The sequence below is a fragment of the Sus scrofa genome, chromosome 18 (assembly GCF_054392235.1).
Source record: "Sus scrofa isolate SSC_HxYL_T2T_F1_AM1 chromosome 18, Sscrofa_HxYL_maternal_Yorkshire_Landrace_v2.0, whole genome shotgun sequence".
NCBI classification, from domain to species: domain Eukaryota; kingdom Metazoa; phylum Chordata; class Mammalia; order Artiodactyla; family Suidae; genus Sus; species Sus scrofa.
The window spans coordinates 41,677,247-41,821,425 of NC_139400.1; the positions used below are offsets into that span (position 1 = coordinate 41,677,247).

The 144,179-nt window shown below is 35.4% G+C and overlaps 1 protein-coding gene across 1 annotated transcript; it reads left to right on the forward strand.

Moving 5' to 3' along the window:
• Positions 1–18,616: 18,616 nt before the first annotated feature.
• On the forward strand, positions 18,617–121,085 carry BMT2 (base methyltransferase of 25S rRNA 2 homolog). The gene is made up of 5 exons (XM_021079235.2): positions 18,617–18,842; positions 35,358–35,499; positions 60,156–60,326; positions 98,622–98,736; positions 117,870–121,085. Exons 1-5 carry the CDS (start codon positions 18,683–18,685, stop codon positions 118,497–118,499), a joined length of 1,218 nt encoding a protein of 405 aa, XP_020934894.1. The 5' UTR covers positions 18,617–18,682; the 3' UTR covers positions 118,500–121,085.
• The last annotated feature ends 23,094 nt before the right edge of the window (positions 121,086–144,179 follow it).

Sequence of the window (144,179 nt, forward strand, 5' to 3'; positions counted from 1 at the left end):
AGTTTCTTCAGTCTCATATCATCCTTCCCTATGGGCCTTAACACAACTCTCACCCCAAACATTAATACATTCTTTAATTCTCAAGCAAGATTCTACCTTCTACATTGTGAATTGACTCCTTGGTTGGGAAAAAAAATACCAACCAAACTGAATCTTTTTATGTGGAAATAATTAATTCCACACCTTGCTGTGCATTCACTATGTTCTCAAATCACCTGATATCTGTGAAAGCAGAGGCAAAACAATTATTAGAAAAAAATTGCAGCAATATCTGGTTTGGTGTCCGTATTTTAGAGATGGACTGTGTTCCTCAAAGAGGTTTAGCAATTTTCTCAGTTATTCAGCAGGTTAGTGTCAAAGTTGAATTCAGAACACAGATTTCCTGACTTCCTTATGCTATTCCCTCCAAGAATACCACTCCAGTTCCTTATTCAATTGTTTAAATCATTAAGTATTTTTCCTAAAAAGCCTGCAAAAGCCAACATTTCAGCAGTGGAAATATTGAAATATAGTGAAATTGAAATAAAAACTATATGGGAATTTCAAGCTTTATTGTTTAGATCTAGACAAACACCCTGAGGAGTAGCAACAGTAATTCTTTGACTTTTTTTAACAATAAAAATACTATCTCTTTTATCCTTTTTTCTTTATATTCCCAGATTATAAGAAGTGGAGAGAGTGGTAGTTTTATTTCTCTTTGATCTCTTCGGAGCCATCAGATAAAATTAAGAACCCTAAATATCTTGCTCTGATTAAGCCATTTCTTTTCTAAATCACATCTGTAATTGTATAATGATCATACAATCCAGTTTCACAGGATTTCCATCCCACAACCCAAGTACATACCCCCACCCCCCCAAACTCTCTCCTTCAGAGACCATAAGTTTTTCAATGTCTGTGAGTCAGCATCTGTTTTGCAAAGAAGTTCAGTATGTCCTTTTTTCAGATTCCACATGTCAGTGAAAGCATTTGATGTTGGTGTCTCATTGTATGGCTGACTTCACTTAGCATGATAACTTCTAGGTCCATCCATGTTGCTAAAAACTTTTCACATTCCATCCTTTGTGTAATTATTTTGCTTCTAACACTGAAAGTGCCAACTTCTTTCCCTGACATTTTTTTTCAGCTTTACACAAATTGACGAAGGATGGACAAATAGGTTCATAAATAAATGAGACTGTAAAATGGGTTAGTCTATCCTGAAGCCAAGATAATTTTTCCATTATATACATTTACTGCTTTATGATAATTGGTAAAGAACCTGAATGCTACTGTTTCCAAATAACTAACTGATTCCATAGCATCAGAAATGATAGTGATATGCTATGAAGAAAAAGCAAGGGTTATACATCTACCAAGTTATGTATGAAATCTAACATCTGTTAGGGCCATTCAAGGAGCAATATAACTTAGTGAGTTAGGATATACAATAATTTAGAAATGTCTAAATATTGTTAGATATTGCTGATTAATTTTTTAAAGATTTAACTTGGCATCTTGTTTTATTTTGACCATATGTTTTATATTGAGCTTTTTAGTACCTCTCTCTAGAAAATTCTAAGTTATTTTTGTTTTCTAATCTGCACTATCAATGCAATCCAATTTCCCATTCCATAGCATAGCTCTTTTTTCAAGTACCAGAAATAAACATTTAACATTTGCAAACAGAAAGCTCTGTTTTTCTATATGCATGAGACATGATACACTTGGAGAAATGATTATCAACTGAATTTAGATGTGGGGGAAGGAAAGATCAATTTTAAAATAAGTTTTTTTTTTTCTTTTTACTTCTTAAGGAATCTCTGTGATTAGCCTCTATGAACTGCTTTTCTTCATCTGTAAAATAGGAATGCTAAACTCTATAACCTAAGACTTAATGATAGGAAATTAAAGCAGCCATTTTTATATCTATCCCATAATTATATCATGGTAATATAACGAGATAACAATGTGATCCAAATTGTTAGCCAGTGAATGCTCCTCCCCTTTCATGCTGCATGACTAAATTCAGGTTTTTAATAAACATTCATTTCCAAAAGATTCATAAAGGTAAAATCATGAGATTGTCCCATTGTGATGGCATGTCTACAGAAGAATGAAGTGATAGTTTCTAATTATAAAATTATGCAATATGATAGATATTGTGGTAAGCCTAATCATCTTACTGTAAAATACTCAGAATTTTAAAGATAAGATAGACTTTCTATGAAGTTGAAACTGTCTAATGCATGTATATAGTCTTATCTCCCCCCTTAATGCACTACGTACTTCACTAACAAGGAACCTCCCCCCCCTTAAATTTTAAACTATTTCTTTTGTGTGGCTACAACTGGAAAAAAACTGACAGTAAATCAGCACTGTACTATATATTAGAACACTTAGTACATTACTATTATAATACATTACTATTATAAAATTATATAAAATCACGTATAGTATTGGATTATAGTGTTATGATAACATATTTATTTTGCTTAACAATAGTAGCAATATAGTTAAATGAACCAAAACTGGAAAACCTAAAAATCTTCCCCTTTCTCAAAAGTACTCACAAGAATGATGGTAAAAGATTCCTTATTCAGTTTGTTTAATGCCTACCTCTGAATATAATCTTGAGTGACACGTTTGACGTAATACAAATCTAAGGTAAGTTTGATGCCACATTTTTAAATACGAGATATTGCATTTCACCGTCAGTTTCCATGTTCTAGAGAATTTCAGAATCATTCAAGAAATCTTAAGAATTGGGTCCTATCTTCTAATTTGTGAATATGAATGATTTCAAAATATAAAGGACATGGAGAGGAAGAGAAAATTTAAGGAAAATAATAAGATTACTTGGTCAAAGAAATCTAAATGGCTATTAGCCTAGTAATTAACAACATGACTTGAATAGTCAAGGTTGTCAGTCTTGATGATTAGACTTCTTGGGCTGCTATAACAAAGTACCACACACTGAATGATTTAAACAATAGAAACTAACTTTCTCACACAAGAAGTCTAGGATCAAGGTGATGGCAATTTTTGGTTTCTGGTGAGAGCTCACTTCCTGACTTGCAGAGAATCACCTTCTCAGTGTGTACTCACATGGCCTTTCCTCTGTGTATGTGCAGAGACAGTGAGTGAGCTTTGTGTCCCTTCCTCTTCTTATGAAGACACCAGTCCTATTAGTTTAGAGCCCCACCTTTATGACCTCATTTAACTTTAATTACCTTCTTAAAGGCCCTATCTCCAAGGACAGTCACATCAAGGGTTAGACATTTAATATAAGAATTTTGTAGGGACACAATTCAGTTCATAATATTTGGTATCCACTGGAAATTCCTCAGAATATTTTACCCCCAGGAGAATACAGAGGCATTATAACACAATCTAGTTGGCAAATTTGTGTTTAAATGAGAATTTGGCTAGCCCTTTAAATAATCTCAGTGTCTTCTACTAGGACTATGTCTTCCATAATTGTTATATCATAAAGTGGGATTTTAAGAAGAGGGTATTTATAGGAAATTTGTTTTTATAGTAATGGTAACAATACTGTAACAGAACAGTAGCTAGTATCAGACTAAATCTCTTGTAAATATGAATCACAAATCCTGGTAAAATACACACAAAGACACTCTCTTTTAAAGCACTGTAGAATAATCAAAACCAAGCAGGAACTAGGAAGGAATTCGACCCTTAGAAAAGAAGGAAACTGAACTCAATGAGATTTATATTTATAATGTTTTCCTCTGAGGATATGGAGCAATTATGAGCAGAAAGCCACAGTCATATTGTCTTAAGTAGCAGAGGACAGAATTTGGGGCTGCCAAAGTAACTGAAAATTTAGTGGGTAAATCCACGGGGGGAAAAGTCCATAGAGGGGCAAGCTCCAACATCTTTATATAAACTACTATCAAACGCTTGGGTAACCCCCAAATTGCACATATTTAAAGCAGATGCCAAGATGACCAGAAAAAGCAACAGTAAGGAAAAAAAAAATTGGGCCAGGAACCTCAGAAAAGATGGAGTTTGGAGTTTGAGTCAGTTAAGTCGAAGGGACTTGATAAGCACCCGAAGCTTTCTACTGAAATCTCAGGACAATTATGATTGTTGATAAAGAAAAAACTACTTTCTGGGATTAAATCACATATCTTAACACTAAGGACAAAACTAATTCCTAAGATTTTTGGCAAAACTTTCCCTAAGAAAGTATAAAAACCAAGCCTCTACAAGAGCATGGTTATCAGTCAGTAACATAATTTCCTGGTTATACAAAAATCAAGACTTCTCAGAGAAATATAATGAAATCCAGAATCTTTACAATCCATCATCTATAATATCCAGTGTTTAATCAAAAGTATTAGACATACCAAGAAACAAAGAGTATAATCCCTAGATAAAAGAGAAAAGATTCAATAGAAAGAGTGATCTAGATGTTAAAATTAGCATACAAGGTCTTTAAAGAAATAATTATGTTCATGACTTAGGAAAAAGACTGTCAAAATGAGTGAACAGAGAGGCAAATCTCAGCAGAGAAATGAAACTATATAAAATAACTAAATGGAATTCCAGAATTAAAAGTATGATAAGTATGTGAAAAACAATCAACTTAATTAGTTATAAGGGAAATGCAAATGAAAACACAATGAAATACCACTTCATACCCTTAAAATAGCTAAAATTTAAAAGCTGACAATACCAACTATAAACAAGGATGTAGGACAAATGGAACTTTCATGCATTGCTAGGGTGACAGAGCCACTCTGGAAAAATTTTATCAGTTCTTTATAAAGTAAAATGTACACTTACCCTATGAACTAGTGTTTCTATTTCATTAGTCCAGAGAATGAAAATATATGTCCACACAAATACTTGTAAATAAATGTTAATAGCAGAAACAGTTTAAAGGGCCAACAACAGTTGAATAAACTAAATATGACCTATTTATACAATGGACTACTACTCAGCAATAGGAAAAAATGTATTATTGTGTAACAACATGAATCAATATGAAAGATATCATGTTGTTTCAAAGAAGTCAGACACAAAGGAGCACTGACTGTATTATTCCTTTTACAAAAAGTTGAAGAATAGGAAATATATTTCTATGGTGACACAATTAGAACATCAGTTATATATGTGGAGTGAACACTGAACAGAAGGTATACAATGTAATCTCTTGGAGTGATGAAAACATTCCATATCTTATTTGAATTAATGCTTACATGACTATATTCATCTATTGTAACTCACCAAATTGCACCCATATTTTACTCAATAAAAATGATATCACAGAGTTCCCACTGTGGACAATGGGGTTGGGGCATCTCTGAAGAGCCATGATGCAAATTCACTCCTCTGCCTGGCACAGTGGGTAAAAGGATCCGGTGCTGCCACAGCTGCAATATAGGTCCCAACTGTGACTTGGATCTGATTCCTGGCCTTGGGAACTCCATATGCTGTGGGGCAGCCCCCCGAAACAGAAAAAAGAAAAATAAAACACTTATCTGCAAATGCCATCAATGTCTTAAAAATATAGTATCAGAAGGTATCTACAGACTATACATTCACTTGCAAAATTTGAATTCTTTAATGTCATTAGAGAATATGGACCTATAGCATATAATTATCCTCCATGAATCGTTAGCACTACATACAATTCTCCATGCAATCAGATATAAATATTAAATATAGGTAATGCTATAAAATTGGGTTGTGATCATCATTGTACTATTATAAATGTAATAAAATTCATTGAGTAATTAAAAAAAAGTAGTGAGAAAAAAAATGGAACAAGAAATTTTCCAACCTTACAAAACAGTGCTTACTTGGGAAAGGGAAACTAGAAAGATATTTTCTATTCCTTGTTAAGATTCTTTTTGCCTTCAGGATTCAAATTTACATTCTAAAGGGGAGAGAATTCAAATTATTCCACTCCTCTTGAATGGATTCTGTGTCCAGCTAAGCAGAGTAAATCATTGTATTATAGCATTGTATCTTACATTTTCATTTTATTCTAAAATCTTTTAAGTTAAAAAAGCAAATAGTGAGTGACACTTTGAAAGTGAATTCTCACTCTGATAGAAAAAGTTGTCTCTAGAGATGCATGGCCCAAAAAAAGGCAATAAGGAGTGTATCATCCTAAAACGATGTTTTCAACCCCAGCTATACATAGAATAACCTAGGCAGATTGTAAAACACTAACTTCCAAGGCTTAAGCCTCCCTAAAGCAGAATCTTTGAGGTATTATTCTCACTAAAATAAAAATTTCATGAGGGAAGAATTGTTTTTTGTTTGTTTGTGTGTTTCCATTTTGTTCATTTTTATATCCCCAAAGCTCAGAACAGTGTTGGTGCTAATATACTCTCAATATTTGAGGAATAGGTCTTGTTTATGATGGCACAATTCTTCTAGATGATATAGAGCACATCAGTCTGAAGCAGTTATTTTACAAGCAGGAGGCATAACTCTCCCAGACTTCAGGCAATATTACAAAGCCACAGTGATCAAGACAGTGTGGTACTGGTATCAAAACAGACAGACAGACCAATGGAACAGAATAGAGAATGCAGAAATAAACCCTGATACCTATGGTCAATTAATCTTTGACAAAGGAGGCAAGAGCATAAAATGGAAAAAAGACAGTTTATTAAGCAAGAATTGCTGGGAAACCTGGACAGCTGTATGCAAATCAATGAAACTAGAACACACCCTCACACCATGCACCAAAATAAACTCAAAATGACTTAAAGACTTAAATATAAGACAAGACACCATCAAACTCCTGGAAGAGAACACAGGCAAAACACTCTCTGACATCAACATCATGAATATTTTCTCAGGTCAGTCTCCCAAAGCAACAGAAATAAAAGCAAAAATAAACAATGGGACCTAATCAAACTGACAAGCTTTGCACAGCAAAGGAAACCAAAAAGAAAACAAAAAGACACCTTACAGAATGGGAGAAAACAGTTGCAAATGATGCAGCTGACAAGGGCTTAATCTCTAGAATATACAAGCAACTTATACAACTCAACAGTAAAAAGCCAACAATCCAAAAATGGGCGAAAGACCTGAATAGACATTTCTCCAAGGAAGATATACAGATAGCCAACAAGCACATGAAAAAATGCTCAACAACCCAGATTATTAGAGAAATGCAAATCAAAACTACCATGAGGCACCACCTCACACCTGTCAGAATGGCCATCATTAATAAGTCCACAAATAACAACTGCTCTATTCACAATAGCCAAGATCTGTAAACAACCCAAATGTCCATTGACAGACGATTGGATTAGGAAGATGTGGTATATATACACAGTGGAATACCACTCAGCCGTAAAACGGAACGAAGTAATGCCATTTGCAGCAACATGGATGGAACTAGAGACTCTCATACTAAGTGAAGTAAGCCAGAAAGAGAAAGACAAATACCATATCACTCATATCTGGTATCTAATATACAGCACTAATGACCCTTTCTACAGAAAAGAAAATCATGGACTTGGAGAATAGTCTTGTGGTTGCCTGGGGGGAGGGGGAGGGATGGGGAGGGATTGGGAGCTTAGGGTCAATAGATGCCAACTATTGCTCATGGAATGGATTTACAATGAGATCCTGCTGTGTGGCACTGAAAACTATGTCTAGATACTTACAATGCAACACGACAATGGGAGAAAAAATTATGTATACATGTATGTGTAACTGGGTCCCCATGCTATACAGTGGGGAGGGAAAATGTGTGTTGGGGAAATAACAATAAAAAATAAATTTAAAAAAAAAGAAGAGAGTATTCCAAGATTTTAAGCTTGAGTAATAGGGTAAATAGGATGGCTGATAAATGAGACTGAAAAACAAGAAAACAAACAAAATTCCACCAAGGTTTGAGGAGGCAATATCTAGCCTAAAGAGTTACAGTAAATCCAATGACAAATCCAGAACTCAAGAAAGAGTTGAAAAATCACTATTTGAGACACACAAAGGTAATAGCTGAAACGTTAGGATTGCATGAGATCATTCAGGAAGATGATGTAAAGTGAGAAAAGATAGGAGCTCCCTTGGAAAACTCCAGCAGAAGAGATAGAACTAGAAGAATGTAAAAAGCAATCAGAGACATAAAGGAAAAATAAGATAACTCTGTCTTAGAAGCCAAAAAAAAGCATTACAGGAAGAAAAAATGATCAATAATGTCAAATTTTGCTGGAAGGCAAAGTAGGCTGAGGGCTCAAAAGAGGTTAACATAGTTGACAATCACATGATTGCTAACCTTTCTCTGAGCAATTTCAGTAGAGTGGTGGGGGTGGAAACCAGATTGCAGTGGGTTGAGGAGTAACTAAGAGGAAGTAGAAACAGTGCTTATGACCTGCTCTTTCCAAAAGTTATATATAAACTAGAATATACATCAGTATAGAATGACTTATTCTATTATAACTTATTTGGTTGAACTAAAACCAAATCTTTGACAAACTCCGATTGAGCCATGGACTCCTTGCTCCCAAATACCTTGAGATCACCTTATATTTAGGTAAATTAATTATATGGCCTTTTAGAGAGGTAGATCCAATGACACTATATCTCATTTATATTTTTACTGGTTTTCATGGCATTGTCTTTAATGAATTCTCCCACCATCATTCCTCTTTAACTCCCTTTCAGGTCTCAGACACATGACCTTTTTGACGATCTCATTAAAGCTTGTGCTCATTTTCTCAAGTTTCCTATCAATTGGGGTAATTGCTTCCTACACAAAACCCAGTCTCCTATTAACTGGCTCATTGCCTTGAGTTAAAAGTTCAGAAACTTCTTCGAACTGAAATCACTTCAGTGTCCTGAAAAGAAACTGCTATTGAAGATGCTGACACATCTGTAAGCCAAGACATTTTTTTTTAATTGAATTCACTGTTTTACAGATCCAACTTTTTCCTTGTCAAGTTCCTGTTTTCACCAGTTCTCTTTCCTCACTGTGATGGTGCATTTATTATTCTCCAAGTCATAATAGTTGTAAACATATGAAGTAGTAGAGGACAAAATAAGTTAATGTGTTGATCACAGATCTGTGTTGATAGAGCTAATGTGGTTCAGAAAAGGTATGCTGTTAAAGTTCCTTTAGTTCACTCTCCAGTTGAAGACAATTAGGTTAATAAACATTTCTTCTCATTATTTGCATGCTAATTAATTTTAACTTTGCATTTTCTAGGCTTACCTCACAGATGCTGAACATTCCAAAGAGGCTTTGCTTCTTTGGATCAGTGAGAAAGACCAAGAGATACAAAGTGAAAAAAAAAAAAAAAAAGACTTGAACAAAACGTAATAAAATAAATGATCCAAATTCATTGTACCTAATGAGTAATTTAAATTCCTCTTTGATAGTATAGATAAACATCTCCTCAAATGGATTTTTTTTTTACAAAGCATCTATAAAAATTTAAGGCATACCTCACTTCAAGTGGAATAATATCTTCTAAAAAGAACTAAAATGCCCCAATTTCCAACTGTCCTTGCCATCAAACATTTATTTAGCACATATTACATGGTGGGCACTGTGATATAGAGATATGGACCTTGGTTTATGTCCTCAAGAATCACACTGTAGTTTGAGTAGAAAGGATATACTATCCATAGGAAAGTAAATAACAATGTAAGATTGTTATTTTCAGTGAAATGAATAGTACAGATGACTAAAGTTATCAGATTTCAAAAGGAAAAGGTTACCATACCAATATAGAATATTTAGGAAAGTTTTCATGAAGGATGTGCTCCTGGTGCGGGATCTCGGAGGAAGTATAAGATGTAGATTAGCCAAAAATCATGGAGGAGGACATTACAGGTAGAAGAGACAAGTTAAAAATGATCCAGAGGAAATGCAGAAAGAATTGTTCAGGATGTATTTGACCAATTTGACCTAAAGAAGGTCTAGAAGTATCTTTTGTGCTCTGGAGGAAGTGAGCCACCTTGAATAAAGTCTAACTACTCTGAACCCATCATACTGTGAGAAGCCCCACCCAGCCATGTGGAAAGGTCACAGTAGAAACCTGACGGCCCTGGCCCTGAGCTCCCAGATGAAATAGCACCAATATGCTGAAAACTTGAGCGAGGTCATCTAGGAAGTGGGTCTTCTAGAAGTGGTTGAGCTACTCACCTGATATCGTGTCTGAACCCTGCCTAAATTTCAGAAAATTTGGGCAAATAAATGATTGATACTATTTTAAATTGCTAAATTTTGAAATGAATCACTGTTTTGTTTCTTGATATGGGCTAAAATTGTAACAAGTAAAATTTATCTGTGAGGATCTCTTACTTCACTGTTATTTACTTTCCCAACTTTGTCTTCTCTGCCATTTAGCATCTTAAAATCCTAAGATTTTATAAGATGACCGGTTAATTTATTTTTTAAAAGAGGTCAAATGTTCCTTCTCATGTTATTTATCTTTTAACAAAGGAAGATAGGAATAACATTAAGATGCAAATACTGAAATAGATGTTGGGTGGGGGAGAGGATGTAATGAAGAAGGAAGAAAAGGAGAAGTATAAAATCATCATATAAAAACCCAAAACATCTAAGTGAAGCTACATTGCTTAAGGTTGGTTACCTAGCTCACAATTTTCTTTGCTTGATTGCTCTACTTAAAAGTGTTATATCACCTACTGCAGGGTTTTGTCAAAGAGAAAAGTTAATCTTTATGATTGTTTTATAACCCTCATATGTCAATTTATTAAAGGCCAAAATAAATTTGACAGATAATTTTATTTTAAGGCTGCACCTGCCGCATATGGAAGTGCTCAGGCTAAGGGTTGAACTGGAATTGCAGCTGGGGCCTATGCCGCAGATTGTGGCAACACCAGATCCTTAACCCACTGAGCAAGGCCAGGGTTGGAATCTGAATCCTCATAGAGACAATGTCAGGTCCTTAACCCACTGAGCCACAATGGGAATGCCATAAATATTTTTAAATACCTAACAAAATATTTTCCCCATTTGATACTTTCCCCAAAACATGTAAAGTGAACCATAGTGTAAAAAAATGTATTATACTTTTCTTCAAATAGTCTGCCACCAGTCTGATATTTCATGGGAAATTTTCTTTAAAAAATATATTTTCCTAAAATTAAGCAGCATGTATTTCAATTCAACACAAAAATCCAAGGAATATATTCAATCCCAAACCTATCGACTTACTGGAATTAAACCAAAATAAGAATTTTCAAGTTTGTCTTTCATTTTCTACTTTAAAGTCATGGGCACTGTTAAGATGTCTATATTCTTGTCTATATTCAAAAATTGCTTGATATATCTCTTTCAATTTTATATATCTTCTCAGTTACAGATATGTTAAGTCTTTGCTATTTTTACATTAAATTTATCTAGGTAGTAAAAGAAATAACTAGAAAGTATCAAATGTCCACTTAATTTTAGAAATAGTAAATAAATAAGAATTCCATTGGTTTGCACCCTCTTATTCATGACTGCAAACTTTATGACAATACAGACAATCTTTCTCTCTCCCTTTCTTTTCTTTTCTCTTTTTTTAAATTTTTTTAATTTTTTTGCTCCTAAATCCACAAGACTTAGCAGAATGACTGGCATAAATAGGTATGGAATATATTACTTTTAACAAGTTTATTGAGGTACAATTAATATGCAGTAAAGGACACGCATTTGAAGTGCAAAATGTAGGAGTTCCCTGGTGGCTCAGTGGGTTAAGGATCCAGTATTGTCACTGATATGGCTCTGGTTACTGCCATGGCACAAGTTTCATTCCTGGCCTGGGAACTTCCATGGGCACAGTCAAAAAAAAAAAAAAAAAAAAAAAAAAAAAAGCACAGTGCAATAAATTTTTATATCTGTGCAGACCCAAAAAACTATCTCCAAAATCAAGAATAAACATATCTATTGCTCTTAAAAGTTTCCTCTTGCTCCTTTGTAACCCTTCCTATTAAATTTTTTTATATGTTGTAATTTGTGACATATCTAAAAAATATTCACCCAACCCAGGGTCACAAAGATTTTCCTCCATAAATTTTACAGTCTTAGGTTTTATATTTAGGTCTGTGTTCTATTTCGAGTTAATTTTTATATATGGCATGAGGTAGGGATTGAAGGACATTGTTTTGCATATGGATGTCCAATTATTCTAGCAACATTTGTTAAAAACTATCCCTTCTCCACTTGCAACTTTATGGCAAAACCAGTTGTCTATCCATGTGTGGGTCTATTTCTGAGTGTTCTCTTCTGTTCCACTGATCAATTTGTTTCTCTTTATGCCAATGCTACACTGTCTTGATTGTCATGGTTCTATGCTAAATTTTGAAATCTCCAACTCTTCTTCATTTTCAAAATTGTTTTGAATCTTCTGGGGGTTTTTTGTTGGTGTTTTTTGTCTGTTTGTTTTTGTTTGTATTTCCACATGAACTTTAGAAATAGTCTGTCAAGTTCTCCAAAAGATTTGCTTGGATTTTTATTGGAATTTCCCTGAATGTTTATGTCAACTTGGGGAGAGATGACAGTCTAACAATATTGAGTCTTCTGACCCATGGCTGAATACATTTTTACTGAATAAAAGAGTAATTTTTAGAATAAAGAATTTTCAGAAGCTCTACATAAATTGGAAATATCATATTTAATAAATATGTCAGGAAATTTTGATTTGGCTTTTCAAAAAATTCTATTTTTTAAATTTGGGGGAGATATGTGGTCAACTTTAGAAAATATATTGTGATTTCTTCATTCTTTGACATATAACAACACCTTGTAATTTCAGACCTAATATAAGCTCTTTGGAGCATGCTCTACTTTTAGAAAAAGAAAAAATGATGATTCAGTGACAAACCATGAAAATCTAAAGGGAGACTGTTGTATATTCAATAAAAGAAATTCTAAATTTAGCTTTCTACATTCAAGAAAATTTCACTTTTTCAGGCCCCTTAGAAATAAATAATACCTATCACATTTATTTGCTTTTGTCTTCGGTTCATATTTCTTTAATTCATATAACAACTTAGTGAAAATAGCAAGTCAACATCATTTGGCAGCTGAGGATATTGAGGTACCCATCAGATAACAGACGATGAATTGTCACAGTGAAAGCTAATGAAAACTGCTTCCAGATCACCCAATTCTCTTCTGAGATCTCTCTTCACTAGACACTTTTGTGCAAAAAAAATAGAACTCATTCAAATAGAAAAATACATTTATTAAAGGATGTTCTGTGCCCCCCCACCCCAAACTCCAGAAAGACCAGCAAGGCGGACCTGCATACGACCCAGCCCAGAACAACACCTAAGTCAGACCCAGCAACTACTGTGTCGGGTCAGAGCCCTACTACCTCTGTTTCTTGGCTTGAAGGGCATGTGTTGGACACTGGAAAATGGAACCTCAGTAGCTATGATCCTAAAAGACCCAAAACCAGCACAGTCTCCTTCAACAAACCAAAATGTTCCCTGTAGCTTCTGCTTCATTGTTCTCTTTTCCGGACAGACAGTTTATTTTAGGTAACATGATTAGCAGAGTCTAGTCAATTATTTGAGCCTATATTCATAATGGAGGAAATTCCCCAAATATAAAAATGATATTCAAAAGGTACTGAGTAGCCTCAACATGGCAAGGTACATATCACAAAGCATTCTTAAAATCAGTGTGAGTCATAGAATTATGATGTTTTGAGAGTTGAAAGGGATCTTTTAAATTGACAGTGTTTTCCAAATTTTAAACTATGACTCATTAGAAGATGATGAAAAGCAACGTAAGATGCTCCATAGTTGTAAAAACTAAATAGAATTGAAACTACCCTCATTGATTGCATTTAAGTATTGTGTGATGAACATTTTGTCCTAATTATATATGTGTGTCTATATACACATATATGGAAGATATATATGTATTTTTATAATACATATTTATATTTATGTATATATGCATACATATTTATATATACATACATATCACAGGCCCCAATGTAAACTGTAATTTTTTAAATGGCTGGACCCGTGGCATATGGAAGTTCTTGTGCCAGGGATTGAATTTGAGCTGTAGCTGTGGCAACAGCAGATACTTTAACTCACTGTACCAGGACAGGAATTGAATCCCGGCCTCCTCAGTGACCTGAACCACTGAGGTCAGATGTTCAACCCACTGCACCACAGTAGGGACTCCTAAAATGTATTCCATACTGTGAGTTTAAAAAAAAAAAAAAAAGTTGAAATATGCTAGTTTAATCCAATCTCGTCATTTTACACTTAAAGGAGAAAAAGTGAGTCTCAGAGAAATCAAGTACCTTGCTCTGAAAGTTAACGTAAAGCTAGAATCAGGATGCAAAAAATCTCTCAGTCCTATTCTGCGTTATAAGGACATCATCTATTACCTCGAGAATACTTCCCGTTTCCTACGTACATCTTTTCCTATACTAGCACTGTTGTGGTATTAACTGCATTTCATTAGTATGTCACAAAATATTATAAATTTTATGGCTGCATTTGGAATGAGGCAGTAATTAATGGTTACTATCATTTTGCATATTAACTGGTAAAACAGCTAATCTGTGTTATTTTAGAAATGTTTAAGTTGGCAGATATGTTAAGAATTGCATTAGAGACTATACTAGTAAGTGTAAGCAAATTTTTAAAGAAAATAACTTTATTTTCAATAAATAGAAGGAATTTTAAAGATGTAATCTGCCATATTGAATGAAAATATATCACTGAAAATATTTCTTTTCTTCCAAGTTCTCTGATGTGTTTGTTTCTATCAAAACATTAAGTACATTTTCCAAAAAAAGTTTCTATGATTTGAAATAAAATACGAAATATAAAAGCTTTTCAGTAGTTTCTGTGTCCAATTAATGATACATCTACATTTAAAAAATTTGAATTACTAGAAAAAAGTACTTAAACTTTATAGATACTTTAATATCATAAGAATTATACAAATAATATATAAATATTTAAAACATAATATAGATTTTATTTTTCCAGTTCTCATTTTAATTGAATTTCTAAAAATTATATTTCTAAATAGCTATGAGCCAAAAATTTGACCAGCTTGGAATAGCTCTACCATCAATAAAAAGAGGTTCATCAAGTTTTTTTGCTCTATTGAACCCATTGTATATTTTATAAACATAAATTTAGTGTTAATACTTTTAACACACAATGTTAAAACCTAATTTTTTTTAAGATTTTGATGATAAAGAGGGTCAAAAAGCAGTCAAAAATACCAATGATTAGTGCTTTAGATAATCCAGTAACTCAATTTCTATTGTGTAGTCTACTCCCTCCTATAGGAAAACTCAGTAAATGCAGCAATAAAAGTACAACACTTTTGCAAAGTGAACACAGAATATTTCCATTTGCTAACTCAGTGCCACCACCCAGATTTTGATATGGATTTTACAAGTTTACTTTTCATCACCAATTAATATTTCTGAATTCATACCAAAAACAGAATACACCTTACTTGTATATGTTGATTCTCTGTCTATGGGAGTTTGTTTTCCTCACAAAGAACACAGCTACAAAGAAGACATGGTATTTTTCTTGCCAAAGACATTTTACTATACTGAGTGGTTCTATGACCTAGGACGCTTGCTTTGACATACCAAATGTGCAAAAGTCCATCAGGTAAGGCAAAGAATGAGGATGAGAAATGTAGTTTTCAGGGATTTAGTGCAGTCATTAGAAATGTCTCTTCCTCCCTGACTGGTTTGTCCTGTTCAGTAAATACTATTTTATTCCAACATCTCTTTTCCCAACAGCCATTTAAAATAATAATGAGAAAATTTTAAAATGATGTTTACAGTAAATGAAATTCTGTCACACATGGAGAGAGCTACAGGAAGCTGCTTATATTTTCCTGAGTGTAGAATATGCTCTTTGATTATGGCATTAAGCTTACTTCCTGCAGTGAATCCTTCTCACTAGCAGTTGGGACAATTATTTTACTTAAATAGAAAATCTTATTACCATTCTTCTGATACCTTAGCAGTGAGAAAGCTTTCCCCAGTATTACTAATTCAAACTGGAAGAAGATAATAAACTCCTTTGGAGGACCAGTTACCATAGCCTTCCAAAGAAAATTCAGTATTAGTATTTCTCAGGGCACGTTGGCCTTTGCCCTATGTGAATTCATTCACACTAAAATACAGCTGTTTCGTTTCTATTCTTGAGTTGCTTCTCAAGAAAGTGTGAAACGAAAAAATAAAAAGATGGAGCTCTTCAATTTTCTCGAAAGATAACGACTAGATAAATTAAGTTTGCTTCACTTGATCTTATATTAGTATTTAGTGTTAAAAATTACGCCAACCAGACTAGCCTAAGAAACAGCAGAAAACTCCTACATATTTCTTAAAAGTAGAGACCTTTAAAAAAAACTCATTAATGACTTCGTAAATTGTACTACCTATATTTGGTAAAGGTGCAGGGAAATAGACGCATGTACAGCTAGAGGAGATATAAATTGCTACCACTTTTTAAAAAAGGCAACTTTGCAATATACATAAAAAGCCTTTAATATGTTTAACCCTTTGACTCAGAAATTCAACTTTTAGAAATTTTGTCTAGTGAAATGTATAATTAAAGAAAAGGACAAGCATTTGTGTACAAGGGTGTTCATCACAGTACTGTTTGGAATACAGAAAAACTGGAAACAACCTAAATATACAATAGTTGGGAACACATTAAAATCATGGGCTATTCATGATAGATAACCACACAGCCATCAAGATATATCCCATTTGAGATAAGTATATATAAAAGAGAATTAAAAAATATTAACAGCTTTTATCTTTCAGTGGTGGGTTTCCAGGTAATGTTTACTTTTCCCCCCTCAGTAAAGTAAATTGCCTTACTGAGATGCAATTGACACATAGCATTGTGTAAGTTTAAGGTGTACAATTGACTTTATACTCTTATAAATTGCAAAATGATTACTACCATGGTATGAGCTACCACCTCCATCCCATTATATAGTCATCACTTCTTTTTGGTGATGAGAAAACTTAAGATCTACTCTCTTAGCACTTTTACTCTCTTTACCCTTCTGTATTTCCCAGATGGCCTTCAGTGTACATCTCTACTTTTTAAAAGGACTTAAAAGTTCATTTGCTGGTAGTAGTATGGAGAAGAAACAATTTTTAACTACAGTTGAGTACAAACAAAATTTTAATGCTCTCTTTACTATAATTATAACTCCCATCTTAAATCTTCCGTATTATAAATTCCATTATATCTGTCTGCCTCATATTAAAATACGGAAAGAACCAAAAGAGGTATCTTTATCAAATTCCCCTTTTTCCAAATGAAATCCCCTCCCAAATAAAATCTCCTATCTTCATCTTGTTAGGCATGTGCGTTTAATTTCTCTTCATAATTACAATTAGTTCTTATGAAGTTTATTTGTGTCTGATCTGCTTCTTCATTGGGCAGGTAGGGACACATCTTCCATCTTAAATTTCACCAATTTCTCCCTTTACTTCCTCCCTGTTATTCCCCCTATGTTCTGGAGAGTTATAAACTCTGGAGAGTTGAAAACTACAACCTAGCACAATTCATTAAGGGCTCTCAGCCGGTTGAATCTCTGACACTCCAGCAGCCCAAGTACCACTTTCCAAGCTAATGCAGTCTTTTCTTTGGAAAAGAGCTTTCCACCTTTCTGGGACAGAAGTTTGTAACCACATTCCCCATAAGCTTCCCATGAAATCAGGAGTTAAGGAGGTAGAACAAGTTGCCAAACCCCCCTAGGCACACTCCGCATAGATTAACCCACCAAATTAAAGGGTGGGAGGTCATCCAGGTCATCTTTAAATAAAACTGTTTCAAGTTCTGTTGCGAATTAGACCAAAGCAGTCTTTCTCTGACACCCGGGAGGACCACCATAAAAGTTCTTGAGTGCATCTGTTGTGGATTCTTAACTACCCATTCTCCCTTTTCCACCATCTTCTATTGTTTTTCTTGACCCTCTCCTTTCTCCAATTTCTATGTCTTTTGCTCAGCACTGGAACTAGAGGCATTAACCACTGCTGGCCCGTGAATTAAACCAGTACTTGTTAGCTAGACCTCTTCTTGCACCTAACAAAGCATCCATGCCTGGGTTCCTTAAAGTACAAAATTCCAGTGCTGCCTTCATTTCTAAAGCCCTTCTCAGCGCTATGCAGCTAAAGGGAACCTACAACTGACCAGGTGCAGCGGGAGCTCAGGTAGAGGACCCTGATCACATCATGCCAGAATATAACTCGCAGGAAGGGTAATGGCTGAAAAATGTGAAAGAGCTGGGCGGGAGAACAAAATCCAACCTAAGCAAACTCAGACGCGCAAGCGCGTGGCTCACAGCGCGTCTCCCGTGGCTTCACCACAGCGCCTGCGCACAGGATCCCAGGAGCGGCGGGGAAAGGAGAGAAGCGTCTGGCCTAGTGCCACCGCCTCGACAACGTAGCCTGCAAGCCCCGCCTCCTCCAGCTGCTCGCCTTCCCAAACAAGCGGGTGCGCCCCTAGCGCTCTCTGTCCATTGGCCCTTGGCCTTTTCCGTTTCCGCCCAGCCCTCCAGAGTTCGCCAATCAGCTTGGGTGTTTGAGCAAGGGTCCACCTCCAAGGCCGTCGCTCCGCCTCCGCTGCCTCCTCCCGCTGCTGCCTCCGCTGCTGCCTCCTCCTTCCCCACCTCCTCCGTCAGGCGGGCGTCCGCGGGGGCCCGAGGGGCGGCGGCGGCAGCGATATGGAGCCGGGGGCCGGCGGCCGAAGCGCTGCTCGCGGGCACGGGGCCGGGCCCCTAAGCACCCCGCCGCCCCGGGAGCAAGAGCGGAAGCTGGAGCAGGAGAAGCTCTCCGGGGTGGTGAAGAGCGTCCACCGGCGGCTCCGCAAGAAGTACCGGGAAGGTAAACAGCGAGCTGAGCGGGGGGGAAGCGGCGGCCTCGTCGCCCCCAGCCCCTTGTCAACCTCTCCCCTCCCCCCCCCCCCCCCGAGGCCACCATTACAACCTGAAGGAGCTGCACGTCAGCCCCTGCCAGGGCCGCTCACCCAGGCCTGGACGCCCCCTTCTTGGTCGAGTCCTCTGTAGGCGTCAGGCGCGCTCCTCCCGCCCCCTTTTCTTCGAGGGCCCTTCAGGAGCGTTCCAGGCCTTTGGAGGAGCCGAGTCCCCACCTCCTCCCATCCCTGTCCCCAGCTGGGGTGCTGAGATTGTTGTCACCACACATACAACACATAGACCCTCACCCAGGAGGTGGAGGTCTCTTGTTGCAAGAGACCTGAAGCTGAAACACGAAGGCAGGTAGAATCCATTCGAGAAAGACGGACTGAAAGAAGCACTCCCTCGCATTTGACCTGCCTGTTTGATTTGCTGCCCCGTCAGACCCCCTACCTAGTACCTCATTCCAGCGGGTTTAGCCCGGGCAAGAGCTTCCTCGCTTTGGCTTCCAGGGCTGCCAAGTCAGCAGGCCTTTTAGCTGACTGGACTTCACCTTGTTAAAAGGGGGAGGGGCTCCATCCTTGCCCCCCTCCCCCATTCTTCAAATTCTGGATCTTATTATTCAGGTGGGAGAGGAAGAGATCTGGGTCAGGTGCTCGAAATACTGTTTATTTTCGAATGGTCTGTGTAACTACTAACTCTCCTAAGGGGACAGATTCCGGTTGCCATTGCTGGGGACCTCTCTTATGGAAGATCTTGAGCAAAAGAAGAAGCTGTAGTAGCTTTTCGTTGGGCCTGAGGAGTGTTTATAGTTGGGATCTACAGGTATCCTTAGTATTTTAAAATGTAGGCTTTTTTTACAGAGCTTTTTTTAATAGGAAATCGACAGTGAAAATTCTCAAATTTTTTATGTGCTCAGTAGATATTTCTTCTAAGGATCAAAATGAGGAATAACTTTCTTTTTTGCACTGGCTTTAGTTTAATTGCAATAATAGAAGACTGAAAAGTGGGAGCCTTCTTGTGTTACTCTTATACTTAGTTAAGTTAGGATTAGAAGCAAAATTATGAGTGAAGGAACAGGCAGGTAAAATCAGGTTACATTTGAATTACAAACACTTTGCATTTAGTCTAGAAGATTAAAGCTAAGTGTCTTTTGTTCTGAGTGTAGTTATGTGATTCATTTTTCAAACTTTAAATTCAAGGTTTTTTTTCCCTTGGCAACTCAAGCCTCGATTTTTTAGCCACCCTCAAAGGTAGCCTATAGTTATTATTTAATAGGTATCAATAGAAGGAGACTTACCGGGCACACTGAGATGTTGAGATTTGTTTTTTAAAAGAATGCTTTAAACCCCACAATTTATTCAATAAAATGAGTAGTTACCATGGAAACCATTGCATCATTCTTCATATTCAGAGAATGCACTTACATAATGGCATTCACTGTAGGTTCCTGTGTTGTTTGGAGAAATGAGGAAATAAATGGACATGCTTTCCTTTAATTTAGCATGCTAGTTTGTACAAATTTAAGCAAGTATGTCTTTTTAAAGAAAGACGGTAGCATATAATTCAATTCCATTTTTTATCTTTTTGTTATAATTCCATTATTATTCATTTTTAATTTATTCATAAATGAATAGGTTCTACCTAATAACACTACTAATGTTTCATCGTACATTTGAGTGCTGTTTATACTTGCTTTGTTGCCACATGTTGAAACATGTCTTTAAGCCTGAATATTAACTGAGGGAACACTTATTTGTAATGGAATTTAGTAGTTGAAAGTTACCAGAGGTAGAATAGGTACATGTATATCATAAGTGAATGATCTCGTGTGCTTCTGGGGGGGTAAAGTCCTGGCGGTTTAAACGTATGAATGAAGCTGCTCTATAGGCATTTTTAATGCCCTGAATTCCACCAGTGATCCAGGCTTCTCTAGGCTTTACTCCAGTGATATAGAGCCCCATTAGTGAAATAGCAAGGTAAAAGATCCTAAAGAGCATGCCCTTTCTATCTTTATTTCTGACATGTAGGTCAGATCTTAGTTGTGGTTTGACAAAAATCCATGAAAAAGCCATCTGTGAAAAAGTCTGATTATGCACATAATACCAAAGAAATGATTTTTAGTGCTTTCCTTTGAAGTCTTAGTATTGTTATAATACTGATGGTTCCCAGTGTGTGATACATATTTTACAAGTTCATTTGCCAGTCAGCTCTGGTCATAAGTTAATATAAATGGTGCTTAGGCAGTAGGTCAGGTTACAAAAGTCAGTAACATACCTGAGCTGTAATACCAATAACCATGGATTCTATAATGCTTTTATAACAATAATCCTATCAGAAAATGCAGTGAAAATTCCAGCTTAGATTCTTGAAATGTTAAACTGGAAGGAAATTTAGCATTTATCAGTGATTCCCAAACATGGATGAACAGTAGACTCATATGGGTACCGTTCAGAAAATTCCTGCATTCCACCTCAGGTATAAAGTTTCAGAATCCCTATCAATAGTGCTTGGAAATTTTGTCAGCCCTGTTTTGGCGTGGTGATCCAAACTAGTTCCTTCCTTTTTACATATGAGTGAGCTGAATCCCAAAACTAGTAAAATAACTTGGTGGTAGTTGAATAGTTCATCATTAGCACCAAACACATTTCATGGGAGTAATATTTTTTTCTTCCCAATTCGAAGCTTCATGGTGACTCCGAATGTTGTTGGAATGGGAGAGAAAATGGAAAGCAGAAAGTAGCCCTAGAATTTGTGTTCGGTAAAAGGATGTAAATTGATGGGAATGGGGCATTCCATGGGATAGGTATGATTAGCTGAGTTAGGGCTATGTGAAGTGTGGGCTTCCTGGGGAGTGATGGCAGAGAAGGAAATAAGTTGAGGGTAGAATGAAGAAGGAGGCAAAAAATTCACTGGGTAGTGAGGACAGGAGTGAGAACTGGATGATGAGTGTAGGGTTGAATAATGTAGTTTCCTCTTATTTCTGGTAGTGGAATTGAAAATGAAGCAGGACAAAGAACGAAAATAAGAATTTTCTGCCATAGTAGAAAATGGTTTCTCTCTACCTTTCCCAATCCATTTGTCCACCCGATGCTTGTGGCAATGAGCAGGCTTGGAGTAGGGGGTAGTGGACAGGATCGTAAAGACTAGCGGATAGGTATAATACACTCTTTTCTTTTGCTGCTTTTCCCCTCTCTGCTCCATTTTACTGCCTGTCCTATGTCACCACTTAGAGATCCTTTGCCTATTTGTATAAGAGTAAAGTGAGAATTGGAGATAAAGGTTAGTGTTCCAGGCAGTGCTGATAACTGAAGTAGTTACCAAAAGGAAATGGTCTGGAAATGTTTAGCAGTGGTGATGAGAAGGGGTGTTTCTGGTGTCAGCCATTAATAGATAAGGGACAGTCTTTTAGGTTGAGTTTATATAGATGGAAATACGCTTTCAGTTGTAGGTGTTTTCTGTCTTTGCTATACAGAATTTTCAAAATATGGCCTCCCATGTAAGCCAACAATATTTAAAATATACCATAGAGCTGTAGACAGTTTTTTAATAAGAAACAGCTAGTTTTGCTTTCCAAACAGGGAGTTCATTGTTTAATCAAATCTGCCTGATAAGTACATATCTAATTGAAAACCAAAGTAGAGCCAAGTGTATTTTCAGTTGTCTTTGTGTGATTTTTTTTCCCATAATCCTAGTCACATAATCCCATTCCTATAATTATTATTATTATGCTTGTCATCTCTTTTCAAACTGAAAGTATTCACGTAAAAACTGCAGGAAAAATTAAAGGCTACAGGTGTTAGGAATAAAAGTATGATCTTTATATATTCCATTTAGTTTTGATTTTTTAACCTGTCTTGTGAATGTCTTTACTTTAGCAATTTTCATCAGTTTAATTCAGTCTCTGAATTTACTTATTTTATATGTTAAAACAGTTTGTCATATAAACCCATGCAGGTTATCTATCAGCCAGAAAAAAAAAAATTCCTCTTAACCTGTTAACAGTGATATCCTAAAGATTATGGGTTAATAGCTGATCTTTATTATACATTTCTATATTAAAAATCATTGTTAATAGTAGTGATGGTAATATTATAAGAGTTTTAGAATAAATAACTAGAGATTACTAATATTGAAACAGAAAAGAAGAACACAAGATATGTGGGTTCTGTAGACTAAATCTTGAAAAATTGTGTCACAAAGGTTAACGGCTGTGAGCAGCATATTAAGAGTCAGCTACTAAAATAGCCTCGTTTAGATGTTTAATTCTTATTGATTATTCAAAATATTCTCCTTGTTTGAGGTGGAGGGTGAGCTAGAATAGTTTAGGATAAGCTGAAAAATACATTTGGGATTGATTGTTCTTTAGTATATCTAAAATAGAATTGTAGAGGGGAAGGGAAAAAAACCTTTTGAATTAGAATAATTTTTTTTTTTTTTTTTTTTTTTTTGTCTTTTTGTCTTTTTGTCTTTGTTGTTGTTGTTGTTGCTATTTCTTGGGCCGCTCCTGCGGCATACGGAGGTTCCCAGGCTAGGGGTCGAATCGGAGCGGTAGCCACCGGCCTACGCCAGAGCCACAGCAACGCAGGATCCGAGCCGCGTCTGCAACCTACACCACAGCTCACGGCAACGCCGGATCGTTAACCCACTGAGCAAGGGCAGGGACCAAACCCGCAACCTCATGGTTCCTAGTCGGATTCGTTAACCACTGCGCCACGACGGGAACTCCTGAATTAGAATAATTTTAAACTAAAATCAAAAGGTCTAAAAATGAAAGAATAAATGTAATGTGAGAGTTATTTCTGACACAAAGTTTGGAAATTGTTTTTAAAATTAGGACAGCAGACTGTTTTTAATTGAAATTTCCTAATTTTTTTTTCCCTTTGATGGCTTTCAATATTATTTTAAAATTCCAACTCCATGACCCTAAGATATTTTTAATGGATTCTTTGTTTTACTTTTTTTTCAAGGGAAGTTTTACTCTGTTGTCTTTACATGTTCTTTTCTGGTTCTGATATCAGAAAGTGCTGCTTTTTGTGATAGAATCTTTGCTCAATCAACAAAGTAAGTTAGGTAAAAACTATCCACAGAAGGGCTTGTTAACTTTGCCCCAGGGGAGTTTGAATTGCTACTTTAGCAGGGGGAAAAATAAAAAGAGTTTGATAATCAGTAATATTTATTAAAAGGTAAGAGGAACATTGACTGGTAAATAGTCAACTCACTGAGGAGCACATAGTGTGTTAACTATTTAATTTTATTACTTTTAGTCATCTTTGTAGTAAGGTATCTTTTTAGGAGTGTTTTACACTTCAAAAGATACAATAAAAATCAAAAGTATTGATATAGATCCTTTGATTGATTTTTGAGAAAAAAAAATAATGACAAATGCAGTGGGTATTAGCCTTGATTCCACATCAGTATCATCTATTGAACTTTGTGGAACACAGACATCTATGTTATTTGAATTGCCATAGATTATGCAGTGGACAAAGGGGTTGAGGAACGCATAGCTAAAGTACTATAGATTAGAGTAAGAAGGAATCCAGAAGAAAGTAGATCAGCTAGGAGAGTCACACTAATCTACTTTTAAAGGTTAATAATAAAGAGTACCCATCGTGGCTCAGCCAGCTAAGCACCCGATGTTGTCTCTGTGAGGATGTGGGTTTGAACCCTGGCCTTGCTCAGTGGGTTAAGGATCCATTGTTGCTGCAAGTTATGGCATAGGCCCCAGCTGTGGCTCCAATTGGACCCCCAACCCAGGAACTTAACATATGCCACAGGTGTAGCCATAAAAAGAAAAAAAAAAAAAAAAAAAGGATAATAATAGCATAAATAACAGTAGTGATCATGAAAATAGAGAAACATAGGTTAAATATTTTTTAAAGATTGGAGCGAGCAGTTTTAATGAAAGTAAAGGGGAAGAGTCAAAGATAATGCCAAGATTTCTTGCCTAGGAAAATATAAGTAGCCATTTGCATCCATCCAGTTTGGAAATGTGTGTTTTTGGGATGGGGGCAGGGAGGAAAGAGTAGATAGGCAGGTTGCCTTGTAATAGAGATAGCCATAATGATTTAGTTTGAAATGTATCCCTTGGAAGTGAAGGATTGGAAGCTCTCTCTTGAAGTTGAAAATGAGGTCAGATGAACTGCCCAATAGAGTGATGTTAATATGTAACTGAGGACAGATCCTTGGAAGATCCAGTAGTGTCCAGTTTTACATAAGTAAGTGCTCCCCACTCTACCTTATGCTCCCATAGCACACTTTTCTTGCTCTTATTGTAGTTATCACTTAGCAGTTCACTTGTCTGTCTTTCACACTAAACTAAGTCCTTTGAGTAGGACTCTGCCTTTTATATTTGTATCCATATTACCTAGCACCTTGCCTTGTAGATTTAAGGCACACACACACACAGCAGAAAGAAACTTATACAGATATTTCCAGATAGTTTGAGTCTAGCCTTTTTGTATCATAACTTTTAAATTCGAACTTTCGGATACAGATTTAAAGAAAACATTTTAGGAATATAGTTGATTTACAATGTTGTGTTAGTTTCAGGTGTACAACAACGATTCAGTTATACACATAGCCATTCTTTTTCAGATTCTTTCCCCATATAGGTTATTACAGAATATTGAGTAGAGTTTGGATACACTTTTTTTGTAATGAATTTATGGTCATAGCTTCTAAATGAGTATACTAGATTAATTTAACCTTTTGGTAATGGTCCAAATTATCATTATTACATAATTCTAGTTTTCTATTTAAAAAAACCTGTAAATATTGGGGAATATAAACACAGTAAAGTACCTTGTTCTAACATTTGATAAATGTTTTTTGAATCAACTTGCCTTATTTTACTGTTTACTATGAATTCTGTTTCTCCTCTTATCTGCTACTCCCCCTTCTGTAGCCATTGGTTCCCAGATAGCAGTGTCAGTCTAAGATTAAAAAAACATTTTTGTTCTCAAAAAAATGAAAACTAATAAGGATATTATAATGATGTAATGTGTGTCTGTGTGTGTTGGTATTAGAAGATAATTTTGTGTATGTATTTATGTATATTTACTTATGTACTCTAACTTCTCACACAAAAACTTAGCAGCCCTAATATCAATTTCTTAAATTTTGGTGGTGAAATTTATACTGGTTATAAATCCAGACATCTGAGAACTGTTCATCTAAACCGTACTAGTTTATTGTGCTTTAAGTGTAGATATATTGATGCTTATTGCAAGTGTTATATTAGAATCCCCATACCTTTAGAGGGATATCTGAGTATCCCTTACTCTCATTTATGCAGAAATTCCTCTACTTATATAGAAATTCCTCTTCCCACTTATATAGAAATTACATCCCAGTTGGTTCTCCAGAAGTCCTTTGTTTACACTAAACAAGTGATCCCTGTGGTTGTACACATACCAATAAACTTGTTTCACAGGATTCTGACTTTTCTTGATTCTTTCCATCTCTTGAACAGGGTGTATTCAAAGAGTTTTACATTTTAGATTAACTTTTTATCATAAGTATGTTTATAATAAGAGAGTGTTCCAAGTGCAGAAGTTGCAACATGGGCCAAATTATGTTTATAAATGGGAAATTTTATCCCTGTATTGTTTTGTTTTTTAATTAAATTTGACTTTTCAGCTTGCCTTAAGTCTTAATTGCTCTGTGTATTATTTCACCAGGAATTTGAGTTTACAACCTTGTCATAGGCCTGCACAGTGGATTCATTTAGAAAACAGTGAAATAAATGACCAGTTCCCACTTCAGACCAATTGAATGAAACTTCTAGGTGATTCCAGTGTGCAGTCGGAGTTGAAATCACTGCCACAAATCTAACAGATAATGCAGTTGCAGAGACTAAATAACTGCATTTGACTGACAAAAGACCATTTGTTTGAGGCTAGTAGAGTCAGTGTACTTTGCTTTAGTGCAAAGCTTTGTCCATATCCATGAAAGTTCATAAATTAAAAACTCATAACTAAAGGCAAGGTGGTGCAGTGGTTATGGACATGGATTTTGGCACTTGACCGCCAGGTTTGATGTGTACCCTTGAGAAGGTGCTTAATCTCTCTATACCTCAGTTTCCTTATTTGTAAAGTAAAATATCTGCCTCAGCAGGTCGATACTAGAATTAAATGAGTTAATATTGTAAAGTACTTAAAACAGTATCTGACACATAAGACACATTACATGTGTTAAATACATAATTTTAAAAATAATAGGTGTATCTGTAGCTAATGCCTAAATGCATTTAAGGATATTGAAGGTTGAATGGTTCCTGGATTTTCTACCTAGACTGTGCTATAGTGTCTCTCTTCTTCAGTATTAGGTTGGCCATAGCTTTGTTTCCCCCCCTTTGCTTCTTATATTTCTGACTTTTTATGTGAAAGGTCCAACTTTTCTAGTAGATTAGAATATTGAGTTTTTCCCTTATCAGAGAAATGGCTAGTCGCAGAAAAAGAGAGGTATAAGATGCAGGTTTTCAGGTGGTTCCTTTGTTTGATTATCAGAGCTACTTCAACACCAAATGCCTTGAATGTTTTTGTCCCACCTTTAGGTGTGTCGCTGTATCTAATGCTCAAGAATGCTAAGAAGGCTGGTCTGTGTGTGGTTTAACTATGTTGTGCAACAGTCTGGTCCTGATCACTTTGTTTTAATGTCCTGGAAAGGCTACTAAACTTGTTTCTACTTGGTCATGAGTTTCTCTGCTTACCTCATAGTAGAGGAAATGACCTTTAAATGCTCTTTGAACTTGAATTTGGTCATTTGGTCATCTACAGACAATGCCTCTTATAGCCCATATTTGGTAATATACCCAAGAAAAAATCAAATTTTTCTGAATTTCTAAATGTTTAAGACTTGTTTGTGATACTTAAAGTTATTGGTTTTTTTTAGAGTATTTGATGATCTTCAAAGTTAATGAAGTACAATTTTTATTTTGTAACTTTTGCTTTGTTCATAGTGCATCATATTTTAAAATGAGATTTATTGAGGTACAATTTATGTATAATAAGCTACACCCAGTTAAAGTGTATAACTCAGTAGGTTTTGACAGATGTATATATATTGTATGAAAACTTTACCACAATTAAGTCATAGAATATATCTCTTGTTCCCCCAAATTTTCGTGTGCTCTTTGCAGTCATTCCCTTTTTCTACTCTCCCTTTTTTTTTTGGCCACACCCATAGCGTGAGTAAGTTCCCAGGCCATGGATCAAACCTGTGCCACAGCAGTGATCCTGACCCAAGCCACTGCAGTGACAACACCAGTTCCTTAACCTGCTCTCTTTCTACTCTTGACCCCACTGATCTCTTGTGCTATAAATTTGTGCAATTTTATATACACAGAATCATGTGATACCTTCTTTGCATTGTATGTCATTTCAGGACCACTGTACTACAGTGTTAATTTTTGGTATCCTGACTCACAAGGCTAAACTAGTGAGAATAATGATATACTATTCTTTTTTTTTTGTCTTTTTTGTCTTTTTTTTGTCTTTTGTTGTTGTTGTTGTTGCTATTTCTTGGGCCGCTCCCGCGGCATATGGAGGTTCCCAGGCTAGGGGTTGAATCGGAGCTGTAGCCACCGGCCTACGCCAGAGCCACAGCAACGCGGGATCGGAGCCGCGTCTGCAACCTACACCACAGCTCACGGCAACGCCGGATCCTTAACCCACTGAGCAAGGGCAGGGACCGAACCCGCAACCTCATGGTTCCTAGTCGGATTCGTTAACCACTGCGCCACGACGGGAACTCCGATATACTATTCTTATCATAAATTGGTCTCAGATTTAGGCTTCATAAATTTATCTCCTGTGCTTTTTATTCTACTTTTTTTTTTTTTTTAGGACTGCACCCGTGGCATATGGAAGTTTCTAGACAAAAGGTCAAATTGAGCTACATTTGCTGGCCTATGCCACAGCCACAGCAACGCAAGATCCGACCCGCATCTTCGACCTACACCATAGCTTCCGGCAGCGCTAGATCTTTACTAACCCACTGAGTGAGGCCAGAGATCGAACCTGCATCCTCATGGATACTAGTCAGATTCGTTACCACTGAGCCACAACAGGAACTCCAAAAGATTATTTCTAATGTAGTTCTCAACATCCAACGGCCCTGGCATGTAAAAATGCATGAACTTTGGCATCTTTTATTAATTTTTTTCATATAGAAGTAATTCTTTATTGAGTGTGTAACCAATAGTTTCTACATAGTCTTACAGATTTTTCCAAAAAGACCCATGTACTGTTATCAAAGAACTTAATGGATGTGGCTATATTTCACATGCAAGTTTTTTTTTTAATAATAATGAGAAGTGAAAAGAAATTATAAATTAGTTTAAAACAGTGGAGAGAGTCTCTAGAAAGTTGACTTTGAACCTATAGCTTTTCTAAACCTCTTATAACTCATATTTTGAGAACATTATTTTGAAGTATTCAAATTCTGCTTATTCCTCATTGTAATCTGTTGACGGTTATCAACTGTCTGAATTTTATTCTAACAACTAATTTAATTTGTAATTTTTGACCATGGTGAAAATTTAAGTATTTACTTCTCCATTAATGGGGCACCATGGTTAGCATCTGTAGTTTTTATAAGTCAAAAGTAGTCTTTGGTTTTCAATTTATACTTTCTAAAGGGAAAATCACACCTAGTTTTAGTAAACAATTCTGTATATAAACAAGTGACAAAGTACCATGAGGATGGCAGATGCATGTATGGGGCAGTTCTAAGATGATCAAATAGGAGCCAGATGAACCCCCTCAAAGATTATGGGAATTCAGTTATATTTTGAAGGAAAGAAATCTGCTATACCAGATGGCATGAGAGAGGTTAATTCAAAAGAAGAGGAGTATCAATTCTAAAGAACAGGTTAGGGGTTCCACTGGTTTACTTGAGTTTGGACCTATAATACAGCTGTTTTGAGGTTACTGAGTAAGAGCAAAATTAAGTAACTCTTTAACTTATTGTACTTGGTTCTTACAAAGACAGTTACAATAAAAGTAATATTTTAAACTAGTCACAAAAATTATTAAAAATGGAACTCTGTCTTTTTAACATTCATATGACATATTTATTTTATAACTTTAAGTTTATGCCTTTTGACCCTTCTCACCTATTTTGCCCACTCCCCTACTCCCTGCCTTTGGCAACTACCAGTCTGTTCTCTGTGTCTGAGCTTGGTGGTTATTATTATTATTACTATTATTTTCTTTTTTGGCCGCCCCATGGTATATGGAGTTCTCCAGCCAGGGATCAGATCCAAGCCACTGTTGCAACCTGTGCCAGAGCTGTGGCAATGTTGGATCCTTTAACCCCGTGCCAGGGATCAAACCTGGGACCTGGCATTGCAGACGCCGCCTGATCCTGTTGCATCACAGCAGGAACTCTTTTTTTTCTTCTTGGATTCCATGAAACTCTATCTTTTTAATCAATTAATGAATGCTTTTTTTTTTCTTAGTTATTGTCTTTTCATAGGAAATAGATTATATTTATCCTTTATTTGTGGCATATGTTTGTGAAAGTGAATTCAGTCAGTAATTATGGTATTCTCCTGATAGTAGGCCTAAGATTCAGAATAATTTGGTTCATTGATTTCAATACTGAACCTGGTTGTGACTTCTAAATATAATTTCTGAATTGTACAAATTTTTCTGTATTTGGGCAAAGCGAAATATATGTATTGGAGATTTTCTTCTCTCCCTTCTTTCCCTCTTCTTTCCTTCTCTCCTCCTCCCTCCTTGCTCTCTTTCTCTTTTAACTTTGACACATTCATATTTTTATAGGATGCCTGTAAGAAATTAAGAAGAAAGCAGATTATTAATCACAATGATTTTGAGTCATCACAAATGTCAATATATAAAAATTATAAGACTGATCATTAATTCATTGAGAGCTCTGATTGATTAAACATGAATACTTATTTCTTATTCTCTTAAGTAGATCTTTGATACATACCTCATGAAGTTCTTAGTTCTTTATTTTTTAAAATTTTTTAATTTTTTTAAATTTTTTTGCTTTTCAGGGCTACACCTACGGCTTATGGAGGTTCCCAGGCTAGGGGTCTAACTGGAGCTGTAGCTGCCAGCCTACACCAGAGCCACAGCAACAGATCTGTGCCAGGTCTGCAACCTGATCTGTGCTTGCGGCAACACCTGATCTTTAACTCAATGAGTGGGGCCAGGGATCAACCTCATGGTAACGCCAGATTCTTAACCTACTGAGCGAGGCCAGGGATCAACCTCATGGTTTCTAGTCAGATTCATTTCCATTGCGCCATGACGGGAACTCCTCTTAGTTCTTGATTTGCCTTTTGATAATGAAAAAGTATTATCCTTTTTAAATATGACAATCTTTTAAATATTGGTTGACCTAATATCTAAATGATAACAAAAATCCCCAGATGAGTTTTAGCATAATTTAAACCTTTTTAAAATGTTTAAAATATTTTAAAACATATCTTAAATCTTTAATAATTTTTTTCAGTTTAATACATTATAGAATGATATAAATGTCAGTAAATTCATTCAGAGTTCTACATCTTAATGGAGTGATTACATGGTTTCGAAATAGCCTTAGGCAACTACATTCTTACTCATGAAAAATCTCACAAAGTACATAGACTCAAGCTGTAATTGAAAACTGTGGTTTTTAACTTCAAACTAATCATTCATAGTAACAAACTTTTTTTGCAGCAGTACAGCTGAAATCTCATTCTGGAAAAAAAAAAAAAATGAAAGCATTCATTTGTCCTGCCAATATTAGCCAAATTTCTATATGTTTTTCCTTTGGTAAAAACATTATATTGGCTTACTAGATATACTGCTCATGACTATGAATGCAGGCATACAAAACACTATGCACACATCCCAATCTTGTATTTTTTGTATTTTCCATTTGACCAATTTAGCAAGAGGGTTTTGAATATATACACTGTGCAGTGGTCAACCATAACTTTTTTTGGCTTTTAGAATCCACATCATCAATTATTTTGAAAATACGCTGTTTCAAGGGTAGATAATATTATTTTGCGTACAGTAAAAACAAAATAATGGGCTATTGTGAAAAAAGCTGAATTTTCTCACTCTGTCTAATAAATTTATTTATTTTAAAAGTACGCTTTCAAGAAAGAGATTGAAGTTGTATTCTGGAAAAAACTTATATTCTAGAGAGTGGAATTTTCTTATACCTGAAGGTGAACTGTTTTTTCTTCAGCTTTGTAACCACCAGACATGTATTGTAGCATACACCTAAGTAGTTGGGGGTTGATACTTTTTTGTTGAGTAAATAGTGATTTAAAAGTTTGGGGTCCAGGAGTTCCCATTTCGGCTCAGCGGAAAGGAACCCATCTAGTATCCATGAGGATGCGGGTTCCATTCCTGGCCCCACTCATTGAGTTAAAGATCAGGTGTTGCCGCAAGCTGTGGTGTGTAGGTCGAAGACTTGGCTTGGATCTGGTATTGCTGTGGCTGTGGCATTGGCCAGCAGCTGTAGCTCCAATTCAGCCCCTAGCCTGGGAACTTCCATATGCCGCAGGTGTGGCCCTAAAAAAAAATAAGTAAATAAATAATAATAAAAGTTTGGGGTCTAGAATGTCTTACATGGTCCATAGGGAATATATCAGGTTCATATCTCTATGAGATCAGCTATTACATTTTATTATATGTCTTTCCTTTGATGCCATTAAATTTATTATTCTCTTGTAGTGTTTGACATACAGTATTTTTTCAGCAAATCTGTTGAAAGAATGAAAAATATATACAATTGCATTAGTCTCAATAATATATTAAGTGTACTGACTTCATTAATCATATTAATTTAAGTATCAGCAAATTTGGAGGGAGTCTGGAGACTCTTAAATATTAATGAAAACATTAAATTGAAGCTTACATTCAGTTTGAGTTGAACAGCTTCCAAAATTTGAATCTATCTTTAAAACTCCAGTAGAGCAGATAGTAAGCCTTCAAACTTTCTAAGATTAAAAAAAAGCAAAAAGAAGAAAACTTCTTAAATTCAAAGTATTTAGAGAGAATTTTGAGTGTGACAAGCTAGACGTCCTCTCAAGCAGAAAGACAATGGGTTTCCATAGATATGTATGTATTTGTCTTTGCAAATCAAGCTAGTAGAATAATTCTAGAATAAACCAAGTTTTTCAGTATACAATGGCTAGTAAGGACTCTGAGGATTTATAGTAGATGCCTTTGGTGTTTCATATAACACACTGTTGGTCCTCAGGTGTGGGGGACAGACTGTGAACTCAGAAGCACCTAACCCTGACAGATTTCCATTTTAAATGTATGCCACTTTCTCTTCTACTTTCCACCTTTCTCCACTGCTGGAGGCCACTGAAGGCATCCCCCTTTTCAGTGCCTAAAAGTACAGGCTATAAAAAACAACCCTCAAGTTAATGAGGGATAGTAACTGTTAGATAAGTGTTCCAGGCCCCCATTCTTTTGGTGCACAACTTCAGAGGCATTCTCTATGCTTCTCTGTTGCCCACAGCAGCACCCTTCCTTAACTTGTTCTTCCCGTTTCCTTACTCCTGTTTCCTCCAGTTCTCTCCTAAATAAACTACTTGAACCTACATCCTTGTCTTATATTGTACCTTCTATAGGCTCTAAACTAAGAAATCTTAAAGAAAGGAAATGTGTTTAGATATATTAAACATAGCTTTTCCCAAATGTATTTGATCATAGAACTTTTGTTTGAATGAGTTCTATTACCAGAAAATCTTATAAATTTATGTATTTATAATAATGTATATTACATAGGGCAGTGAAACTTAATGTTCACACAAAGGATCTTTTAGAGTTGGTGTTCTCCATCTCAAAAAATGGTAAATCACACATAAAAAAATGGTAAATTACCTTTAAAAGGATACTGTACCTTAATGAACCATATGGTATCAAGTCTGATGAGTAAAGTCAGAAATAGTTTGGGGGCCATTATAGGTTTATTAAAGTATTGTTAATCAAAATACTTTTTTAAAAAGACTTTACTTCCTCTAGTTCTATTTAGAGACTTGATAAATAACTACTAAAAGATGTTACTAAGTTTTTCTTTGAGAATTTAGAAAAATCTGTTTGCTTGTTTTTAGTGGACAGTTGCTTCCATTATGCTCTATAACAAATTGAGAGCCCTGTCACTACACAAGTAGTAGTGATAAATGAAAATACTGTTGTATAGGAATATAACTACAAAAAAAGAGAAAACTTTTCATCCTTTCTGGGTTTAAAATCGGTATTCAGACCAAGACTGAGACTGATACATATTTGTACCCTTACTGCTCTTTCTTGTATTGGTTAACTAGAAGGCTAATAGTTTTGTTTCCAACTCAGTACCTACTGGACTGAGTGTTAAAAATAACCAGTAAAACTTTTCAGATTTTGAGTAGATAAGTGTTGTTAAATTTGAACTATTATAATTCATTTTCTATTTTAAAAACTCCAATTCTTAAATACTAGAATCTAATTGTCTCACCTGGGAAAAGTATTTGATTATAATTACTATCTGGAAATTTGGTTGTTCTATTTATATTTTTAAGTTTGTTCTGTGACTAAACAATTGCCTACATTTGAGCATGTGGCAAGGGAACCTAAATCTTCTAAGATTATTGAATGAGGCTGCTTTGATAATTTCTGTTTACTTTTTTACCCATGAAATTATGTTAGTGTTATTTATTTGGCCATGGCATTCTCATGCCTTTTTTTTTTAAAATCAGAATTCACATTGTTTTTTTAGATTTCGTATTAAATGTGATAACTGATTTAAATAAAAAAGAAAAAAGGTAGTAGCTGGAAATAATGCTGTGACCAGATTATGTAGTTAGCTTATAATTTTTATTCATTTTGAAAAGACTCAAAAATTTGGAGAGGTTTCCAAAGTAATTTCTCTAACAACATTTTTGCCCTAGGATTTATAATTGTTTTTAAGTGTATTGTGGCTATAACAGGTTCAAGTGTAACAATACAAATATTTAACTTGCTTGATAATTTATGTTGCCATCTCACTTATCAACTCCTTGTAATATAGGAGACTGATAAATATGTAGAGGTCCAAGAAAATAACAAGCAAAAGCAGGTTTAAGTGGTTTTTCTGTTACTGCAGAGTCATATTGCCCATTGGTAGCAGAACAGTCAGTGTTTGTATGCCCAGCCATGTTTGCCCCCCTACCAGAATGTTTTTGGTTTATAAACTGATAACTCATGTGTGTCTACTTATATTTACTAGTTTTATTCAGTTTCACAGATCTATTTGTTTAATATCATAGTTTATTTAGTTGTTGAATCATTGTGGTTAAAAAATGATGAAATCTATTTGCATAAAGGATCTTCAAAAATTATAGAGTATAAACTTCATGAAATTTTACTTCATAATTTTTCTTATTCATCTTTAAATAATTTTAGATTATGATGACACTTTTAAGAGCCTGACTCTATTTTTAAGTAAAGTTAACTTAATTTTTTTTCCTTATTTTTAGTGGGAGATTTTGATAAGATCTGGAGAGAACATTGTGAGGATGAGGAAACACTTTGTGAATATGCTGTTGCAATGAAAAATTTGGCAGATAATCATTGGGCAAAAACTTGTGAGGGTGAAGGTCGTATTGAATGGTGTTGTAGGTGAGTATTTTTATGAACTAATATTTTGGTTTCTAATGTATTAAACTCTTAAGTCTAAGTAATGCTGTATATGATTCCTTGTAGCAAAATAGAAATGTTTTAAAACAAGGGATGTCTTTTAAACAACTCTCCCCACTGCCTCACTTTCTCTAGGTTTGTTTCATTTATCTTTGTTTAATCAAAACATTTTTCTTTGATATAATTTAAATTCTTTTTCAACTCTTTAAAAGTATAACTTTAAATACATTTAATGTGTTTATGCAATGGTATATTTAAAATATGAGATTTAGCACTTGGCTAATCATTAAGTTATGGAAATTTTTTCAGATATTTGAGTTCAAGTAAAAATAAATACTTTTCCATTCTTTAAAACCGAAAATATCTTAAAAGTTTTCAAATCCTAAATTTTCATATGTGATTGAGGGTATTCCAGCACTTATGTCGACTTTGGATATTGTTTTTTTTCCTGTAGCAAAGCTTCTAATGTTAAAAAAAAAATCAGAAAATGGAGTATGCTGATCATTTCTCTCAAGTGGTAGAATTATAAGAATGGATGTGTATATTGACTGAATTTAAAAAATGAATTCTCAGAAAACAAAACATTTTTCTGCTTGGACAATAAGTTTATGGCAACTTTAGGTTTATATTTCATTAAGATTATTTTTTATTCTAAGTTTCTGTTTTAATCTCATTTAAAAATTATGTAATAATGCATATTTCATTCGTTTAACAAATAATCCAGCGAAAAATATGTTTTTAACTTATTCATTTAATAATTTTAAATAATTGTCCACTGTGTACCAGCCATATCATAGTCACTGTGAGTACAACAATCAACCAAACAGATAAAACCCTTGCTCTCATGGAACTTACATGCCAGTGGGAGTTAGAAGCAAGAAAAACACATAAATTAAATATATATTAGGTCAGCTAATGATAAGTGCAATGAGAAAAATAAAGCAAGGAAAAATAAAACCATTTAAAATAGGGTAGACAAAGAAGCTCTCACTGAAGTGATGTGTAAAAGACACGAAGGAAGTGAGAGAGCGTGCCTTAACAAGTCCAGAGGTCTTGAGGCGGGAGGTTGCTGACATGTTTCAGAAGGAGCAAGGAGACCAATTTGGCTAGAGCGGAGTGGTAGGAGGAGAGTGGTAGAAAATAAGATAACAGAGTTTGTAGACTCTTGTGGATCACTGTGAAGACATTGGCCTTTATTCTGCATTAGATGAGAAGTCATTAAGTTTATTAACTTTTTAAAATGTGTCAATAATTTTAAAGAATTAATTGCTGTAAAGTGAAGATAGACTATAGAAAGGGCAAGGGTCTAAATAAGGAAACCAGTTAGGAAGCTACTACAGTAATCAAGCATGAGGTTATAGTGAAACAGTTTTCTTGGAGAAGGAGAAAGCAAATAGACAGGATAGTGTGGTAGGATTAACGGTCAAAGGCTGTGGTGACTGAAGAGAGGAGCAGAGGGATGCCGATGTGTACATTGTGGTGATTTTGATGACATGGGAGAAGTGAGCTGAAAATGTGAGGTAGGTAAGGAGCAGTGAAAAGATTGGTATCATCATTGTGGAGTCAAAGAATTGAGGAGTTGGGGAACTGAAGAAAAGAGCTGGAGTAATAAAAAATGAGATGCTTGGAATTAAAGCGGTTTTTTTTGCTTGTTCTGGAGAGAAAATGGTTATAAATTTTATTATTCTACAGAGTGTACTTTTTCTCATTCAAGCTAAAAAACACAAAATGAGGCATGCTACTGAGCCAAATATTTCCCTTGTGACACAAAGTAATAATGTAATCCAATCAGGAAATCAGTACCATCACTATTTAAGACCATCATTCTTTGCTTTTAGCAGCACTGCTTTTAAATTAGTACTCCATACATTAGACAGACTTCAGACTTGATTTCAAATATCACTTTGTTATGTGGTGTTCTCTTAGGAGCATTTCCTTATACCTTCCACTTGAATAATGAATCTGCCTCACACTTCACTCCTCTTTGTTTTTCCTCAGATATGTGTTTTTATCAATAGTTATTATATCTAAATGTGTTCTGAAAGAGGTCATTTTTAGGTCAAACTGCTGAAAAAGAACATTAATAAGAATTTAGGTCAAAATGTTGAGAAAGAACAGTGGCAAAGTATGGTAAAAAGATTTTCCTGTGGGAAGTAATCCCAAGAGAAGTTTTATAATGTCTTTACTTTAAATTTAAAACTAGATTGGGGAAAAAAGGCTTCAAAACAATATTAAATTTTGAAACGAGTCATCTGTAATTCAAACTTGGGTTATATGTAATTCCTTTCTCTGTTGGCAGTTCTAAGAGAGTAGTGTCACTCTGAAAGCTAAAATGGTCTTAAAAAAAGGGTTTGACAAAAGTTTGCTTCCAGTAGTTACACTTAAAATTTTATAGGAATTTGGTATATAAAATAAGTCTTACTGACATTACCCTGCTAAGATTTTGTTGACTCTTTAGCTTGAAGAATTATACAGAATAATTATTTTTTTATTTCCTCAAAAAATTAATAAAAATTTATGTGTAATATGAAATATTTAAATTAGAAACAAAATGCAATATGAAGTTTTAGTTGTATGTTTAGTAAAAGAATATGCCTTTTCTAACTCTACGCACAGAATACTCTTTCCTGAACCATTTGAAAGTAAATTGCAGATAACATGACAGTTCATCTCCTTGCATCTCCTAAGAATATGGATAGTCTTCTATATAACCACAGTACTATCATCAAGACCATTAACAGTAATTTCCTAATTTCTTAAAATATCTAGTTCATAAATTCTGATTTTTGATACTGTCCGCAAAACATAAGATTTTTTTTTTTTTTCTAAAACAAGGCACATGCATTGGTGATTACGTTTCTTTAGGTTCTTATTTTTGTTTTCCCTAACATTGAGGTTTTAGAGAAACGTCAGTTGATTTGTAAAATATTCAACATTTTGTAGTTTGGATTGTTGGCTCAAGGTTAATAGTATTGTTCAAGTATTCTATATTTCCCTACTGATTTTTCTTGTTGACTTTTTACTCTAATTACCAAGAGAGATATTTTCAGAATATCATTTTTCTTGATTTTTCTATAATAATATGGCTCTTTAAAAATTTCATTTTTCTATTGAAGTTCATCTGTTTGGTTAATATTTTTCTCCATTAAAAATTTGTAATAGTTATTTTAAGTTATCTGCTTATTTCAACATAAAGTTAATATGTAGAATCTGTTTCTTTGGGCTGTTTTTTCTCTTAGTTATAGATCATTTTTTCCTGCTTCCTTGTGTATCTGGTAATTTTAAAAAATATATATACTGGCATTATGTTTAGAAGAGACTGGGGTAAATATTATTTTTTCCCTAGAGAGGGCATACTTTTTTTTATGATAGGTAGCTGAGATGAGACACTGAACACTTTGACCTCATGAGACGTTAAACTAGTTCCAAGTGGATAACCTCTTTAGATAGTTTCAGTTCACCTCTGGCTTAAGGTGCTTTTAGGGTGACTCTTGTTCTGTGTTTATTGTAGGTACCACCCTTTGGCAGGACTTTGGGGCCTAAGCCCATGGAAGAGTGCGGAGAATTTTCTTTGTTTTTTTAATCCCACTTCAAGCATCCAGTGCTCCCTTTATCCCCTACCTTTTTCTTACTTAAAAAAGATGTATAGGACAAAGAAGGGGAATGGGGAGAACAATTGTGAATTCTTAAACTTTCCAGTCTGTTACATCCTTCTAAGCAGCCATTGAAAGCTCTGCTAGTTTCCCTTTAATGTAATAAAATTCCTCCTACTATAGAAGGCTTATTCCTCTACCGCTATTCAGGCACTTTCAGCATATACACAAAGTGCCTGTGATCCATTTTCACCTCAGAAGGGCTTGTCTCTGTCTAGAATTTAGTTCCATTAGACCTCTTTGCATCCTCAGTTCTCTCGAGTTCTTTTTAACAAATTACTTTTTAGATTGTATAGATTAATTTTTTTCTAGTCATAGCACAACTAGGGGTGTGTTGTGATTATCTGTATCCTAATCCAAAGCTAGCTTTGGGTTTTTATTTTGGATTTATTTGATTGTTTTTGTCTGGTGCCATTTACTTCCTCAATCTCCTTTGCTTCTTATAAACTGGAAGGTGAGTCAAAAGCATTGATTTAGGACCCATATTTTTGCCAAAATATTTATTAGGTGAAATTGCATATGTCATATTGCATCATGTTAGCAAGTCCTTACTGTCAAGTTATTCCACTATTACAGATAATAAATTTTGCCATTTGGTTAAGGTGGTAGCTACTGGATCCTTCCATTGTAAACTTGTTTTCCCTTTGCAATTAGCAAGTAGTGTGTGGATTGATTTTTTTTTTTTTTTTTTTTTTTTTTTTTGTCTTTTTAGGGCCACACCTGTGGCATATGGAGGTTCCCAGGCTAGGGGTCTAATCAGGGTCTAATCAGAGCTACAGCTGCTGGCCTACACCACAGCCACAGCAATGCCAGATCTGAGCCACATCTGGAACCTTCACCACAGCTCACGGCAACGCTCAATCCTTAACCCACTGAGCGAGGCCAGAGATTGAACCCTCAACCTCATGGTTCCTAGTCAGATTCGTTTCCACTGCGCCACGAGGGGACCTCCTGGGGTGACATTTTTGACTGGTGGATCGATTCTGTCTCCCAGTAATCCTTCAACTAACAGGTTTCCCTATTTATTAAGTTAATTACTTCATTTGTGGCTGCAAAATGATTTTTTAAATTGTATCATTCCTTGCATTTATTAGCAGTAATTCTGTAAATAAAAATTTTCTTTATGAACAGGGAATGATTACATGTTTTCCAGAAAGGCTAGGAAAAACTATACATATGTACATAATTCTGTTTAATTACCTGTTTTCTGAGTAAGAAACTGGTGTAATAGTCAATTTAAGTTGTGACAAGTGATTTTTTTTTGATGGGATTTATTTACTTTTTCCATTAGTCTTCGATTTGTGTGTTTATATTCAAATTATTCCATGTTTAGCTAATGGGAATCTCTTCAAAACAGGCTTCTGTGTTCTGACATCTCATTCAAACACTTTCTTGCTATTTGTTATGAGATAAGCCTTTACTTTCCCTGTCAAGACCTAGAATAAAGGCACCTTGATTTCTTGTAGTGAGAAATAGCAATTAGAAATTAAGATCTGGGTACTACATATGCTTCCGGGGTATCCTTTCTTCTAGAATTTTTCAGTGAACAGAGTGAGAAAAATTATGTATATGTAGTCTTAAATTCATAATTGATATTTTCTATTCAAATGTAACATTAGGGTCTTTTTTGCCTAAATTCTTTGTTTTTTTGTTTTGTTTTGTTTTTGTTTTTTTGTCTTTTTTTGCCATTTCTTGGGCCGCTCCCGCGGCATATGGAGGTTCCCAGGCTAGGGGTCTAATCAGAGCTGGAGCTGCCAGCCTACGCCAGAGCCACAGCAACGCAGGATCCGAGCCGCGTCTGCGACCTACACCACAGCTCACGGCAACGCCGGAACCTTGACCCACTGAGCAGGGGCAGGGACCGAACCCGCAACCTCATGGTTCCTAGTCGGATTCGTTAACCACTGCGCCACGACGGGAACTCCAAAATTGTATATTTAGGAAAGAATCCCTTCCATTTTCTTAATTTCTTTCTCACTTTTCTTTTTAGCAGAAATAAACAAATTCACATACATACCTACCCTTTCTTAATCTCTTCAAGTGGTGCATACATACACTCTCTTTTGTACTTTTCTTTTTTTACTTAATAATATGTCATAGAGATCATTCTATTTGGTATTGTATTTGTGAGGGTTCTCCAGAGAATGAGCTCATTTGTTTGTGAAGGCTGACAAATCCCAAGATGTACAGGATGAATTGACAGGTTGGAGAACCACAAATGGTATCCTTCTAGTATTAAGGCCAGCAGGCTCAGGACTCTGGAACAGCTGCTATTTCAGTTTGAGTCTGAAGGCAGGAAAAATTCAGTGTTGCACTTCAAAGGCAGTCAGACAGGAAGAATCTCTCATACTCTGGGGAGGGTCAACTTTTTCATTTCATGCAGACTTTCAAGTAATTGGATATGGCCTTACTTCATTAAGAACAGTCTGGACAGAATACCTAAATAGACATTTCTCCAAAGAAGATATACCAATGGCCAGTGGGCACATGAAAAGATGCTCAACATTGCTAATTATTAGAGAAATGCAAATCAAAACTACAATTGGGTAGGCACTGCTTCACACTGGTCAGAATGGCCATCATTAATAAGTCTACAAATAACAAATGCCAGAGAGGGCATGGAGAAAAGGGAACCCTTCTACACTGTCAGTGGGAATGTAAATTGGTACAGCCACTACGGAAAACAGTAGGGAAGTTCCTCAGAAAATTAAAAACAGAATTATCATATGATCCAACAATCCTACTCCTGGGCATCTATCCAGACAAAAAATGTAATTCAAAATGAAAATGCATGCACCCCTATGTTCATAGCAGTATTATTCAAAATAGCCAAGACACGAAAACAATCTAAATGCCCATTGACAGATGAATGGATAAAAAAGATTTGGTACATGTGTATGATGGAGTACTACTCAGCCATAAAAAAGAATGGAATAATGCCATTAGCAGCAACTAGAGGTTTTCATAACTAAGTAAAGTAAGTTAGGAAGAGTAAGACAAATACCGTATGATATCACTTATATGTGCAATCTAAAATATGACACAAATGGCCCTATCTACAAAACTGAAACAAATTCATGGACATAGAAAACAAACTTGTGATTTCCAAAGGGGAGAGGGTTGGAGGATGCAGGAAAATGTAGGTTGGGGTTAGCAGATATAAGCTATTATATGTAGAATAAATAAACAACAGGGTCATACTGTATAGCACAGGGAACAATATTCAGTATCCTATGATAAACCATAATGGAAAAGAATATAAAAAATTTTGTATAAAAAAAAGAAAACTGATTAAACTGCTCAGTCAAGGGAATAATTTTTTTTTCCCAAGGACAATCTGCTTTACTCAATCTACCCATTTAAATGTTATCCTCATTCAGAAACATCTTCACAGAAACACCCAAAATGTTTGACCAGATGTATGGGCGCCCCATAGCCTAGTCGAGTGGACATATAAATTAACTATCATGAGTTTTTAGATCACTTCCTCATTTTGTTAAATTATAAGCTTTTTCTGTTACAAATAGTGCTGTGATGAATAACTACATATTCATTTTATATTTTTGGCATTGTATCTTTGTAGACATGGAATTGCAGGGTAAAAGAGTAAATGCATATGTCATTTTGTTGGGTATTGCCAAATCATGCTCCGTAGAAGTTATAATAATTTCCAATTCTATCAGCAAAAGTGAGAATACCTGTTTCTCCACAATCTCGCCAACAGAGTATGTTGCCCACCTGTTGAATTTTTGCCAGTCTGGTAGGTGGGAATTGATATCTGTGATTTTAATTTATATTTCTCTTATGAATGAGGTTAAGTTTCATATATTGAGGAATTATTTGCCTTTTTTCTTTGAATTATGTGTTTATGTTTTTGACACTGTTTTCAATAAGGGTTTTTGGTTCCATCTTGACTTTTTTTTTTTCAAGAGTTCTGTGTATGATTTAGAGATACGTGCCCTTTTTCTTTGAGTTTGTATCTTTTGCCATTCACAAGATTTTTGTTTTTGCATAATCAGATATATCTGTCTCTTCTTTTATTGCTTCCAGATTTCAGTTGTCTTTGAAAAGCTTTTCTGATTCCCAGACTGTAAGAATTCCTATTAGAAATTCACTCATGATCTTTGACCTTTTTGAAATTCAGTGTAGTGTTTGTTGTGAAGTATAGCTTGAACTCTTCCCCCCCAAAAAGATTTTTCTGTTTTTCCAACATAATTTATGAAAATGTTTGCCTTTTCTGCAGTGATTTCGCTTGATACTTATACACCAGTTTTCCCCACATAGTTGATTCTTTTTAGCACTTTCTGTTATCAATATTGTCTGTAACTTATAATCCATGCTATTCTATAACATCTTCTCCCTCTCCCCTCCCACTATTACTTTCTTAGGATTTTTTTGGTTGTTCTTGCTTTTGGGTTTTTCTCCCATATGTACTTTAGAATCACCTAATGTAACTAAATTTTTTAAAGTTTTGACTTTTATTAGGATTAAATTTTTTACTAATTGGAAAAAGTGGCATCTTTATAATATTGAATAATTGTATGAAAAAGTCATATATCCTTCCATTTGTTCAAGTTTCTTTTTGAGTCTTTCACTGGTGTTTTAAAAAGGTTTTCTCTAAGTGATTATGCATAGTTCTTATGTTTATTCTTAGGTATTTGAGTTTGTTGCTGTTTTAAATGTAATCTTCCCTTCTGTTGTATATTCTAACAGGTTACTGTTTGGATATATGTGGAGGCTTTTGATTTTTGTATGTTTTACATCTTACTGAGTTCTCTTGTTTGTATTTATGATTTTTTTTTTTTTTTGGATTGTCTAGGTATATTATCATATGTGTATACATGGAGTTTTATTTCTTCCTAATTCATTTGCCTAACTAGTTTTATCTTTTGCATTAGCTGTGTCTTTTTTACTGATGTGTGTGGCATGTCCCCATTAATAAGTTGTGGGCTTTTTGGCTCATATATAAATACAATTTTACTGTTAGGGATTATTTACCAAGCTCTGATTGATCGATTGATTTTATTAGAACTATGTGTTGGATTTTGTTGAATGTCCTTTCAGCATCTATGGAAATGAATATGTTTTCTCCTTAGATTTATGAATACAGTGAATGATATGAATGGACTTTTTTGTATTGAATCATCCTTGTAGTCCTAAAATAACATACTCCTTGGTTGTATTTGATTCTTTTTGCTAAAATTATATTTCATATTTTTACATTGATATTTATAAGTTATTGATAATGGTCTGTATTTTTTGTAGATATTTTCAGACCTAATTTCCATTATTATTTGCTCTCAAAATAACTTTAGAAATTTTTCCTCTGTTTATATGGTCTGGAACTGTTTAAATAGTTTTGGTGTTGTCTAATTTGTATTTGGGGGTTTTATTTATAGAGGTGACTGAGTGATGGCTGGAGAGATCATTGCCATTGGAAGAATTTACTGATTACACTTCCTAAGAGAAGGGGATATACATGTCACTTGGAGCCACAGGGGAAGCACCATATTTGGTCAGGAGGCCAAACAGGAGTGAGGAAAGAGACTAGGTCTCATCCTTTGTGGTGTTTCCATGGGAAAGGCAAAGCAGCGTAGAGTAAACAGTATAGGATTGGCTAGTTTGAATAATTTTGGTAGGCTTTAGGGTATAGTCACTGTCCCTAACTGTCTGGTACCTAGACCTGGGTTAATTTAGAGCAGGGGAAATATTGACTTGTGTGAGAGTTAAATAGAGGACATGGTTAGCTTGCATATGAGCAGTGTGCTCCCAAGTAAGTTGTTTATTACCTTTAGGAATCAGCTAGCCTTGGGAGAGGCAGTTTCTCTCTGGGTCTGTAAGGCTCTCTCCAAGATAGCAAAACATGATAAGAAACAAAATTAAAAACATGATTTGTACACAGGTTATCTGGTCTGGTGGCTCTTGGTAGAATTCTTCATTGGAGACTAGTGCTTTTTGGTGATGTAACTCAAACTTTCTCGTATTTATTATGAATTTTGGTTTTGTTTAAACTTTGCAGTTTAAATGCAAAATTAATTACAGTGAATTAACTCTACCAGTAATTGAATCAAGTTTGATAAATTTTCCTATATTCCTGTATCCTATATTTAGTATACTTACCTAAGAAAGTTATGTTTCATCTAAATTTTCAGCTTTATTTGCATAAAGTAATGCAAATTAAAGAACCAGCTTGCATATTTATTTTCCTAACATTAATATCTTAACTCCTTTCTTTTGATTTACTTTTCCCCCAATCCTTTGATTTTGATGTTAATTTTATTTATTTTTATTCTTTTATTTGTATTGATATAAATATTACAGGGTCTGAATTACCTCAGGTCACTATTTTAGTGCATTTCTAAGATTCTGACGTGGTAATTTTACTGTTGTTTTAGAAGTCCTGTGACTTTTATTAGTACTTTGCTTTTAACTCCGCAGTTATTTAATTTAAAAAATTTGCAGGTGAAATGGATTTTTTGTTTTATTTTGTTGTTATAGCTTTATTGCATTGAGATTGGATGATTTTGTCTATTATTTTTCCTATGGCTCTTACAGTGCTTTTCTTCACCACTTAGTACCATATCTATTATGGAATTTTATAAATATTCTGTGTGCATTTGAAAAAGATCCTACACTCTCTCTACTAAGGCCAAGTTTGTTATGTAGTGATAAACTTTATTATGCTCTTGAGGGCTTCTGTAACCCTACTTATTCATTGACTTGATGGAGAGTGGTATTTAAAGTTCTCTATTTTTCCGTGCATCTCATGGAGTTCCTGCTTTGTGAGGACAGTAGATGGCACATACTATACCCATAACTATTATGTCTTCCTTGGGAATTGTGGCCTTCAGCATTATAAAGTATCCTTTTTAAATTCATTTAATGTTTTTTATTCACTACCAGCCTCTTCACCAACATTTCCTAGTCATCTCATAGATGAAGTTCATACTTTGAAAAAGCTTGCAACTATAATATTCTGAGTTCTTACATATCAAAAGCTGTTTTTCTGTAGTTTTGTTACAAGATGTACAACTTGGCTAGTTATGAAATCCTTAATTCACACTTTATGTCCTTTGGTTTTGAAAAAAATGTTGGTCTATTTTAGTCTTATATTGTATCTTGTTTTCCCTTTGTCTCCACACCCTCACCACTACCATCCACCTTGCCTTTTCCCTTCACTCTCTACTGAACCATTTGTAAGGACGTTGCAGAAATTACAAGGTTTTGCTCTTGGGTACTTCAGAGTGTATCATGGCACTTAGTTATTATCCCTCTCTGATCTTCTTTAATCCAAGGAGTTTTTCTAGCTTATTTATTTATATTTTGGTCTTTTTTGACATGGACATTTTATTTTGTCAAAAGTCAAAGTTTGGATTTGTGTGGTTTTTCTTTGTGATTAGATTCAAGTTAAGCATATTATTAGCAGCAGTATTACATAGGATATTGTATCCTTCTTAGTGTACTACATCAGGAGGCACATGATGTCTATTCTGGGTTCTTTTTGTTTCCCTCTTCAAAAAGTCTTCATATTTTTTTAGTGCAGTTTTAGGTTCATAGCAAAATTAAGCATAAAATGCAGTAGTTCACATATACACCCTATCCCCACACATGGACAGTCATGCCACAATCAGCATCCATCTATAGTGCTTCATTTGTCACAGTTGATGAACTCACACTGATACATCATTATCATCCAAAGTCCATAGTTTACATTAGGGTTCACTTTTGGTGTTATGTATTTTACAGGTGTTGACAAATGTATAATGACAACTATCCACCATTATTGTATCATACAGAATAGTTTCACTGCCTAAAAATCTTTTGTGCTCCAGCTGTTGACCCCTTCCTCCCAAACCCCCTCCCCCAGCAACCACTGACTTTTTTTTAATGCCTCCATAGTTCTGCCTTTTCTAAAATGTATATAGATGGAATTGCAATAGTTAGCCTCTTCATTTTGACATCTTTCACTGAATACTGTGCATTTAAGTTTCCACCGTGTCTTTTTTGGCTTGATAGCTTATTTTATTTTAGTGGTAATAATACTCCATTACCTAGCTTATCTATCCATTCACCTACTGAAGGATATCTTGGTTACCTCCAGATTTGGTAGTTGTGAATAAAACTTCTATAAACATACATATCCAGATTTTTATGTGGAAGTAAGTTTTCAACTCTTTTAGTAAAGACCAATGTGCTGGATTGCTAAATTATATGGTAAGAGTATATTTAATTTTGTAAGAAACTGCCAGACTCTCTTCCAAAGTGACTACCATTTTGCATTTCCACCAGCAGTGAATGAAAGTCCTTCTTGCTTCACATCTTCACCAATATTTGGCGTTGTTAGTGTTAATGAATTTTGATCATTCTAATAGTGTGTAATAGTATCTCATTGCTGTTTTAGTTTGTATTTCTCCAGCGACATGATTTAGATCATTGTTTTTTATGCTTATTTGACACCTATAACTTCTTTGGTAAGGTATCTGTTCAGGACTTTTGCTCATTTAAATTTTTTTCTTTTTTCTTTTGTTTCATTATTTATTTATTTATTTATTGTTTTTTGTCTTTTCTAGGGCCGCACCCATGGCATATGGAGGTTCCCAGGCTAGGGGTCTAATCAGAGCCATAGCTGCTGGCCTACACCAGAGCCACAGTAACCTGGGATCCAAGCCGCATCTGCGACCTACACCACACCTTGCGGCAACGCCAGATCCTTAATCCACTGAGCAAGGCCAGGGATCAAACCCGCAACCTCATGGCTCCTAGCCGGGTTCATTAACCACTGCACCACGATGGGAACTCCTGTTTCATTTTTTAAGGTTTTATTGAAATGTAGTTGCTTTACAATGTTGTGATTGTACAGCAAAGTGATTCAGTTATATATGTATACACATCCATAGTCTTTCAGATTCTTTTCCCATATAGATTATCACAGGATATTGGGTAGTTCTCTGTGTTATACAGAAGGTCCCTGTTGGCCAGTCATTCTGTATACCTCCATGTGCATGTGCCAGTCCCAAATCCCCAGTCCATCCCTTCCCCCTCACCTGTCCCGTTGGTAATCATTAAGTTTTCAAAGTTTGTGAGTCTGTTTTTGTTTTGAAATAAATTCATTTGCTTCCTTTTTTTTTTAGATTCCACATGTAAGCTACATCATATGGTGCTTGGCTTTCACTGTCTAACTTCATTTAGTATGATAATCTCTAGTTGCAACCATGTTTCTGCAAAGGGCATTATTTCATTGTTTTTTATGACTGAGTACTATTCCATCATATATATGCACCACTTTTTTAACCATTCCTCTGTTCATGGATATTTAGGTTGCTTCCATGTCTTGGCTATTATAAATAGCTTAGCAGTGAACACTGGAGTTTGTGTATCTTTTTGAATTACAGTTTTGTCTGGATAGATGCCCAGGAGTGGAATAGCTGCATCATATGGTAGTTCTGTTTTCAGTTTTCTGAGAAAACCTGTACTGTTTTCATAGTGGTTGCACCAGTGTACATTCCCAGCATCAGTTTAAGAGGGTTCCCTTTCCCCTGCACCCTCTTCAGCATTTATTGGCTGGTGTGAGGTGGCACCTCACTGTAGCTTTGACTTGCATTTCTCTAATAATTAGTGATATTGATCATCTTCTCATGTGTTTTTTGGCCATCTCTTATGTCTATTTTTGAGAAATGCCTGCTTAGATCTTCTGCCTATTTTTGATTGGCTTGTTTGTTTGTTTGGTAATGAACTACAAGGAGCTGTTTGTATATTTCAGAGATTAATGCCTTGTCAGTTGTATCATTTGCAAATATTTTCTTCCATTATGTGGGAGTATTTTCTTTTCTTTTCCAGTGGTTTCCTTTGCTGTGCAAAAACCTTTTAAGTTTAATTAGGTCTCATTTGTTTATTTTTGTTTTTATTTTCATTACTCTAGGAGGTGGCTACAAAAAGATACTGCTGCAGTTTATGTCAGGGTGTGTTCAGCCTATGTTTTCCTCTAAGAGTTTTATAGTATCTAGTCCTATATTTAGATCTTTAATCTGTTTTGAATTTATTTTTGTGTATGGTGTTGGAGAATGTTCTAATTTCGTTCTTTTACATATGACTGTCCAGTTTTCCAGCACCACTTATTTTTCTTAAGGTATTGGTTTTTTTATTACTATTATTACTACTCAGGGAATTTTATTACATTTATAGTTGTACAGTGATCATCGCAACCAAATTTTATAGCATTTCCAACCCAAACCCCCAGTGCATCCCCCCACCCTGCAACCTGTCTCATTTGGAAACCGTAAGTTTTTCAAAGTCTGTGGGTCAGTACCTGTTCTGCAAAGAAATTTATTCTGTCCTTTTTTAGATTACACATGTAAGTGGTAGCATATGATGTTGGTGTCTGTCTGACTGACATTGCTTACTATCATGATAATTTCTAGGTCCATCCATGTTGCTGCAAATGCCATTCTTTCCTTTTAATGGATGAGTAATATTCCATTGTGTATATGTACCATGTCCTCTTTATCCACTCCTCTGTCAGTGGGCATTTAGGTTGTTTCCATGTCTTGGCTATTGAAAATAGTGCTGCAGTGAACATTGGAGTACATGTGTCTTTTCGAGTCGTGGTTTTCTCTGGATAGATGCCCAGGAGTGGGATTGCTGGATCAAATGGTAATTCTATGTTTAGTTTTCTGAGGCATCTCCATACTGTTTTCCACAGTGGTTGCACCAATTTACATTCCCACCAACAGTGTAATAGTGTTCCTTTTTCTCCACACCCTCCAGTACTTACTGTTCATAGACTTTTTGATGAATGCCATTCTGGCTGGTGTAAGGTGGTACCTCATAGTGGTTTTAATTTTCATTTCTCTAATAATTAGTGATGATGAACATCTTTTCATGTGTTTTTTGGCCATCAGTATGTCTTCTTTGGAGAATTGTCCATTTTTTGATGGGGCTTGGTTTTTTTTTTTTTTTTTTGGTATTGAGCTGCAGGAGGTGTTTATAAATTTTGAAGATTAATCCCTTTTCAGTCACTTCATTTGCAACTATTTTTTCCCATTCTGTGTGTTATCTTTTCGGTTTTTGTAGGGTTTCCTTTGCTGTGCAGAAACTTTTAAGTTTAATTAAGTCCCATTTGTTTATTTTTGTTTTTATTGTCATTACTCTAGGAGGTGGATCTGAGAGGATGTTGCTGTGGTTTATGTCAGAGAGTGTTTGGCCTATGTTTTCTAAGAATTTTATAGTATTGGTCTTATATTTAGGTCTTTAACCTATTTCGAGTTTATTTTTGTGTATGGTGTTACATACACAAAAGAAGTGTTCTAATTTCATTCTTTTCCATGTAGCTGTCCAGTTTTCCCAGCACCACTTATTGAAGGGGCTGTCTTTTCTCCATTGTATATTCCTGCCTCCTTTGTCATAGATTACTTGACTGTAGGTGCGTGGGTTTAATTCTGAGCTTTCTATCGTGTTCCACTGATCTATATTTCTGTCTTTGTGCCAGTATCCTACGGATTTGATTACCGTAGCTTTGTACTAAAGTCTGATGTCAGGGAGCCTGATTCCTCCAGCTCCATTTTTCCTTTTCAGGATGTCTTTGGCTATTCTTGGTCTTTTGTGCTTCCAAACAAACTTTAAAATATTTTGTTCAAGTTCTGTGAAGAATGTCCTTGGTAATTTGATAGGGATTGCATTGAATCTGTAGATTGCCTTGGGTAGTACAGACATCTTGATAATGTAGATTCGTCCAATCCAAGAGCATAGTATGTCTTTCCATCTATTTGTATCATCTTTGATTTCTTTCATTAGCGTCTTATAGTTTTCAGAGTACAGGTCTTTTGTCTCTTTAGGTAGGTTTATTCCTAAGTATTTTTATTCTTTTTGATGCAATGGTAAATGGTATTGTTTCCCTGATTTCTCTTTCTGATCTTTCATTGTTAGTATATAGAAATTAAGTCAATTTCTGTGTATTAATTTTGTATCTTGTGACTTTGCTAATAAATTCACTGATGAGCTCTAACAGTTTTCTGGTAGCATCTTTAGGATTTTCTAGGTATAATATCATGTCATCCTCAAATAGTGATAGTTTTACTTCTTTGTTTCCAATTTGGATTTCTTTTATTTGTTTTTCTTCTCTGATTGCCATGGCTAGGACTTCCAAAACTATGTTGAATGGTAGTGGTGAGAGCGGACATCCTTGTCTTGTTTCTGATCTCATTGGGAATTCTTTCAGCTTTTCACCATTGAGAATGATGTTAGCTGTGGGTTGGTCATATATGGCCTTTATTATGTTGTGGTAGGTTCCCTCCATGCACACCTTCTGAAGGGTTTTTATCAGAAATGGATGTTGGATTTTGTCAAAGGCTTTTTATGCAGCTATTGAGAGGATCGTATGGCTTTTATTCTTCAGCTTTTTCAGGTTTATCACACTGATTGATTTGCAGATATTGAAGAATCCTTGCGTCCCTGGGATAAAGCCCACTTGATCATGATGTACAATCCTTTTAATGTACTGTTGGATTTGGCTTGCTAGTATTTTGTTGAGGATTTTTGCATCAGAGAAATTGGCCTGCAGTTTTCTTTTTTTGTGGTATCTTTGTCTGGTTTTGGTATCAGGGTGGCCTCATAAAAGAGTTTGGGAGTGTTCTTTCCTCTGCAGTTTCTTGGACGAGTTTCAGAAGGATAGGTATCAGCTCTTCTTTAAATGTTTGAGAGAATTCACCTGTGAAACCATCTGGTCCTGAATTTTTTGTTTGTTGGAAGTTTTTTAATCACAGTTTCAATTTCAATACTTGTGATTGGTCCATTCATCTTTTCTGTCTTGGTTTAGTCTTAGAAGATTGTACTTTTCTAAAGAATTTGTCCATTTCTTCTGTGTTTTCTGTTTTACTGGCATATAGTTGCATGTAGTAGTCTCTTAGGACACTTTGTATTTCTGTGATGTCCATTGTAACTTCTCTTTTTTCATTTCTAATTTTATTGATTTGAGCCCTCTCTTTTTCTTGATAAGTCTGGCTAAAGGTTTATCAATTTCTTTGATCTTTTCAAAGAATCAGCTTTTAGTTTCATTGATCTTTTCTGTGATTTTCTTCATTTCTATTTCATTAATTTCTGCTCTGATATTTATGATTTCTTTTCTTCTCCTAATGTTGGGTTTTGTTTGTTCTTGTTTCTCTAGTTGCTTTAGCTGTAAAGTTAGGTTGTTTATTTGAGCTTTTTCTTGTTTCCCAAGGTAGGCTTTTATTGCTATAAACTTTCCTCTTAGAACTGCTTTTGTTGCATCCCATAGGTTTTGGAGTGTTGTATCTTTGTTGTCATTTGCTTCTAGGTATTTTTTCATTTCCACTTTGATTTCTTCAGTGTTCCATTGGCCGTTTAGTAGTATGTTGTTTAGTCTCCACGTTTGTGTTTTTTGCAGTTTTTTTCTTGTTGTTGATTTCTAGTCGTATAGCGTTGTGGTGGGAAAAGATGCTTGCTTGATATGATTTCAATTTTCTAAAAGTTACTGAGGTTGGATTTGTAGCCCAGGATGTGATCAGTCTTAGAGAATGTCCCATGTGCACTTGAGAAGAATGTATATTCTGCTGCTTTGGGATGGAATGTCCTATAACTATCTATTAAGTCCATCTGGTCTAATGCTTCATTTAGGGCCTGTGTTTTCTTGCTAATTTTCTGTCTGAATGATCTGTCCATTGCTGTATATGGGGTGTTAAAGTGCCCTGCTGTTATTGTGTTATTGTCAACTTCTCCTTTTAAGGTTGTTAGCAGTTGCATATATATTTACAATTGTTATTTCTTTTTCTTGGATTGATCCTTTGATCATTACATCATGTCCTTCTTTGTCTCTTGTAATATTTAGTTTATGGTCTATTTTATCTGATAGGAGTATTGCTACTCCAACTTTCTTTTGATTCCCATTTGCATGGAATATTTTCTTCCATCCTCTTACTTTCAATTTGTATGTGTCCCTAGAAGTGAAGTGGGTCTCTTGAAGACAGCATATATGTGGATCTTGTTTTTGTATCCACTCAGCCAGTCTAGGTCTTTTGGTTGGACCATTTAGTCCATGTACATTTATGGTAATTATTGATATGTATGTTCTTATTGCCATTTTATGAACTGTTTTGGATTTGTTTTTGTTGCTCTTTTTTCTTCCCTTCTTCTCTTGTGGTTTGATGACTATCTTTAGTGTTGTATTTGAATTGATTTTTCTTATTTGTGTATCAGTTGTGGATTTTTGGTTTGCAGCTACCCTGAAGTTTTTATATAGGAATATATCTATATGTATCTATATATATATATGTGTGTATGACATTGTTTTCAGTTGTTGGTCTCTCAATTGCAACTGCATCTCCAGTGTCCTGCATTTGTAACTTCCTCTTCTCATGATTTCTGATTTTGTAGCATATTCATGTGTGGATGATTTCCTACCTTTACTGTATATATGCCTTTCCTGGTGAGCCTTGTCATTTGTGGACTTTTTGTTTCTAGTTGTGGCCTTTTCTTTTCTGCCTAGAGAAATTCCTTTAGTATTTATTGTAAAGCTGGTTTAGTGTTGCTGAATTCTCTTAGCTTTTGCTTATCTGTAAAGCTTTTGATTTCTCCTTCAAATCTGAATGAGAGCCTTGCTGGATAAAGTAATCTTGGTTAGAGGGGTTTTTTTCCCTTTCATCACATTGAGTATATCATGCCTTCACTTCTGGCCTGCAGAGTTCCTACTGAAAAATCTGCTGATAACCTTATCGGAGTTCTCTTGTATGTTACTTGTTTCTTTTCCCTGGCTGCTTTCAATATTTTCTCTTTGTCTTTAATTTTGTTCAGTTTGATTAATATGTGTCTCAGGGTATTCCTCCTTGGGTTTATTTTATATGGTACTCGTTGTGCTTCCTGGTTTTGAGTGAGTGTTTCCTTTCCCACCTTAGGGAAATTTTCAGCTATTATCTCTTCAGATATTTTTTCTGTCCCTTTCTCTCTCTCGTCTCCTTCTCGCACCCCAATATTATAGGCGTTGGTGCGTTTAATGTTGTCCCAGAGTTCTCTTATAATCTCTTCATTTTTCAGTCTTTTTTCTCTTTTATGTTCTGCATCAGGGCTTTCCACTACTCTGTCCTCCACCTCGCTTATTTGTTCATCTGCTGTTGTTGCTTCTATTGAATTTTTTATTTCATTTTGCATCTCTGCTTGCTTAAGTTTTAATCTTGTATTTCTTTGCTCAGTGTTTACTTTAAATTATCAGTCTTTGCCTCCAGTTTATTTCCAGTGTCTTGCATCATGTTCAGCATCATCAGTCTAAAGTCTTTTTCCTGGAGGCTGAGAATCTCCATATCATTAGCTGTCTTTCTGGGTTTTTTTCTTTCTCACTTATCTGAGTTATAGTTCGCTGCCTTTTCATTTTTATAGGTTTTTGGTGTGGTCTCCTTTTTGCAGATAATAGAGTTGTAGCCTCTCTTACTTCTGGTTTCTGCCCCCTTTGTGGCTAAAGTTGGTATGGGGGCTTGTTCTAGGCTTCTTTATGGAAGGGACTTGTGCCTGCCCACTGGTGGGTAGGGCTTTGTCTCTAGGTGAGATTAGATGTGGCTGTGTGTCTGGGGGGGGGAGTCTTTAGACACCCTGTTTACTGGTGGGTAGGTCTATGATCCCACATGGATTATTGTTTGGCCTGGGGCTTGTCAGCACTGATGGGTGGGGCCAGATTTTCCCAAAATGGCCACCTCTAGAGGAACACATGCTAATGAATATTCCTGAGATCTTGCCTCCAATGTCCTTCCCCCACAATGAGTCATAGTCACCCCCTGTTTTCCCAGGAAATCCTCCAAGAACTGCATTCAGTTCTGACCCATTCCTGTGGAGCCTCTGCTTTGCCCTGGGACCCAGTGCATGTGCAAGCCTGTGTGTGCTTTTCAAGAATGGGGTCTCCATTTACCCCAGTCCCCTGGAGTTCCTGTCCACAAGCCCCACTGGCCTTCAATGCCGAGATGCTTCTGGGGCTCTTTCTCCCAATGCCAGATCCCCAGGCATGGGGACCTGATGTGGGGCTCGGAACCCTCACTCCTGTAGGTGAGTCTCTGTGGTAGTTACTTTCCAGTCTGTAGGCTTCCCACCCAGCAGGTATGGGGATGCTTATATCACATAATCGCCCCTCCTACCTCTTGATGTGGCCTCCTCTTTGTCTTCTGGAGTAGGTTATCTTTTTGAAAGTTTCCAGTCCATTTGCTTGAAGGTTGTCAGCATTTGGTTGTAATTGTTTTGTTTTTATGAGAGAAGGTGAGCTCCAGTCCTTCTATTTCTCCATCTTACTTCCTCCAGCACCAGTTATTAAAGAGACTCTTTTCTCAGTTGTATATTCTTGCCTCCTGTATCATAGATTAGTTAACCATAAGTGTGTGGGTTTATTTTTGGGCTTTCTACCCTGTTCCGTTGATGTATATCTCTGTTTTTCTGCCAGTACCATACTATTTTGATGACTGTAGCTTTGTAGTTAATCTGCAGTTTGGGAGCCTTAATTCCTCCAGCTCCATTTTCCTGTTTTAGGATTGCTTTTGCTTTTTAGTGTCTTGAGTTTCTGTACAAATTTTAAAGTATTTTATTCTAGTTCTTTGAAAAATGCAATTGGTAAATTAATAGCAATTACATTGAATCTGTACAGGTGGTGATTTTTTTTTTTTTTTTTTTTTTAAACAGCCACATCTGTGGCATATGGAAGTTCCAGGGCTAAGAGTCAGATCCAAGCGGTAGCTACTGGCCTATACCACAGCAGCAGCAACACTGGATCCAAGTCACATCTTTGATCAATATGGCAGCCTGTGGCAACACCAGATCCTTAATCCACTGAGCGAGGCCAGGGATCAAACCCACATCCTCATGGATACAAGTTGAGTTCTTAACCTGCTGAGCCACAACAGGAATTCTCAGGCAGTGGCTTTTCAGATACAAGATCATCTAGATTTTCTCCTAGGAAATTTATAAAACTGTCCAAGACTTTTAAAGTGTTATGTTTTACATTTAGGTCCATGACTCATTTGGTGTTAATTTTTGTGAAGGATGTAATGCCTGTATTCAGCTTCATTTTTTGGCATGTTGGTATCTATTTGTTCTAGTGCTACTTGTTAAAAGGACTGTCTTTACTCCACTGTATTGCTTTTTCTCCTTTGTCAAAGATCAATTGAGTATATTTATGTGGATCTATATCTGGGCTCTCTTTTCTGTTCCATTGGTCTTTGTCTGTATAACACACTGTCTTGATTACTAATAGTAATAGTATAGTAATAGCTTTATTTTAAGTCTTAAAATCAGATAGTGTCTGTTCCCCAACTTTGTTCTTCTCCCTCAATATTGTGCCGGCTATTCTGGGTCTTTTGCTTATCCATATAAACTTTAGAATCTGTTTTGTTCCATCTATAAAATTGTTTGCCCTGATTTTGATTGGGATTGTGTTGAATGTATAAATCCATTTAGGAAGAACTACCAGTGACAGTACTGAGTCTTCCTATCCATGTTCATGGAATATCTGTCCATTTATTTAGTTCTGTTTTTTAATTTAAAATTTAAAAATTTTTCATATCTGTAATTGCTTAATTCTAATTAATATTCAAATGTTATGTTACATTCCTTTTTATAGCTGTCTTTGTTTTCTGTGTTCTTGAGAATTTTCATCCATTGAAATGTTTTGATAATCTTTCTCTTCTCTTCTAATAGAAACATGTTGGGCTGCTGGTTTCATTGGATATTTCTTTTATGTGTTTTATCTGTATAGGTATGAGTTTGGATAGCTTACTTTGTTTCTTAATTCCAAAGAACCTTGCTTGATTGCTGCAAATACAGAAGTGGAGTTCCTTTAATAAATATTATCTTTTGGCTGATTTATTATTTCTTAATTGGTATAGCTTATAATATCTCAGTATGCTCTTTACTCTTAACATCTTCATTCTTCCCTTTTGTCAACACATCTCTAGAAATATCCCCTTTTCTCAAGATGCCTCCTTTCTCCCTCAGAAAAAATATTTTTTCGAGGCTCTTACCTTTGGCAAATATAGACACACACACCCATATATTTGACAAACTTTCTTTTGGTCCTTTTGTGTCTAATGCTTTGATATATTTTGACATATATTTGACAAACTTTATTTTTGCCCTTTTGTGTCTAATGCTTTGATACACTAGATCCCAAATCTCTTCCTAAGAGTTTTCTACTCAGTGTTGAACTCCCTGTTGGTGGTGAACTTTAGCTGGTATTACATGTTTGTTTGCTTGTGTTTTTTATGGGTGATTTTTTTGTGTGTGCCAACTCAGGACCTCATCATACATTTCTTTCTACACAGTGTACTTTGGGTAACTCCAGAGACAACTCAGTTGGTCTCAGATTTTTACTTCCCCAATTATGTGTAAAAGGAGATTCTTTTTCTTTTTCTATTTCCTACTTAAGCCTTAGGTGTGAACTGTGTGTGTTTTTATTTGCTCTTCCTAATCATTTGTATATTTTTTGCAAGTTGTGTAGAGAGATTGGGATTTAGATGGTTGTTACTACCCTATGAGTATCTAGAATTCCAGCTCTTTAAATATTTTGCTGCCAGGTTTCTAGGTAACTATGTGATCAAGCCATATAAAATTGCGATTTCTGTGGCTCAAGAACTGTTGAATATCAGCAGTTCTGTATGATTCCACCTAATAGAAAGGTAGGCAATCTCTTTATCCTAGTGATTCAAGCCTTAGTGAAATGTTATATGATAGGGGTATTATTTTTAGTATTAATTCCAAGGTGATTAGGGCTGCATTTTTTATATGCAATAAAATACACTCATCCTAGTGTACAGTTCAGTGAGTATTGACAGTTGTTTATACTTAGGTAACCACCACCACTATCAGTATATAGAACATCTGCTGTATAACACAGGGAACTATTTCCAATCACTTGTGATAGAACATGATAGAAGATACTATGAGAAAAAATGTGTGTGTGTGTGTGTGTGTGTGTGTATAACTGGATCACTTTGCTATACAGCAGAAGTTGACAAAACATTGTAAATCAACATTATAATAAAGTTTTTTAAATGTATATAGAACATTTCCATCATTCTAAAACCTCTAGTGTACACCTTTGTAGCCAGCCCCACCTCCCACTCCAGGAAACCACTGAACTGTTTCTATCATTCGATTAGATTTCTAAAGGCCACATTACTAAATTGTCCTGTCAGTCTTGCATGATCTGAAATTTGCTTATCTCTCCAGTGTCATCTATCTATTATTCCTTTCTATATATGTGCTGGCCTCGGGGCCTTTTCACTTATGAGGCCATCCATCCATTTTCTGCCTGACATTTTAAATTCCCATACCCTGAACTGATGTTCATCTCTCTAGGACCCATGATACTTTTTCTCTTCCATGCCTTTGATCATGGTTATTCTCTCTGCCAAGAGAGCACTTTCCTCCTTAATGAACATTCTTCCTAGACTGATTTATTCCTATTCATCTTTATAAAATCAGCTTATGTTACTGATTTTAGATTGGATTAGTTATTTATTGGTCGTATTTTTTTTTTACATAATTATTTGCTCCTTACCTAGTCTGAGCTCCTTGAGGGTAATGATGCCTTCTTCAGTTTGTCTTCCCATCATTGTGCCTGGTACATGATAGGTACTTAATAAATGTTTAATTAATCTTAAACGAGTTTCAACAACTGTATATAATTTGAGTTTAAAATTAAATTTCCAGAGGATAAGTTAAAGAAGTCTTAAATTATAGATACTTAACAAAACTGAAATTGAACTAATGGTGTCTTTTAAGTGTGAGGAGAAATGGGCATTGTTTCATGGACACCATAGTTCTACTTGCAGAAATAAGTTTTAATTTTTTAGCTCTTCTCTAGCCATGTGTTTTTGGAATTGCACCAAGCAGTGTCTATGGAGAAAATTAGTCTAGCTTTGATCAGAGCATGAGCTATATGGAATAATAATGTGGCTTGTTTTAAGAATCTAAAAAGAAAGGAAATTTGTTTTGCTTCCATTTACATACACTTTAAGCCTTGATAAAGTATATCACTTAATTCTTTAAGTGTGTATCTCCTGTCATACTGTAAGCTCATGGGCCAGAGGCAGATCTTACCATCTTTGTTTTTTTTTCCTTTGAGTTTCTTGGTTTTAGTAGCTAATAAGTGTTTTGAGTTGATTCTGTGGTTCATGTTTGCTACACATGTGGACTTGGCACCCTTCTATATTCACCCTAAAATTATACTAGGTATGAATAAAAATTTTTAACATTATGCCAGTCATTAATTTCTGATTCTGAATAGCAACCTGATACAGGTTAAACTATATGAACTTAAAATAATACTTCTTGAAAAGTTTGCATTTTAATATTCATTTATATTATAAGAATTGGGACAAGCAGGGAATGGTTTGTTGTTGGATGGGAATAATTTCCAAGCATTATAAAAACCACCGTTATATTCAAACCTTTGTTCTCCCTGAATGGATACCTTTATAATATGATATCAGTTTTACCTGAACTAGATTTTTATGTCCTTCTTTCAGAGCAAATAGCAGGATTCTTATTATTTGGCAACCTGACTTTATGACTCTGTTTTTATAAACCAAGAGGGATCTGAAGAACAACTGTATACTACCAGCAAAGCTGGCACAGAATTAACTGTGTCTGCTATTCTTTTGGGATGCTGTCAATGAATAGCAGAGTTATTTAAACTTTTCTGGAGTAACTAAGTAAACTTTTCTGTTTTAGCTAAGAATAAAGTTCAGCAGAACATACAGGCACATTGTAGTTCTGAAAAAACACTTTTAATTTATTAAACATAATATATGATCATGCTATATCATGTGGTAACTTAAAAAAATTGAAAGTGCTACAGATGCTAAAACTTACCTCTGTATGACACTTTTAAAATAGGAAACTAATTTAGAAGTTTCCCATTTTGTTTAATAAAGCTAATGTTTTGCTGTTTTATTTTACATTCATACCTATTATTTTAAAATATAACTTCATTTTGCCTTGTAGTGTGTGCAGAGAATATTTCCAAAATGGTGGGAAGAGAAAAGCGCTTGAAAAAGATGAAAAAAGAGCAGTACTCGCCACTAAGACCACTCCAGCCTTAAATATGCATGATTCTTCTAAACTTGAAGGTCATTTAACTAACCTCAGCTTTACAAACCCTGAATTTATAACTGAGTAAGTACATTTTTCCTACTTAGATGATTAACATTATCTAGGATAATGTTTATTCTATTGCAGTCTGAGAGAATACTTTCTATAATTTAAATATTTCTAAATTTGTTAAGGTGTGTTTTATGTCTGGAACATGGCTATTTGGTAAATGTTTTTGGAAAAAATATAAATACTGTAAGATCATATGGTATTTGCCTTTTCATGTCTGACTTAGTGTAACGACCTCAAAGTCCACCCATGTTGTAAATGTCAGGATTTTGCATTTTTTTGTGGATAAATAGTATTTCAACGTGTGTGTTATTATAACCCAAGTAATTATTAATAGTATTAAAATTATTTGTATACCCTAGTATCAGAATAAATTTGTGGAATCAAGTAATATTTCGTTAACCTCTTGAAAATGTTAAACTTGAATAATTCTAGAAATATTCCTGATAGACACTGAAGTATAACCATGAAAATAAAATGAAATTAACCTCTCAAAACAGATACAAACCTGTAGATATCAACATAACATTATCTTTAGTTACTTTGATTTTATACCATGTTGAAATATTACCTAGTTAGGTATAAGCAGTTTAATTTAAAACTTAAACACCTTTGATTAGTTCTGAAGGAAAGGATCTTTACCTTTATTTAAAGGTTACTACAAAGCTTACAAAGCATAATGGGTTACTAAGCATCTTATAACTCAGGTGTTATGAACCTTATAAATATTTTAAAAATATTGACCAGTTTAAGAAATTATATAGTTACAGCGCTATCAAAAACACTGGAAAATATCAACCCTTGAATTTCCGTATCGTTCTTATTTTATTATGCTTTATAGTCTCTGTTTCATTGTTGAGAATACCTTGTTTGTTGACTCATTGTTATATTTTCCTTTAATTCTTTAAACATGGTTTCTTTGAACCCTATGAACCTTTTTTATAATAGCTGATTTGAAGTCTTTGCTAAAAACTTTGCTAAAAAATATAAAAATTTTATATTTTTTCAACATGAAGTCTTTCAACATTTGGGCTCACTCAGAGTCTGTTTATTTACTGCTCTTGTTCTTTCTTTCTTTCTTTGGTCTTTATAGCGCCATATCCGCAGCATATGGAAGTTCCCGGGCTAGGGGTCCAATCAGAGCCATAGCTGCCTGCACCACAGCCTCAGCAACTCAGGATCTGAGCCACATTTCCAACCTACATACAGCACAGCTCATGGCAATGCCAGATCCTTAATCCCTGAGCAATGCCAGGGATTGAACCTTCATCCTCATGGATTCTAGTCGGGTTCGTTACCACTGAGCCACAGTGGGAACTCCTACTGTTCTTTTTCTTGAATGTGAGCTACACTTGCCTGTTTTTTTAATTCATGTCTCATAATTTTTTGTTGAAAATTCTCCAGTATATTTTTGATAATATATTTTAAAAACTCCCATTTTGGGTTTTTTCCCCAGAGACGGTAGTGGTAGTAGTTTTTAGTAATCTGCTAGCAATCAATCTGTGGGATCTGTTTCCGTAATAGTTTGTACATTACTGTTATTTTTATTTTTTTAGGCTGGTTTCCTAGGGTTTGCACCTGTGTCTGCGTAGACTGGTAGTCAATGATAGGCCCAAGATTGTGTTCAAACCTCTCCAGCCTATCTGGCTTCCACCCTCTGCCAGTGAATGTGTGTTGATTTGGGAGTACATTTAAAATTCAGGCAGCTTTCAAGTTGGCCTCATCTTTTGCTTTTCACCGGGCCCTCATGTATCTCCCATGTGTATTCATTTAGCTTCCCAATCAGCTAAGGCTGTGTGGAAAGCTTATCTAGCCCCTTTATGCTCCTCTCATTTCCAGGATCATTGTGAAATTCCTAAATTTCTGACCAGTCTTCCAGTCTGCAGTTCAGCCCAACTGTAGCCTGACGCTCTCATAGCTGCTGACTTTTCCTGTTTGTTTCTTACCAAGTTTGATTCTTTTATTGACAGTGCTCTCTGGGTTTTTCATCTTTTGTTAAATCCACTTGGCCCATTTCAGCAGTGAAGCTACTGTTTTTTCATAGCCAGCCGTATCCTCAAACAAACTCCATACCAACTCAGCAAGGGATGGGTAATGAGAGTGGCTTCAGGCAAAGACACCACAGATCCCCACTGTTGTTAACCTAGGTTCAGCTGGTTTTCCTGAATAAACACGTCTTAATAGTGTTTGCCTTTGTTTGAGCCCTAATGGTTGGTTGTTTTGATGATTGTGTTTCGTTGTAGCTGTTTCTTGAAGAATGGATTTGCCGTCTTCTCTCCTGCCACTGGTTTAATTTTAAAAGAGAAAAAATTAGTTTTAAGCGTTTAAAGCAAATATAATTGTTATAGGTCAGGATTTCCTTAGTATTGAAATTAAACATTGAAACATCATAGCCTAGGATGGCTAGGTTTAGAAGGTCTTCATTTCAGAAACTGTAGCGTTTGGCCCCAACATGTGTATATAGACTCATTCTTCCCACTCCTCCTACCATATTGTAGCCTGTATTCTAATCTCTTAAAACAATTTAAATTCCCCTAGTAGTACATGTTTGTTCTCATTTTCTGGCAGTTGCAAATGCATTATATCCTCTTTCTGATCAACTATTGCTATATAATATTAGGCTATATTTGATACATCTTCCTTCCCTTCTTGAACTTAACTTGAGCTTCTCAAAAGAATTTATACTCTGGTACCAATATCAAACCTTTTTATACCTCTAATTATAGTACTTATATTGTATTAAAATCAGTATTGTATATTTTTCTGATCACAAGTGAAATAATACCACAGTATAAAATATTTCACATGTAGAGAAGATTATAGATGTGGAAAAATTATTGCTCAATACTGGTTACATTTAAGTGCATTTCTTTCCAGTCTTTTTAATTGTTTTCTTACACAATAGGGATCATGTAGTTTAAAAATTTTTGTGTAAACTGATCTTCCAATGTGTTAAAACACTCATTACTCATTCTTCATGTTATTTAATTAATTTATTTATTTTTCAATTTTGGCCACCCCATGGCATATGGAGCTCCCCGGGCCAGGGATCAGATCTGAGCTGCAGTTGTGACCTAAGCCACAATCATGGCAATGCCAGATCCTTAACCCACTGTGCTGGGCTGGGGATCAAACCTGCGTCCCAGCATTCCCAAAATGCTGCCGATCCCATTATGCCACAGCAGGAGCTCCTGCATTATATTATATCTACCACCATGTGTGTCTATATTAAGTATTCCTCAATACAAAATAATACGCAGTTTTCCCAAAGAGAACCTCTTGTTCTCTTATGCAGACACCCTTTTAGAGAAGTAGATGAAATAGTCAAAGGTCAGATGTTTACTCTCTTTATTTATAGATATTATTATATAGAAGATTGTATCCATTACTATTGAAATCTGCTTGACTTCTGACTTTGGATAACAAGTTTAGATAGCAAAGGTTATCTTTTTCCCAGTTTTATCTCAAAATCATTTTGATTTCTGGGCTCAGATGGTGAGGGCTCATATAGCAAAAATATCTTGGGTTTTTTTTTAATTTACATTTTATGAAAACCAAAAATATTTTACTACTAGAAACACTTTTTAAAGTCATCTATCTCTCAAAATTGAGATGTAATTTTTTTGAGTCTTTACTATGTATAAGTACTTACTTTGCTGCCTTTTAAAAAGTATAGTTTTTTTTCAAAACATTTATCAAATATACCATATTCTGGACATATATTAGAAAAGAAGGAAAATGTAAAATCAATAATAGAAGCTTCTAACTTAGGAAACCAGAAAAACAAGAGCAAATTAGATCCAAAGTAAGCAGGGAAAAAGAAATAATAAAAATTAGGGCAGAAATTAATGAAATTGAAAACAGGAAAACCATAGAAAAAATCAGTGAAACTGAAAGCTGGTTCTTTGAAGGTCAGTAAAATTGGTAAACCTCTGGTCAAGCTAACCGAGAAAAAAGAAACAAATTACTCATGTTAGAAATGAAGGAAGGGCTATCACTACTGATCCCATGGACAGTAAAAGGATAATATAAGAATATTATGAATAACTCTATATGCACAAATTTGGTAACTTAGATGAAATGGACCAGTTCCTTGAAAGATGCAATCTACCAAAACTCACACGAAGAGAAATAGATCATCTGGATAGGTCTGTATTTATTAAGTTAAATTAATAATGAATAGTCTTCCAAAACAGAAAGCACCAGGCCCAATTGGTTGCACTGATGAAATCTACTGTTAAAAAAAGAATGACACCAATTCACTATAGTATATTTCTGAATATAGAATCAGAAGGAGTATTTCTTAATTCATTCTGTGAGGCCAGCAAAATATAGTTTAAGATGCTGAACCAGTCTTCCCCTTTCCCAAACTAACATAAAAAAGAAAATTTTAAAATAAAGGAAAATCATATAAAATCAGAAAAATGAGATTCATTCTGTGATATTCTTTTATTTGCCAAGGTAGAAATATGGCATATATCTTTCATAATACCTTCCAAAATCCATGATAATCATAGTTAGTTGGATCTTTCTTACAGAGCATGGACTTAGCTTCAGAAACGTTTTTACATGGCACTCTGAGAAACTGTTACCAATTAATCAGTCAGTATAAGAGAAAAAACTCATCTTCCATTTATGTCCATTGCATTGTTGCTGTTGTAGGACCCACAATTTTGACTCTTAAGTCTCTTAGCAGCTAAGCCAAAGCTTTGAATAAGATCATTTTAGTATTTCCTTTTTTGTGAGAATTGTTTATGTCATTTGTTCAGTTAAGTATGGCAGTCTTTAGTATATCAATCTGTTTGAACTCTTTAGTAATCAGAATATTACTTGATATTTATAGTTATCAGAGTGGGAGCTTAACACATGCTTCATGGGTAAAACAGACAGATGGACAGGAAAATGTAAGAAGAAAGGACAATGGTAGGACAGTACAATCAGGTGTTTTTAATTATCTACTTGATATTAGGTAATTGGTGGAGAAAAGGGGGAAGGATGAGGGGGCATTGAGCAAAGAGAAAGACTATGTATTAGATGGTCATTGCCAATCCAGGAGTCTTACTATAGGTCTTATCTCTATTCTGCCTAAAGTAGTAAGATAATTGGACATATTCTTAAAAGTTTTGGGCCACAGAGAGAATATAATACATGATGATAGGTAATATCTTATAAAGAGGACCTGATTAGACATATTAACGCTGGTTTTGAGAGTTTGGTTTATAATAATGAAACACTAGTTTTTAATACTATATGTTCTTTTTTTCAAGTTTTAGCACTTGATTTCTATTCAGTTTTAGCATTTTTTATATTCTTTGGCTTTTAATGTTGAAGTGTATCCTAATAACTAAAAGATAATCAGCATAGTAAATGAGGAAGCTACATATCTTTTGAACATAATTCAGTATATAGATGAAAAATTTGTTTCAGTAGTGCTTTTCAGATATTTTGCTTTTAGTTTAAAATGCATTATGTATTAATCAAATACAGATTTGAACCTGGAAGTAAAATTCATCTATTTTACTGTCACACCAGATGGTTAAAATGATTACAAACATCAAATTTGAAATTTTAGTTATATTAAGTCCCATTTAAAGCCATATATGCTATAATATTTTAAAGCTATATATATCTCTATATATCGGAGGTTATGAATAAGCTAAATGCTAATAATTCATGGTTATTAGTTCTTCCTTTTTAAGAAGTTAGTTACTTTCCCAAAGCGCTGGCTCAGAGAATATCTAACATACCTGAGTCTTCTTTTCTTTATAAAAGTAAAATAATGCTGTAGGGTCTTATATTAAAAAATAGGAAGAACTATGTATAGAAACCCCAAAGCTTTCAGGTAATGACCCAAACTATTGAATGTTGAAAATGAAAGTAATGATAATTATATTGGTTCAAAACATAATTTCAGTAACAGCAGCACTATTGGCAAATTGTCTTGAGAAGAATACCATGATCCAGACCTCTATGATCTGTTTATAAAGGAAAATGCCAGTAAAGATTGCTACCTAAAAGAAATTATTATTTTTAGTAACTGGAATTGAACCTAAATTGATCTAATAAAAATATAAAGCTAATTAGACTTATGTGAAATTAGAGAAAGATAACTTAGGAAATAGACTTTGGTATTTGAACTAACAAATTACCATTTTCTAATGAATTATTTAAAGCCTAATAAAATTCTTCCTTAAGCAAATATCAGTGAATGTTACTCATTTAATGGGGGTGGCAGAGTCATGTGCTATTACCTATTTTATAAGTCTTATGGGTAATTTATTGGTTATTGACCATCAACTTCTGTGTTCTCCTTATCACTGCAGTGTTATCTTTAAAAAATAAATCAGGAGTTCCCATCGTGGCTCAGTGGTTAACGAATCCGATTAGGAACCATGAGATTTTGGGTTTGATCCCTGGCCTTGCTCAGTGGGTTAAGGATCTGGTGTTGCCGTGAGCTGTGCTGTAGGTGGCAGACGTGGCTCAGATCCCGCGTGGCTGTGGCATAGGCCAGCAGCTACAGCTCCTATTGGACACTGGCCTGGGAACCTCCATATGCCACAGGAGTGGCCCTAGGAAAGATAAAAAGACAAAAATCAGTCACTCAATCTTCATCTTAGTACATGTGCTATAAGGCCACATCCTTTTATCAGTCCATTTACTTGTCCTTTCTTAATAGCAGTATATCCCCCATCTTGCCTCTTAAATGCTAGTCCTGGGCTCACTACTCTTCATTTTCATATCCTCTCATGGCGGCTTAATTTACATAGATAGTTTAGCTCACCAGGTGAAGGCTGAAGATACCAAATCTGTATCTCCAGTTAAGAGCTCTGAAATGACCTTTATATTATCTAGGTGCCTACTAAACTTCTCTGTGTTAATAGCATGAGATATCCTTGTGTCATGACCAAGCTAATTTTCTCCTTTCTTTCTCTCTGAACCACCCCAATCTGTTCCTCTTCCATTGTTTCCTGTTTCATTAAATGCACCTGTGTGCCTACCTAGAAGCTTTTTTTTTTTTTTTTTTTCACTTTTTAGGGCTGTACCTGTGGCATGTGGAAGTTCCCAGACTATGTGTTCAATCAGAGCTACAGCTGCCAGCCTACACCACAGCCATAGCAATGCAGGATCCGAGCCGCATCCGCAACCTACACCACAGCCCACGGCAATGCCAGATCCTCAACCCACTGAGTGAGGCCAGGGATGGAACCCACATCTTCATGGTTCCTAGTCGGCTTTGTTAACCACTGAGCCACAAAGGGAACTCCTAGAAACTTTTAAGTTTCTTGACTCCTTCCCCATCTCACTTCCCACATCTAGTTAAATCACCATCAGTTCCAAGTTCTTGGTACCACTTCCTTATTGCTCACCAGGGCAATTACAATAGGCTTCTATTTCCAGTCTAATTCCAGTTCATTCTCCACAGTTCAACTTGAGAGTTTTTTCTGAAACATAAACTTGATAATGCCAACTCTCTTACAGTGTTACTGTTACGGTATTTTCTTTTGCTTTTGAGATAAAATGTAGGCTCCTTAATACAACATTTAAAAATCCTTCATTATTAACTTTTGTGTCCCTCATTTTCTTAGTACCTTTTCTTTTTAACTGTATGACTCAATAATACTGATCTTCCTTTCATTCATATAGAATTCCAGCACATGCCTGTTGTTTTTCCTTGTGCCTAGAACATTCTTTCCGAGCCCATTATTCAGTCCTTCACCTGGATAATTTCCCATTAATCCTTACATGTAGTCGTAAACATTTAACACTGCAAGGAAGAACTTCTTTACTCCCAGGCTTGGTGTCATCAATAAGGTTATATACTCCTCTAACACTCCTTCTCTCTCAAAGTATGATTCATGGATCTCTAAGAGTTTCTGAGGCCCTTTTGGGGAGGTCTATGGATTCAAAGTATTCCATGTCAGTATTAAAATATGACTTCCTTTTTTTTAATCATGTTGCTGTTTGTATTGCTAGTTCAGAAGCAATGATGGATAAAGTTGCTATCAACTTAGCACAAATTATGGCAGTGAAACCAAGTTATATTAATAGTCATTGTATTCTTCACCATGAACCACATATTTTTTTTAAAAAGGGCACTTTCAACTTTTGTCGGTGATAAAGCTTAAAATTTACAGATTTTATTAAATTTAACTTTTAAGTAGTTATCTTTTTAATGTCATGTGATGAAATGAGAAGTATACAAAAACATACTAAAGCATGATGTCATGATTTTTCACCTATTATCTACCTTAGCCAGACATTAGAGATTTGCCAAAAATGACACACATCTCATTAATCTCTTTATTTTGGAAAATGTAATTCTTTTTCAAAAAATGTAATTTTGGTAGCTTATGATGATATTATTGTTGCTGTTTTTATGAATTTAAAAAATTTTTCTCAGCCGTAATATTTATACAGTGAATTTCAATTGATATAACCCACATAAGCAAAAGTTCTTTGAGGTCTTCAGTAGTTTTTGAGAGTAAAAAAGGATTCATAGAACAAAAAGTTTGAAAATCCATGCTCTAACACAGTGTATTTTCCTTATTCTGTTTATGGTTTGTCTTTCCTCTTCACATTGTGAACTCTGAAGAAAAGGTCCACATCTACTTTGTGGGTAACTCGGCTCCTAGCACAGTGTCAGCATGTACAAGGCACCTAATAGATATTTGGCAAATTAATGAATTCAGTAGCATATGTTTATTATTATTGTTGCATATGGTTGCAAATGTAAGTCTAGAGCTAAGAAAAAAATTAATCAAAAATATATTTAGAATTATCTGCATTTGCTGTTTATTTTGATTGTTGGAACTACATGATATCATATGAATATACAGATTATTACCTAATCAGTCTGGAGAAGGACTATAGAGTGGAAAGAGAGAAACCTCAATTATGAGACTTTAGGGAATGCTTTTGGGTAATTAGAATGAAAAGGAAACTTTAATAGACATAAGAGTTCAGAAGGATAATCATTCATTGGATACACATTGAGAGAAGTCCTTCAGGGGCTTATAGTAATGGTACTGTTAGGAGAAGCATAGTAACAAGTGAAAAGGAAAAATAGGATAATGTCTTTAGGGAAATTGAAGAGTTATCCCCAAGTGACTACAACACACATGTTATTTTGTATGTCTATAGAGTAAACTTTTTATTATCTTGAATGACTTAAATAAGAATATAACTGAATTTATTTTTACTGCTATACAACAGCATTTACTAAATTAGGGGATGGAAAGATACTAGCAGTTGGCTAAAGTCAGGGAACAGAAGATGTATGTGTATGTATAGAATTGGGTGGGTTGAAAGCAAATTGTGTTGTTCTTGCTGCAACTTGAAATTGTCACCTCCTTATCCTGAGGAGAATCACTTTCTTAGTAAAAAATCTCTTGTTTTGTACTTCTCCAAAGAAATACTTTATTCAAAAGTTTTATTCTTATCTCCCCATCTATAGATAATAAGTCTTTCTGCTCCATAGTTTTATTAATTTTTAAAATCACTCATTACACTCAGAATACATTTTCCATTAGTTAATTCCATAGTTCCTAGTTCACTGGGATAATTTGGTTTTTGGTATTGAACCTTAGAAAACATTTACTGATTTTATATGGAGTGTTGAAGAGTGATGATACTTATGTTTTCTTTGCCATTTTCCTTAAATTACTTGCATTTTGCTAAGTATAATTAATTATTTGTCACTTTGTCATTTTGATATGAAAGTGTCAAAATATTCCTGTGATAGCTGTTATGGTTAAGGATAGTACTATGCAGATTTTAACTATTTATGCTGTACATGTAGTAATGGTTTTCAGAGAATTCAGAGAAAGTATATTTCATGCTAGAGTATTATTGAACATACATGGGTTCTTCATTGTCTTATTTTGAAGTGTCCTAACACTTATTAAGAGGGAAAATCAATTGAGACAAATTTTAACTGGTGGAATGCTAATTTCTATAATTTTAATTTGTTACACTAAATACAGTGATCATATGCCATGGATTGTCTTAAACGGTATTGGTTTATGCTTGTTAATAGCGCTTCCTTTTATTTTAAGAAGCATTGCAGTTTGCACTATAAACTATATGATGACCCTTTCTGTAAAAACACAGTATAACCGTAGCTCAGTTAGAATGTACAATAAGAAAAGACAGATTTAGAGAGTAGACAAAGGAGATATAAATAAGTAAACATACAACCTTTCAGATTGCTCCACTTCCCCCAACAATAAAAACTGGGTAATTTTTTTAATGGCCTAAAAGAGCAAGCAAACAAAAAAGATTGAGACTATTGGAATTGAAAACATTGAGTCTGAAAGTCTGTAATTGAATGACAGAAGCAGTGACTAGCAGGGTGAAGTGTTAAGTAGCCCCAGCAACCAAAACACTTAGGCAGGTGTATTTTCAGTCATTCAAAAAATAATATTTACTGAATTCTGTTCTATTTCTAGGCTAGTTAACATGGAAAATAGAAGAAGGTAAGATTTTTGAAAACACAGCATAATACCAAGGGAGATAAATGTATGTAAAAGTATTAGGTGGCTTAGTTTACATTTACTTCAACTTCATATTTCTATATTTGTTACTCTTGGTTGCTTACTTAGTAGTTTGCAAGAATAGAGTGTTCCTAGAGCAAAGCCATTATTTTCCATGTTTTGCTTTTGAATATTAACAATATTATATAGTCAAACAAATTGACTCATTTGCATTTTAATTTAAATGTAGTTCTTTTATGGTAAGTATAGGAAAAATAGATCTTGTGCTTTTCAGAATTATTAGGCCATGTTTTATGATTTATCCAACCAGGAATATTATTCTAAAAATATTTTTATACGTCCAGATAATATACGGTAGCAAGGAAAAAAATGCGAAACAGACTGATTTCATTTGCCGTCTCGGTGTACTAAATGGCATTGGACCTGTAGACACTTTAACCTCTTTGTGGACAGGTACTCTTCATACATTGAAAGTTCCTTAGAAAATATTTAAAAGAGTCAGATGGATTCATATAAGATAGTTGGACAGTTGTAAAAGGTCTATTATTCCCATTCCCTTAAAAGATAAAAGAAAATTCTTAATTATATCTCATGCTTTAATCAGCATTATACATCAATATATTACAATATATTTCCAGTATGTTATACATGTTCTTTAATAATGATAAAATTGAGGACACAGTTTAATTTTAGCCTCTCACATACCTGGTAAGCATGAAACTGGGAGGTTGAAAATTCACTGCTTTAAGCAGGCTTAATGAATTTTATCTCTGTCTCAGTTGTACTAAAACTGATAACTAAGCTTCTTATTATGGTGTCATTTTAATTTTCCAATTATTTGTGTGAAATAATGGACAGTGCAGTAAGTAGTATAAATATTGATGGCATATGCAGGGGAAAACATGAAGCCCAGTTGTTAAATACCTTCATCTGGTGTTATTAACAGTTTCCCACTTTGCTTACAGTCTCATTCTTTTAAGAAAGTGTAGTTGTAACATTGTTTAAAGGCATGTTTAAGAAGGAAAAAATAAAAGTATGGATAAATTTGAAGACTGTTGTTAAATAAAACAAAGAAAGGAAATATAATACTCTTCTGAGATCTAGTACTTATGCCTGGACAGGATCTGTAGTTCGAGACCTGTAGGGTTAGAGTCTTTGGCTTTTTAAACCTTCTGCCATGAAACTAAAGGGGAAACTGCTATTTAAAGAGATAATATAGGAACTGAAACTCTGTAATCAATAAACACCTACCTTCCTGGGTTTCAGCCCACTCCCTCCTGACCTCTTATGTTTCACCAGGCAGCAGCTATTAGCCACAGGCTGCTGATCACTGGAACTTACTGCCTCACTTGGCTTATGGAGACTGAGTACCTGAAGATCTGCCAAAATCAGAGCTGGAATATTTAGATTAGTCACAGTGTTGCACAAAACTCCAAAGTGTTTCCCTGTACCAAATTTAATAACGCATTATTACTAAGTTTATTCTTAAAATATTGATAATGCCCAAATTAGTTGTATTGGGTGGTAACTGTATATGGAAGAGGGAATAGATGCTTCAGTTGCTAAATCATGTATTATTTATGTTTTTTTTTTAAAAGTGGTAGTCCTCATGTAGTACTTTGTATTTATTTATTGTGTATATTTCCCATTCTCCCTCAGTTCAGCCCTACTTAAATAATATATGACATTCATGATACTTTATTTATGCAGCAGTTACCTAAATTATTTTCCCACTGTGTAAATTTAAGAACAATACTACTGTATCATCAACACCTATGGAATACCTAGCACATAACAAGTACAGTATATATCTGAATAAGTGAAAGAAAAATATGGAAACATTTGAGTAATCTAATACAGAAAGTACAAGGGAATTGCTTTACTTTAGGAGAGTATTTTAAAATTAAGAGTGTGGCCTTAAGAACATGACCAGAGAAGAAATGTGAACCTCAGGTGGAAGCCTTTTTTGAAATATGTCAGTTGATAAAGAACCTTAAATAGCTGCATTCTTTTCTACCTCAGTTTTCCAAAGCAGTGGTGGTTGGGTTTCAAAAAAATGTTGTTACCTGTGTTAATTTCTACCTAATCCAATAAAGATAGTCAAAGCATAGAACTTTTAAACTATAAATATGAGTGTAGAGTAGCAAGATATTTCAGAATTACATTGTCTAAGGCTTTAGGCAATATTTATTTGCTTTAAAAACCATTTAAGAGGAAAAGTGTATTCCTCCCAAGATCTCTGTACTGCCATGGATTAACTGTAGATTGAATACCTGTTCACAAGAGGTAGAAACAATTTTGAAAACCTGGGAAGGTATGTTTGTGTGACAGAATTCATAGTATTCTAAGTAAATTACTGTGTCATACAATCAGAAGAGAACCTGTGTCTGTCTAAAGGACAAGCTTTCTTTAGGCTTTAGTAGTAGTTGAGAACTTTAAAAAAGGATTAGAGAATTATAGAAGAGTGAAGTTATTCACTTAGTAACTGCCCCAGGGTCATTATAATATTCCTAATCATTATAATTTTCCAAATCATTGTACTAGTGTGTAAAACTTCATAAGGACAAATGTTTGAACGCTGTTATTTTCTGCTATGATTTGGGGGCTTAATACAGTAACCTTGCACATAAACAAACACAATAAATCAGTGAATGAATGGATTCTGTTAGAAGGGACTGTAGAATTCATTTTAACCAAAATCTCAAGTAGTGCCAATTTCATGATTAACTGTGGCTTTAGAACAAAGATAATTTAATGAGGTTAGAAATGGAACATTAGTAGTACTCTGCTTATTTTCTTTTTATCCCTATGAGATCTTTTCAGTTCTGTGTACCATTGAGTAAGGCAATTTTGGCCCCAAACATTTTGAGTAGAATGGAGCGATAAATACAGCAGATTATGACTGATCTCGAGGAGTAAAACAAAGGACTAAAATGTTAGCAGTAGACTAAGAAAATGTTTTTAAAAGATGGGGGTGGCAGGTGTATATGACACTTTATATCTTTAGAAAACAATGGTGGTAGTCTAATATCTGTACTATTTGGCTTCTTACCTAGTTAATAAAAAACTGTTATATCTAGTTTTAGCAGACTTGTATTTAACCACTCTGAGTAAAGATGAGATCAGTTCAAGTAATTGCCATGGAATGCGCCTTCATACACAAAAATGAAGAAGGAGAAAGGGAGAATTTTTCAGTGTCACAGATTAGAAACCTAAAAAAAAAAAAAAATAGAAGAGTCAGATATATAACAAAATGTGACAGTGAGAGAAAAGACCAACTGTCTTAGAGAAAAGCAGCAGGATTATTCTAGAGACGTAAGTATTTTTTTTGGTAGGGGCAGAGCCCTTGTATATCTTTTAAAATGATTGGTAGTTATGATAAATACCCCTAATGTCAAGAAAAGATTATGTTCATTTAAGTCACTTTTAAGGAGACAGATAAGACTCTGTTAACTCTTAGAAGATTTCCATTCCATATAAAATATATTCTCACTCATACACTAGACCCTTGCCTTTAAAGAATCATGCCCTATCATAAAATTTTGTGTTGTTAAAAAATACTGAAGTGTAGATTACCAAAAAAAATGTTTATTTCATAAATAATAGATGAGATAATTGAAATAAAAAGTATTTTAAAATATCACTTAGAAAAAAAATATCACTTTAGGACAAGGTCATGAGTGAATATAAATATGCATTTCAGTTAACTTTATTTATAATTTTGAATTTATCCAATTTCTTGCCAGATCTGATTTAGTCTTTTTTTTTTTTTTTTTTGCTTCAGTAGCTAAAAAGTGTTTTATTAGGGGAGCTCCGGTCGTGGCGCAGTGGTTAAAGAATCCAACTAGGAACCATGAGGTTGCAGGTTTGGTCCCTGCCCTTGCTCAGTGGGTTAATGATCTGGCATTGCCGTGAGCTGCGGTGTAGGTTACAGACGCGGCTTGGATCCCGCGTTGCTGTGGCTCTGGCATAGGCCGGTGGCTACAGCTCCGATTCGACTCCTAGCCTGGGAACCTCCATATGCCACGGGAGCGGCCCAAGAAATAGCAAAAAGACAAAAAAAAAAAAAAAAAAAAAAGTGTTTTATTAGGAATAAAAGTGTCAGATCTGTTTTTTTGTAACTCCCTCGTATTTGCATTTTTAGGTTATCTTCAATTTTAAGTTTCTTTACCAGGAATCTTGATAAGCTACTGTTTCATGAGGCTTCGTTTAATTAAAACTAATAATTCAGTCTATCTATTGACTTACCTGGGGGCAAGGAAACTCAATATGTTGTGGTATGCTGCTAGGGAATAGTAGGGATATGCCACTGATACTCCTCCATGTTTTGGAACTCACTCTCATCTAGAATTCAGGTAACCCTATGCAAAAACAGGAAGCTTGACCACCAGATACAGGGACTCTGGGGGTATGTGTATTAGTCAGTGTTCTGCAGAGGAATAGAACCAATATAGTCAGTGGTTTTGTGTAGAGAGATTTATTTTAAGGAATTGGCTCACATGATTGTGGGGGCTGGCAGGTCCAAAATCTGTAGGGCAAGAGAGCAGGCTAGACACCCAGGGAAGAGGTGATGTTGCACTTGGAATCTAAAGGTAATCTGGAGGCAGAATTCCCACGTCCTCAGGTGACCTCAGTCTTTTTCTGGTAAGGCCTTCAACTGGATGAGGATCATGCACTTTTATAGAGGGTGCCTTCTCTACTCAGAGTCTTCCAATTTAAGTGTTAGTCTCATCTAAAAAATACCTTAACAGTAATACCTAGACTGATGTTTTATCAAATATCTCTGGGTACTGTAGTCTAGTCAAGTTAACATAAAATTAACCATTATAGGGCGTCAGTGTCAATTCCTATATCAGTGAAGCTTAATTTATTACAGAAATGAAAATCACAGATTAGTGTAAGTTCTAATATTGGCTTCCCATACTAAGAGATGAGTTTATATATTCCCCATTTTTAGGAACATGTAATGGATGCCCTTTACAAATAGCCTTACTTGTTAGAACTCAAAGAAAATATTTACAAATATTTAATTAAAAAATGAGCTTTCAGAAGTAAATGACTGACATATAGTAAAACTTCACTAATTTGAATGTCATGATTATTAATGACTCATCAAAAATTTATCTTTTTGCAAAGATAAATAAATTTTCAGACTAAAAAAGATAGATAAATTTTCAGACTAAAAAATCATTATAGACATTTAAAAAACATTCTTTAGTAATTTTACCATCTCAAAATTATTGTTACCTTCCACGTATATGTTATTTTTACATTGTTGCTTTCAAAATTCTGTTCCGTTTTCACCAGCACAGTAAACATACATGTCTTCTGTGGTCTTTATATTTATTTATTTTTAATAGTTGTAATAATAATTCATAAAACTCATGTTTGATATCTTCTGCCCTCTTGCCCTTAAGATAAAATTTATAATGACGTTGCAAATTAAAGGTATGAATATTTCAGTGCTCTTGCTAAACATTTCTATTTTGTTTTACTAAATGAGTTACAAAAGTTGCCACAAATAGTATTCAGGTTGTATAACATAAAAGCTCACCACATCCAAGGAGAAGCTATTCACGTGGTAGGCATATATACTGACTTAATTGAGAGTGGGGTGGTCTTGCCTCCTGCCCTACCTTGGAGCAGTGGGAGAGAACACCATTATTCATAAAACAGTACCCACACATTCAAAACATGGCTTGTTCTGTCCCAGCTATGCTGGCATCTCAATAGTCACCTCCCCTGCCCATTTGCTGCTATTAGAGGCCCAACATTTGCTCACATCCCACCCTGACACTGACATGCTTATCTTATTGGAGGTGCCATCGTGGTTGTAATAGGTTGCTAACAGTGTGTGTACTTCAGGATTTACAACATGTGTGACCCATGCATTTGCACAGCCAGGTTGCTTCTCTTGGCTTTGGAAAACCTCTCTGGGCAGTTATATACAAAATTAGTTTATATTGAATGCAACTTTTTCAAATAACTTTAAAACTGTCCTTTAACAAAAAATATGTTGTGCAGAGATGCCAGTATTACTTGGCTCATATTTGCTCCTTTTAATCCTTATAATAAACTCCAATTTCTTTTTTTTTTTTTTAACTTGTAGTTCAGGTATTAATTTCTACTGCCATTGTGATTTTTCTTCATTTTTAACATGAAATGAAGTTCTTCATTTTAACTGAATTTCCAAGTTAATTGTATACTTGTCTATATTTATGGCTTCAAAATAAGCAATATAGGATTCAAAGTGATCTATAAGGAGCTAGTGTGTACATATATATATGCACAGAAAGCTCTCAGTTCTTTTCCTGCCTCTATCTAACTGCACAAGCAAATATTCTGAATAAACTTCTAAAATTATTAGTGGCTAATATAAAGGCTTTTTTCCCCAAGTATGATGGGGTAGGCATAATTCTGAAGATGCCCACCCACCTCTTGCTGCCAAAATTTTCATTTCTTGTTTGTTCAGTCAAATAATAATCTAGGTACTGCTGTCAGGAGACTTTACAGATGTAATTAAGGTTACTAATCAGTTGGCGAAGATAGGAAGATTATTTTGGTGGCCCTAATCTAATTATGTGAGCCCTTAAAATCAGAGAACTTTTCCCAAATGTAACAGAAGAGGAGGGGAAGATTTAAAGTATAAAAAGGATTCAGCATTCTGTTATTAGCTTTAAATATGGGGTGGGCTGTGAGCCTTGATATACAGGTAGCTTCTAGAAGCTGAGCAGATAACAAGAAAACAGGGCTCTCAGTCCTACATCCCCATGGAACTGGATTCTGCCAACAACCTAAATGAGCCTAGAAGTGGATTCTCCTCTCACAGAACCCTCAAATAAGAGCCTAGACCTGCTAAAATCTAGGTTTCAACTTTATTACACCCTAGGCATGCCTGAACTTCTAACTCATAGAATTAGGTTGTGTTTTAAAGTTAAGCTTGTGGTAGTTAATCACAGTGATAAAAAGCTAATACATGAGATATAAGAACTTTACATTACTCATGTGTAACAGCCATTATTCTGTAATTACAATGATCATGCCCTTCTCTGATCTCTGTATATGGATTTTCTGGGTTATCTTTTTGGTTGTTTTTGTTTTTCAGATTTTTTGCTTAAAAAGTAGGTATTTATACTTTTTTCATGAATCCCCTATCTCTGATCTCAAAAGTTTCCCAGAGCAGTTTTGTAAAATAAGTAATACATAATTAAAAGAGGAGTCTATTAACAAAATTAATTTGGACATTAAGCTAAAATTATTTCTTAGTTATAGAGCTATTATATAGTCATATGCCTATAGCTCTTTAAAAAAGAGCTGCATATTTTCCACATTCATTGACCTATTGACAGAGGAGCATCTTGCATGACTATTTGATGAAATGCACTTCAGGAAAAATTGTCCCTTCAGCTATGAAATATTAATGCCATAAGCCAACGCTTGTCTTCTCTTTTCCTTGTTAAGCCTGACTTCATCTACTTAGTGTGGATTATTTAGCCCATAAACAACCTTTACTCACACACTTAATCTCCCTCCAATACGTTTTTTGCTCTTTGCTACCAAAATATGGAGGGGAAGCTGAAGTCTGGCCTTACACATTGCCATCAAAAGCAATAATCTCTAGCAGTCATAATTCCAAGGATTTGTGATATATATAGAAATGAAATGGATTGTACAAAATTCTAAGAATGACTTGCTAAATAAATAATAATAAGCCAAGTCTTTAATCAGAGTCAGTAGTTTTCTTTTTTAACCAATTTTTCTGTTCCTTTAAGAAGTGATTGAGACAAGAGGGCAGGTGGAACTAATGATTTTTATGTGATCCAAGGTATCTAGTAATAAATTCTACCCATTTATTTGTCATCTATTAGCCCCAAAAGTTGGCTTTAGCAAAGTTTCTCATGCATATGACTGTCATGAATTCAAGGAGTGACAGTGCTGTTTACATACTGACTCTCAAAAAAACATTTACTTATTTTTTCTGCTCAAGAAAATAGGTCAATGATTTCAACCACTTAAACCATAGAATCTTCTCTTCAGAGGAAACAGTTTACAACCTGGTCAAAGAGTATAGAAGTTGAAGACTTCTGATATCTCACATATCTACTTTTGCTGTCTCCTGAATGGACTCTGGAAAATACCTACAGACTTGGAGAGAGCACTTGGAAAAAAAAAAAAAAAATGTTGTAAACTGCATACTTAGGTAAATATTGCCAGGTTTTCTTAAGTAATGAGAAAAAAAAAAACTATGGTTTACAGCTCCCTCTTAATATGTCTTAAGAAGTTCAAGATGCTGTTGTTGACACTGGCAGCATGCCAGACAAAACTTTGTAGGAAATTCTTTTAAACTGCTTAACCAACAGAGTGGGAATTGAGAGAGTAAAGAAATATGATCTTGTATTTTAACTGTTTTAGAAAAAAGAACAAAGACAGTATTGAGTAAAAAACAGCATAGGAAATTTTTTTCTTTTTTGGGTCGCACATGTGGCATATGGAGGTTCCCAAGCTAGGGATTGAATTGGAGCTATATCTGCTGACCTACACCACAGCCACAGAAACGTGGGATCCGAGCCCTGTCTGTGACTTACACCACAACTCACAGCAACACCAGATCCTTATTAACCCCCTGAGCAAGGCCAGGGATAGAACCCGCGTCCTCATGGATGCTAGTCAGATTCGTTTCCGGTGAGCCATGACAGGAACTCCAGCATAGGAAATTTAAATAGAAAGTTATCATTTGAACAAGCCTATACATTTTTACATATAATAAGATTTTTCTTAACACTTTTGAAAAACTGGCAAATGAAGTTAGAAGACTATAAAATCTCAAGTTTTAAAAATGTTTTCAAATAATACAGTTTTAAGATTCTGTATTATTTAAGTTTTTCTGTCCAAAGAAGCAAAATGAAAATTTACTAAGGAATGTAAATAAACATTTCAAAGAGGCATTAAAATGTAGAGGAAACATAACAAACTTTCTAGCCAAACTTTGTTTTCTAATCAGTACATTTACTTCACAGAATGTAAATGAAGAGACTGCATATTTGCTGAAATTAGGAACCAGTCTAACTGTATTTCAATTAGCTGTCCTTTAGAAAATCAGTTGTTTCCTAACTAATCAGACTTTTGACCTGTTATATAGATTTTCCTTATCAGAAACTAATTTTTCCAAATATTTGCTTCAACAACATTAGTAAATTCAGCCATTCCTTTTTTGTTTTGATTCTCATAAAGTATAATATATTTTTTTCTCAGTCTCTTTGGGATCATATTTTGTATGTCCAAAAAGAAAATGGCTTTCAAGTATAGGGTTTACATACAGCCTAGTGCACATTTAGAAAAATGTGTACCGGTGCCCCAAGGTAGACTCCAGAGAGCATTAACGTATGCCAACAATGCTGCCATAGACCACAACATTTATCACAACTGTTTAATGAAATTACAATGTATGCATCACATTCCTTTTAAACATTCTTAATGATAGCAGATTGTCTACATTGGTTGAGTTTGGTGTTAATTTTTGAAGGTATGTTTCAGGAGACAATGATACAGCTATAAGAACCCCTGAGAAGGGCTATCTGAGGGTTATAGGTGTTTTAGAAGGGAATTTAAAGAGCATATATCCTAATAAAGAAAGCTCAGAATTAACTTAGAGAGGAGTTCACAGATTTACTCAATAGTTCTATCTCATATCCTGTGTTTGTGAATACTAAGTACTCTAAGCTGAAGTGAGAAATAATTATACTTTAATAGTATAGTCTAGGGATAAAGGACCATGTCTTTTTTTAGTCATTAAGTTCAGGGATTTTTTGTGATTAACTGAGGCAGCTTTCAGGAAAGAAAGAGACAGAAGAATATCTACTTGGTAACTTTTCTGTTCCCATGAAGACCAACTCTGCTTCTTAAAGTTGCATTCAAGATGTCTTTTCATATTTAAAGTTAATCGGAGAATACATGTAGGGATAACTTGATCCCCTTGCTGTACAGTGGGAAAATAATAAATAAATAAATAAATAAAGTTAATTGGCCTTGGAGTTCTCATCGTGGGCCAGCTGTAACGAATCCAACTAGTATCCAGGAGATGCAGGTTCGATCCCTTGCATCACTCCGTGGGTTAAGGATCTGGCCTTGCCATGATCTGTGTTGTAGGTCACAGACACGGCTCGGATCCCAAGTTGCTGTGGCTGTAGCTCCGATTTGACCCCTAGCCTGGGAATTTCCATATGCCACAGGTGTGGCCCTGAAAAGACAAAAAAAGAAAAAAAAAAAAAAAAAAAAAAAAAAAAAACCCTGCCTTTTACTTAAATCTAGTTTAAGTGGTTCCTTGCAACTAAACTATACCAGGCCAAGATAATGATTCTGTAAGGCCTGGTCTTCATCATCACTGCCTATGCATAGAAATTCAGATGATCTGTGTATCATATGTACATTGCTTTCTAGGGGAAAAGATCATAGATATCATCAGCTACTCTAAGAAGTTTGGTACCTGAAAAGATTAAGAACCATTGGTAGAGAACCTAATGCTGAGTCTCTTACTGCCTAAGTGTAGTGCCCCTTTCCATTCTGCCTCCATGTTGGGGCAGCGAAGGATTTTGATTCATTTTTGTTGCATCTGACCATGCCATAATTATGCCAATTTTTATCTTGTATATGGCACACTGAAAAAGTGCCCCTTAGAGCTTTGCTGTTATTGGGTGTCTACTAATAATCTGACAGAATAGATTTTCATGAAATTTGGCCCTCAGCAAAATTCACTAGGTAATAATTTTTTAATGAGTCTTGGTTTTTATTAATTTGATTATTTTCAGCTGGATATTGACATAGACAGGTTTCAAATGGTAAAGAGTGGTATTTTATTCTATCAAGAACTGATCCTAGAATTTTAGAATTAGAATGGCCTTTGGAGGCCATCTACTCCAGTCCTTTCATTTTACAGATGAGGAAACTGAGATGCAAATAGTTTAAGTAAAATTTCTAAGGTTACTTGGTAGTAAAGCACAAGTAAAGATAGAATCCTGTTGATTATCTGTCTCCAGAGCTTTTTTTTTTTTTTTTAACTGTATCAAACTTTCGATAACTGTTATTATTTACTCCTTGTCCCCATCTATGGTATGAAGTTAACACATTTAATCATTATACACTATGAAGAAGGTGTTATTATTTGCATTTTAGCAACTGTTTATACATTCTATATGTAATAGTTTGCATCTGCTAACCTGCAACTCCCAGTCTATCCCTACTCCATTCCTTCTCCCCCCCGCCCCTGGCAACCACAAGATTGTTTTCTGTGTCTGTGAATCTGTTTCTGTCTGTAGGTGAGTTCATTTGTGTCCTATCTTAGATTTTGCATATAAGTAATATTATATGGTATTTGTCTTTCTCACTTAACTTCACTTAGTTGTATCCATGTTGCTGCAAATGGCATTATTTCATTTTTTGTGGCTGAATAGTATTCCATTGTATGTATGTACCACATCTTCGTTATCAATTCCTCTGTCTATGGATATTTAGGTTGTTTCTATGTCTTGGCTATTGTGAATAGTTCTGCTGTGAACACAGGGGTGCATATATCTTTCTGAATTATAGTTTTGTCCGGATATGTGGCCAGGAATGAAATTCTGAATCATGGCAACTCTATTTTTAGTTTTTGAATTAGCCTCCATACCTTTTTCTGTAGTGGCTTCACCCAGCTTATATTCCCACTAATAATGTAGGGTGGTTCCCTTTTCTCTACACCTTCTCCAGCATTTGTTATTTGTAGACTTATTAATGATGGCCATTCTGAGTGGTGCAAGGTGGTAACTCAGTAGTTTTGATTTGCATTTCTGCAATAATTAGCAATGTTGAGCATCTTTTCACATGCCTCTTGGCCATCTTTATGTCTTCTTTGGAGAAACGTCAATTTAGTTCTTCTGCCCACCTTTTGATTGGGTTGTTTTTCTGTTGTTGAGTTGTATGAGCTCTTTGTATATTTTGAAAATTAAGCCCTTGTTGGTCACATCATTTGCAAGTATTTTCTCCCATTCTGTAGGTTTTCATTATGGTTTCCTTTGCTGTATAGAAGCTTATAAGTTTAAATAGGTCCCGTTTCTTTATTTTTACTTTTCTGTTGTGTTCTTTAGGGTCTCTGTTGCCTTATTGATTTTCTGTCTACAGGGTCTGTCCTTTGATGTGAATGGGGTGTTAAAGTATCCTACTACCATTGTGTTCCCATCTATTTCTCCTTTTATACCTGTTGGTATTTGTTCTCTGTATTTGGGTGCTCCTGTATTAGGGACATATATATTGATGAGTATGATATCTTCTTGAATTGATCATTTTAACATTAAATAGTGTCCTTTCTTTCTGGCGTCATTTTAAAGTCTGTTTTGTGTGATATCAGTATTGTTAACTCCTGCTTTCCTGTCTTTTCCATTCACATGAAATAATTTTTTTCATCCCCTCACTTTGAATTTATATGTGTCCTTTGTCCTAAGGTGAATCTCCTGTAGGCAGTGTATTGTAGGGTCTTGTTTTTTGTCCAATCTGCCGCTCTGTCTTTTGACTGGAGCATTCAGTCCACTGACATTTAAAATAATTATTGATAAATATATGTTTGTTGCCATTTTAAAGCTTATTTTCCAATTGATCCATGTTTCTCCTTTGTTCTTTTTTTTTTTGGTTGGATGATTTATTTTATGCTTGTTTTGTGAATGTATCTTTTGGTTTAGACTTGTGGTTGCCTTATTTTTCAAGAATATTTGTCCCTTCCTATATCTGCTTGTTTTAGCCTGGTAGTCAGGTAGGCTCAAACACATTCTTAAAAAAAAGTCTAGATTTTCTTAATTTCTTTCCCCACATTTTATGATTTCAGTATCCTTTTTTAACATCTTCATGTTTATCCTTTTGCTGTTCCTTATGCTTATTGTTGCTTTTACAATAGGCTCCCCCCCCTTTAGGATTTGTATACTGACTCATTTAAGTGATTACTTCTCAACTGTGATTTCCTCCATCCTATTTCCTCTTACTGCTTTTTTATTTAGATGAGCCCTTTCAGGATTTCTTTTAGAGTGGGTTTAGTATTGCTGTACTCTTTTAGTTTTTGTTAGAAGGAGAAATAAAGAATTTCTCCAACAATTTTAAATGATATCCTTGCTGGGTAGAGTATATTCTAGGCTGCAGTCTTTTCTCTTTGAGAGCTTTGAATAGATCTCTCCACTCTCTTCTGACCTGTAGTGTTCTGTAGGGACAAGAGCTGATGGCCTTACGTAGGTTGCCTTGTAATTAATTACTTGTTTTTTCTCTTGGTGCTTTTAGAATCCTCTCTTTGTCTGTAACGTTTGTCATTTTTATTATACTGTGTCTTGGTGTGGGCCTGTTTGGGTTCCACTTGTTTGGGGCCCTCTGTGCTTCCTGATGTCTGTTTGCTTTAGAATTGGGAGGTTTCAGCCGTAATTTCTTCAACTATATTGTCAGTCCCCTTTTCTTTTTCTTCGCCTTCTGGAATCCCTATTATGTGTAGATTGGCCTGCTTTGTATTATCCCATAGATCTCTTATATTGCTTTCATGTTTTTTCATTTGGTTTCCTGTCTGCTGTCCAGATTGGGTCATTTCCATTATTCCGTCTTCCAAGTCACTAGTTGGTTCCTCTGCATTATTCATTCCGCTCTTCAGTGGCTTTAACTCAGTTAGCATCTCTGCAAATGAATTTTCTAATTTTTCTTGGCTCCTCCTTAGAGCGTCTAGTTCCTTTCTAAAGTAATCTGCAATATGGTCTATGTCTGCTCTTAACTCTTTCATAGTCACCCTTAATTCCTTCAGTATTTTCACTGTCTCCTTTTTGAACTCAGTGTCTGTTAGACTGCAGAGGTCCGTTTCAGTGTTTGCTCCTTCAGGTGAGTTAATTTGTTCTATTAACTGGGAAGGGTTCCCGAGCTGCTTCATTTTGCTTATATTTTTCTTATTCTGTGAGTTTAGGGAAACCAACTACTGCAGTCTTGGAGGGCTGTTTATATGCACGAGTGCCCCTGGGTATTTCGTGTGGTCTTCCTATTTATCTTTGGCATGGGAGTTTGGATGCTTGTGGGCTCTTTCCTCAGTGTGAGCAGGCTGTTGTCCCCTGGATAGGGTGCTGCGTGTGCTTCTGGGGAGATGGAGGCAGCGGTCAGGTCTAGTAGCCAGTTCCTGGTTGCTGGGCCCTTGACAGTAGCAGGGACCCATGGGAAGGTTGCACAGGCTTCTCCTAGTTGCAGCGCTGTGGGAAGTGGCAGCTGAGCTGTGGGAAGTGGCAGCTAGGTTCAGGAAGGTGTAGGCAGCACCCAGAGCATTTGGCAGTGTCAGTGACAGGATGTGTGCATTCCCAGGGGTGTGAGAGCAACAATGAGCGTTTGCAATGCCCTCCTCAGTGCCGACCTCTGAGATGACTGGGGCCACAGGAGGTGCCTGTTCATGGACCCCTAGTGGCAACACCCACCTCTGGGAGATTACTGTGGTGGTTTGCTCCTACCACCTGTAGCCCATGCAAGAATCACCCCATCCTGCTTATCCCACTCAGGAGGTGCTACCACCCATAGTGGGTGCAAGAGGGGCCATCACCCATAGCCCATGTAAGAGGCACCTCCCTGCCCGTAGCCTCACCTTCCAAAAGTACTCATGTGCAGTGAAAGATATTCCTATGTCAGTCCATCCCCCTCCTCTTGCCCTCCCCAGTAATGGTGCCTTGCTTTTCCTGAGAGCCCAGACCTCCCAGGTTCCCTCAGCTGTGGCTTTTTCCTCCCCAGCCCTTGGTGCACTGCTTCCTGGCTCCCTCAAGCTCTCTCCACACCACCAACGTATTCCTCTCTCTAGAAATGAACTCTGGAGCCTGGGTCACAGTGCCCAGCCCCTGCCTGAGCACTTCAGGCTCTGGTGTCTGGGGGTAGTGGTACCAATGATCTTTTTGCAGCTCTCTCTCTCTGTTTTGTCCTCCTTGGTCCAGCTGCTGCACTTTTCTCTGTGGCTTTGAGATCCCCCCGTCTTGGCTGATCTCGCTGTCCGTTAAGTGGTTTCTGAGGGTATGGGTTCCTTTCCTCTTTCTCAGCTCACCCTCAGGAGTGTTGGTCCCATCCTAATTCCTTTCTCTCTCTCTTTTTTTTTTTCTACCCAGTCATGTGGAGGGTTTCTTGCTCTTTCTTGGATGTTTAAGGTCTTCTGCCAGCATTCAGTAGGTGTTCTGTGCGAATCATTCTACATGTAGATGGGGTTTTTTTTTGATGTGTTTGTGGGAGCAGGTGAGTACAATGTCTTAATCCTCCACCATCTTGATCCTGTTCCCACAAATTGCTTTTTAAAAAGAAAAAAATTGCCTGAAAGTTTCTGCAAAAACTAGAAACTTTAAGGATCTTCAAGCCATTTGGAAAGCCAAAATTAAAAAGAAAATTCTATGAGTTCCCATTGTGGCTCAGTGGTAATGAACCCTAATAGTACCCAGATGTGGGTTTGATCCCTGGCCTCCTCAGTGGGTTAAGGATCCTGTGTTGCTATGAGGTGTGAGCTGTGGTGTGGGTTGCAGATGCAGCTCAGATCCCACATTGCTGTTGCTATGGTATGGTCTGGCAGCTGCTGCTCTGATTTTGATCCCTAGCTTGGGAACTTCCGTATGCCATTGGTACAGCCCTAAAGAGAGAGAAAAAAAAAAAAAAGGAAAACTTATAGAAATGAAAAATAAAATAATTAAAATAAATAACTCAGCTAATGACCTGAATTAAAGAGGAAATTATTGAACTGGGTGAGACAGAGTAAATGAAATTATCCAGAATACTACATATAGACAAGAAAATACAATTTACAAAAAATCAAATTAAAATAAAATTGTTAAAGACATGGAAGATAAAATAAGGTCTTAACTGCCTATCAGAGTTGCAGAACCAGAGGAAAGAATGGGACAGAAGACCTTTACTAAAAGAAATTCTAAAGATACATTCCATGCAGAACGAAAATGATCGCAGATGGAAAGTCTGAAATGAAAAAAGGAATGAAAAGTAAAACAAAAAAAATGGTAAATATGTTGGTAAATCTAGACAAACATTTATAAAATATACAAAAAGACTAACATACCCACAATTTAACAGAATTGTCATCTCAGGCATTTGTATGTTTTGAGAGAGGTCTAAGATTCTTCTGTAGTTAAGTATACATTTTTCTAAAAGAACAGAAACTATGAATTTTTCAAATCAGTAAAATGAAACAGAATAATTTTAACAATAATTTAACAATACACTCACCTGGAAAGCTTTTGAAAATGCCCAGACTTTATCCTATATCAGTTAAATCAGAATCTTTAAGTAATTTTGAACCTCCCAGGTGATTCAAAAGAGAGCAAGGAGGGGAGGAAAGAAACTTAGAACAGGAGTTCCCCTCGTGGCGCAGTGGTTAACGAATCCAACTAGGAACCATGAGGTTGCGGGTTCGGTCCCTGCCCTTGCTCAGTGGGTTAACGATCCGGCGTTGCCGTGAGCTGTGGTGTAGGTTGCAGACGCGGCTCAGATCCCGCGTTGCTGTGGCTCTGGCGTAGGCCGGTGGCTACAGCTCCGATTGGACCCCTAGCCTGGGAACCTCCATATGCCGCGGGAGCAGCGCAAGAAATAGCAAAAAGACAAAAAAAAAAAAAAAAAAAAAAAAAAAAAATTTGACAGACCAAGCTACAGTTGTTTGGGGGAGTTTTTTTTTCACCCAATATTACAGCTTAATAAATTGCAAAACTCTAAGGAAAATTTTAAGAGTAGTAACAACTAATACCTTTACATATGTTTATTACCTGACATTCATTAACAGTTAATATTTTGCTACACTTGTGCAATAATTCAGTGTCTGTATGTGTAGACATATTTTTCTTTTTGTTTCTTTTCTGAACCATTTGAGTTACTTCAACCTTGAATACTTTAGCATGTATCACCAAAGATACATAGAGGACATTTGCCTGCATAACCACAATACAGTTGTTGTCATACTCAGGAAATGTTAGTATTCTTCTTAAAAAAATCTTTCTCCTTTTCCTGTTCTTTTTTTAAAGTTCTATTAACTGATAGATTTTTTTAAAAAATTCAATGTACTGTAATTCATTCCTATCATTATTATAGTGCTGCAGTCATCCCAGATTAGGCCATTGGAAACTTATATAAGCTACGTTCTCTGACCTTTTAATATGTCCCTATAAGATTTTGAGCATTACCTTACTTTCTTGTACAAGATAATATAGGCTCATCTTTTGCTTTCTCTGCTTTAATCCTGGAATGCCTTTCTTTAAGAAGTGTGAGTTTCTTTCACAAAGGACCAAATTATGGTATTATGTATCCTCAGTGCTACTGGGACATCATTGCATCTATACTCTATTATATATTATATATATTTAATTCTAGTTCATTACTAAAGGGTTCTTTCCCTGCTTTACCCTATTTTGATTTCAAATCTCCCAACTTTAGTTTATTTCTCTATATGCTCAGCCCTTCAGTACACACAAAATAATTTTAAAATGGCTGCACCAGTACCACAGTAACAACAAAGTAAAATTCAGTATTTCTTTGCAGGTTTTTTTCCTTAAAATATCACCCACTGAAATTATTATAGTCATAATACTGTGTTCAGAGTTATTGAATTTTTTTTTCTTCTATGTTACTAGATAATAACTAGGTATATTAGTTTCTCTTCTTACTGTTTTGGGTTTTTTTTTTTTTTCCCATTCCTGTGATTTAATTTTCTTTTCTGAATATGTGAAACATTAACAACTTAGAAAAGTTAAAATTACAAAGAAAGGTATACTCAGATATTGCATCCCTTCCTTAAAACATCTACCTCATTTCCAAATCCTCTAATTCTGGTTTATCCTTCCTGAGGTTTGTTTTTTTGTTTTTTTGCAAAACTGAAAAATACTATCATTCAAATAAATTTAGAGAGATCTTTCTTTTTCTTCCTCTTTAAAAAAAAGTTGGAAGATTTTTGTTGTTCTACTAATATTCTCTGTTAAACAATTTTTATTTCTTTTTTATTAAAGTATAGTCAGTTTACAATGTTGTGCCAGTTTCTGCTGTACAACAAAGTGACCCAGTCATATGTATATATGTATTCTTTTTATCATATTATCTTCCATCATGTTCCATCGCAAGAGATTGGATATCATTCCCAATCAAGAACTATACAGTTCTTACAGTTAAGAGCTCCTTGTTTATCCATTCTAAATGTAATAGTTTTCGTCTATTAACCCGAACTCCCACTCCCTTTCCCATCCCCTCTGGCAACCGCAAGTTCATTCTCTATGCCTGTGAGTCTGTTTCTGTTATGTAGATAGGTTCATTTGTGCCATATTTTAGATTTCACATATAAGTGATATCATATGGTATTTGTCTTTCTCTTTCTGGCTTGCTTTGGTTTATATGAGAATCTCTAGTTGCATCCATGTTGCTGCAAATAGCATTATTCTGTTTTGTTTTGTTGTGTTTTTTTAATGACCAAGTAGTATTCCATGTCTTCATAATCCATTCATCTGTCAGTGGACATTCAGGTTGTTTCCCTCTCTTGGCTGTTGTGAATAGTGCTACGATGAACATAGGGGTACGTGTTTCTTTTTGAGTTACAGTTTTGTCCAGATAGATGCCCAGGAGTGGGATTGCTGGATCATATAGTAGTTCTATATTTAGTTTTCTGAGGAACCTCCATACTGTTCTCCAGAATGGTTTCTACTAGTTCACATTCCCATTAACAGTATAGAGGGATCCCTTTTCTCCACACCCTCTCCAGCATGTTATTTGTAGACTTAGTAGTGATGGCCATTATGAACAGTGTGAGGTAGTACCTCATGTGTCTACTGGCCAACTATGTCTTCTTTAGAGAAATGTCTGTTTAAGTCTTCTGCCCATTTTTGGATTGGGTTATTGTTTTAGTTGTTGTTGAGTTGTATGAGTTGTTTGTATATTTTGGAGATTAAGCCCTAGTCTGTTACATCGTTTGCAGAGATTTTTCTCCCATTCTGTGGGTTGTCTTTTTGGGTTTTTTTACGGCTTCCTTTGCTGTGCAAAAGCTAGTTTAATTAGGTCCTATTGGTTTATTTTTGTTTTTATTATCATTATTCTAGGAGCTGGATCAAACAGGCTATTGATGTGATTTATGTCACAGAGCCTGTGTTTCCCTCTAGGAGTTTTATGGTATCTGGCCTTACATTTAGGTCTTCAATCCATTTTGAGTTTATTTTTGTGTGTGGTGTTAGTGAATTTCTAATTTCATTCTTTTACATGTAGCTGCCCTGTTTTCCCAGCATAATGAAGAGAATGTCCTTCCTCGACTGTATGTGCTTGCTTCCTTTGTCATAGATCAGTTGGCCATAGGTGTCTGGGTTTATTTTTGGGCTTTCTATCCTGTCCACTGATCTATATTTCTGTTTTTGTGCCAGTACCATATTGTTTTGATTACTGTAGCTTTGTAGTATAGTCTGAAATCAGGAAGCCTTATTCCTCCACTTCCTTTTTTCTTTTTCAATATTGCTTTGGTTATTTGGGGTCTTTTGTATTTCCATACAATTTTTATTTATTTTTTATGAGTTATCATTTTTTTCTCTACATTTTTACTATAGTTGATTTACAATGTTCTGTCAATTTCTGCTATATAGCAAAGTGACCCAGTTATACATCTATGTGTATATATATATATATATTCTTATATTATCTTCCATCATGTTCCATCACAAATGATTGAATATAGTTCCCAGTGCTATACAGCAGGACCTCATTTGGTTATCCACTCCAGATGCAATAGTTTGCATCTACTAACCCCCAGCTCCCACTCCATCCCACTCCCTTCCCCATCCCCCTTGACGCCACCAAATCTGTTCTCTATATCCATGAATTTGTTTCTGTTCTGTAAATAGGTTCATTTGTGCCGTTATTTTAGATTCCACATGTAAGTGGTATCATATGGTATTTGTCTTTCTCTTTCTGACTTACTTCATTTAGTATGATAATCTGGCTCCATCCTTGTTGGTGCAAATGACATTATTTTGTTCTTATTTATGACTCAGTAGTAGCCATATTAATTTTTTAAACTTTTGTTCTAGTTCTGTGAAAAATGCCATTGGTAATTTGATAGGGATTGCACTGAATCTGTAGACTATCTTGAATAGTATAGTCATTTTAACAATGTTGATTTTTCCATTCTAAGAGCATGGTATTTCTTTGCATCTGTTTGTATCATCTTTAATTTCTTTTATCAGTGTCTTACAGTTTTCAGAATAAAGGTCATTTTGTTTCTTTGGGTAGGTTTATTCCTAAGTATTTTGTTCTTTTTGATGAAGTGGTAGATATGTTTTTTTCCCCAATTTCTTTCTGATTTTTCACTGTTAGTATATGGAAATGCAGTAGATTTCCGTGTGTTGATTTCATATCCTGCATCTTTACCAAATTCGTTGATGAGGTCTAACCATTTTCTGATAGCATCTTTAGGTTTTTCTAGGTATAGTATCATGTCATCTGCTAACAGCGATGGTTTCATTTCTTTTCCAATTTGAATTCTCTTCTTTTCCAATTTGAATTTCTTTCATTCCTTTTTATTGTCTGATTGCTATGGCTAGGACTTCCAAAACTATAGTGAATAACGATGGTGAAAGTGAACATCCTTGTCTTGTTCCTGATCCTAGAAGAAATGCTTTCAGTTTTTCACCAGTGAGAATGATGTTAGCTGTGAGTTTGTCATATGGCTTTTATTATGTTGAGGCAATTTCCCTCTATTCCCACTTTCTGGAGAGGTTTTATAAAAAATGGGTTTTGAATTTTGTCAGAAACTTTTTCTGAATCTATCTAGATGATCACATGGTTTTTATTCTTCAGTTTGTTGATGTGGTGTATCACACTGATTGATTTGTGGATACTCAAGAATTCTTACATCCCTGGGATAAATCCCACTTGATCATGGTATATGATCCTTTTACTATATAGTTGGATTAGGTTTGCTAATATTCTCCTGAGGTTTTTTTTTGCATCTATGTTCATCATTGATATTTGTCTATAGTTTTCTTTTTTTGTGGTATCTTTGTCAGGTTTTGATATCAGGGTGATGAGCTTGGGAGTGTTCCTTCCTTTGCAATTTTTTGGAAGAATGTCAGAAGAATAGGTGTTAACTCTTCTCTAAATGTTTGCTAGAATTCCTCTGTGAAGTGATAAAATCCTGGTCTTCTGTTTTTTGGAAGTTTTTAAATCACATTTTCAATTTGAGTACTTGTAATTGGTGTATTCAGATTTTCTATTCCTAGTTCAGTCTTGGAAGGTTGTACCTTTGTATGAATCTGCCCATTTCTTCTAGGTTGTCCATTTTATTGGCATATATTCTCTTATGATCCTTTATATATTTCTGTGGTGTCAATTCTCACTTCTCCTTTTTCATTTCTAAGTTTATTTATTTAAGCGCTCTCCCTTTTTTCTTTGAGCCTCTATCAATTTTGTTCTTCTTTTCTAGGAACCAACAAAAAAGTTGAAAGATTTTTTTTTAACATACCTTCTCAATAACAGAGGACAAGCATTTCACAGTAAGACTACAGAGTATTTGAACAATATAATTAACAAAATAATAGCCATATATAAACTATTGTACCCCCAGACTACAAAGTAATATTCATTTCAGCTATATATATAACATTTATATACAATTTTAATGAAAATTTGTAAATTTTAAAAATTATATCAAATATTTAAAATGCTAATTTATAAAGCAAATGTCAGACTCATAGGGTTGAATTGTATAGACAATGCTATTAAGCTAGATACGGGTACCAGATGGCAATTAGGACATACTCAAAAGTTTTGACATTAGTAAATAACCTTTACCTCCCCAAAAAATCCATGAGCTAAAGAAATTGTAATAAAAATTAGAATATATTTTCAACTAAATAACACCTTTTTGTGATAAACTTTTTCAAAAAATGTTATAAAAATGCTTTTCATTATAACTTATGGATATAACTATAGCATTGCTTAAAGCAAAATTTATAGTTAAATACATGTATTATAAAGAAGAATCTACCTCAAAAAGTTAAAAATTAAAAAAGTGAAAAGGAAATAGTAAAAAGCAAGAAGATGGAAAAAGTCAACAGATAAAAGTTGAAATTTTATAAAAGTTGAAATTTTATAAGGGCTATATTAAAATTTGAAAGCTCTGAGTGAGACATATTACAAAAAACCAAAGTCACAAATAACCAACTTCAGGATTCAGAAAGGTGAATGAAACTATACATACTGAAGACATTTAAAAGATAACAGAAGTATAATGAATAACTTATTGCTCAAAATTTGACAGAATGACCTATGTTTATTAAAGACATTAAATCAGTGGGTAAAAATCTTTTCAAAAAATAAAACTTCAGGCCCAAATGTCTTTACCAGCAAGTTGTGGTAAACATTCATGGAAAAAAATGAATTCTATTCTTACACATACTCTTTAAAAATAGAATGAAAGGAATTCTTCTATGCTCTTAAGAGTCTAGCATAAACCGTGATATTAAAACCCTCTGTGGACAGTACAAGAACAAAAAATTATGGTCCAGTCTCACTTATGAACATAGATGAAAAACCCTAATTTATATATAACTCTTTTATATACATGTGCACACACACACATACATATAGTTTATCCTCATTGTTCAAAAATTCAGTATCTGCAAATTCATCTACTTGCTGAAATTTAACTCTGAGATTAGTACTCATGGCATTTTCAGAGTCGTTCATGGGCATGCAGAGTGGCAAAAAGTTTGAGTCATCGCAAACACACCTTCCCAGCTGAAGTCAAATAAGGCAAGCTCTGCCTTATTGTTTCAGTTGTCATGTATAAAAATGTTCCTTTTTCAGTCTTTTCAGTAAACTTTTTGTTGATGATTTCACTTTTTTTTTTTTTTTTTTTTTTTTTTTTTTTTTTTTTTTTTGGTTTTTTAGGGCCACACCCGCAGCATGTGGAAGTTCCCCGGCTAGGGGTTGAATCAGAGCTACAGCTGCCAGCCTACACCACAGCCACAGCAACACCAGATCTGAGCCCACGTCTGTGACCTGCACCACAGCTCATGGCAATGCTGGATCCTTAACCGGCTGAGTGAGGCCAGGGATCAAACCTGCGTCCTCATGGATACTAGTCACATTCGTTCCCACTGAGCTATGACAGGAACTCCTGATGTCACTTTTTAAATGACCCTTAAGCATAATGTTAAAGTGCTGTCAAGTCTATCTAAGCACAGAAAGTCTGAATCATGCCTTAAAGAAAAGATATGCTTCCGTTAGACATGAGTTATAATTCTGTTGGCTGAGAGTTTAGGGTTAATGTACCATAATATATATAAGTAAGGTATCTTTAATCAGAAATACACATAAATCCAAGTTTTGTATTGATCTGGTGATGTAAATGTTATAACCAGAGGCCTAACCTTATATTGCCCTTAGGAGCATGGTTCAAAGATTGTGGCAACTTTACAAACCAGAACCACCACATATAGTGAGAACCAACTATATATAAATACATGAAACAAATCCTTTAAATTATGAAGAGAATAATTTACTATAACCAAATTTGGTTCTTCCCAATAATTTAAAGATTAATATAACAATGCAGAATTAATAAAACTTTAATCTGTTTATGTGACAGAGTACACGTATCTCAGCAGCATTTGATACAATGCATTTGATAAAATCCAATATATATTTGTGTGAATTTTTATTTAAAAGAAAATAGCAAAATATGGAAGAAGCTTCTTCAGCTTTATCAAAGGGTTCTATAAAGAACCTGCAAGAGTCATTATATTTAATGGTAAGTATTATACTTAACATTCCCTCTGAGACTGGAAACAAAATAGTGCCTGCTTGTATTTGTCCTGTTTAATACTGTATTATAAGTTGTGGGCAAAGGAGTGAGGCGCAAATATAAATGGACAGGTGGGTAGATGGATAGCCAAGAAGAAATACAAATATTATTTTTCATAGGTTATGTAACTATGCACTTAGCTTAGAATACTCAGTATACAGATAAGCAGTTAAAATAACAGAAACTTAGTGGAGTTACTAGATACAAAATCATTATAAAAAATGAATTGTATTTCTGTAACCAACACTGAAAAATTAAATTTTAAAAAATAGTAAGGTTTATCCATAGAAGAAAAGCAGTAATAGCATTAAAAATGAATTAACAAGAAGTGTAAATCCAACAGAAGATATATGGAAACCTTTTAAGAGAAACTGTTAAAGCTATCAGGAGACAGTGGAGAAAAAAACTAAGTAGATGGAGAACTGTGCCATGACCATGGATTAAAAGACTCAATACTGTAAAGATGTTAATTGATGTTTAGACTCAGTGCCACTTAAATCAAAATCACAATGAGATGTGTTGTATAAAGGTACTACGATGCAGCAATAAATGTGAATTAACTATAGAAACACAGATGACACTCACAGACTTAATATTAAATGAAAGAAGAAAGCCATGAATGCAAATGTGTAGTATAAAACCAAACTATACTATTCAGAAAACATTCAGTCATAGGTAGTAAGACTATAAAAGGAAACCAAAGGAATGATTATCACTAAAATCAAGACAGTAGCTACCATTACAATGGGGTGGGTTGGCGTCAGGGAGAATCATGGTTCTAGGATACAGATAGTGTGTTATTTCTTGACCTTGGTGGTAATTACTTGGATGTTCTGTTCATTTTGTGATTCGTCTCTAAACTGTAAATAAATGTTTGATGAAAAAAATAATTACAGAGCTTAACCAAGTTTGAAATGGATTAGGTGTATTACTGAGAGTTTATGTTATTAAGTTAGTCCATGTTATTAAGTTATTGGTGATTAGGTTGAGTAATTGGGGATGCTCCATCCAGGGGGAAATTTTTATTTATAAGAGACACTTTTTTTTTTTTTTCAGCCACCCTGTGGCATATGGAGCTCTGGGGCCAGGGATCAGATCCAAGCCCACTGTTGCTACCTAAGCCACAGCTTGGCAATGCTGGATCCAAGAAGCACTTTTTTTTAAAAAGACCGTCAGAAATTTTTTGTTACTCAGTTTACTAGAATCTGTGAGTATAGAATTTAGTGTGAGGCAAATTCTGCTTTTACTATGTTCGGGAAGATCACTTATTAGTGGACAAACCACAAAAGATTTAACATAGAACATGATATTAATAGCCAACAGTAATACCTACCACTTTTTGAGCATTTACCATGTTCTAGATACTGGGTCAAGCATTATAAATGCATTATCTCATTTAGTCCTGGAAACAGGTCTTAAGTGAAGGTACCATTGTTGACTCCCTATTACACAGATAAAGGACAGAATCAGGTTTGGATTTTAGTTTCTGTGATTCCAAAACTCTGGTTCTTAACATGTAATCTACTAATGTATTAGTATTACACATTGTTATAGATTCTTATGTATTTCAACTAGTTATGATTTGAGTATTCAGATTTGTTAATTCAGGAGCAAATGTCAGGTTCATGAGTGACATTTCTGTTGCCCCTATCTACTGGGTCTTTTGCTCTGTTTAGCAACTTGGAACCTGTGCCACAGAGGTTCACTGATCCCCTTCTTCCTTGGAGCTAGAATATTGTGGTATTTCAAATATTGCTAAACTTAGTTCAGCTTTAAAGATTATTATTTGTTATATACATCACCTAAACTACATAGTAATCTACTTCCTAATTTGGCTGCAGTACAGAAAATTACCTCTTGAGCCCTAGGAGCAGTTCTTTTTGCTCAGAAATTTTCTAGCTATTCCTTATATTTCCTTATACCCTCATAATTCCTTCTTTGGACATGTTCTTAAAATTTTATTGATAAAAATCTTTTAATTGGTTTATATTGTTTTTATGGTACTATAAAGTGTCATGTACTGTATTCAAATAGGTCTTATATATAGTTCATTTATAATTAAATGGTGATTATGGACACTTGTATAAAAAATAGTAGGACATCAGGCTCTTATAATCCCAATTCTTTGCATTCCTTTTCTGAAAAAAAAATCATTAGATTGTATTATTTTGACTTAAGTACCTTTTCCAGGAGCTTACCCTACAGTCTGTAGTTTAACACCTCTCTAATGGACCATAAGTCAGTATGTTAGTCAAGGTGTAAAGAAATAGAACCAAGATTCTGTTTTCACCCTCTTATTTTCCTGTATTTCTTTCCTTTATGTTTCCAGTATCTACTCATAATTTTTAAAAGAAAATTGATAGTAAGATAATGAAAATGGCATATATCTGAAGTTGGTTTTCTTTATTGCTTTACTGTCTAAACATTAGGACTACAGGCTTCAAACCAGCAAAAATCCACTCTTTTCTTTCATCCTTATTTGCTATGCAGATCCATTTTAGTTGCATTTGACTAACTTTAATGGTCACATCTGGTTTTTATAAAAAATACTATTCTGTTATTGCTTTTCTCTTTGGTTGGTCCTTTTAAAATCATTGAGACATAGCCATCATTAAAAGTCAACAAATAACAAATGCTAGAGAGGGTGTGGAGAAAAGGGAACCCTCCTACACTGTTGGTGGGAATGTAAATTTGGTACAATGACTATGGAAAACAGTATGGGGGTACCTCAGAAAACTACATATACAACTACCATATGATCTAGCAATCCCTCTCCTGGGTTATATAGCCAGACAAAACTTTCCTTGAAAAAGACACATGTACCTGCATGTTCATTGCAGAACTATTCACAATCGCCAAGACATGGAAACAATCTAAATGTCCATTGACAGATGAATGGACTTAGAAGATGTGGTGTATATACACAATGGAACACTACTCGGCTATAAAAAAGAACAAAATAATGCCATTTGCAGCAACATGGATGGAGCTAGAGACTCTTATACTAAGTGAATTAAGCCAGAAAGAGAAAGACAAATACCATATGATATCACTTAACTAAAATCTAATATACAGCACAAATGAACCTTTCTACAGAAAAGAAACAAACTCCATGGACTTGGAGTACAGATATGTGGTTGCGGAGGGGAGGGAGTGGGATCGACTGGGAGTTTGGGGTTAGTAAATACAAACTACTGCATTTGAAATGGATACTCAGTGAGATCTGGCTGTATAACACAGGGAACTATAGTTGCTTGTAATGGAATATGATGGAGTGTGTGTGTGTGTGTGTGTGTGTGTGTGTGTGTGTGTGTGTGAGTGACTGGGTCACTTTGCTGTATAGCAGAAATTGGCAGAACAATGTACTTCAAGATAATAGAAAAAAATAAAATCATTGAGACAAATTAAAGTCCAAAGAAATCATTTTATTGACTACTAAGAATTAATTTGTGAATGAATTCTTTCGTCTACAAAGACAGTTTTCAAAGGGTGGCCTCTGTGTGTGGGGGGTGGGTATTATTTTGAAAATAATACTAAAATGTCATTTTCCTTTTCTAGCATTTTCCTGTGAGTATAGGGTTAAATTTTCTAAAAACTTCATGGTATGAGATGTTACCTTGAATGCAAAGCAGATATGAGAATCCATATGTCTTCTTTTAAGCCAGACATTAAAGAGACTTGAAAAAAATGTAAAACATTAACTCACTTTTACTATTTGCTAATCTAGATTTTTATTTTAAAAGTATGATTTAATGTATAGTATTATTGTTGTATAAGTTAATGTTTTTAAACCACTCAGTTTTTAATTTCAAATATGGTATTATTGATACATAGAACCCACAAACACAAAAGAGCTCTTCAGGGCCCTCAGTAATTTTTAAACATGTAAAGGAATATGATTGTTTTTATTCTCAAATGTTTTAATTTCCTCTTAAACTGTATTTCACTTTATAAAAGCATACTGAAAATAATTGTTTTTAGGTTGCTACAAACCTCAGGAAAGATCAGATTACTTGATGTTGGCAGCTGCTTTAACCCATTTTTGAAGTTTGAAGAATTTCTGACTGTTGGCATAGACATTGTACCTGCTGTAGAGGTATGTGTAGTTGTCTATTTTGTTTTTTGAGATTTGAATATTTTACGTGTCTGTTTACTAAGTAAAGCACTGTCTTTACATTTCTGAAAAGGCAAATATATTTCCTGTGTACACGTTGATAAGAGATTATTTCAATTCCAAACTAAGTGGATATTCTGTCAAAATTTGAGCGTTTAGTTAGCCTATGTTAATTTGAATAATAACATATCTGTCTTCAATTTGTTTTGTTCTTTGTTTATCGTCTGTTATTACAATCAAGAAACCTTAGTAGATTGCAAAGATTCCCAGATAGCTATAGTATTTGGGCTGTTTATTTGGGTTTTTTTTTTTAATGCATTTCTTTCTAAAACACACTGTGATATAGAGACATTACAGAATAGTGGAAAGAGCAGGGCCTTTGGAGACAGCCACAATTTATTAAATTCCAGCCATTTGTACTTAGTAGATAAAATTACTTAACTTTTTACAAAGAATGTTTCTTCTACCTTTAGATTTTTTTTTCCCTCATTGACATTAATTCATAATGTTTGCCATTTTGCTTTGAATATGGGGCACCAGGCACAAAAACTCCTTTATAAATTACACTTTTATTGTTAACAAAGAGATTATGTGTTAGAGTATAAACTCTTTGAGTCAGAGATTTTTTTTTCTCTCCCACTATATATTCCCAGCACCTAAAAGAGTGCTTAGCATATTAAGTACTCATTAAGTACTTTTTGAATAAAAGATTGAGATCTTACTTTCAACCTTTGACTCTGAACCTCAGTCTTCTCATCTGTGCAGTGGGGTTGCTAATAGGCCAGACCTTATAGAATTGGTATCATGTTTACTTCAGGAAAAGTATTTAAAGCACTGAGCAAAGCGCTTTATAGTGAGCACTAAAGGAGTGTTTGCTATTATTATTGAAAGTTGCTACATGGAGAGTCAACTTTCATGTGAATTTTTATTTAATTTTGATGAGCTTGACTGTCTGTATTGAATCTATGTGAGTAACACTGATGAATAGGAAAATGCTAACAGTGTCACTAATACCTCCACTTTTAAAGATAGACACATACTTTCTTTATAGTAAAGTAGCTATTCTTAGCTCACCACTGCAGACAATTCCTGTGTAGTCAGAAGCTCTAGTTTTAAAGTAGAGCTTTTTGTATATGGAGTCTGTCCTCTTCCTTCCTCAAGACACACCTTAGAGATGTCCTTCAGGGCCTGCTAAGACATGATGACCATTTGATCTCCTCAGGCTTAAATATTATTCTTAAAATATTGTTTGTTTATGGATAGGGCAATAAATTTTCAACTGTGAAGTCATTAAAGTGAAAGAATTACTATGCATTAAGTTCAGTAGTAGAATCAGACTTTTACAGTTCTAGAGTCCTATAACTAATTTTGAAATATATGTATATAAAAAACTAAATCACTTTGCTGTTCAGTAGAAATTGATACAATATTGTTAGTCAACTATACTTCAAGAAATTAAGTTTTTGGGGTTTTTTCGTTTTGTTTTTTTTTTTATTTTTTTTTCTATTTTGGCTGCCCTTTGGCATATGGAATTCCTGGGCCAGGGATCAGATCCTAGCCACAGTTGCGACCCACAGATACAGCAGTGTTGGATTCTTTAACCCACTGTGCCAGGCCAGGAATTGAACCTGTGTACTGGAGCTACAGAGATGCTGTCAATCCTGTTGTGCCACAGCGAGAACTCCAGTAGATTTTTTTTTAATGAAATAAGAAAATATAACAATATAAAGCCATCTAGTACCCAGAAAGTAAAATTCACCATGTCTGGCATCCAACAAAGAAGTAATCAGCCAGTAAAGGAAGATGAAACACAATCATAAAGAAATTTCTTTAGTCCAAAAGATGGCAGAAAAGAGAAAAAGGGAAACAACGAACAGATGGGACAAATAGAAAATAAATTGCAAAATTGTAGATTTAAACCTAATTTGCCAATAATCACATTAAATAGATATGCCTAAATATGCCAATTAAAAGATAGAGATATTCAGATTGGATAAAGTAGCAAGTGTCAAAAAAATACTTTGCTTATTAGAGATGCACTTCAGGAGTTCCCACTGTGGTACAGTGGATTAAGAATCTGACTGCAGCAGCTTGTGTTATTGCAGAGGTGCAGGTTCAATCCCTGGCCCTGCACCATGTGTTAAAGGATCCAACATTGCCGAAACTGTGGTGTAGGTCTCAGCTGTGGCTTGGATTCAGTCCCTGGCCCAAGAACTTCCATATGCCATAGGTGTGGCCATAAAAAAAAATGTACTTCCGAGTTCCCATTGTGTCTCAGCAGTAACAAACCAAACTAGTATCCATGAGGACATGGGTTCAATCCCTGGCCTTGCTCAGTGGTTTAAGAATCCAGCATTGCCATGAGCTGTGGTTTAAGTCACAGATGCAGTTCACATCTGGCATTGCTGTAGCTATGGTTTAGGCTGGCAGCTGCAGGTCCAATTTGACCCCTAGCCGGGGAACTCCATATGCCATGGGAGCAGCCCTAAAAAGACAAACAAACAAACAAAAATGCACTTGCAATTATAAAGACACAAATAGGCTCGTCAAAAGAAAAACGATGTGGGGAGTTCCTGTTGTGGCTCAGCAGGCTAAGGAGCCAATGTAGTCTCTATGAGGATGCAGATTCAATCCCTGGCCCACTCAGTGGGTTAAGGATGCAGTGTTGCCACAAGATACAGTGTAGGTTGCAGATGTGGTTTGGATCTCTTGTTGCAGTGGCTTGTGGCATAAGCCTGCAGCTGCAGCTCCAATTCAGCTCCTAGCCTGGGAACCTCTCTGTGCTGTGGGTGTACCCATAAAAAGAAAAAAAAAAAAATAGAAGAAAAAATAGTATCTGTTTCACAAAGTAATTGTCAGAGCAAAAAATATTACCAGCAATAAAAATGGTCATTTCACAATGACAAAAAGGTCAATTCATCAAGAGTATAGAACAATCCTAAACATTTATACACCTAATAACAGAGCTTCAAAATACATAAACCAAAAACTGATTAAGTAGCAGTGACAAATAGACATTTATAAAATTATAGTTGAAGATTTCATTATCCCTGTCAGTAATTGATGGAACACTTAGAACAGCAAAGAAGAAACTCACCAGGAAAATTAGATCATATTTTGGAATGAAAATAAAGACATAAGATAACAAAAACATAAAGTATTCATAGGATGCCACCAAAATCACGAAAGTAGTACCTAGAGGAAATTTTCAGTGCTAAACACCTTTATTAGAAAAGATGAAAGGTCTCAAAGCAATGCCATCAACCTTCCATTTGGGGGTGGGAATGACCCAAACCACACCAAAGTATGAGAAAATAATATAGATCACAGCAAAAATCATTGGAATATAAAATTTTCAAAAAACAGTAGGAAAATTTGACGAGAAAGCAAAGCTACTTCTTTGAGAAGATCAATTAAACAGGTAAATCACTAGCCAATAGGAAATAGAAATATGTGCCATCACATATGTTACCAATACTAAAAGAAAGGATAATAAATAGGATGAAAACTTTACGCCAGTGCATTCCACAACTTAAACAAAATGGACAAATTCCTTGGAAGAAACATACTACCAAAAGCTTACTCATGGAGAAATAGATAACCTGAATGTATTAAAGAAATTTGAATTGGCAGTTTAAAAATTCCAGGATCAAATGGCTTCACTTCCCAAATCATTGTATGAAGCCATTATCCTGATACCAAAACCAGACAGACTTTACTGAACAACAACAACAAAAACTTAGGAGACATATCCGTTATGAGCATAAACACAAAAGTTCTCTACAAAATTTTGCCATATTGAATCCAACAATATTTCAAAATGGTTAATATACAACTTGGCTAAATTTGGATTATTCCAGGAGTACAAAATGGGTTTAATGTTCAAAAAGCAATCTCTGACACCTGTTCAAAAATAAACTTAAAATGGATTAAAGACCTAAAATTATGACCAGATACTATAAAACTCCTAGAAGAAAGCATAGGCAGAACATTCTTTAACATAAAATGCAGTAAGATTTTTTTTAGATCCATCTCCCAAAGAAATGGAAATAAAAACAAACAAATGGGACCTAATTAAACTTAAAGGTTTTGCACAGTCAAGGAAACCATAAACAAAGTGAAAGACAGCCTATGGACTGCAAGATAATATTTGCAAATGATGTTACCAACAAGGGATTAATTTCCAGTATGTACAAATATCTCATATAGCTTAATATCAAAACAATAACTCATTCCAAAAAGAGGCAGAAGACCTAAATAGACTTTTCTCCAAGGAAATCATACATATGGCCAATAGGTGTATGAAAAGACATTCATTATTGCTAATTATTAGAGAAATGCAAATCAAAACTACAATGAGTTATCACCTCACACCAGTCAGAATGTCGTGTCATTAAAAAGTCTACAGGAGTTCCCGTCATGGCACAACAGAAATGAGTATGACTAGGAACCACGAGGCTGCGGGTTCATTCCCTGGCCTCACTCAGTGGGTTAAGGATCAACCGTTGCTGTGAGCTGTGGTGTAGGTCACGGTCACGGCTCGGATCTGGCATTGCTGTGTCTCTGGCGTAGGCTGGTAGCAACAGCTCTGATTAGACCACTAGCCTGGGAACCTCCATATGCCGCAGATGTTCCCCCCTCCCAAGAAAGACGTGAAAGACCAAAAAAAAAAAAAGTCTACAAATAGCAAATGCTGGCAAGAGTGTGGAGAAAAGGGGACCCTCCTACATGTTGATGGGAATGTAAATTAGTGCAGCTGCTATAGAGAACTGTATGGAGGCTCCTTCAAAAACTAAAATGGAGTTACGAGATGATCGGGTAATCCTACTCCTGGGCATATATCTGGAGAAAATTCTTAACTAAAAATGATACACACACTCTAATGTTCAAAGCAGTACTGTTTTCAAAGGCCAAGACACAGAAGCAACCTAGATGCCATTGACTGATGAATGGATAAAGAAGGTATGGCGTGTGTGTGTGTGTGTGTGTGTGCACGCATATATGTATATACACATACATATAGTGGACTATTACTCAGCCGTAAGAAAAGAATGCAATAATGCCATCTGTGGCAACATAAATGGACCTAGAGATTATCATATTAAGTGCAGTAAGTCAGAGAAAAAAAATCATGATATTACTTGTATGGGGAATCTAAAAAAGTTATATAAATGAACATATTTACAAGACAGAAATAGACAACAAACAGAAATAGCAAACATGGATCAGCACAGTGGGATTGGCAGTGGCTCTACAGTGCCAGGATGCAGGTTTGAGCCCTGGCCCAGCACGGTGGATTAAAGAATCCAGTGTTGCCACATCCGTGGCATAGGTTGCAACTACAGTTTGGATCTGATCCATGGCACAGGAACTCCATATGCCATGGGGGAGCCAAAAAAGAAGGAAAAAAAAAAAAAAAAGAGGAAAGGAATAGCAAACACACTTATGGTTTCCAAAAGGGACAGTGGGGAGAGAAGAAGGATAAATTAGGAGTTTTGGATTAATATATACACACTACTATATATAAAATAAACAAAGACCTTTATACTATCTAGCACAAGAAACTATATTCAGTGGCCTGTAATAACCTATAATGGGAAAGAACTGAAGAGAAATATATATGTATTTATAGGTACCTAGGTATGTACATAACTGAATCACTTTGCTGTTATACCTGAAACTAATACAACATTGTAAATGAACTATTCTTCTGTTTTTAAAAATGGTTAAAAATAAACGTACATATACCATTAAAATTTTCAAAAACTGAAGTAGTACATTAAGAAAGAGACCTACAGCTAACATCATTCTAAATAGTGAAAGAAAAAGACTTTTTCAATAAAAATGAAATAATAACAAGATAAAGATATTTACTCTCACTTCCTCTATTTAGCATTTTCTGGAGGTTTTAGCCAGTGCAGTAAAACAAGAAAAAGCAATGATAGGTATCCAGATTGGAAAGAAAGATGTAAAACTGTCTTTGTTCACAGATGATATCAATCATCTATTAGACTCTTCTGTAGAATCTACAGAGAAGCTATTAGAACTCACTAGTGAGTTTACATGGAAACTAAACAACATGCTACTGAAAAAAAAAAAAACCAATGGGTCAGTGAGGAAATCAAGACAGAAATAAAAAAATACCTCAAATGATAATGAAGACATAACCATTCAAAATCTATGGGATGCCACAAGAGCAGTGCTTAGAGGGAAATTCATAGCAACACCGGTATTCCTCAAAAAAGAAGAAAAATCTCAAATCAACAACTTAACCCACCACCTAAATGAATTAGAAAAAGAACAACGAAAAAAACCTAAAGTGAGCAGAAGGAAGGAAATCAAAGATCAGAGAGGAAATCAATAAAATAGAGATTCAAAAAACAATACCAAAAAAAAAAAATCAATAAAACCAAGAGCTGGTTCTTTGAAAAGGTAAATAGAATTGACAGACCTTTGGCCAGACTCATCAAGAAGAAAGAAAAAACCCAAATAAAATAAATAAAAAGAAGAAATCACAATAGATACTGCAGAAATATAAAAAACCATAAGAGAATAAATACTATGAACAATCGTATGCCAACAAATTTGACAACCTAGAAGAAACGGACAACTTTCTAGACGCTTATAGCCTGCCAAAACTAATTCAAGCACAGCCTGCCAAAACTAACTCAAGAAGAAATAAATAAACTGAACAGACTGATCACTAGAAATGAAATTGAATATGTCAATAAAAACAATCCCTACAAATAAAAGTCAAGGACCAGATGGCTTCACACACAAATTCTACCAAAAATACAAAGAAGAACTATACCCATCCTTCTTAAGGTTTTCCAAAAGGTTGAAGAAGAAGGAACACTACCAAAGACATTCTGTGATGCCACCATCACCCTAATACCAAAACCAGACAAAGATAGCACCAAAAAAGAAAACTATAGGCCAACATCTTTGATGAATATAGAAGCAAAAATTCTCAACAAAATTTTAGCCAACCAAATCCAACAACATTTAAAAAGATCATACACCATGACCAAGTGGGATTCATCTCAGGTTCACAAGGATGGCTCAACATATGCACATCAATCAACATCATACACCACATTAATAAAAGAAAAGTAAAAGACCACATGATCATCTGAATAGATGCAGAATAAGCATTTGACAAAGTCCAATGTCCATTCATGATCAAAACTCTTACCAAAGTGGGTATTGAGGGAACATAGCTTAACATAATCAAAGCCATTTATGACAAACCCACAGCCAATATAATACCCAACAGGGAAAAGCTGAAAGCCTTCCCACTAAAATCTGGAACAAGACAAGAATGCCCACTCTCACCACATTCATTCAACATAGTATTGGAAGCCCTAGCCACAGCAATCAGACAAACAAAAGAAAAAGTATCTAGATTGGAAGAAAAGAGGTAAAATTGCCACTCGATGCAGATGATGTGGTACTATACATAGAAAACCCTAAGGACTCCACACAAAAACTATTCGAACTGATCAATGAATTCAGCAAAGTAGCAGGATATAAGATTAACATTCAGAAACCAGTCACATTTCTGTATACTAACAATGAGATCTTAGAAAAGGAATAAAAAAATGCAATACCTTTTAAAAGTGCACCCCCCAAAAAATCAAATACCTGGGAATAAACGTGACCAAGGAGGTGAAAGACTTATATGCTGAGAGCTATAAAACATTCATCAAGGAAACTAAAGAGGATTCAAAGAAACAGAAAGATATTCCATGCTTCTGGGTTGGAAAAATTACTGTCATTAGCATGGCCATACTACCCAAAACAGTCTACAGATTCAATGCAATCCCTATCAAATCTCCCACGACATTTTTCACAGAACTAGAACAGTCCAAAAGTTTATACGGAACCACAAAAGACCAGAATTGCCAAAAGTAATCCTGAGGAACAAAAACCAAGCAGGAGGCATACCTCTCTTAGACTTCGCACAATATTACACAGCTACAGTAATCAAGACAGTGTGGTACTGGTACCAAAACAGACATACTGACCAATGGACCATGATGGTGGATGCAGAATGAAACCCAGACACCTGTGGTCAATTAATCTTTAGCAAAGGAGACAAGAACATGAAACGGGAAAAAGACAGTCTCTTTCAGCAAGTGGTGCTGGGAAAACTGGACAGCTGCATGCAAATCAGTGAAACTGGAACACACCTCACACCATGCACAAAATTTAACTCAAAACGGCTTGAAGACTTAAACATAAGACAATGCACCATAGAACTTCTTAAAGAGAACATAAGCAAAACATTCTCTGATGTTGATCTTACAAATCTATTCTTAAGTCATTCTCCCAAAGCAACAGAAATAAAAGCAAAAATAAACCAATGAGACCCAATCAAACTGACAAAGTTTTGCACAGCAAAGGAAACCATAAAAAAAAAAAAAAAACCCACACACACACACACAGAAAGACAATTTATAGAATGGGAGAAAATAGTTGCAAATGATGCAACTGACAAGGGCTTAATCTCTCATATTTACAAACAACTTATACAACTCAACAGGAGAAAAGCCAACAACCCAATGGAAAAATGGGCAAAAGACATGAATAGACATTTCTCCAGGAAAGATATACAGATGGCCAACAAGCACATGAAAAAATGCTCAACATCACTGATTGTTAGAGAAATGCAAATCAAAACTAGTGAGGCACCACCTCACACATGTCAGAATATCCATCATTAATATGTCCACAAATAACAAATGCTGGAGAGGGCGTGGAGAAAAGGGAACCCTCCTGCACTGTTCGTGGGAATGTAAATTGGTACAGCCACCATGGAGAACAGTATGGAAAACTATATATAGGACTACCATATGACCCAGTGATCCCACTTTTGAGCCTATGTCCAGACAAAACTTTCCTTGAAAAAGACACATGCACCCGTATGTTCATTGCAGCACTGTTTACAATAGCCAAGACATGGAAACAACATAAATGTCCATCGATAGATGATTAGATTAAGAAGATGTGTGTATAGATACACAATGGAATACTACTCAACCATAGAAAGAACAAAATATTGCCATTTGCAGCAACATGAATGAAACTAGAGACTCTCATCCTGAGTGAAGTAAGTCAGAGAAAGACAAATACCGTACGATATCACTTATATCTGGAATCTAATATACAGCACAAATGAACCTTTCTACAGAAAAGAAAATCAGGGACATGGAGAACAGACTTGTGGTTGCCAAGCGAGAGGGAGAGGGTGTAGGATGGACTGGGAATTTGGGGTTAGTAAATGCAAACTGTTGCCTTTGGAGTGAATAAGCAATGAGATCCTGCTGTATAGCACTGGGAACTATATCTAGTCAGTTACGATAGAGCATGATAATGTGAGAAAAAATAATGTATATATATTTATGTGTGACTGGGTCACCTTGCTGTACAGTAGAAAATTCACAGAACACTGTAAACCAGCTGTAATGGAAAAAAATAAAAATAATTAAAAAAAGAAAACTAGTAGTGAGTTTAACAAAATTGCAAGATAGAAGACTAATGTACCAAAAAAATCAATTCATATACTAGCCACAATCAAGTAGATATTTAAGATAGTACCATTTATTATAGCATCAGGAGTATGAAGTATTTAATATATGAGCATATATTTATTTGAAATATAAAGCTGACAAAAATACGGCAGACTTGCACATTGAAAACTAAACTATTAAGAGAAAGTAAAGAAGACTTAAGTAGAGAGATTTACAGTGTTTATTGGTGGGGGAAAAAAACTCATTAACATGTTCATTTTCCCAAATTTGATCTGTCAATTCATGCAAACCTGATCAAAAAGAACAGTGTTGGAGAGTAACATTACCTAATTTTGAAATTTAGTTTCAACCTAGAGTAATGAAAACAGTGTTGTATTAGAGTCAAGATTAAGGTAAAACAGAGGATCTACAAATAGGGCTAAACTTATGGAATACCAGTTTTTAAGTAAGATGGAAAGGGTAGTTTTTCAGCAAATAGTATTTGAACAACTAGATATCCATAAATAGAAGGGAATACTTCAGCCTGTAATTCACATTATATACAAAAAAAATGAACTCAAAATTGCTCATAGACCTAAGTGAAAAGCCTAAAACTGTAAAAGTTCTAGAAGGAAGCATCAAAGAAAATCTTTTTGATGTTGGATTAGGAAACTTTTTTTTTTTTTTCTTTCCTAGGGCCACACCCGTGGCACATGGATGTTCCCAGGCTAGGGGTCAGTCTAACCAGAGCTGTAGCTGCCAGCCTACGCCAGACCACAGCAACTCGGGATCCGAGCCCCGTCTGCAACCTATACCACAGCTCACGGCAATGCCGGATTCTTAACCCACTGAGTGAGGCCCAAGGATCGAACCCGCAACCTCATGGTTCCTAGTCGGATTCGTTAACCACTGCGCCATGACGAGAACTACCAAGGAAAATATTTCTTATATACTCTGTCCTTGACAAAAAGCAGTCCATGAAAGAACAAATTGATAAATTGGCTTTTATAAAAACTTAAAACTTAAGTGCTGTTCAGAAGGCACTGTTAAGAGAAACATCAATCAAGATGGTGGAATAATAGGAGGACCTAGAACTTACTTCTCCCCATGAACCTATCAAAAGTTCATTTACATGTGGACTAATTCTTACTGAAACTAATTGAAATCTGACACAAGGACTCCTGTACAACCAAGTCTGTAAGAAAAATTCTGACATAATCAGACAGGAAGGGAAGAAAAGTGATCAGTTTGAGACCTTTTCCTCTAGGAGGGGGCTCAGAGAAAAAGCTTTGAGTGTCCCAGTTCTAGGTTCCTACACGGGGAAGTTGAACCTCTCCCTTGGCTGGTTGGAGACTGCTGGGAAGCCTGGAATACACTAGTGAGGAACACATTTGCGCTGGCCTGCCCCCAAGGCAGGACAGAGAGGGTGGTTTAAAGACTTTAGTACCTGTCAGGTTTCCCATGACTGCCTTAGCACATTCCCTAGCCCAAAATGAGTGAATGCTCTAGCCTCATGAACTCGATGCTGCAACATGGCACAGGACCTAGAGCTGCCAAAACTGGAGAGAAAATTTGGTCATGGGTTACAGAGGTTCCCAGGACAGAGCTTAGGTGTGGCAACAGCAACCATTGTTGGATCAGGCAGCACATGAGAAGCAGCCCACAACTCTAGCAGCTGCCCTACCATAGCTTATGCCCTGACTTATGCCAAGAATCTATGTGCCCTGCAGTGCAACCCCACAGCTGGGCAGGGGTAGCTAGGGGCAGTGAGCAACTGTGATAGACAAAAGGGACTTGCAGCCAAGGCTATGTCTGAGCATAATGAGAAAAACAGTGGCAGGGACCTGCATAGGCAGTACGTGGAAGACAGTTCAGATCTCTGCAGTAACCATGAGTTGAGATCCCACACAGGCACGCCTTTGCTTCAGTACTCCTCCACTCTGAGGCTGGGAAAGGAGAAAGCTCACATTTAATCCAGTGGTGATGGCCACTGAGCAAAGAGGTGGAGCCCCACCTCACACCTGACTTTACTGTAGCCCCTCTGTCTCCAGCCTTAGTCCCTACCAAGGTCATAGCTGCTGACACATACTGAGGAAGGATGTGACTTCCATCCTTGTCAGATCCATCTCTCCCACCAAAAGCACAGAGCACATTCTGGAGAGGGATGCTCCCATATAAGAACACCACTTCAGGACCACAATAAGTAGCTGTTCCACCTAAGTTCATAGGGGCAAAGAAAGTTAAGCAAAATGAAAAGGAAGAGGAAGTGCTCTCAATTGAATGAGTTAGAGAAAACCCTTAAAAAAATAAAAAAAAAGAAAAAGAAGCAATTTAACTATTTCAAAACATTGGTAAAAAATTTTTTTAATTGAATTAAGGAAAAGGATAGATGAACACAGTGGAAATTTTAACAAGGAACTTGAAAATATTAAAAAGACCCAGTCAGAAATGAATTCAGTAACTTAAATAAACACACTAGAAGGAATGAACTGCAGATTAAGTGATACAGAAGAACACATAACTGATCTAAAAGATAAAATAATGGAAACACCCAATCAGATGAGCAAAACAAACAAATTTTTAAAAATTAAAATAGTATAAGAGATCTCTGGGATAACATTAATTATACCAACATTTGCCTTAGAGGAATTCCAGAGGGAAAAGAGAGAGAGGAGGGGATCAAAAATGTATTTGAGAACATCATGGCTGAAAACTTCCCAAACCTGAGGAAGAAAACATATCTAGGTACAGAAAGTACAGAGGATCCCAAAGAAGTTGAACCCAAATAGACCCATACCAAGACATCCCATAACTGAAATGGCAAAAGTTAAAGATAGGATTTAAAGGCATCAAGAGAAAAACAAAGAGTCATATACAAGGGAATCCCCATAATGCTATCAGCTGATTTCTTTGCAGAAACTTTGCAGGCCAGAAAGGAATGGCATGATATATTCAAAGTGCTAAAAGGGAAAAGCCTGCAACTTAGGATATCCAGCAAAACTATCATTTAGAGTAGATGGAAAGATAAAGAACTTCCCAGATTAGCAAAAAATAAAGAAGTTCATCAATACTAAATGTACCTTTAAAAAATGTTAAAGGGTCTTCACCAAGTGGAAAAGAAGGATATAGAGGAAAGGGAAATCACACTAGGAAAGTCAAATATATATTAAAGATGGAGGATCAACCACTTAAATAAGCCAGCCTGAAGGTTAAAAGACAAAATTGTGAAAACAACAGTAACTGCAATGAACAATTAAAGAATTGTGAAGATGTAAAATATAACATCAGAAACACAAATGTATGGGAGAGGAGTTAAAAAATATACATCTTTTAGAATGTGAACTTAAATGACTACCAGTTTAAGTAGATGTAGGTCAGTACACATCAATACTATGGTAACCATAAATAAAAGACTTAAAGTAGATATACAGAAATTAAAAAGAGAAGAACAGAAGCTTAACACTAAAATTTCATCAAACCACAAAAGAAGAAAAAAGAAAAAAACAGAAGAACTATGAAAACAACTAGAAAACAAGTATAAAATGGCAGTAAGTACATGCCTAGCTATAATCACTTTAAATGCCAGTGGACCAAATGTTCTAATCAAAAGACATAGGATGGTTCATTGGATGAAAAATAAGACCCATCTAGATGCTGCCAATGAAGGACTTTAAAGACAAACACAGAATGAAAGTGAGGGAATATGGAAAAATATATTTCATGCAAACGACAAGAAAATGAGGGTAGCAGTATTCGTATCAGACAAAATAAAATTTAACGAAGTCTATAACAAAGGACAAAGAAGGACATTATATAATGATAAAGGGATCAATACAAGAAGAGGAGTTAAATTTATTTTTTTTTATTGATTAGTTTCTTCCTTCTCATACTTCTTTTTTTTTAATGATTTTTATTTTTTTCCATTATAGCTGGTTAAGAGTTACATTTATTAACATATATATATCTAACACAACAGCACCTAAAAAGCAAATGCTGACAAACATAAAGAGAGAAACTGACAAGAATAAAATACTATTAGAGGAACACCCCACTGACATCAATGTGCAGGTCATCCAGACAGGAAACTAGTAAGATAACAGTGGTCATGAATGACACAGTGGACCACTTAGACTCAATATAAGCAGGATATTATATCCAAAACCAGCAAGATAGATGTTGTTTTCAAGGTACATAGAGTGTTCTCTAGGATAGATCACATGTTAGGCAAAAAATAAGTCTCAACAAATATAAGAGTATAGAAATTATAACAAGCATTTTTTTCTGACCACAATATATGAAACTAGAAATCAGTTACAGGAAGAAAAATGAGAAAAGAACAAACAAGGAGAGACTAAACAACATACTGGTTAAAAACCAATGGGTCAATTAAAAAATCCAAGAGGAAGTCAGAGAACTCTTTGAGGAAAATGGAAATGGAAAACTCAACTTTCCAAAATCTATGGGATGCAAAAGCAGTTCGAAGAAGGAAGTTTTTAGCAACACAGACCTTCCTTTAGAAAAATCTCAAAAAAACCAACCTAGTGTACCACCTAAAAGAATTAGAGAAAGAACAAAGCCCAGAGTCAGCAGAAGGAAGGAAATGATAAAGATCAGAGAGGAAGGAAGTAAAATAGAGACCAAAAAATAATGGAAAAGATCAGTGAGACCAAGAGCTGGTTCTATGAAAAGACAAAACTTATAAACCTGTAGTCAGGCTCACCAAGAAAAAAAGAACCCAAATTAACAAAATAAGAAGAGAAAAGTAACACTCAATACCATAGAGATACCAAAAAAAAAAAACATGAGAATACTATGAATAATTATACGCTGACATTTTGGACAATCTAAAAGAAATGGATAAATTTCTAGAAATATACAGCCTGCCAAGGCTGAATCAAGTAGAAACACAATCTGAACAGTGTGATTACTGGTAACTAAATTGAATTTGTAATTTAAAAAAAAAAATCCATCAGACAAAAGCCTAGAAATGGAGAGCTTCACAGAGGATTTCAACCAAACATTCAAAGAATAGCTAATACCTTTCCTCTTCCAACTAGCTAAAATACTGAAAAGGACAGAATACTCCCAAATTCATTCTACAAGGCCACCATTACCCTGATACCAAAAATAGAGACACTACAAAGAAGAAAATTACAAGCCAGTATCTTTGATGAATATAGATACATAAATCCTCAACAAAGTATTAGATAACTGAATTCAGCAATATGTTAAAAAGATCATATACTGTCATCCATCAAGTGGGCTTTATTCTAGGAATGCACAGATATTTCATTATTTGCAGGTTAATGTGATGCACACCACATTAATAAAACAGTAAGTCACATGATCATCTCAATAGACACAGAAAAAGTATTCAACATCCATTTATGATAAAAACTCTCACCACTTATGTTTATCATAATATTGCTAGTCCTAGACACACAGTCTTGCAAAAAAAAAAAAAAAAGAAAGAAAAAGAAAAGAAATGCATCTAAGTTGGAAGGGAAGAAGTAAAACTGTCACTCTTGCAGATCACATGCTACTTTATACAGAAAACCCTGAAGTCTCCACCACCAAACTATTAGAACTAAAAAATGAATTTAGTAAATTTGCCAGGATACATGGTTAGTATATATAGGCATCTTTTGTTTTCCTATACTCTAATAATGAACTTCCAGAAAGAGAAATCTCATTTAAAATCATTGTTAAAAGAGTCTTACAACCCAAAGCAATCTACAGATTTAATGCAATTCCTATCAAAACACCCATGACATTTTTCACAGAACTAGAGCAATTAATCCTCAAATTCACATGAAATCACATAAGATCACAAATTGCCAAAATAATCTTGAGGGGGGAAAAAAATTGGAGGTATAACCCTATCCAGCTTTGGATTATATTACAGAGCTACATAGCAGCATGGTACTGGCACAAAAACAGAGACACAGATCAATGTAATGGAAGAGAGAGCCCAGAAATAAACCCACACACACATGGTCAATTAATGTATGACAAGAGAGGCGAGAATTATACAACAGAGAAAAGATATTTTGTTCAAGAAGTGGTGCTGGGAAAACTGGACAGCTCCATGTAAAACAATGAGATTAAAGATTTCCTCACACTGTTGACAAAAACAAACTCAAAGTAGATTAAAGACCTGAATGTACACCCTGAAACTAGAAAACTCCTGGACAAGAACATAAGCAGAATGCTTTTTGATATAAATCATAGCAATTTTTTTTTTAGATTCGTCTAAGGCAAAAGAAATAAAAGCAATTATAAGCAAATGGGGCCTAATCAAACTCAAAAGCTTTTGCACAGCTAAGAAAACCATTGGCAATAGGAAACGAAAACCTATAGAATGGGAGAAAATATTTGCAAGAGATATGACTGATAAGGGGTTAATATCCAAAACGTAAATAACTCATATAATGCAATATCAAAAGAAAAAAAAAATACACACACCAAAAAAAGTTTAAAAATGGGCCAAAGAGCTAGACATTTTTCTGAAGAAGACATAAAGATGGCCAACAGGCACATGAAAATGTGTGTGATATTGATAATCAGAGAAATGCAAATCAAAGTAACAATGAAATATCACCTTATACTTTTGGCTATCATCAAAAAGCCTACAAATAACACATGTTGGAGAGGATATGGAGAAAAGGGGCCCTGTCTACACTGTTGGTGGGAATGTAAACTGGTGAAGCTACTAAGGGAAATAATACAGAGGTTCCTCAGAAAACTAAAAATAAAAAAACTCTATGATCCAGTGATTCCACTTCTGAGTATATATTTGAAGAAAATGAAAACACTAATTTGAAGAGATAGTTGTACCCCAGTATTCATAACAGCATTATTTATAATAGCCAAGATATGGAAGCAACCTAAGTATCTATCATTAGATGGATGGATCAAGCTATAATACACATGCACACATGCAGGAGTATTACTTTGCCATAAAAAACAAATGAAATTTCTGCCATTTGCAGCAATTTGGATGGAAATAGAGAATATTATGCTTAGTAAAATAAGTCAGAGAAAGACAAATACTGTACAGTATCACTTATATGTAGAATCTAAAAGATGAAATAAGTGAATATATGTGGTGAAACAGAAACAGACTCACAGACACAGAAAACAAACTAGTGGTTACCAGTGGGGAGAGAGAAGAAGGGCAAGATAGGAGTATGTGATTTAAGAGATACAAACTACTATGTATAAAATTGATAAGCAACAAGGATATATTGTACAGCACTGAGGAATGAATATAGCTATTATTTTGTGATCATTTTTAATGGAGTATAATCTACAAAAATATTGAATCACTATGCTCTACACCTGAAACTAATATTGTAAAATATCAACCATACTTCAGTAAAAAAGAAAAAGACATTGTTTAGAGAAAGAGAAGACAAGTGATAATCAGAGAGATATTTTCAGGTCATATATCTGGTTAAAGACTTGTATCCAGAATAAAGAACTCTCAAAATTCAATAAGAATATAGATTTTTAAAATTTAAAAGAATTCTATTTTTAATTCAACCAAAGATTTTAATAGCTCTTTCACCAGAGAAGATACTGAGATGGTAAATAAGTACATGTAAAAAAGGTAAATATCACCACTCATTAGGGAAATCCAAATTAAAACTTCAGTATACTACTATACATCTATGGCTATGATTAATTTAAAAGGCTGGTTATTCCAAGTGTTGTTGAGGATTTGGAGGAACGGGAAATCCCATAAACTCCTGGTGGCAATGTAAAACCTTGAATAAGTGCTTTTGAAACTAGTTGTGGAGTTTCTTTAAAAGTTAAATATGCATATACTACATGCTCCAGCCACCCCTTTCTTCAGTATTTACCTAAGACAAATGAAAGCATGTCCATTCAAAGATAAACAGGAATGCTCATTCATAGCAGCATTATGTGTTAACAGCCAAAAACTAGAAACAACCAAACTACCTATTAAAGGTATATGGATAAACAAACAATGATATATCCTTGATATAGTAGGATATATATCAGTGCTAAAAAGGAATGAATGATCAGTACATGAAAAAAGATGAATCTCAAAATAATTGTACTGTATAAAAGAAGCCAGGCAAAATAAGAGTATAATATTCTGTATTATTCCATTTATGTAAACATTCTGGAAAATACACACTATAGTAGTAGAAATCACATCAGTGATTGCCTAGTGGAAAGGAAAGAACAGAAAGGATATAAGGAAAGGATTATTTAAGGGGCACAAAAAAAACAATTCAGTTATAGTAGTAATTATAGTGGTGATTTCATGAGTGTATAAATGTTAAAACTTACCCAAACTGTACATTTTAATTCTGTTTGTGTGTTAGTTATATTTCAGTTATACGTCAATGAAAAAAAAAAAAGCAAAAGGTAGAAGAAAAACAATCTTTTTTCTTATAACAGAATTTTGTTTCCCTATCTATTAGGGACGGTGATCTGGACTATCACCGTCCCTAATACATAGTCCAGATCCGTATGTGACCAGTTGTCTACATACTAACAAGAATGAGAGACTAAGGTATTAGCTCATATCTTTGATAATTAACTATTGTTATATGTAAGGGTAACTAATTTATCTAATTTTAAACTGCTTTCTTATTCTAGATTATTTCCAATGAGTTTTAATCAGCAAATTATACAGTGCTGTTTATTCCTATCTCAGTCATTTGACTTAGTTAATAAATTTAATATACAATATGGTTCAAGAGATTAACTTTTTAATAGGATAAATGTATTACTAAAATTACTTTTGAGATGATAAAGTTAATGGTTGAAAAGATGTTTTTCATGACCTTAAAAATTTTGGTATTTTGCTTGAGTTCCCATTGTGGCACAGCAAAAACCAATATGACTAGTATCCCTGAGGATGCAGGTTCAATCCCTGGCCTCATTCAGTGGGTTGGCAATCTGGCAGTGCTGTAAATTGTGGTGTAGGTTGCAGAGGCTGCTAGGATACCACATTGCTGTGGCTGTGGTGTACACCAGCAGTAGCCCAGATTCAACCCTTAGCCTGGATACTTCCATATACCTCATCTGTGGCCCTAAAAAGCCCCCCCCCAAAAAAAAATTGGTATTTTGCATTTGCAGATCTTTAATGCTACTTTCACTATCCTCTTGTACATCTTTGTTTCATCTTTATTTCATGGTATTTCTTGTTTATTTTTAATGTTAGCCTGGTTTCAGTAACTATAAATATTTAAATGAATATAAATATGATTATGTTAGGAAACAAATCATCTTGTAAGCTCTTATCCACATTAAATTTCAAATAAACTTACTATTTTAAAAATATATGCTTAAAAATTATTTCTAATTTTTAATTAATTTTTACACAAAAAGATATTTTTAAATGAATACTGGAAAGACTCTAGGCTTAATTATGCTTTGAGATTTTTCTGAGTAAGAGTTTTGATTGACTAAGTCTGTGCCAATAGAATAATTTAAAAGGGAAAGATACACTATTAAAGCTTGAATTATATAGAAATGCTCTGAAATAGTGTGGTTTAAAATCTATGTAATTAGGTATAGATAATCTTAAAATTCTTAATATGACTTCTTTTTCCCTTTCTGCAGAGTGTATATAAATGTGACTTCCTGAACTTGCAGCTTCAGCAACCACTCCAGCTTGCTCAAGATGCTATAGATGCCTTTTTGAAGCAGCTAAAAAATCCTATTGATATTCTTCCTGGAGAACTTTTCCATGTGGTTGTTTTCTCTCTCCTTCTTTCTTATTTTCCATCACCTTACCAGCGATGGATTTGTTGCAAGAAAGCCCATGAACTGTTAGTGTTAAATGGTTTATTGCTCATCATCACACCTGATTCCTCCCATCAGAACCGTCATGCTATGATGATGAAAAGCTGGAAGATTGCTATCGAGTCCCTGGGCTTTAAACGTTTCAAGTATTCAAAATTTTCACATATGCATCTGATGGCATTTAGAAAAACCTCCCTAAAAACCACAAGTGACTTGGTTAGTAGGAACTACCCAGGGATGCTATACATTCCTCAAGATTTCAACAGTATAGAAGATGAGGAATATTCTAACCCTTCCTGCTACGTTCGATCAGATATAGAAGATGAACAACTAGCATATGGTTTCACAGAGCTCCCTGATGCTCCATATGACTCAGATTCTGGAGAAAGTCAAGCCAGCTCTATTCCTTTCTATGAGCTAGAAGATCCCATATTACTTTTAAGTTAGTATAAAAGCAAAAGGCTCTTTCACTCCAGACTCCTCAACTTAATTGCTTACACTAATCAGAAATACTAACATGAACTCAGTACTTAAAACCTGGTTTGCATAGAGGAAATGCAAAGGTTTACAGAGTTTGCTATTTTTTTCTACTTCTGGATTTTAAAATTTATTCTTATATAGAAAGCTTAAAGTTTCATGCAGAGTGATTCCTGTCATAGCAGAAACCACTGTTACTTTAGCATTTAGCACTAAGATATCATAGAAAGGTACATTTTTCTCTCTAGTGCTATTGTGAAAAATGAAGCATAATTTGCTATGTATTTTTCTTATTTTCATCTTTTCAGTGTTGACTTCAAACCATTGCGATGAGAAACTAAGACATGTAGAAAGCTGTAGTTGCACTTTGATGACTCACAAGTTAAATGTGACACAGAGATAGAATGGTTTAGTAGTTTTGTGATGCACTTATCTTACTCTTTTTTTCTAACGTGTTACTTGTTACAGAAAGCCATTTTGACTCAGTTTTGTCTTGATCCAATATTCCCTGAACTTTTTGTAATTGATAATTCTTATTCTTTCTTTCTTGCTCATTTTGCAGCATCAGACATGGGGGAGAGAGTTCCCCCAAAGTATGTATTCCAGTTGATTAGCACAGTAGAGTAAACAGCATTGCCAAAATAGAGTTTTCATATCTTTCTTTTTGACTTGAGCCTTGTTGTTAAATGCATTTAACTATGAAAATTCACTTTTACCTTTTTTAAATTTAGGTTTCATTTACAAAAATTTTCTATTTAAGCAAGGAACAATGTAATACTCAATACTGACCTGAAACACCTTTGTGAAAGGGTTTGCACTTGTAAGAGAGCTTATATTCTACCTAGACCAACTTTAATAAGGTCCTCACCTTTCCATTAAGGAGGTGCTGCACTACAAGTCTGGAATTATATTAAAAAATTTAAATTAACCTGCTAGTAATCTCATAAAATGGTTTTGACCTTTCGGTATTCTAATTTCTATCTAAATCCTAGCAGAAAATTTCTTTGAATATATAAACCATTAGTTGGCTGTGGGAGTTTTCCCTTTCCACATTGATAAATGCCTTTCTGTGTTTCTGAATCAGAAGCAAATGATAACAGAAATATGTCCAACAAGACAAGATTAGTTTAAATGGCTAAGAACATCTAGTCCACATTGTCTTGTCAGCCAGCAATTGTCATGTAAACTATCATTTTTAAGAGTGCCACTGTGTGGATTTTTTTTTCAAGTGGTTATTACATTAAAATTACCTCATACTGAGGTTTTTGCACTGAAATATCACAGTTTCAGATTTCATGGTTAATGTTATGTATGTGTGTTTTTAAAGAAAACTTGCATTTTCAATAGTTGATCCTAAATTCATAAACTGCACTTCTTTACCCTGGTAAAAGTGTTTTTGTGATTATTGTGAATTGCTGTAGTTAACTTTGAATGTCAAACTTTATTTAGAAATACAAAATTTACCCTTTAAGATATAAATGGTGAGTGTGTGTACCCGATATTTCAAATTAAATTTCACATTCTAAATTTAAGTAACAAGATTGTAATTAACCTAAAAGTCAGTTGAGTAAATGCAATAAATATTGGTTGCTCATATATGCCAGAAGTAACTTGAAGTTTTTCATTTACTTTCAATAGCACAAGATTCCTTAATTAATTAGGGAATAATTATGACTTCCTTTCCAATTAAGCACTACAGGTCAAGTATTGTAGCTCCCCCAAAAGAAGGGCGGGGGGAGAAGTCGTCGGGGAGTGTTCAAGTTAACACAGAAATACGTGTTGGTAGTACCTCCTTTACCATAGAGTTTGTTCCCTGTGATTCGGGTAAATAATATCTCAAGGGCAAAGAAAACAAATACCAAACAAAAGCGCTTTGAAAGTAAATGAAAACAGTTCTTTTGACAGGCCGGTGTGAGTTTATGACCTTGGAGTTAGCCTTTGTGTTACAGCTAAAATGTTGGTGCTATAAATTCTTCTGATTGTTTACAGATGTTGATTCTGCTTATGCTCCAAAGTGTGCATGATGTATTTTAAGTAGTACTTTAAAGAAAAAAATCTCTTTATAAAATCTGTAATCCCACTTAGTATAAATTTGTTTGGATTTATATATCTCATTTGTTACTGGAAATTCATCTTCTTTGAAATTAGGTTGGCGCAGAATTTAATATGTATTCCACCAAAGCCAATTTGAAATATAAATGTTAAAATATAAGTAGTCATGTGACTTGGTGCCAGATTATATATGTAATGACAAGAGAAGTTAACAGAGCTTTCTAATACTGTATGGGTACTCTTAAGAATGATTTTGTTTGGATATAAAGATGTTAAAGGGCCTCCTGTCACATTCACAACAGTATTCTCCAAAATAATTCGATGCTTCAAAAACAAATGATCATTTGCTTGTATTCTTTGGGATTATGATTAGATCAAGTGGTTTATATCATAGTTGCCAAGTGGTGGGAGGTGGCTTACCTGAAAATGTATGTTTGTGTTTGTTGTATTTTTTCACATTTTGTGAACAAAGCACATTTATTAAAAATTTTAAATTTTCTAATATTCATTGTCTGTTACTTATGAAGAGAAAGTTTTGTGGTATGTGACCTACCTTGCTAAATGATTTCAAAATTGGGAAGCAATTTAAAAACATAAATGACTTAGTCCATTCCCTTAAATTCATCCACTAAGATCCAGAGAGCTCAAGGAACTTCCCCATTGTCCTGGTTCACCAGTAAATAGAGTGACAACAGCCACCATAAATTCTAGTTCATTATATGTCAACCATATCATCTTCTACTTTGCTTGAAAGCTAATTATATCTGAGATCATTTACCTAAGTATGTCAGTTATTTTTAGGGCAGCAGATGGCTTTCTCATGATGTGAAAGAGTTCTTTATTCATTGAACATATATTTGAATTCTACCCTGTCAGTATACTGGGGAAACAGCAGGGCTTCGTGTGGTCACAGTCCCATGCTTTCACGGAACTTATGATCTAACGATGACAGTAGACATTCTACACGAAGCCAACATCTGTATCTACGAATGATGTCCTAGTGATCCTGCACCTCTGCCCCTGCTTAACTAAGTCCCTTGTTTCCTAAAAATGCAACAGGAGGCAAAAACAAATTTTTAACAGCAAAAACTAGCAAATTACAAACACATAGATTAAAGGAATGTACTACTTATCCCTCTAGAAGAGAGCCAACTAAAAATAAATTGTGATTTATGGAAGAGAGCGTTTTGCTCATGTTCCCTCACTTTTCTGAGCACAGTGTTGCAATGGTATGTATCCCTCTTCCGGAGTCCACATCCTAGGTAAGCCGAATGTAGACTTGCTTTTGCAAGTTGTTAGCTAGTGAAGGTGAAAAATTCCTCTAAATTACTAATCAAAAAATTTATTATGAAGAATTTTTGTACTATAGTAATTTCATTTTTCCCAAAAACCAGATTTGTAGTAACTTCCATGATATTCACAATAAAAATTAATGTCCATGACCCACTGAACATAAAGCTCCAAGATTACTAGTGGTGGTCTACATTACCTGATACCTAATAAACATGTTACAATAGCTAACAATTTAATTAGGGACCTCTGAATGTTAAAAAGGAGATGAGTATTAGCTTTTCTAAACCTTGTTTTGTCTTAAATTCAAAGTGTAACAATTGTAATCTCTTAATTTCTGTTAAAACACACATTCAAACCTGAGTTTATCCCAAATTGGTTTCGGAATGAGCTCTAGTTTAATATGTAGTTTTCAAATAAGAATCTGTTACGAATGGCAATAGCGAGTGGTAAATTTGAGTTTTCAAAAGCAGTGTTCAACTCAATTTTATTTTTAAACACCTTTGCTCAATTAATAGAAAGCTATTTCACTTTTTGCAATAATATAAAACACTTACCAATATTTTTCATTATTAAAGACAAGCAATGACAACTATTTTGCATCATATATTTTTAAACATTTTTAAGATTGGGCCCATCAGGTACCAAAGATGGTACCTATGTTTTTAAAAGAAAATAGAATTAGGGCATGGGCATTGACTACAAAACTGGTTCTTGAATTCGTCACTAATAATTACGAGACTATAAAACAAATTTATTAATATTGTATTGGAATGCCCATGTAAATCATGAAAGTAGCAGGAAGCAGTACCCAAAAGACAGAACAGGAGTTCCCGTTGTGGCTCAGTGGTTAACGAATCCGACTAGGAACCATGAGGTTGCAGGTTCGATCCCTCTCCTTGCTCAGTGGGTTAAGGATCTGGCAATGCTGTGAGCTGTGGTGTAGGTCGCAGACATGGCTCGGATCCCAAGTTGCTGTGGCTCTGGCGTAGGCCGGTGACTATAGCTCCAATTCGACCCCTAGCCTGGGAACCTCCATATGCCGCGGGAGCAGCCCAAGAAAATGGCAAATACACACAACACACACAAAGACAGAACAATCAATGCCTGGTAGTATTTCCTGGACCTCTGCTTATTTGCAGTTCTTTACAAGAAGAACCAGGAGAATATACGTGCCTCTTTTTACTGCATGTATGTCTTATCTACGGAAGGCAGTCACAACCAAGTAAATCTTTTAGTAGTCTCCTGATGTCACCATTCTTTCCATACACCTTTGAGCTGGTGGCAAATCAGATATATAAAAGTAAAAGATTTGTTGTCATAGTTATATTCTACATGGGGTTATTAATAAATCCACATTTAAGTCACTTACATTTATTCCCCAGACCTACCTACCAATCTTTCTTACAGTTAACCAGTGCCACTCTAGCTATTCCCATTGCCTTCTACCAAGGAAAAAGTATACAAACATGGCAATGGCCAGTATTAATTTAGCTCTCCCTCAAGCTCCTGTGCTATAACTCATCCCCTGTTTGTTAAGAGTTTGCAGGGACAGGCTAAAATATGTAGGAAAGATGAAGCCAGCAAGAAAACAATTATAGTTTTTAAATTGCCACAGGCCTTTTCACTAGGAATGAGAGAACATGTTTCCCAAAGCCAGGCCTGAAAGTAAGAATAGATGCATGATTTGCTGGAAAGAGGAGAGACAAGCAGGCTAAATCCTTGCAGCCTCCTGCAGGTAAAAGGATACTTGAGAAACAACCTGAGACAGAAACAGGAGCTAATTAATGGCTCAACTGTAAAAGGAGCTTATATGTTTTCCAGCCCTGCTGAAGCATTAGCACATATTAAAATACGAGAGTGCAAGAGACCTGGAAATTTCAAAGTTAACATTTTGATATGAAAAGGTCTGGAGCTTGTGTCAACAGTATTATTAAGGTAGGAGGGACCCTGGTGGCCTGGAGAATGGTGTCTATTGCTATGGGAGTTAGAATGTCACAAACCATTTCCTTAGTCTTGCCCCCATCCCCACCCTGCCTTTTTTTGGGGGGAGGGGGACATTTGAGCCACAGCTGCAGCAACCTCTGATCTTTAGCCTATTGAGCAAGGCTAGGATTGAACCCACACCTTCACAGAGAACTGCGACTCTGCAGTCAGATCCTTAACCCACTGTACCACAGCAGGAACTCCTCCTTAGTCATGCTTGATTCGCCAACTGAGGCTTCACTAGTTAATAGTGTAATTAACACACTATTACACTTGACTAGGTACTATAAGCAATAGATATCTGCTTTACTTTTCAGGGCTGACAATGTAAATTAAGAAAAAAAAAGAAATACATTAGCATTAATATGAGGCAAGAAAATCCTTAAAATTCAAGAATAGCATATTCTTGCACTGCAGTATGTGACGGTACATATCAATGAAATCTGTTCATGTGATCTTTTGGCACACCATTCAAAACCAATCTAGATGGGAATACCCGTTGTGGCTCAGTTGTAACAAACCCAGCTAGTATCCATGAGGACACAGGCTTGACCCTTGGCCCCACTCAGTGGGTTAAGGATCCAGCATTGCCATGAGTTGTGGTGTAGGTTGCAGATGCAAAATCTAGAGTTTTGGTGGCTGTGGTGTAAGCCAGCAGCTGTAGCTCTGATTCAACCCCTAACCTGGGAACTTCCATATGCAGCAGGTGAGGCCCTAAAAATAAGAAGAAAAAAAAAAACAAAAAAAAAAACACAATCTAGATGTAATTTACTTAAATATGAGTATGCTTCAACATGAAAGTAGCAAATGTAAATGAAGTTGCTCCTCCCTGCCTTTCCCAATTCAGCCTCCTACATTCTCTTTCACCTTCTATGTTAAAAATCCTGGAGGTTTGGGGTTGGGAAACAAGCCTGTGCCCACTTTTGTAGAACCTAGTCCCTCCCACTAGAATTTCTTGCTCTTATATTGGATTTGCATGGCTAGTTCATTTTTGTTCACCAGATCTTAGCTTACATGTCACCTCCTGAGAAGAACCTCCCTAGTCCACATGATCTAAAGTAGTCTCTGTATTGTTTTTTCCAAGTTTTTTTTTTTCCTTGTTTGTGTGTGTGTATACATATATATACATGATGGCACGGCCCTCATCCATCCTGTTTTGTATCTTTGGCCTAGAAAGTGCCTTGTACAAACAGGTAATCAAATACTTGCAAATGAATTCATTTTACCTTATAGAATGCAAGAGGACACAGGATCACTACCAATGCTTAGTTTATAAATTTATTGCTGGTGGGGTGGGCAGTAGTTGTCTAGTTCTCTCTTATATTGTTAATTACTTAATGTATTCTCAGAATTATGCTATAGCTAAATTTATACTTCAGAAAAGTCTGAATTGGTTTGTATACAATGGAGCTTAGATCAATACTAGATAATTTCTTTTTTGCTCCCTCTGCTTACTCCTACCCATTTAGATTTCTTATACCTTAATTTCAGATCCTATTTTCTCACCATGTCTCTGTGGAATCCAATCCCCAGTTCCCTCTCACTGCCAATAAAAGAATTTAAGTTTGTAAGCCATCATTAGCTTTACTCCATATTTAAAAGGAAGATTTAATGAATTGATCTCTTCAACTCCACAAGCAGTGCTCCAGCAGTTTCTTAATTCATGGAAGGGATAGATGATTCCAACTACTTTCCACTAACTTTATATCCAGATAGGTTTCTGCCATTAAATAATGACATCTTGGGCAAATTATTTCAGGACTTATTTCTTAATCCACACATTTTGCAAGGTTGATGATAGGTTTAAAAACAATTTCTATAAAGTTAACAACACAATATTGTCACTTGGTATGGATACAACACATAGTGATTAATATTTATCTTAGCAAAGAGGCTTTAATGGCCCTGTTATTTGCTCTCAGATTTGCCTGTTCTGGTGCCTTCTACACACATTGACCATTCATCATGACCATGACATCTCCACTGTCATTATCCAATTCAAAATCCCTGATATCCACTCCTTAGAACCAACTGAGCAAGTCAGATGGTGTTAATTTTATCTTGGGATTTTCTTCCTTATGAATTCCCAGCAAATGACATTAAAGATACTCAGTTCATTACAACCTACCCTGCAAAGCTTCAATGGCAAGGACAAAACAAAGGTCAACACAAGATTGTCTTGGTCTTTTTAAAACATGATTTATATTTACCATCAAGAGGAGCAAAGCATACTAAAGTGGTTACACAATATCTAATTATTAAGCATGAAGGAGTTCCTATAAATATAAACAATGGCAGTTAACACGAACTAGGAGAATTACCGATTTATCTGAGGGGGAAGATACTAGGCACATTATAGCATTAAATGGGAATAAAATCTTTGAAACATAGTTCAGCTACAGAAGTACTGACTTTTCTAACTCTTAAACATACCTACTGTTGCTTCTATTCACATTCCAAATCATAGGTGTTACCTCATCCATGAAGAGTATTTGGATCCACCATCTAGCTCTGGCACTATAGAAGCCTTGTACACAAGAACAAATTGAAGACTTAGTATCCCATTTTGACATTCCAACAGCTTAGAAAATTACCAAGGAGCAACAGAAAAGACACATTTTGAAAAATACCACTCAGTTCTAAATAAAATCCTTTCAGTGATAGTGAAAATAACTACAATCATTTACTCAGAAACTATTGCATATCAGGTATTATGGTTAGTAAGCATGCCACAAACAGTGCCGCACTTTCATCCTCTCAGCAAGCCTACAAAGTCAGTACCATTGTCATTATTGCACTAGTGAGGAAACAACCATTGAAATGTTAAACAACTGTCCAAATTTATGGAGTTAGAAAAGACCCTCAAACAAAATGTAACTTGGGTCTATCGAGCTTTGATGTTTATGTTCATTTACCACATTGCCTGAGTTGCCTAGCCAATATAGTTGTTTGAATGACTATGTATTTTTGAAACTGACTTCATGAAGAATGGACACTGTACAAAGCTATAATCATCAAAACCAAGACATCTATGATCAACTCATCTACATCAAAGGAGGCAAGACTATACAATGGAGAAAAGACTGTTTTCAATAAATGGTGCTGGGAAAACTGAACAGTTACATGTAAAAGAATGAAATTTGAACATTCTCTAATACCACACACAAAAATAGATGGATTAAAGACCTAAATGTAATACCAGATACTATAAAACTCTTAAGAGAAAAACACAAGGCAGAACACTCTTTGATGTAAAATGCAGCAATATCTTTTTGAATCCACCTCCTAGAGTAATGGAAGTAAAAACAAAAACAGACAAATGACACCTAGTTAAACTTGAAAGCTTTTGTACAGCAAATGAAACCTCAACAGAACAAAATGACAATCCAGAGAATGGGAGAAAATCTTTGCAAACTAAAACAACTGAGAAGGCATTAGCCTCCAAAATATATGAACAATTCATACAGCTTTATATATTAAAAAAAATACAACCCAATCAAAAATGGGCAGAGAATCCAAATAGACATTTCTACAAAAGAAGACATATAGAGGACCAAAAATACACGAAAAGATGCTCAACATCACTCATTATTACAGAAATGCAAATCAAAAATATAATGAGGTATTACCTCATATCAATCAGAATGGCCATCATTAAAAGTCTACAAACAATAGATGCTAGAGAGGGTGCAGAGCAAAAGAAACCCTGTTGCACTATTGGTGGGAATGTAGGCTAGTGCAGCCACTGTGGAGAGCATTATGGAGGTTTGTTCAAAAACTAAATATAGAACTGCAATATAATATAGCAATCCTATTCCTGGGCATCTATCCAGAGGAAATAATAATACACATGCTGCAATATTCATTGTGCACTATTTACAATAGCCAAGACATGGAAACAATGTAAATGTCCATCAACAGACGAATGGATAAAGAAGGTATGGTGTATCTATATAGATATCTCATGGAATGAAATAATGCCATTTGCAGGAACACGGATGTACCTAAAACTTATCATACTAAGTGAAGTAAGTCAGACAGAGAAAGACAAAATCATATGATATCTCTTATATGGGGAATCTTTAAAAAAAGGATACAAAAGAACTTATTTACAAAAGAGAAACAGACTCAGACTTTGAAAACAAACATGGTTAGCAAAGGGGGACAGGTGAGGGAGAGGGATGGATTGGGGTTTGGGGTTGGTATGTGCACACTATCGGATACAGATGGATGGCCAATGAGGACCTGCTGTATAGAACAGGGAACTCTACCCAATATTCTGTGATCATTTATGTGAGAAAATAATCTGAAAAAGAATTAATATGTGTAAGTGTATAACTGAATCACTTTGTTGTATAGCAGAAATTATCACAACATTGTAAATCAATGATACTTTAATAAAACTTTAAAAGAAAAAATGATTAAAAAAAGAGTGGGCCTTGTACACACAGTGCTATGAGGATGCAAAGATGAATGACATGTGCATATAAGTGTTCTCATTACTTTGCGCAAGGCATTCTTTTACATAGGAGTTCTGATATCAGATAAATTGGACAGATTATGCCTTCAAGAAACTTTCAATCTAGTAGGAAAGACAAAATACATACATGAAAATTATTATACAAGATAGAGGTGGGATCAAGATGGCAGAGGAGTAATATGTCATTCACCATCTCCCAGAACACGCCAAAAAAACCACCTACATGTAGAATGATTCACACAGAACATCTACTGAATGCTGGTAGAAGACTTTAAACCTTCAAAAGGTCAAAATACCCGCCACATAACTGGGTAGAACAAAAGGAAAAAAAGAGACAGAGAAAGGAATCAGGACAGGACCAGCACTCCTTAGAGGGAGCTGAGAAAGAGGAAAGAAACTCACACCCTGGGAGGCCACCTAATTGACGAAGGGATCAGCTGAGATGGAGAGACCTGCAAACCTCAGAGAAAAGCATAGTAGCTGGACTGAGGAGGGCAAAGCAGGGAGAGAGCTACAAAGTCTCTTGGTAGCACCTCCCCAGATACCACAGCCTGAGATGTTCAGAAGAGGGCTGGGCACTGAGACTCAGACTCCGGATAGGGTCCTGGGAGAGGACTAGGGCTGGCTGTGTGGAGAAAGCCTGAGTGCCAGGGAGTGGTACACCAAGGGCTGTGGAGCAGAGCACTACAACAGAGGGAAACAGGGAGGAGGTCTGGGCCCACAGGAGAAGCAAGGAGCCACGGTTGGAGAGGGCAAGAGGAAGAGGGGTGGACCGCATAGGAATATCTTTTTCTGCATGTGTGAACTCTCAGAGGGTGGGGCTATGGATGGCAAGGCACCTCATGCATAGACTATGGGCAGCAGTGCCTCCTGCATGTGCTAAGCACAATGGGGCACTTCTTGCATGGTCTAAAGGTGGTTGGGCAAACCATTGCAGTCACCTCTGACTCCAGAGGTGGGTATGGCCCACCATCACTAGGGGTCTATGAGAAAGTATCACTTGTGGACTCAGTCATCGCAGAGGTCAACACAGAGGAGAGCAGGGCAAATGAGCACCACCCATTGTTGCTCTCACGCCCCTGGGAATGCACACATCCTGTCACTGACACTGCCAAACGCTCTGGGTGCTGCCTACACCTTCCTGAACCTAGCTGCCACTTCCCACAGCCCTGCAACTAGGAGAAGTCTGTGCAACCTTCCCATGGGTCCCTGCTACTGCCAAGGGCCCAGCAACCAGGCACTGGCTACTAGACCTGACTGCTGCCTCCATCTCCCCAGAAGCACACACAGCACCCTAACCAGGGGACAACAGCCTGCTCACACTGAGGAAAGAGCCCACAAGCATCCAAACTCCCATGCCAAAGATAAATAGGAAGACCACACGAAATACCCAGGGGCACTCGTGCATATAAACAGCCCTCCAAGACTGCAGTAGTTGGTTTCCCTAAACTCACAGAATAAGAAAAATATAAGCAAAATGAAGCAGCTCGGGAACCCTTCCCAGTTAATAGAACAAATTAACTCACCTGAAGGAGCAAACACTGAAACGGACCTCTGCAGTCTAACAGACACTGAGTTCAAAAAGGAGACAGTGAAAATACTGAAGGAATTAAGGGTGACTATGAAAGAGTTAAGAGCAGACATAGACCATATTGCAGATTACTTTAGAAAGGAACTAGACGCTCTAAGGAGGAGCCAAGAAAAATTAGAAAATTCATTTGCAGAGATGCTAACTGAGTTAAAGCCACTGAAGAGCGGAATGAATAATGCAGAGGAACCAACTAGTGACTTGGAAGACGGAATAATGGAAATGACCCAATCTGGACAGCAGACAGGAAACCAAATGAAAAAACATGAAAGCAATATAAGAGATCTATGGGATAATACAAAGCAGGCCAATCTACACATAATAGGGATTCCAGAAGGCGAAGAAAAAGAAAAGGGGACTGACAATATAGTTGAAGAAATTACGGCTGAAACCTCCCAATTCTAAAGCAAACAGACATCAGGAAGCACAGAGGGCCCCAAACAAGTGGAACCCAAACAGGCCCACACCAAGACACAGTATAATAAAAATGACAAACGTTACAGACAAAGAGAGGATTCTAAAAGCACCAAGAGAAAAAACAAGTAATTAATTACAAGGCAACCTACGTAAGGCCATCAGCTCTTGTCCCTACAGAACACTACAGGTCAGAAGAGAGTGGAGAGATCTATTCAAAGCTCTCAAAGAGAAAAGACTGCAGCCTAGAATATACTCTACCCAGCAAGGATATCATTTAAAATTGTTGGAGAAATTCTTTATTTCTCCTTCTAACAAAAACTAAAAGAGTACAGCAATACTAAACCCACTCTAAAAGAAATCCTGAAAGGGCTCATCTAAATAAAAAAGCAGTAAGAGGAAATAGGATGGAGGAAATCACAGTTGAGAAGTAATCACTTAAATGAGTCAGTATACAAATCCTAAAGGGGGGGGAGCCTATTGTAAAAGCAACAATAAGCATAAGGAACAGCAAAAGGATAAACATGAAGATGTTAAAAAAGGATACTGAAATCATAAAATGTGGGGAAAGAAATTAAGAAAATCTAGACTTTTTTTTAAGAATGTGTTTGAGCCTACCTGACTACCAGGCTAAAACAAGCAGATATAGGAAGGGACAAATATTCTTGAAAAATAAGGCAACCACAAGTCTAAACCAAAAGATACATTCACAAAACAAGCATAAAATAAATCATCCAACCAAAAAAAAAAAAAGAACAAAGGAGAAACATGGATCAATTGGAAAATAAGCTTTAAAATGGCAACAAACATATATTTATCAATAATTATTTTAAATGTCAGTGGACTGAATGCTCCAGTCAAAAGACAGAGCGGCAGATTGGACAAAAAACAAGACCCTACAATACACTGCCTACAGGAGATTCACCTTAGGACAAAGGACACATATAAATTCAAAGTGAGGGGATGAAAAAAGATGTTTCATGTGAATGGAAAAGACAGGAAACCAGGAGTTGTAATACTCATATCACACAAAATAGACTTTAATACGAAGGCCATAAAGAAAGGCAAAGAAGGACACTGTTTAGTGAAAAAAGGGTTAATTCAAGAAGAGGATATTACACTCGTCAATATACATGCCCCTAATACAGGAGCACCCAAATGTGTACTAACAAACATAAAAGGAGAAAGCAATGGAATACAGTAATAGTAGGAGACTTTAACACCCCACTCACATCAGTGGACAGATCCTCTAGATAGAAAATCAGCAAGGTGGCAGAGACCCTAAATGACACAATAGAAAAGTTATACTTAATTGACATTTTTAAGACATTACAGCCAAAAAATCTGGATATACATTCTTTTCAAGTGCACATGGAACATTCTCAAGGATTGACCACATACTGGGGCACAAAAATAACCTCAAGAAATACAAGAGTATAGAAATTATTTCAATTATCTTCTTTGACTACAATGACATAGAACTAGAAACCAACCACAGGAAATGAAAAAAAATACTGACTACATGGAGACTAAATAACATGCTACTAAAAATCAATGGGTCACAAGGAAATCAAAAGGGAGATTAAAAAGTATGTCAAGACAAATGACAATGAAAACACAACCACGAAAAATTAATGGGAAGGCACAAAGCCAGTTTTTAGAGGGAAGTTCATAGTAATACAGGCCTTCCTCAAAAAAGAAGAAAAATCTCAAATGGACAGTGTAACCCACCACCTAAAAGAATTAGAAAAAGAAGAACAAATAAACCTAAAGTCAGCAGAAGGAAGGAAATCGTAAAGATCAGAGAGGAAATCAATAAAATAAAGATTTCAAAAAAACAGTAGAAAAAAAAATATATAACCAAAATCTGGTTCTTGAAAGGGTAAACAAAACTGACAAACCTCTGGCCAGACTCACCAAGAGGAGGGAAAGAACTCAAATAAATAAAATAGAAATGAAAAAGGAGAAATCTCAATGGATACTGAAGAAATACAAAAAAAAAAAAAAAAAAAAAAAAAAGCACTGTAAGAGAATACTGTGAACAATTTGACAACCTAGAAGAAATGGACAACTTTCTAGAGAAATTCAGCCCACCAAAACTGAATTAAGAAGACGTAGACCAACCGAACAGAACAATCATTAGAAAGGAAGTTGAATGTATCATAAAAACATTCCCTACAAACAAAAGTCCAGGACCAGATGGCTTCACAGGTGACTTCTATCAAAACATAGAAAGAAGAACTTAAATCCGTCCTTCTTAAAGTTTCCAAAAGGTTGAAGAAGGAACACTATCAAAGACAATCTATGAAGCCACTACCATTCTAATATTAAAACCAGACAAAGAATACTACCAAAAAAGAAAATTATAGGCCAATATCTTTTATTAATATACACACGAAAATTCCCAACAAAATTTTAGCCAACCAAATCCAACAACATTTAAAAAAAGATTATACACCACAACCAAGTGGGATTCATCCCAAGTCACAAGGATGGCTCAACATTTGCAAATCAATCAACATCATACACCACATTAAAGAAGAAAGTTAAAAACCACAAGATCATCTGAATAGACACAGAAAAAAAAATTGACAATATTCAATGTCCATTCATGATCAAAACTCTTACCAAAGTGGGTATTGAGGGAACATAGCTTAACATAATCAAAGCCATTTATGACAAACCCACAGCCAATATAATACCCAACAGGGAAAAGCTGAAAGCCTTCCCACTAAAATCTGGAACAAGACAAGAATGCCCACTCTCACCACATTCATTCAACATAGTATTGGAAGCCCTAGCCACAGCAATCAGACAAACAAAAGAAAAAGTATCTAGATTGGAAGAAAAGAGGTAAAATTGCCACTCGATGCAGATGATGTGGTACTATACATAGAAAACCCTAAGGACTCCACACAAAAACTATTCGAACTGATCAATGAATTCAGCAAAGTAGCAGGATATAAGATTAACATTCAGAAACCAGTCGCATTTCTGTATACTAACAATGAGATCTTAGAAAAGGAATAAAAAAATGCAATACCTTTTAAAAGTGCACCCCCCAAAAAATCAAATACCTGGGAATAAACCTGACCAAGGAGGTGAAAGACTTATATGCTGAGAGCTATAAAACATTCATCAAGGAAACTAAAGAGGATTCAAAGAAACAGAAAGATATTCCATGCTTCTGGGTTGGAAAAATTACTGTCATTAGCATGGCCATACTACCCAAAACAGTCTACAGATTCAATGCAATCCCTATCAAATCTCCCACGACATTTTTCACAGAACTAGAACAGTCCAAAAGTTTATACGGAACCACAAAAGACCAGAATTGCCAAAAGTAATCCTGAGGAACAAAAACCAAGCAGGAGGCATACCTCTCTTAGACTTCGCACAATATTACACAGCTACAGTAATCAAGACAGTGTGGTACTGGTACCAAAACAGACATACTGACCAATGGACCATGATGGTGGATGCAGAATGAAACCCAGACACCTGTGGTCAATTAATCTTTAGCAAAGGAGACAAGAACATAAAACGGGAAAAAGACAGTCTCTTTCAGCAAGTGGTGCTGGGAAAACTGGACAGCTGCATGCAAATCAGTGAAACTGGAACACACCTCACACCATGCACAAAATTTAACTCAAAACGGCTTGAAGACTTAAACATAAGACAATGCACCATAGAACTTCTTAAAGAGAACATAAGCAAAACATTCTCTGATGTTGATCTTACAAATCTATTCTTAAGTCATTCTCCCAAAGCAATAGAAATAAAAACAAGAATAAACCAATGGGACTTAATCAAAATGACAAGCTTTTGCACAGCAAGGGAAACCATAAAAAAAAAAAGAGACAACCTATGGAACAGGAGAAAATAATTTCAAATGACACAACCAACAAGGGCTTCATCTTCAACTCGTACAACTCAACAACAAGAAAACAAACAACCCAACTGAAAAATGGGTAGAAGACATGAATAGACATTCCTCCAAAGAAGATATACAGATGGCCAACAGGCACATGAAAAAATGCTCAACATCACCAATTATTAGAGAAATAAAAATCAAAACTACAATGAGATACCACTTCGTACTGGTCAGAATATAATAAGCCTACAAACAACAAATGCTGGAGAGGGTATGGAGAAAAGGGTCCCCTCCTACACTGCTGATGGGAATGTAAATTGTTACAACTTCTATGGAAAACTGTATGGAGGTACCTCAGAAAACTGAAAATACAACTACCCAGCAATCCCACCCCTAGGCATATATTCAGGCAAAATTTTCACTGAAAAAGATACATGCACCTCTGTGTTCATTGCAGCACTATTCACAAGAGCCAAGGCATAGAAACAGCCTAAGTGTCTGTTGACAGATGAATGGAGCAAGAACATGTGGTGTATATATATGCAATGAAATACTACTCAACCATATGAAAGAACAAAATAATGCCATTTGCATCAACATAGATGGAACTAGAGACTCTCATAGCAAGTGAGGTAAATAAGAAAGAGAAAGACAAATACCATATTTGACAATATCATTTATATCTGCAATCTGATACATTGCACAAATGAACCTATCTATAGAAAAGAAACTCATGGACATGGAGAACAAACCTGTGGTTGCCAAGGGGGTAGGGGAGGGAGTGGGAAAGACTGGGATTTGGGGGTTAATAGGTGCAAATTATTGTATTTGGAGTGGATAAGCAATGAGATCCTGCTGTATAGCACAGGGAACTGTATCTAATTACCTGTGATGGAACATGATGGAGGATAATGTGAGAAAAACGAGTGTGTGTGCGTGTGTGTATGTGTGTGTGTGTGTGTGTTTAATTAGGTCACTTCGCTGTACAGCAGAAATTGACAGAACACTCTAAATCAACTATAAGTAAATTTTTAAATGGAAAAGGAGACATCACTGAAAAAATTGAAAAGAGTAAAATATTTTCTCCTTTAAAAAGGAGAAAACATTAAGCAGTAGTTTTACAGGTGAATTTTATTAAACATCTACTAATGATTTTTTTCTAAAATTTCTTCCAAAGCATTAAAAAGAACTCGAAATATCAAAAAGAAAAAGGGAACTTTCAACTATAGTTGATTCAGATTTGGAGAGCACATAGATATAATTACAAACTGTATTTAAATTTCTATTGCTGCTATAACAAATTGCCATAAACTTAGTAGCTTAAAAAACATGAATTCATTGTCTTACAGTTTAGTAGGTCAGAAGTATGACAGGGGTGTCACTGGGCCAAAATCAAGGTGTTCACAAAGTTGCATTCCTTTCCGGAGGCTCTGGCAAAGTATTCCTTTCCTTGCATTTTCCAGCTGGAGACCACCTGCAATCCTTGGCTCACAGTTCCCTTCTTCCAATTTTAGAACCAGCGATGTCAGAACATGTCTGTCTTAGATTCAGAACTCTGCACCTCTTTGTATCTCTCTCCATCTATCTCTAACTGCAGCCAGGAAAGGTTTTCCCCTTTTAAGGGCTCATGACTAGATTGGGCCAATGAGAATCATTCAGGAAAACCACTTTAGCAAAGGGTCTTTAACCTAAATCACATGTGTAAAGTCTCTGCCAAGTAAAGCAGTCTATTCACATGTTCCATGAATTAGGACATCTTTGGAATGCTATTATCCTACCTATCTCACAGGCCATTTTACTTACAACTATTAATGCAAAACTAATAAATAAAAAACACTGGGAAAAAAAACAAGTGAAAGTAATATATTGACACAATTAATTCTTACCAACGAGGGTTCTTTTTCTTTCAAGAATGAATTCAGGTAAGTAATGATAGAAGTCACTATATGCACGAATTAAGGAGAAAAACCATATACTCATCTGGATGCTGAGAAAAGCATATTTTAAATCCAACACTCATTCATGAATAAGCTCTTAGATTAATAGAAGAAAGCCTCCTTAAGACGACAAAAAGAATCTACCAGAAACCTACAGGAATACCTCATAATTAATGAACAAAAAGTAAGAAATTTTCATTAAGGGTAGAAAGAAGAATAATGATGCCCAGTGGCACTAGATGTCTTCAAAATACAAACAGACTTAATTTAGTAAAATGAGATAAATTAATGAGGTATAATACTAGAAAAGAAGAGATAAAGCTCATTATACATGATATCATTGACTAAAAAGTATAAGAGAAATGACCAAAAAAACTATGCGAATTAATAAGAAAGTTTAGTAGGTTAGCTTTCCTATGAATCATTAAAAACCAATTACCTAGTAGAAAAATATCCCATTCATGTTGCAAAAATAAACAATGAAAAATACTTAGCAATAAATATAATATTAAAAAGTATTGAAACCTTTATAAAGAAAATACTAAAACTTTACCAAATAATGTAAGACTGAATAGCTGCAGGCATCGTCAAGTTCCTGATGGGAAGACTAAATATCAGAGATAAATCTGTGACTTGGGGAAATATTAATATTTGGAAAATGTCAAATTTCCCCATCTCGATCAAAACCCAAATAAGACTTTTGTATCAATTTTATTACCTGATTAAAATTCCATGTGAGAGATAAAATAGTCAAGAAAAACCAAGAAATCTTTTAACAAAGAATAAAGAAAATGCTGGTACAAAAATGTACAAGTCATAATACTATAAATGGTAAGGTATAGGTGCAAAAAGATAAACAGAATATAAACTCCAGAAACTGCTCAATGTACATATAGGAATTTAGAATAAGACAAACATGACATTTCGAGTCAGCAGAGAAAGAATAAACAATAATGCTGGTGGTAGACAATTGAATAAATGGTAATAAATATGAACAAAAATAGGAACTGACAGTTCACACGGGAAAAAATACAAATTGAAAAAATAAAATGACAAAGGGCTCAACTCACTAATAAAGAGAAAAAGAGCAAATTAAAACAACAGAGATACTCTAATTCATCCATCAGCCTGACAAAAATGAAAATGGAAATTTGTACTGATGCGGGTGTGGGGAATCAGAATATTCTCTTTCACAATTGGGAGAAATTTAGTATAAATTCAAAAAGGAAGTCTGGCGAAAAATTTAGCAATATCAACAGTTTGAATATGCACTTAATCCAGCAATTTCTAATCCATAAACATATCACCATGTCTGCAAATTTTACGTATTCACTGAAGCACAATTCCTAATAACAGCAAAACTAGAACGACTAAATGTCCATCAATAGAAAAACAGTTAATATGAATCAATTACAATGATCTTATATACTTGTTTAAAACTTTTTTAAAAAACCATGGGAGTTCCCAACGTGGCTCAGTGGTTAACAAATCCAACTAGGAACCATGAGGTTGTGGGTTTGATCCCTGGCCTTGCTCAGGGGGTTAAGGATCTGGCGTTGCCGTGAGCTGTGGTGTAGGTTGCAGATGCGGCTCGGATCCCTCGTTGCTGTGGCTCTGGTGTAGGCTGGAGGCTACAGCTCTGATTGGACCCCTAGCCTGGGAACTTCCATATGCCACCGAAGCGGCCCAAGAAATGGCAAAAAGACAAAAAACAAAAACAGAAAAAAAAAAAAACAAAAACAAAACCCCACAGGGATCTCTGTGTCCTATCTTGAGAAAATCTCTAAGATGAGTTACTAAAAGTAAAAAAGCAAGTCAAATAACGGTAACAGGAATATAACGATCAAACAAAACCAAATTATACTTTTGTGTAAGAATTCCTATTAACACATGGAAAGAAGATAAGATTAATGTTTCACAAAATTTAAGTTTGACTGAGAATGGATCAAAGTGTAGCTTCCTAGGTCCCACTTTGATGTGGTTCTGATTCAGGGCTGGGTTGATGCACAGGTGCCTCCATCTTTAAAAGCCCCCCCCCCCCCCCCCCCCCCCCCCCCCGCCCCAAGATTCGGAGTGGAGTTTACGGCCAACATGCTGAGAAATGGTGACTTTAGAAGGACATAGTAGATGAAAAAGTAATACAGTTTTCATGTACATATGGGAGTGGCTCCGGCAAAGTGCTGAAAAGAACTTTCACTTTTTACTCTGTGTAGCGCAACTTATTTGAATTGTGTGAATTAGTGTAGTTCGTACATTTTAAAAGTAATTAAACAACAACAGAAAAGGAAAATACAAAAAAGGTAAAGTGTCTGCAGTCACCTAACAGATAAAAATCTATGAGAAATCAAAGGAGGAAAATATTTTCACCTGAGGCAATCAGAGAAAACTTCCTAGAGAAAGTGGCATTTAAAATGAACTTTGAAGGAAAAGCTAAGGTTAGGACAAATAAAACAGGAAAAAAGTATTCCGGGTAGAGAAATGAGATGAGAACACAAAGGGGGTAAATAAGGGCTCTTAATAAGAGACTATTTCTATTTGATTGAGCTCATGGCACACAAGAGAAATTACTTGGAAATAAGAGTATAATAATAAGGCAACAATTGTGGTGGGTCTTGATTATCAGGCTAAGGTATTTGAGTTCTATAAATAGTGAAAAACAAGTGAAAGAGACCGAGTTTAAGAATCTTTTAAGAGTAGAATGATATTTTCAGAAGGCTAATTGGATACCAGGATGCACTGAAGAAGTGGGAGGCTATGTAGTCCTTTCCAAAAAAATGAACATGAATTATGGTAGAGACAGTGGTAACAGAGGAAAGCAGAACCAGGGCTCTGAGGAGAAAACACATGAAGGAGAGCTGAGAGGAAGAGTTCAGTTTGGAAGAAATAGCATTTAGGCATGTTTAAAACAGGCCCTGGATTTCAGGAGAAACTTGAGGCACATGGCCTTGGGAATCAGCTGCACTGAAGTGAAATTCACATCAAGATCTAGCCAAGGGCACGAAAAAAAGGAAAAGAGGACCAAATGGCATTAGGAATAATCTATTCAAGAGAAAGTGGGCCAGTTTTTTAAGCAATTTAAAGAAATAAAGTGAAGAAAAAGTAGTCAGAGATGTAGGATTAGAACTAGGAGAATATTGGTGTTCTAAGCGACTGGAGAAGGGGTCTTGGTCAATCCAACAACCACCTCTTCACCTCCACCGCTCCCCTCACCGGTTTTGGCTTTTAGTTTCATTTCTCTATTGGCTACAGCAATGAGTCCCAAACATGGCATTAAACTGGAATCACCTGGAAATGAGGCCTTTAAAGAGGTATGGAAGCAGCACCTCTAGAACTTGTCATTCGGTAGGTTTTCTGCGCAGCCTCAAACTCTGTGTATTCAGACAGTTCCTTATAGTTTTGGGGCCACTGAGCCATATATATAATTGGGGGTATAGTATGAAAGGAAAGAAAGTGAACACCTACAAATAAATAAAGCATAAATAACATATAAATGATGCATAACTAACACAAAATTGAAAGAAAGCTATTAAATTCCTAGGGTATATGGGAAAGTAATAAATGGACAAGGGAGAGGAAAAGATGAAGCAAAGTTGGACTAAATCACTTTACATGTGAAAGTCAAAGGTTATTATTTCGTCTCTTTTTATGATTAGATGTGATAAAGATAAAAGACATTAAGAGTATTTGTAGCCTTCTTCCTGCTTCCTAAAACCTGCTTCCTAAAAAGCTTTATGCCTTTATAGATGAGTGCTGAGTATTAAGGAGCTGATCTGAAAAATGAGAGAAGGGAAAAATGGAAAGAAGCCCTGAGAGGCTATAACGATCTAAATTAAAATGAAAATGGCTAACAGTTGAGAGCTTACTAATTGTTGGAGATTATTCTAAATACTTTACAAATATTAATTCATTTAATACTTATGATAACCACATGAAGAAATGCTGTTTCCGTTTTACACATGGAGAAACTCATAGAACTAAGTGTTCCAGACAGATTCATTCCAAAATGCTTAATCCTAACCACTACCCTATACTCTTTCTCAAGATAAATAGCAAATGGCCAAGCCAAGACGTGAGGTAAATAAATTAGTGGAATACAGGTGTTTTGGAGAGTACATGGGGACCAAGGAAATAGAAGATATCAAGTGATTTCGCAGAAATTAAATTTTTAAATATAGGACACACTTTTAAACTATCTAAAAAAATTGCAAAATCTTGATCAAATGGTCAATATTATGAAAACATATTAGTTACTAAGAGAAACCCAAAAGGAGTAAAATCTTGAAAGACCAGTATTTATTTTAATAAAGAACTACCTCTAAAAAATATATACATATTTTAATAAAGAACTACCTCTCAAAAATACACATATATATTTTAATAAAGAACTACCTCTCAAAAAAAGCCCACGAAACCCCAAAATATATATTTTAATGAAGAAATACCTCTCAAAAACAAAACAAAACAAAGGCCCACAAACCCCAATAAACTCTAGTTCCAAATTTTTCAGGATTGAGTTGTTTCCAACTTAAGAGGTGATTTCCATACCAAATAATCTGTTGTGCAAAATATAAAAATATAAGGAAAACTATGAAATTTGTTAAATAGAACAGATATACCACTTACACAAAAATCTAAAAGATAATACTAGAAGATAAAATCATGTACAAATCTCTCTTCAAATTATATCCAAAATAAAATATTGGGTATTTAATCCTATGGTTAATTAAAAGACCAGTGAGGGTTTATTACAGAATTGCAAGGATAGATTAATATTAATATTAGTAATTAATATGATAGTAATTAATATGATAGATCAATCTATCATCCCAAAAGATTCTTTTTTATTTTTTTAAGGGCCACACCCACCGCATAGTTCCCAGGCTAGGGGTCAAATCAGATCTAGCCCTGCAGCTGGCGACCTAGCCACAGCCACAGCAGCTCTAGATCTGAGCCACATCTGCGACCAATACTGCAGCACACGGCAATGCTGGATCCTTAAGTCACTGAGCAAGGCCAGAGATCGAACTCACATCCTCACAGATACTAGTTAGGTTTGTTTCCAGTGAGCCAGGACAGGAACTCCTCAAAAGATTCTTCAACAGAATTTGATTGAATTCAAAACCAGTTTGTGAACTAAAACGTACAATGAAAAATTTCTCAGGAAGAATGAAAGAACATATTCATTAAACATCCTTCTTAAATTAACCGTCAAGAATATGTTCAATGGTGAAACTACCAAAAGCTTTTCCAGTAATGTCAGGAACATGACAAAAATGGCCTATTTTTACCACCTATTTAAAGTCAAACTAAAATTAATAAACAATGCTTTACATTTTGATTGAAAAATAAGAAAAATGGGAAGAAAATAAGTAAGCATCATTTTTAGAAAAAAATGCTAAGTATAATATTAAAAGTTCAGTGAGATGGCCCCATTTAAAAAATGAAATATATTTCTAATAAAGTAATACTCAATTAGAAGATTTAAAACAAGTTCCCACTGTGGCTTAGCTATAACAAACCCCACTAGTATCCATAAGGACTTGAGTTCAATCCCTGGCTTCACTCAGTGGGTTAAGGATCCACTGAAGCAGTGAGCTTCAGTGTAAGTCACAGATGAAGCTTGGACCTGGCGTTGCTGTGGCTGTGGCATAGGCCGGCCCCTGCATCTCTAATTCCACCCCTAGTCAGGGAACTCCCATATGCCTGTGCCATGGGTGTGGCCCTAAAAAAGACAAAAAGTAGGGGGTGGGGGGGAGTTCCCATAGTGGCTCAGCAGAAATGAATCTGACTAGTATCCACGAAGACACAGTTTTGATCCTTGGCCTTGCTCAGTGGGTTAAGGTTCAGGCATTGCTGGGAGCTCTGGTGCAGTTTGCAGATGTGGCTTGAATCTGGCATTGCTGTGTCAGTGGTGTAGACTGGCAGCTGCAACTATGATTCAACCCCCAGCCTGGGAACCTCCATATACCTTGGATGAGGCCCTAAAAAGACCAAAAAAAAAAAAAAAAGCTATAAAAAGTATAAAACAAAATTCAAGAAGGTAAAATTAGTGTATGCCAAAATACCCCCTTCCTAAATGAGTCCAGAAAAATAATAGAGAATATGTTTTATATAACTTAATATAAATATAGCTGCATTGAAAATTGGGAGGTAACTCTCAAAAGAGGACCGCAAGCAAAAAAACTCTATCAGATTAAAAGAAGGCTTGGGGGGTCAGAGCAGGAAAGCTACTGTGGAAAAGCAACAATTTCTTACACTTGAAGAAAGTCAACACTTTGTGAAAGACAGATGACAAATATAGCAAATGGAAGAACAGATGCTAAAATACAGCAAAATAAGCAGTCAGAACAGGATTAAAAATATGTACATTTAATCCTAAAAGGAGGGCAATGCCATAAAGTGATAAATAGATCTTAAAAGGATAATAGGTATTTCAAGGGGAAAAAAAAGAAATAAAAAGAGTCCTAAAAGTTTTTTTTAATAGCCTGAGTAGTAAATTAGTAGCTATAAAATCAAACTGAAAAATTCTTCCAGAAAACAGCACAAAGAAAAAAAAAAGAGTAAAAAATACGATGGAAGCATAAAGTCTAGATAAAATTCTAACATATATTAGAAATAAGAGTTCCAGATAAGAGAAAATGGAAGAAAGGAAAATAACGGCCAATATTTTTCCAGAATTTAAGAATGGTTAGAATCCTTCAATTAAAAAAAAAAAGATGGATAAATTAAAAATACAGGGTTTTTCTGGAGGTCCCACTAAGGCTCAGCAGGACCCAATGTAGTCTCTGTGAAGATGCAGATTCGATCCCTGGTCTCACTCAGCAGGTTAAGTTTCTGGCATTGCCTCAAGCTGCAGAGTAAGTCACAGATATGGCTCAGATCTGGTATTGCTGTGGCTCTGGAGTAGGCCTCGCTGCAGCTCTGATTCAACTCCTAGCCAGGGAACTTTCATATGCCGTAGGTATGGCTGTAAAAAATAAATAAATGAATACATAAATAGGAGTTCCCATTGTGGCTCAGTGGTAAGGAACCCCACTAGTATTCATGAGGACTTGGGTCTGACCCTGGTCTCACTCAGTGGGTTAAGGATCCAGCATTGCCGTGAGTTATGGTGTAGGTCGCAGATGCGGCTTGGATCCTGTGTTGCTGTGGCATAGGCCTGCAGCTGCAGCTCTGATGCGACCCCTATCCTGGGAATTCGACCTTTAAAAAAAAAATCAATCAATCAAGAAATAAAATATAGGATTTTCCTAAGCTTAAACATAATGAAATTTCAGAAGGATTAATATAAAAGCAATTTTTTAAGATTAATTAATTTATTTATTTAGTCTTTTGTAGGGCCGCACCCACAGCATATGGAGGTTCCCAGGCTAGGGGTCCAATCAGAGCTGTAGCCACCAGCCTACACCAGAGAGCCACAGCAGTGCAGGATCCAAGCCGTGTCTTGGACTTAACCACCACTCATGGCAACGCCAAATCCTTAACCCACTGAGTGAGGCCAGGGATCAAACCCGCAACCTCATGGTTCCTGGTCAGATTCGTTAACCACTGAGCCACAACGGGAACTCCCAGCAATTTTTTTTTTAAGTAAGAGAAAAGACAGTTTACCTACAAAGGAATGGGAATCAAATTGCTATCCAACTCTTCATTGGTATCTTTAGATTGTGAGAGTACCGCATTAATTTTCAAAATGTTAGAGGAACATTAGCAAAAATCTTAAAAAGACCAAATTTTCTCTTTCTAAAAATGCAGTTCACTGACAGTGTGAGCACAAAAGGGATGGTTCCTTTCTGGCACGAAAATCAGCAGCATGAATTAAGACCTTTAAAAATGTTCATGTTCTTTAACCTATCTAGGAATCTATCCCAAAATGATAATCAGAAATGTAATATATCACAAGGGCAATGAGCTGAAGTGCTCATCAATGTAGCATTTCTCAATAGCAAGAATAAAAACATCCTAATTTTTCAAATTAAGGAAAAGGTTAACTAATCATGGTTCAGCCACATGATCAAAGATCTGCCATCAC

Excerpts from the sequence above, each read along its gene's own strand:
- BMT2 (XM_021079235.2), top strand. The coding sequence starts at position 18,683 with ATGGAGCCGGGGGCCGGCGGCCGAAGCGCTGCTCGCGGGCACGGGGCC. Across the intron at positions 18,843-35,357 it reads CCGCAAGAAGTACCGGGAAG|TGGGAGATTTTGATAAGATC; the intron begins GTAAACAGCGAG and ends CCTTATTTTTAG. Across the intron at positions 35,500-60,155 it reads CGTATTGAATGGTGTTGTAG|TGTGTGCAGAGAATATTTCC; the intron begins GTGAGTATTTTT and ends TTTGCCTTGTAG.